General features: G+C 44.8%; 1 protein-coding gene and 1 pseudogene across 1 annotated transcript; both read left to right on the forward strand.

Moving 5' to 3' along the window:
* The first annotated feature begins 30268 nt into the window (after nucleotides 1-30268).
* SLC14A2 (solute carrier family 14 member 2) lies at nucleotides 30269-89046 on the forward strand. The gene is made up of 19 exons (XM_057698927.1): nucleotides 30269-30448; nucleotides 46537-46720; nucleotides 47697-47886; nucleotides 52442-52570; nucleotides 55987-56179; nucleotides 59843-59990; nucleotides 61046-61180; nucleotides 62729-62778; nucleotides 63293-63467; nucleotides 74454-74576; nucleotides 76807-76889; nucleotides 78131-78290; nucleotides 78708-78897; nucleotides 79217-79345; nucleotides 80230-80422; nucleotides 83024-83171; nucleotides 83824-83958; nucleotides 85051-85100; nucleotides 88080-89046. Exons 1-19 carry the CDS (start codon nucleotides 30269-30271, stop codon nucleotides 88278-88280), a joined length of 2796 nt encoding a protein of 931 aa, XP_057554910.1. The 3' UTR covers nucleotides 88281-89046.
* Nucleotides 89047-89442: 396 nt separating this feature from the next.
* Nucleotides 89443-91846, forward strand: LOC130830925 (52 kDa repressor of the inhibitor of the protein kinase-like; annotated as a pseudogene).
* The last annotated feature ends 34607 nt before the right edge of the window (nucleotides 91847-126453 follow it).

Consider the following 126453-nt stretch of genomic DNA (forward strand, 5'->3'; position numbering starts at 1 on the left):
TCCCATGTTATAGGTTTTTTTAAAAAGCGGTGGCATAGAAGGTTCTAGAACATAAGGCAGTCTGACTTCAGACCTCACAGCTTTTCTGCTGTCCTACACTATCTTTCCATCTAACCACTAACTAAACTAAGGGACACAGGCATTAGGTGAATTACCTGAAGTCATGTGGTTGATGCCAGGAACTGAGCTCTCTGCCTTTTTCAAGCTTTGCAATTGGATTCTCCCCTCCATGTGAGAGACATCATGGATACAGAAACAGCAAAGACTTTAAAGTCAGACAGAGCCTGTTTCCCCTTCTGCAAAAAAGAAATTAGTAATAATTACCCAGCAGGGTTGCTGTGAGGATTAGAACCAAGAAGACTTTCAGGCGTTTTCTGGATGGAGCTAGGTACCTGGTCAGTGGCAGCCTCCAGCCTCTCCTCTCCTTCCCAGCCCTCTTCTCTCCCTCCCACACACTTTGTAGCATTGCAGGCAGCATCCTTGTTTGAGTTGCCGGACTCGGTCCTTGGGAGCCAGCATCAGACTGAACTTGCTGGCCCCAGCAGACACCTAAAGGAGGTTTTTGCCCCTCTTCAATCGTGAAGACAGTGCAGAAATGGGGTCACGGTGCCCATGTGGCTCATGCCTCATGGAGAACCTCCCACTGAGCTGTGCAGATTACATCCAAGAAAAAGAAAGCCACCCATCATCATGGACGGGGTTGGGGAGTGGGCAGAGAGACGTGGGGGGAAGGAGGTCTCCTGCAGCTCACAAGGACCCTCTTCCCACCAGCCCTCCTTTAAACTCTACCTATGCACCCAGTTGCCCTCTCCCGTCTCTCCATGGCAGCATGAGGCTAAATTAATTAATGTGGGTAAACCATGTGGAAATGTTTGGCTTGCCAAGTGCTCTCTGTGAGTTTGAAATATGATTGGAAGCAGTGGAAATTGGCACAGCTATCTGGAACAAAATTGATCTCACCCCCAGGACTCCTGAGATTGAGGCATATGCAGAAAGAGCGGGATCGTCGTTAGAAACTTGGTGGATGTCTTTCAAACCTTTATGGGGGAGCAGGGAGATATTAGACTTAAAAGAGATGGAAAATCAGTAAGGATGGGGATTCTCTTGTGATAAACCCACAGGGAATCGCCCAGGAGTTGACAAGAGAAACGGGGTACTTATAAAGTGGGGTGCATTGGGTTAGGTTGATTGGGGTCTCTGAGAGGCAAGAATCAGTCCTACCATTGCAGGGACATAGACTTTGATGCACACACAAGGTGGGTATTTATGTGCTTCCCTTCCCCAGACAGACTCATCTTTGCTACTGGCTCTTCCACAGGCCTTCTGATAAAAGAGGCAGGGGAAGAGGCACCCTGGACAGAGGAATGACATGGCTGCAGGGAACAAAAGGCCTTCCTTAGGTGAGGTGCTCGGTTTGGTCCCCTCATAGTTGTATCAGTCGGGGTCAACCAGAAGAACAGAACCAGTAGGAGGTTAGATAGACAGATGATAGGTAGGTAGATAGATACATAGATAGATAGATACATAGATACATAGATACATGATAGATAGATAGATAGATAGATAGATAGATAGATAGATAGATAGAGAGATAGATAGATAGGTAGATAGATAGATAGACAGATGATAGATAGAGACAGACTTATTGCAAGGATCTGTCTTTTGGCTTATGGGATTTTGGAGCCTGGCTTGGCAAGTCCAAAATCTACAGGGGACTCTCAGGCCTGCCCTGAAGCTGCTATCCACAGGTAAAGTTTCTTTTTTCTCAGGAAAGCTTCAGTTCTGCTTTTAAGTCTTGTTTGAATCAAGCCCACCCAGATCATATGTGCAGTCAATTGATTATGGGCATTAATCACACCTGCAAAGCACCTTCACCCCAACACCTGATGAGTGTTTGAGTAACTGGGGACTGTAGCCCAGCCACGCCGGTGTGCTAAACTGACCATTACAGCTGCCTGCCCTCCTCACCAGTCAGCCCACCTCCTCTCCTGTCAGACCCTCGACCACCTCCTGAAGTCTCCCCTCCTCAAGTGACTCCTAGTGTCCCCATCCCCCAAGAACGGCCTTTGAGCTGTCTACCAACGAAGCCCATCTGACCTTCAAACAGATCTCCAAGGTGGTGGCCTGCACATCTCCTTACTGTACATCGCTTCTCAAGTGAGCTCCTGAACAGCCCCCTGGCTGCACTCCCTGCCTCCAAGTCCACGTTAGTGGGTGTGTGTCTAAGCTATGCACAGGGCCAGCTCACTGTGTGCTAAGTCCCCTCTGCAGCGCCCACAGCTTCCGGGAATCCTGCGTTCCTCCCCTGCCCACCTGACCCTTTGTGCTACAACTGTCCTGCGCTTTCACGGTTTCTGGACGATCACACTCAATCCTCAGCCCCGATGAGGGCTGTGCTCTCCTCTGACCATCACCTGTGTTTTGCCTCATCACCTCATCCTCCCCATTGATGACTAGCTCAGAACACACTGTTCTCGAACGTGGGAGGCCCCTCTTCTGGGCTCCTCGGCACCCCTGCTTCCCTCCACGAGCTCTCATCACTCTGTGGCATGACTACCTGCCTGCCGCCTGCCCCTCCACAAACCAAGGAGCATTGCACCTCTGCCCCCACCCCCAACCCAGCGCCAGTCCCGGCATCCAACTGGCTCCCAATGCATGTTTCATCAATGTTGGCTGAATGAATGAACAAGATGTTTGCCAGTAAAATTACCCCAGTGCCCCTCTGTTCCATTGCCAGCTCTTCCAGCAGTGATTCTCACTTTCTTCCTCTTGCCATAGTTCCACCTGAAATTTATTGGGGTGGGGAAATGATATTTTTCTTCTCTCCCTTCCCTGTCAATTTGAGAACTGTTTCGAGCAATAATAATGTCACCATAATTTATGGCGTAAAAAAGTTATGGCCTGAACCTGCAGGGCCAGTTTCAGGAACTGAAAAAGCACAGGATAGTAGCAGCCAAGAGGGTGAGGCAGGCGGGGTGGGCGGGAAGGCTGGACGCTGGTCTGAGGGGTGTGCCATTCCCTGGAAGGCTGCTGGGAGCCTCGGCAGGGGTTCTCGCAAGGAGGCACAGGCTCTAGTTGTGTTTTAGAAATACGCTCCATTGGCAACATGAGGATGGGGCAGGGAGACCAGCTACCCAACATTTGAGAAGTGTGAGTGATAGAACTAGGCAGGCCCCCAAGAGACAAGGAAGAATCAGCAAGACTTGCAATTCCAAATCTAGGATGAAAATAGAAAACCTGCCCATACAGGCAGATGTTCAGACATTTTCAGAGGGTAAATTACTTTACAGTCCCAATCTTTTCTCCATTCATTCAACAAATATTTGAAATGTGATTTCTTATAAGCCTAGAGATGCAACAATGAGTAAGACGTGGTCCCTCCGGGAGGGGGAGGACCGGTTCTTTATCCCAACAGAAGGGACAAACATCAAACAAATGTGGGTTATTAAGAGCAGCAGGTGACGGTGTGTGAAGTAAAGTCCAGTTGGGGCTGCTATAGTAGAGAGGGGACTGGACGATGCATTTCTGAGGAGCCATGACTAACCAGGGCAGGGTATTCTAAGCAGAGGGAATGGCATGTGCAAAGGTCCTGGAGTAGGAGTGGGTTCGGCATGTTCAAGGCAGGGGAGGAGGCAACAGGAAGGAGATGACATCAGAGAAGTAGCCAGAGTCCATGTCTTGGAGGCCAAGTGGGCAGCAGAAGGACTCTGACTTGTATCTGAGTGAGCTGGGAAGTCACTGTGGGGTCTTGAGCAGGAGCAGGATTCCAGCTATGTATCCAAAGGACCACTCAGACTGTTCAGGCTGGACTGAAGGAGGAAATGGAGAGACTGGTCCTGGTCAGAAGACTGTTCACATAACAGAGGAGAGACATGACGGTGCCTTAGGCTCGGCCACCTAGCAATGAGGTGATGAGAAAAGTTGATTCCACATGTGATTTATAGGAGAAGCTACTAGGAATAGCTGGGAGATCTGGGTGTGGAGTGTAGGAGAAAGAGGGGCCTGGGCCTCTCTGGGCATCTTAGTCTGTTCAGGCCACTATAACAAAATAGCTTAGACTGAGTGGCCTGTAAACATCTATTTCTCACAGTTTGGGGGTTAGAAATCAAAGATGAAGGGGCCAGCAGATTTGGGGTCTGGTGAGAACGAGCTTCCTGGTTCCCAGACAGTCTTTGCACTGTGTCCTGACATGGAGGAAGGGACTAGGGAACTCTCTGGGATGTCTTTTATAAGGGCACTCATCCCATTCATGAGGGCTCCACCCTCACGACCTAATCACTTCCCAAAGCTTCCTCCTCCCAATTCCATCACATTAGGGGTTAGGTTTCAACACATGAATTTGGGAGCAACTCAAAGATTCCGTCTACTGCTGTGAGGGACAGTCTCTCTTACTGACATGGGGGAGCCTTGAAGGCTGATCAGGTTTGAGGAGGTGCAGGCCAATCCATACACACCCAACCAGAGGTATGAAACACATCTTGCATTTTACTATGTGGAACTTTCTATAAATGGGCACCCACACACTCACGTAGCCGCTGTGACTCATACACACATGGAGACCCTCAAGTGCCTTCTGACCAGAAATGAGTCAGCAGGGGTTCGCTGCTCAGTGTGTATTTGCCCAGGTAGCTTATCTCTATCACTCTTCACCCATCATAGCGTGTTACTCAGAGCCCCTCTTCCCTGCTTGAAATGATCTTTCTGCAGAGAGATAAACAAAAAAGACTTTTGAGACAAAAGAGCTTAAAAGGAGTGGGATGGGGAAGGGGCAGACCCTCATCATCATGGAGTGAGGCTGATTCAGGGGACCGGGACCCCCCAATTTCTCCCATGGCTGTCTTGGTGGGTCTGTAACAGCAGGGTCACATTATGACTTGCGGGGGCCCTAGGCACTTGGCTTTCATAGGTCCCTTCTTCCATTAAATAATATTAAAAATTATATTTTATGACTGCACTGGTAATGAGATAAATATAAGGTAGGCTGGATTATATGCTTTCTTTTCTTATAATTTTAAAAGAAATTAAAATACTTTTGTGGGCCCTTAAAGGTACTGTGGGCTGTAGGCACTGTGCCTGATGTGTCCAGCGGGGAAGTCACCCCATGTACAGGAAGGGAAGGAGAATGGGTCTGAGGGAGCACTGGACATCAGGAGAGCCAGGCCCTCATTCCGACAAGCTGTAAGAGCTCTGATCAGTCCTTCCAGCTCTTAAGGCCTCTGCCTCCCCAACTTTCCAAGGAGAGGCGGAACTTGACCATCTTTCAGCTGCCTACTAAGTGGTCACTTTCCAAGATTTTAACTAAAGTATGCAGACCTCGAGCTTCATTTTTAACTTTCTGACCCCAAGGGAAGGCTCTTTCCTCCAACTCCAATATTAAACTTGTTTTCCTTTTCTGGGTCTCCTCTCATCAAATCATGTGCGGGTGTATGCAGCCCCTGATTTCCAAAAAGCAGCCATAAAACCATAATGAGTATGGAGATACCAACGTGAAAATGACAGAGAAAAAGCCATAAACATTCAAATAAATATATAAATATAAACAAGTCTATAAACCAAACCCTGGAGGTATTTTAAACGCATAATGTAGCATTTATATCTCTTACTTTGTGCGGCAGAACTTTCAAAGGAAATGCATTTAATTCCATTGCTCGCACCCCTAACCCCCATCCAGGAGTAATCGCTAATAACCAGTGCAATTACCGCCTCCCTCCTGATCGAGAGTTCATTTCAGAAGCTCGTTCTCGAATTCATTATCGTGCTGGAAATGAGCTGAGTCGCAGTGGATGTGACCACGTGGCAAGCCCCTTGCTCTCCTTCCAGTTGGGTTCGGTGAGATGCCTGCCACAGCCCTGGCCCGGAATTGCCCTGTCTATTGCAAACATAGTTACCAGTCAATACCTGGCCCAATTTAAAGAAGCACGTCTGGAGTTAGGAAGAGAGCAGACAATTCTCTGTTTTGTTGTGAGCTTGATGGATGGAGGGACGCCCCTCCCAGGGAGCATGACTGCAGCCCTGCTGCTCCATGAATGGCTGACATGCACAGAACCTGGCAGCTGGTCAGCACCTCCGGTCGGGAATGGACAAGAGCCTGCTGAGCCGGCCTCTGCTAGGCCCTGTTCCCAGCACTTTCAGGTACTTGCTCATCTAACCTTCACCACAGCCCTAAGGCAGATTCAGGGCCAGATACAGTGCCTGTGGGGCTTCATGCAAAATGAAACTATGGGGTCCTTGATCAAAAGCAGGAGAAATCTACAGTTACATATACTCAAATATAAATTTTTTTTTCATTCTTCCTTGGGTGGTTATCTCGCTCTCTCACTCTCTCGCCACCTCTCGATCTTTCACCTTCTTGGCCTGTCATGATGTTTTCATCTGCTACTTAATGTTGCACTGACCAGGTGAGTGCAGACCCTCCCAGGCACTGGGGTCCCCACCCTGTGGCTCAGTGCACAGACAAAAAGCCCCCGGCTACCAGATTCCTGTCCCCCAGCCCTCAGACAGACACATCTGCCCGGGAATTGGAGGAGCTGAGCCAGGTACCTCCCCCTGTAAGCCCTCCGCCCCAGCCCTTTGTGAACAGTGACCCACCCCCAAGGCATGGCAGCATCTGTGCCAGGATTCACTTGTACCAGGAATGGCCAAGATGCCTCAGGGTGCCGCACCCAGCTCCGACCTCCCCACACCTGTGCGCAGGCACCTGGACGCGCTCGTGCACAGAGGACAGCAGCCATCCCCAGATGCGGAGCAAAGAAGGAGAGGCTGGGCAGGGCCCTGGGCACCTAGACATGGGGGAGCAGGCAGTAGAGAACAGGGGAGGCAGAGGGAGGCAGGACTGAGAGTGGGCCAAGGACCCAAGCCTCTTCGACTCATGACCCACTGTCCTGTCAGACTGCACGCACACAACGCAAATTGAAGATTTTGAATAACTGAAGGTATTTGAATTATGAAGAATTTCAACATGGCAATTGTAGAGCATCAAATCCCAAGCCCAGGCCCTCTTAAACTCAAAACCATATACAGTTGCATTGGTCATGTGCCCGTGAAGCCGACTCTGGGCAGATATTACCACTGTCCTCATTCTGCACATGGGAGAACTCAGGCCCTTTAATGTGTCCGAAGTTATGATGCTAGGAAGTCAGGGTGGGGGGCGGGGCGGGGGGACACTGAGACTCAAACTCAAGTCATCTGGCTGCAGAGCCTCATTACCTCTTCCCTATGCTGTCCCTTATTCTATCAAATCCGGCTGCCCCCACCCAGCACAATGATACGTGATCTTGTGGAACAGGCAGAAAAGAATGCACGCCCCAATCTGCACCATCTTAATGAACCAGCCACCGGCTGGCTGTGTAACAATGGGCAGTCCTTTAGCCTCTATTAGCCCAATCCGCCACATGGGGGTGCTGTGGGAAAAACAAAAAACACGGAGTCATAGAGGTCCATTTATATAGAAGCACCAGTGTCACCTAAAATACAGAAGACAGGTGGGAGAACCTGACCAGAACCATGTCCTCCTTTCCCAGACTTTTCCCCACTCCTCACCAGGCAACTGACTCCAACCTTGAAGTCCAGAGAGGACAATGTACATGCTTTGTAACGTCACTGCTCTGTGGCCACACCGTAAGAAAGGGACAAGATTGTACCAATTCACCACTCAAGCCACTTAGGGCTGTCATATTTTCTGAGTCTGGTTACAAATGCTTTGATTTCATCGTCTAATTCCACTGGGGTCTTTTTCTCTGTCTATTCAGTCCAATGGGCTAGCTCTCTCCGTTTGAGATCCAGAAGGACGCCCCCACCCAGCTGACATCTGTACCACAGAGCAGATGTTTGCTGAATGAATGCCATTGGAGGAAAAGTCTTCAAGATGTTTATCCTCAAATACATTGATCAGACTGACCCATTAGTAAGCACCAAATCTGTAGTATTGATACCGACCAGAGTTCGTAGCCTTCCCCAGGCAATAGAAATTGACTAGAGGCCAGGCAAGAAATTCAGGCAAAGCTTTCCTGGGACCCCTGCTGCAGCAGTGGGGAGCGAGAACAAACCACAGGTTCCCTTCCTTATATGGGGTGAGGGTAGGGGTGTGTCCAGGGGTCAGGCTAGAGGAGTGGCTTAGGTAATGTGCCCACTCACTTGTGGTGTTGAGTGCAGGGGGCATACAGTATGTTGCTTTTGCTCCCGACACCCAGTTTTTGCTCTGGACTCCCAGTTTTTGCTCCTGGATCTTCAGAAGTGGCAGTTGGGTTTTGGGGGTTTGTTTGTTTGTGGGTTTTTTTGGTCTCTTCGTATCTTTTGGTCCAGGATTTGCCCCAGTTGTGCATGCATTCAGTCATTTTAGTTTCTTTGTATTTTGTTGCTCGAGGAGATGTTTGTCCAGGTGCAAGCATTGCAGCACGGTAGCAAAGGGTCCCGGGTCTCAGCCTGTCTCAGTATGAGGGCCTTGGTGATCCCTAACCTCTGAGTCTTTTCTGCTGAACTAGAGTGACGTGCTTTCTCGGACAAGGTCGGGAGCATTTCCTTTGGTCTCGTCAAAGAAGCTGGTGCTTTGGCAGGACTGTCTGAAAGATCTGAAAGGTCAGAGCCTTTGGCATTGGCCACTGCAGTAACTCACTCTAGGTGAGGGTGTGCACAGCCATACATCATGCCCAAGGGTGTCCATCATTCTGGGATTCAGCGCCTTTTCCAGGAGCGCCCATTCACTGCCCAGAGCAAGCCAAACACATCCAGAAGTTTGCCAGAACTTCAGCTCTAAGCTTCAGCCAAGGACATTAATTCATGAACCACTCAAAGGCTGTAGATAAACCACATGACGGTAAGAGGTTGTTGGGAACATGGAATGAGGTGGCACATGTAAAGCGCTCAGCACAGGGAGGGTATACTGTACCCACTGAAATGCCAGTCTCTGTTGGGAATGTAATCTCTCTCGGGGAGCTTTAGTGAGCGGAGTGATTTGCCACTCCTTCCTGGGGGGTGTTAGAGGCTATTTGCTCTAGAGAAGGACAGTATGAGAGCATTAGACACTCTGATGAAGGAAGGAGGAAGGTGGAAAAAGGCGTTTGAGGCAGGCTGAGGAGCATGGATCGAAAAAACTGAAAACTCATTTTACCAATAGGCACGGCTTTTCCATGGTCTGGCTCTGGACACACCAAGGACAGAGTTAGCGTGAGGTCTCTGGTATAACACAGAAAACATCTACCCTCAGATTCACTTCTGCAGCTGCTACCCTTCCCAGAGCCTTAAACCACGTAACTGTAACAGGGCACGTAACATTGGTCTTTCCTGGAGAAACTCAGGTCCTTACAGAGATCAGAAGACACAGAAAAATCACTCAGGGTCTTTGGAAGAGTTCAAAGTACAAACAGCTTGTACTTCCTCCTTGTAAGATGCAGACACTGGAGTGCTTTCTCCAGAGCAAAACTTGGTTGACACTCCCCGCTGATGGATTCAAACATTTTGACTGAACTCATTCAAATTCCCATCAGTTTAGTCAATTGATGTCATATCAAGTATCTGTCAGCACAACCAGCCAAGTCGATCAGACACCTGGTCTTTTTAGTTCGCAAAACTTATGTCTAAAAACAAAAATAAAAAAAATCAAGATAAAAATAACTTACCCATTGAGTTAGCAACTGACTAATAACTTCTATCAAAAAAGTACATTTTTGTCAAACTACTTTGATTTTTTCCTTCACTGGAGCTACTAAATCAATCAGTTGTGTGTGGGGGTGAGTTATTGAACAGATGTGTCAGCTTCCTGAACAAGCAGGAAGGCAAGCATCAGAAAGGAAATCTTTGGAAACATGCCATCAGAATGGCCACGACATCACGCTCAGTCATCAGCAGTAACCGTGAGAAATGGGATCCTGCAAGAGGTTCGACAGGTAACCCCTCATCACAACAATTCTGTGCCTTGAAGAGCATTTTTCTAGTCTTCCTAGAAATTCCCCTTCCTGTCTCTTGTTTGTCCATAATTGATAAGAAAATGGTGTTTTTGCCCAGGGAGGGGTCTGATGATGCCTGGATTTCTTTTCAATGACCAACAAGCCAATGGCAAGTTCACTGAAAACTGGAAGTTGACTGTATTTATTGGGACCCCTTGAAATGCTGTATTATACTGAATTAATTCTGAAAGATGTGATTCCTACCCAAGTCCAGAGGATTATGATAAACTCAGCCTTTGGTACAGTTGACTTTAGACCTGAACTAAAGGATTAAAATCAGGTTCTTTCTTTGTTACAAACAAAACAATTAAAGCTGGCCTTTGGCGCTCTGCTTCTCCGCCTTCACTCTCCTCCCACTCTCCAGCAGCTCCCCACCTCTTCCTACCCCTCCCAGGATGCTCAGAGCCCTAATACTGTCCCAGAGCTCTCCCCGCAGAGGGATGCATTTAATGGACCAAGTCCCAGGGGGAACCATTTAATAGACCAAGTCACACTGAGGGATTTTCACTCACTGTGCTCTTTCCAGGGCTGCCTGTTTTCAACAGATGTACTGTAGAGGTCTGAGTTTAGCTCAAAGGAGTGAATCACTAATGACACACAGTCATCCCTCCGTATTTGCAGCAGATTGATTCTTGGACCCCAGTGGATACCAAAATCTGCAGATGCTCAAGGCTCTTATATAAAATGGCATAGTACGGTCAGCCCTCTGTATCCGTGGGTGAGGATCCCGCAGATGTGGAGAGCCAACTATAATTTCAGATGCCAGGTAACTGGGCAGAGTCCAAGTGTTAGCAGACATGGTTTTAACAGAACCAGGTATTGTGAAGAGCCATCTTGCTTAGAAGATCAGAACATATTCACTCTCAAAAATATTCATACAGAATTAAATGACCCGCTTTTGTCTGATTCAAATTTTCCACTGATCAGATTTTTCTCCTGGTCACAGACATTTCTGCAATGGGAATAAGCTGATTATTTATTGCGAGTCACTCACCACCTACAATTCACATTTCCAATTTTCCTGTGTTGCCTATACAGTGCCACTTTGTCAATCCCTGCAGTTTATTGACTGTGTTCTGATGGCTGGGGTAAACAAATTACTTTAAGCATGGCTGTGGTGCAAAAAGGACATTACTTGCTGAGTTCTAAGTGGTGGACGGGTGTGTGATCCAATTGGCCCTAATGTCAGGAAGCAATTCACCATCACAAGAGTGCAGCTCGCCATAACCCATCCTGTCAGGGACATAATTTTGTATGGTACATAATAGTTATCTTTTTTATTTTGAGTAATTATCAGACAATATCCAGATCAAATGATTTTGCAGATAAAATATTCCAAATTTTCAAGTCTACTCCTTTAAAATACACTGAGAATATATTGCACAGTAACAATTCCACTTTATAAATGCAATAAAAGCATCAATAGCCAAGAAGTTCACATTCTTGCGTTTGGTCAGAGTTCATTTATTGGATCTAGGGCAGGTTCTTACAACGTCTAGACCCAAGTCTATGCACAGCTCAGTGGTCTCCAAATTTCTTTACTGTACAATTCTACCAGAAAAATATTTTTGAGCAGGCACCCCAATATGTTTGTTTAATTATAATTTATGTTCATGTGCTTACAGCAGCCAATATGTCAAGGCACAGTACACACAGGTGAAGGCCATCTCTGATGACAGTGAATGTAAACCCTTTTTAAAGTCAACTTCATAATTTTGACCTTTTCTTTGACCTAATTCTCATCTTGGCTAATTAGGTTGTCATTGTCTTTACTTCCTTATTTTTCTTTTTTTAAGATTTTTTTGATGTGGACCATTTTTAAAGTATTTATTGAATCTGTTACAACATTGCTTCAGTTTTATGTTTTGGCTTTTTTGGCCCTGCTACACGTGAGATCTTAGCTCCCCAACCAGGGATTGAACCCACACCCACTGCATTGGAAGGTGAAATCTTAACCACGAGACTACAAGGGAAGTCCCACCTGTACTTCCTAATGTGGCTGATAATGAGTTTATAATCAGAACTGGGGAAGCAATAGCTGCACCACTTTCTTGATTTATTTGAGCTTAGAGTAGTCAATCTTTCTTTATATTCTGAAGTTTCTTTATAAGAGTCTTATTAGTCGACCGTCCATTTTGTATAAGTCCTTTTGCACCATGGGAGTTCCGCTCTTTACCAGGATGATAATAATAAAATTAATAATAATAACATAATATTAATAACAAGTGAAAAGCACTTATCCAGGAAGTCTGACTCCAGAGCCTGTATAGGTGACCTTGCAGTGCTGACCTTCACGCATGGTACCCAAAGTCCGCATGTGACATGTGATGACTGGAAAAATGATCTGAGCCAAGACTCCTGATCTTAAATTCATTTTAATATTTAGATAAAAATATACACAGAAGTTCTAGTATTTTCTATTCACACCCCAGTGGGCTATCTTATGTACCCCTCAGGATGAATGCCCCACTTTGGGAACCACTGGCTCTAGTTCACCTTAAAGTACAGCCTCTTCTGGAGAGAAGGGTGGAGAGGCCCACTGAGACAAAATCAGATTTAATGTCCTGCCCAAGAAGTTTTGACAGCCTGGGGCAAAGGGAAGCATTAAAGTGTCTTCAAGAAGAGGTGATATGACCTGATTTGCATTCTTACAAGATTATTCTGGATTCACCTAGAAGAATGGATTGGGGAGCATGCTTAGATATCAGGAGTAGTAACAGGAGAAATGATAATGGTCTGAGTTAAGGTTGCAGCCTTTTAAATGGAGCCAAGTGGGCAGATTCACGAGATAGTAAAGATTTGGTTATTAATTAAACCTGCCCACAGTTAAACAGCTGGTAGGCAGCAGAGCTAAATTTAGACCCCAGGTCTCCTCACTCCCAATACAGTGATTTTTCTTCTGATTTGCCATGTCAGAGAACACCTGGTCCCTCCATTTTATCCTTTCCCAGGGAGATAGGTGATCAGGAACTGAGCCCGGACAGCAGCCTGCAGTAGGTTCCAGCGGCGTGATGAAGGAAGGCAACAGGAAAGGAAAAGCACTGCCTTCTCTGCATGTATTTATCTTTGCAGGATCCATGAGGGGCTTCATGAGAGTCTGTTTTCTGGGTATTGAATTCCATATTGAAATAACACACTTCCCAGTGACAACAAACAGAACTCCAAGAAACTGTTCATTCAAGTCTAGGCCTTAATGAAAAGCATAACCCAACCTGCTGAAGGGTGGAAGGTGATAGAGAGGTACCAGCTTGGGAGAAGGAGAAACAGGCTCTTTTACTCACTCCCACCAGGGTGCCCTCATCTCTCCTCTGGGCTGCTTGAAATCCTTATACCTTTATGCTAAAAATTTACCTCTTCTTAAAATTCCTATCTTATTACCCCTTCTCACCTGTCCCCAGCTCTAATCTCTAAACACTGGGTTTTTGCTTATGGTATCTATCAGTCAGGGTTCAGTAGAGGAAACAGAAAACACTGCAGGCATTGTAAGCAGAAAGGTATTTAACACAGGTATTTAGGAGCTTACAAACTTTGGGGCAGAGTTGTAGGAGGGAGCACTCTAGGTTGGACCAGAAATTACTCCTGGACACTACAAAACTGACTTACCATAGGAGCTACCACCTCTGAGGCCACCACTGAAACTTGAGTTCAAGAACCCACCACTATATTCCAGGAATCATGAAGACAGAATCACAAAGTCACTACAGCTACTGCCTCTCAAACCCCACAAAGCTGGTGGCTGAGCACTGAGTGGGAAAAAAAGAATATGTCCATGACCTGACTTTCATCAGAAAAAAACTAAAGTCTTCCACTTCACTTACACCTTCTAAATATTTCCTAAATGCCTCTGATTGACAAAACCTGATTTTCTTCTAAAGCCTAGCTGCAAGGGATGCTGAAAATTTTGACTTTTAACTTTCCAGCCTTTCGGATATGCAAGGTACACTAGAAGGAGGATTAGGCAATTCAACCTACAGGTTCCACCATGGGAATTTTCCAAATAATACATCCTACATCATTTTTACATGTCTAACTATCCTTCAGTTCCCAGAGGACAGAAACCTTGTATTTCACATTCTTCAAGGCTACAACCTTGCAAATGAGAGGTCCTTGCTAAGAATAGCCAAATAAGTAAATGATGGAGTGCTTTAACTGTGTCAGTACTTTCCCAATTTGCTTTCTGATTCTGTTTGTGCATTTAAGTGTTGTCTCTGCCTCCTTGAAGGTAATACTGGTTAGTACTTCTCCGGCACATCCCCACAGAATGAGCCGCAGGGCTGGGTATATACATTCCTCAAAGAGTGCGTCCTTTGCATTTCACAGCTGATCCCCAGTCAATATTTCTTTCCCAAAAGACATCTCTGTCCCATGATAATCAATAGAAGACAAATTTCCTAGGAAACTGTGCAGCAAACAGATCTTCTTTATAGGTCCTGTCATCACATTTTGGCAGAAGACTCCCTCCAAGTTGGTAAGCAAGTGCCCACCACACTATTCTACAGGGTTGCTATAAGCATTAAATAAAATAACATAGGGTAACAATACCTACCGCATTGTAGGTGTTCAATAAATATTGGTTCCTTCCTTCTCCCCAAGAACCTTTCCCTCTACGAAGAAAATGCCTTTCTAGGTTCCTGCTAAGAGATGCTAAAATCAGATCCTTGAAGAGGTATTGATGGATAATGTATTCATTATCTATTTTTTTATTTAATTTAATTAAATTTAATCAATTTATTTATTTGGCTGCATTGGGTCTGTTGCTGAGTGTGGGCTTTCTCTAATTGTAGTGAGCAGGGGCTACTCTTTGTTGTGGTGCATGGGCTTCTCAGTGTGGTGGCTTCTCTTGTGGAGCATGGATTCTAGGCACACAGGCTTCAGTAGTTGCAGCTCACAGGCTCTAGAGTGTAGGCTCAGTAGTTGTGGCATACGGGCTTAGTTGCTCAGCAGCATGTGGGATCTTCCCAGACCAGGGATTGAACCTGTGTCCCCTGCATTGGCACACGGATTCTTAACTGTGCCACCAGAGTAGCCCCTTCATTATCTATTGATGTGTAACAAATTGCCCAAAACTTAGCAGCTTAAAACAGCAATAAATATTTATTATCCTCAGAATGACTTTGGCCAGGAATCCAGGAGCAGCACAGCTGGGTCGTTCTGGGTCTCTAATAAGACAGCAGTTAAGATGGCAGCAGGGCTGCTGTCATCTGAAGGCTTGCCAAGGGCTGGAGGATCCACCGAAGGTGGCTCACTCACACAGCTGGTGGACTGATGCTGGATGTTGGCAAGAGGTCTCAGTTCCTCTCCATGAAGAACTCCTAAGGTTGCTTGAGAGTCATCATGACGTGGCAGCAGTTCCCCCCAGAGCAAGTGCACCAAGAATGCGAGGCCATCTTTTATAACCCAGCCTCAGAAGTCACAGCCCATCATTTCTACAATGTCCCACTGGTTACACAGGTCACCTCTGTGACTACCAAGAGGCAAGGAGCATAGAGGCCCACCTGGAGGCTGGGCTGCCACACCTAATTATAACCTAATATATTAGCTCTTTTTTCTCTGGATAAATAAAGATAGAGATAGATGACAACTATGAATTACAATTAAAGAAAATGAAATAGTATAAACCTTGACAAAGCAAAAATAATAGTAATAAAATTAATAAAAATTGATAAAAGTATAAGAAAACCAATTTCTTCATTTTTCTTAGTGAAGAGGTAATCAATACTACCTAAATATGAAACATGGAATTTTTTTAAAGATCCTGAATTCTTGACTTTTTTCCAAATAGTTTTCTGCTTTCTTAGCCTTAAAGGGTTATAAAAACCAAAAATATTTTCTGTGATAAATAAACAGTTATCTGAAGTTTAGCAGTTTCTTTAGTTTCACTTTAATTTTTCTTTTGTCAAAGTCAAATAAAATTAAATATAATACTTTTAACTTTAAAAAATATCTTATAAGGCATGATCCTATTTCTAGAAAATTATTTTTCTCTGTCAATTTCTCTGGCTGCTTGTGAATATAAGCAGAGAGTTGTTTGGAAGGATAGATCCCCAATGTTTATGATGGTCTTTTCTATGTCTGGACAATGGAATAAGTTTTTGCTCTCTTCCTATACCCTGCAGTAGTTGACATTTTCACAATGAGTATATATGACCTTATGAACATGATTAAGAGAGGTTTATTTTTTTTTGGGGGGGGGGGTACACCAGGTTCAATCAACTGTTTTTATACACATATCCCCATATTCCCTCCCTTCCTTGACGCCCCCCCCTCGAGTCCCCCCCACCCTCCCTGCCCCAGTCCTCTAAGGCATCTTCCATCCTCGAGTTGTACTCCCTTTGTTATACAACAACTTCCCACTGACTATTTTACAGTTGGTAGTATATGTATGTCTGTGCTACTCTCTCGCTTCTTCTCAGTTTCCCCTTCACCCCCCGCCCCCTCCCATACCTCGAGTTCTCCAGTCCATTCTCTGTATCTGCTTCCTTGTTCTTGTCACTGAGTTCATCAGTACCATTTTTAGATTCCGTATATGTGAGTTAGCATACAATATTTGTCCTTCTCTTTCTGACTTACTTCACTATGTATGACAGATTGTAGTTCTATCCACCTCATTACATATAGCTCCATCTCATCCCTTTTTATAGCTGAGTAATATTCCATTGTATATATATGCCACATCTTCTGTATCCATTCATTTGTTGATGGGCATTTAGGTTGCTTCCATGTCCTGGCTATTGTAAAGAGTGCTGCAATAAACATTATGGTACAAGTTTCTTTTGGGATTATGGTTTTCTTTGGGTATATGCCCAGGAGTGGGATGACTGGATCATATGGTAGTTCTATTTGTAGTTTTTTAAGGAACCTCCAAATTGTTTTCCATAGTGGCTGTACCAACTTACAGTCCCACCAACAGTGCAGGAGAGTTCCCTTTTCTCCACACCCTCTCCAACATTTGTTGTTTCCAGACTTTGTGATGATGGCCATTCTGATTGGTGTGAGGTGATACCTCATTGTGGCTTTGACTTGCATTTCTCTGATGATGAGTGATGTGGAGCATCTTTTCATGTGTTTGTTGGCCATCTGTATGTCTTCTTTGGAGAAATGTCTATTTAGGTCTTCTGCCCATTTGTGGATTGGGTTATTTGCTTTTTTGGTATGAAGCTGCATGAGCTGCTTGTATATTTTGGAGGTTAATCCTTTGTCCGTTGTTTCATAGGCAATTATTTTTTCCCACTCTGAGGGTTGCCTTTTAGTCTTGTTTATGGTTTCTTTTGCTGTGCAAAAGCTTTTAAGTTTCATGAGGTCCCATTCGTTTATTCTTGATTTTATTTCCATGATTCTAGGAGGTGGGTCAAAAAGGATGTTGCTTTGATGTATGTCAAAGAGTGTTCTTCCTATGTTTTCCTCTAGGAGTTTTATAGTGTCTGGCCTTACATGTAGGTCTTTAATCCATTTGGAGTTTATTTTTGTGTATGGTGTTAGGAAGTGTTCTAATTTCATTCTTTTACATGTTGCTGTCCAATTTTCCCAGCACCACTTATTGAAGAGGCTGTCTTTTTTCCATTGTATACTCGTGCCTCCTTTGTCAAAGATAAGGTGCCCATATGTGTTTGGGCTTACTTCTGAGTTCTCTATTCTATTCCATTGATCTTCCTTTCTATTTTTGTGCCAGTACCATACTGTCTTGATCACTATGGCCTTGTAGTATAGTTTGAAGTCAGGAAGCCTGATTCCACCAACTCCATTTTTCCTTCTCAAGATTGCTTTGGCTATTCGGGGTCTTTTGCGTTTCCATACAAATCGTAAGATTTCTTGCTCTAGTTCTGTGAAAAATGCCATTGGTAATTTGATCGGGATTGCATTGAATCTGTAAATTGCTTTGGGTAGTACAGTCATTTTCACGATGTTGATTCTTCCAATCCAGGAACATGGTATGTCCCTCCATCTGTTTGTGTCGTCTTTGATTTCTTTCATCAATGTCTTAAAGTTTTCTGCATACAGATCTTTTGCCTCCTTAGGCAGGTTTATTCCTAGGTATTTTATTCTTTTGGTTGCAATGGTGAATGGGAGAGTTTCCTTAATTTCTCTTTCTGCTCTTCCGTTGTTAGTGTATAGGAATGCAAGAGATTTCTGTGCATTAATTTTGTATCCTGCTACTTTACTAAACTCACCAATGAGTGCTAGCAGTTTTCTGGTAGAGTCTTTAGGGTTTTCTATATATAATATCATGTCATCTGCAAAGAGTGACAATTTTACTTCTTCTTTTCCAATTTGGATTCCTTTGATTTCTTTTTCTTCTCTGATTGCTGTGGCTAACACTTCCAAAACTATGTTGAATAACAGTGGTGAGAGTGGACACCCTTGTCTTGTTCCTGTTCTTAGAGGGAATTAAGAGAAGTTTAAATTAGAAGAATATGATTATTTGGTGGGCTACATTGTCACCTCATTTTTAGCAGGTGTTCCAAAAATGTTTATGTCTTAGAACCTCAGAAGTCCTTGAAGATGTTATAGATGGGTCATCAGTTTTTAGAGGTGCTTTCTCTAACTCTTGTCCTAGTGAGTTAGAGTACAGACTTAATGCAGCCAAAGACAGTAGGTTCAGATCCCCTAGTGAGCCATTTCTCTTCTCCCAAATCTGTGATTCCCATCTGCACCCCTATCAAAGCCAGACCCCCGTAGAGGCAAGTCCCCAATCAAAGGGGTCTGTGAATCCTAGAATCCTGATTAAATGCCACTTCTTAGTTCACAGTTGGTTGCATGAGCTTTGTGCATGAAGGAATTAGGAACATTACCAAAAAATGAACACAATCATTATATAAGCAGGTGAGTCAAAAATTATTCGCACTCTGGCTGTAAAATTTATTTTAATTAACTTTTAGAAAAGACAAATACATCATTTTTCAACATAATCTCCTTGCTTTTCAATACACTTTGTCCATCTGTCAACAAGTTTTCGTATTCCCTCATTAAAAAATGTTTTAGGCTGAGCCATGAACCATGAATGCACCACTGTCTTCATTTCTTCATCAGAGGTGAATCTTCATTCTCGTAGGGCTGCTTTCAGGGGACCAAACAGGTGAAAGTCTGAGAGAGCAAGATCAGGACTATAGGGAGGATACTTTAACACCTCAAAATGAAGTTTTTGTAGAGTGTCAACAGAGTGGGCAGGAGTGTACGGACGTGCACACCCTCGGACCACAAAAAATGAATCACTGCACGCTGCTCTTCTTTAGTGCAAATCACAAGTGGGGCATCCATTTTTGCTCACAGTGCAGTTACAAATGAACTGATGTAACACATTCACACCTACATAGCAGTGACTGGAGAGACAGTAGCCTTGAACGGAAAGCACTGATAAGACAGTGTGGCCAACAGAAGTTTTAATATAACTGGATTGCAGATAATTTTTGACTCACTCTTGTAGAAGGAAAGTCCCTAGGAGAAAAGGGGTGTACCTAGAAAACCTGAAAAACAAAAAAACAGGATACAAGATCCCTTAACACCCAATTCAAAGGTCTCTTAAAAGTTGATGTTAGGGAAATGATGATATTAAAAATATTTCTACAAAGAGGCAAGTTTTTGGTTTCCATGACTTTTTTTTAAATTTATTTTATTTTTTATTTATTGGCTGCTTTGGGTCTTTGTTGCTGTGCATGGGCTTTCTGTAGTTGCGGAGAGCGGGGGCTACTCTTCATTGCAGTGCACAGGCTGCTTATTGCAGTGGCTTCTCTTGTTGCAGAGCACGGGCTCTAGGCACACAGGCTTCAGTAGTTGCAGTGCATGGGCTCAATAGTTGTGGTTCTTGGGCTCTAGAGAACAGGCTCAGTAGTTGTGGTGCATGGGCTTAGTTGCTCCTCAGCAGGTGGGATCTTCCTGGACCAGGGCTCGAACCCATGTCCCCTGCACCAATAGGCGGATTCTTAACCACTGCACCACCAAGGCAGCCCTCCGTGACTTTTTTCACACTTGGTCTATGACAGTTTCTCACTGAGCATTTTGAGTGGGACAATCCCTTGTTATATAGGCTTGTCCTAAACATTGCAGGATTTTTAGCCTCCCCAGTCTTCCTCCAAAACATCCTAGTGATGTCTCTCAATCATCGAGATCACCTCCATAGCCTACCCTCACCCCACGGGAGATGGACAATCCCATTCCTGGGCACTTACAGGTTACCTCCCGGTTTCCATTAGGACAAGAGGTGCTCTTTCTTGCTCACTGTTGAATCTCCAGTGACTGGCCCATAGTAAGTACTCAGATACTTTTGAATGAAAGAACAATATCCAATATAAGACTTGCTATGAAGAAATTTTTAGAAGATTAATATTTCTAAATATTTACATCAGCCAATCCACCCTCTTAAAATCCCTGGTAGTTGGCGTCTTCAGAATTTGTGGATAACCCCAGAACACGTGGGTGGATAGAGGTAGAAACTGACACTGGTTGACACCTATCACGTGCCGGGCAGTGAACTAGGCCCTCTGTATGTGGCTTTGCGAGGTAGTTACCACCATCCTGCTTCCCAGTGAGGAGGGATCTGTGTCTGACGTGGCACCACGGTCAGTGGCAGAGCTGGAATTTGGCTGGCCTCCAGAGTCCATGCACTTTTTGTTCCATTCCAGCGGGATCTGCTCATCAACACTCACCCTCCTTTCAGATGCTCAAGAGAAAACACATCTTCAGAGATTTCACCACAAGCTCAATTTACTTTCCAGTGATGTCCAGACAAATTCCATCTCTTCAGATTTTTGGCTATTTAAATACAGCCAACTTAGCTCTCCCATTACCTCAGTCAAGCCTCAGGGGGTCAGAGGACAAGCATCTTGGCAGAAGCCTTCAGCCACTTCCAAATGCACACATTCCTTGACACTGAACTGATGCAACCCCAAGTGGCTTCTTCGTGAAGAAAGCTTTTTCTGTCAATCTGATTCGTCGTGCAGGAGGGGCGAGGGCGGGATGGAGCGGACGTTGTTAGGCCCCGGTTTTCCTTCTTCGTTGGCTGGCCTGGGGGCTATTTCTGAGTCCAGATGATATGCCAGGAGCTGCACACAGGGTGATGAAAATGAAGAGCCCCAGATCCCCTTCTCCATCCTTCACGGGATTCGTGGACGTGGAGGGGGGCGTGGGGGGAAGCCAAGCCAACGGGTGTGGCAGCTTGAGGGCCATTCCCCCTTCAGAGCAGAGACAACTGGCTCAGTGGCGTCTGTCTCCTCCTCAGCCTGGTTTTGCCCCCTTTCCTTCATCACCATCACGTCCGTGTCTACTGCGCCGTGACTTTGCTTTCTCATCTTTCCTCTCCTAGGTTACCTCTTTTCTCTGTCTTCTTCCTCTTACTTGTGTCTAGAATTCTCCAGTCTCTCCACTTTTCCCTTCCTTTCTGCCAGTCCTAACTGTGTTTATCTCCTCACTACCTCCGCAAAATGTCCCTGTCCTCATCAGGTGGGGCTCTCTCCGCCCTCTCCTCTCAGAGCATACACTAATCGCTTGATCACCGAGGGTTTTCACTGGTGCCTTCCTGCTGTGTTCATCTCCATTGATGCTTCTGGCAAGTCTGCATGAGGCCGCCACAACCAAAGCCCCCTAACTTTCACTCACTCCAGTGTAGGTCCACGCTTCTGTCCTCTTCAGAGCTGGGCAAATCAGCAACCCGTCTGTGCCTCTGCTTTACGTTCTTGTATGGGCTTACAAGACAAGGCGAGCATTTGATTTTGATATTCCAAGAACAGAATGAGCCTCCGTTTCCATAGGCAGTGCATGTTTATTTCTGAAACTGTGCAGCCCCTATAACTATCTTCCTCTGGAGCGGGCCATTGCTACAACCCTGAGCAGGTTGCATGGGAAGCAGGGACTTAGCTTCCACAGGCCAAGGCACACATTGAAAGAGACTGGAGTGTTTGCCGCATCCTTTCATCTGGAGATAGAGGACAAAAATGACATTTAACACAGTCATAAATCTAACTTTTGTTTTGATTTGGTTTTGCCGTTCCTAAATTTATCTGGTTTTGCTTGTTTACTGAATGCTCTGACCACAAAGCAAAGGTTCTGAAATGAATGGAGATCTTTTCCAGGCCCTCTTCCACCACACCCAGAGTTCCCCTCTGCCACCAGGTGAGACCCCCGTACCTGTGCCACCCAGACCTGAAGGAGCAGACCTGGGGCTCTTATTCAAATGCAGGTTCTGCTTCTGTGGGTGAGGCTGAGCTCCTGCGTTTAGAATTGGAGCTAATGCTCATCACTCACTTTGAGCAGGAGGGAGCGGACTGTGTGCAGTGAGGACAGATGCAGAGACCTAGGTCTGTGCTTCTGCATCTGTGCTGCACGTCAGCATCCCTGAGGAGCTTTTAACCATCCCAGGCTGCACCCCAGACCACTTATGTCAGAATCTGGAGAAGGAGCCCAGGCAGCAGCATTTTTAAGGCTCCCTAGAGGAAGATGAGGACTGTGTGCTGTCAAGGTTAAGGATCTCTGCTCTCAGGGTTTAAAGGAAGAAGCATTCACATCCGGATGAAGGGAAAGAGGAGGTGCTTTGAAGACAACTTGTACCTACCCAGTTCCCACCAAGCCAGACCAAAAACAGTGGCTTGGGTTCATTGAGTGCAGAAAATGGCTTATGTGAGGCCAGTTTTGAGGACAGAAAGACTGGGGGAAAGCCAACTCCTAAGCATGTTACAGCACGCTGAGAAGCACTGTCTAAAGCCATGGAGGATGGGGCAGGCAGGATGCTATGCTGGGAAAATCCAGCCCAGTCGCCCTTTCAGCTGGTGCTTAAGAATGACCTGGGATTGAACACCAGCCCATTAACTGCCTTCACCCTCCCACCAGCACCCCTCACCCCATACTAAATATCTCCACTGTGTCCACAGAGGCCTTCAATATTCACCTGACTGTTTCACCTGAAAAGAGGCTCCAGGGACAGTGCCTGATGGGATCTGTCCCAGTTTCTGCACCCTCCCAGGGACTCAGTGTGGCTTTCAGAAAACAAACATCTGTGCAGGGAAAAAAATTATCAAGGTTTGGTTGAAAAGAAAGGGGGTCGCTCAAGGGCCTCACGGACATGCCGAACGAAGCCCTTTGGAGAGGTCAAGTACAGAACTCTCTCCCCGCCACAGTGATGGATGGGGCTACCCACCACCCCCATTACAGACTCGAGGTCCCAGCTCACACTGTGGTCCCGCTCCTGAAAGGAGGTGTGTGTTTGTACACACGGCATGCAAAAACCTAAACTATATACAGCCAGGGCCCTGGCCATGGGAGGAGAGACTCATCCTCAGGGAAGCGTCCAGGACCCGTAGCAAGGGTGTCAGGGATGAGGAAAGAGCCCGGGTCCGGGCAGTAGGAGGCAGGGTCAGCCCCAGCTCCTGCATCAACCCCCACGTGACTTCAGGCAGCCACCCTTACTTCCCTGGGCCTGTGAACTGAGATGAATACGCCATCCTACCTCTCTCCCCTCATGGTGTGATTGTTTGAGGAAACAAACGCAGTTATAGTAAGGAACGTGCTTTGTAAATTGTGAAATTCTACACGTGTGAAGGTTTAACGCAAGGCAGCATTTGTAGCATTCATAGTGTGTGGGCATGTAAGTGGGTGTGCAAGATGTGTGTGTGTGAGTGTGTATATGAATGTGTGCGTGTGTGTGGGCATGTACATGAGTGCATGTGTGGATGAGTGTGTGTGTGTGTGACTCTTGCACTGTGAAACAGATCCCAACCACCACACGGGTCAAAGGTGAGGTCAGAGTGCCTCCAGGTGGTCAGGAAGGTGCTGTAGTGAAGGCAGGGCTGGGCTGCGGGCTGGATCAGGGCAGATAATGCAGAACAACACGCATGACGCAGAATCGAGCCTGAGGGGGTCACGGGGCGCAGGCTCAGGCCCGGGAGCCCAGCCCCAAGGCAGAGCCGCAGGGGAGCGAGGACAGTGGTCACCTTCAGTGCTGCTTAACTTTTCCCCCAAGAAGCCCCAGCTGATGGGGGCACGCGACAACATCATCCTCCCAGGTGGTCTGGGGACACGCCTGAAGCAGCCACCTACAGACTCGAAGTGTCTGTCCAGAAATGTTTGCTTTCAAAATTAAAACGTTTGCACTCTACTCTTTTATAAGCCATGTCTGCTTAAATATCCAACACTTGCCCACCAGAAACGGTGAGCATCCGGAGCCGTGTGCTCCTCTGCGCTCCGGGTCCCTGTCACCCCCGTGTCACGTCCACAGGTAACGAGACACTCAGACCTGGAGCACCTCGGAAGCTTTGTGAGCCGTGGAGTGACGAAGCAGTGTTTTAAGATAATTTATCCATCACCAGTGGGGAGGTGGAAGGGGAGGGCCTGGCCCGGAGGGAGCGAGCAGACTGATGCAGACAGAGGCCCTCAAAGGCAACTCTGATGGCCTGTCAATTGCTGCGGTTGGGATAGTGAGGCAGGGTCTCCGTGCACAGCATATGGGAGCGTCATCCCACTTGGAAAGCGTCAGCCGAGAAGGGTATGGTGCGCCCGACTGAATGTGCTTCCAAACACAACCTAGTATCTAAGGAGGCGATCAAAGGGCTGCTCTCTTACCTCTGCCCCACTAGCCTCCTGAGACTTTCAGCTGAGGGCCCTGGTTAAATTCCCAGCTACAGGCCGCAGCCCTGGCCCTGCAGGACAGCCCTGAAAGATAGACACCCCCCACCCCCCGCCCCGCGCTGGCCGCCAGCCATCTAATCCCAGACAGTCTGCTGATGGCCCGGAGAAGCTGTGCTGTCTCCTGACTCCCGTCCCACCCGGCCTGACCTTCGGCCCCAGTGAGTCAGACTCCTCTGGGCCCAAGTCAGACGCGTTGGGCTGGCGCTGCCAAAAATAGCTCTGAGCCACCCCGAGCAAGATGCAGCACTCAGCCAACCTCTTATACAACTGGCCCTGAGAAAGGCCCCTCTCACCTCAGCCCAGCAGCCTGCCAGGCCCCATCCTCTGTTCCCCCACCTATCTGTCTAGTGACCGGGCCTCTCCTGGCCTTATCCCCTCCCTGGTCTTCCTGGGAATGATCCACCAGCCCATGGGCCTCTTCTGTCCCCATGCCAGCGTCCACTGAGCCCTGCACAGCTGATTTCTCCCTTTTGGCAGCTGTCCACCCGGCTCAGGGATCAGCAGAGCCCCTGGCCCATGGACCCAGCCTGACTCAGCAGGGTCCTTGAGAGGGACATCCCTGACTTTGATCCTGCTGTCACTGTGATTGGTAGCAAGACGGCAGAGAGTCTGGGGGCCTTGTCTGCTGAGCCAAATCGAAGGAAGCTCAAGAGTTCTGCCCTAGAGTCAGGAAGGGTTGGCATCAATCTCTGAAGTGCTCTTGTGTGACGGGGAGTGCGAGGGTCCTGTGCCAACATGATGGACAGAACCAGAGCCCGCGATGGGTAAAACCTAGGGGGTTTGGTGTTAGCTCCACGGATCCAAGGGTTTCCAGTAATCAGAGCTATTCACAGTGAGCACAGCCTGTCTCCTGGGCTCATGGGAGCCCAGCCAACAGTCAGAGGCACTGAAAAATGGACTCCTTCAAAGTTTGAGAGTGACAAAGGATATCCTGTTTGGTCTTACGGTTGTGGAACTTTGTGGAAACTCTCCTTTTCCATAATTGTATCAATTGCAACGTCTTGGGCAAAATTAATCAATTCAATACATATTTTGGAAAACCTACTAGTCACTTTTCCTTCTCCAGAACTCTGCAACCTCCGTAAGTCAGGCCATTTTAGATTCACTCCCCATGACAAGGTTACAGGCAGAGTTAAACCCAAGAGGCCACAGGGAGGGGGAGCTTTGGCTTTGCACTGATTCACAGCAAAAACTCAAGAAACCCCTCAATCACAGGCCTTTTCCTCTCATAACTGCAGGAATGTGCCAGGGAAGGGGCAGCCTCTCCCTGCCGGGCAGGGGCATGTTCTTGCATTGCTACCAGAAACAGATAGTCTTTTAGAGAAAGAGCTAGGAGAAGAATTTAAAAATTAGCACCATGGAGTGGGGGCCATGTTTTCTGATGCGGGGAGGTGAACTGCGGTCCAAATCTATGGACCGAGAACTCTCCACAGTCTGGCTTCTCACCCCCAGCTTTGCCTTTTCTGGCCAGATGATCCTTGCTCCAGCAGGGCCCACAACTGGGATTTCCTGGCACAAACCAGGTGTGTATTTTTTTCAGGCATTTCCTTGGCTGGAGTGTTTGCCTCCCTCTCGCCTGCTCTGCCAAGTCCTGACATGAAAGCCTGGGCCCGTCTCCCTGAGGCTGGGAGGCTGAGAAACTGCCCTGCGCTCCAACAGCAGCCCCCACGTCCCCCCCACACCCCACTTTCCCTCCACGCTGACACTCTTCTGCCTCTCTCCCTGCTCTCAAGGGGCAGGTCCGTGCCCCCGGGGTAGATCTCAAGGGGCAGGTCCGTGCCCCCTGGGGTAGTCTGTGTGAATACACACAGTAGGTATTCAACAGGGGGCTTCTTACTCAGAGGAGGGAGGGCCCAGTCTGTGTGGGGAGCCCCCTTTCGAGAACACGAAGGCCTGGCTTTTTGGAGAGATAGGCTGATTCAAACGGCCCCTTCTGTCCACATTTCTGAGGGAGAAGAGGAGGTGCAGGGAGCCAAGGAGAGCGTTCTCATGCCAAGCAGATAATTATGTGTTCTTGGAAGCAGGTTTAATGGACTGGCTCGGAGCTGAGCTGGGAACGGGCTCTGAGGCCTGCCGCCTTCAGACGGGACGTGGCTCGGGCAGCGATTTCACCGTCCAGTTTTAACAAGTGGCCAACGCCTTATGGAAACTTTTGAAAGGCGTTCTGTTTCAGACCAGCCAGCTTGCACTTCATCTGGCTGCTTTAACCATCTTTCCCTTCAATTTAGGAGCACACGAAGAGAGGAAACTAAACATCACCGAGCACCTACTATGTGCCAAGAACCAAGTCAGCAATGTCACTGTTCTAAGAACCCTTTAAAGCAGGAGAAACAGAGGCCCAGGCAGCACCTCGTGGCAGAGAAAAGAGTGAAGTTGGGCATCTCAGCCTGTGCTCTTTCCAAACAGTGACCTTCTCTTTACAAGGCCATTTTTGCTGCACTTCGCACCCCTACCCCAAAGCCAAAATTCCCCCATTTGAACAGGATAAACATTCCCATGGCAAAGGAACGCTGTGTTCCCCAGAGGAGATGCAATCACGTTGTCCCTGTCGAGGTTATGTGGACTTATGAAATAGGGCACTGGGCTGAGGGCCTGGCCCCAGGCTGGAGGGCGGCCCACCTCCCCCGCCTCCCCCAGCTGTGCCCTGCAAGGCAGTGGGAGTAACAGAAGGAGCCCAGGGTGGGAAACTGGGTCTGATCTTGACTCTGCAGCAAGCTGCTGGTTTCCGTGGGTCTCTGCTCCCTGTAACCATCACAAGGCAGCAAGCTTGCTTCAGAAAGTGCAGAGAGTTACATCCATGAGAGAAACAATTCTTGCTTTGCTTTCCTGGGCCTTGACTTCTCCATCTGTAATCGGGAATATTATCTGCACACAGGATGGACTCAGAGGAAGAGAGGATAGAGCCTTTTTGGAGAGACTCTGGAGAATACGTCCATCGTGTAATCAATCATTCATTCTTTCCATAATTATTAAACATATATTGAGGGTTTATTATGTGTCAGGCTTTCTGCTGAGCAATGAACATACAGAAATCAACAAGGTAACAGGCCCTGTTCTTAAAGGGCTCATAACGTGTACACACATTTTTCATCAAAAAAAAATGTAAATGTTTGAAGTCCCATAGTTAGAAAATAATTCCTATTCCTTATACTTGAGCCACACTGCTATGATTTTTAATCACATTTCCTTGATTATATAATATACATCTTTCTCATATTTTAACATTTCTTAAATCGGGATGCATCCTGAAATTTCAGTTGGCAGCATTTTCTTCTTTCTTAGTGATACACAAAGCAATGATAGCAGTTGATAACATCTGACACACATGAAATATGTTTGGGAAAAAAAGTTATTCTTCAACTGGATTTTTGATGTAATTCACAGCCACTGAATTTAACACAAGATCTTTCCAGAACACTTCTAGTTCATTCAGATATATAGTGTCGTGAAGATCGTGTGTCTAGGTATCTCACTGCCGCTCACTTTTCTGGATGACTTGAAAGGAATCATACCAACAGGCCAGGATGCTATAGCACCTCTTGGCCACCAGAGGGAGACAGTGCATTGGGAAGGGACGGATTCTCAGGCTGGCTGGTTTTCGCTCTCCTAAACCTATCCTGGGTGCCCTCTCCAGGACAGTCTGAAATTCACTGAAACTCCATCTGCAAGGTCAGAATAAAGGAAATGGCCTCTTCCAAAGCCATGGCAGCACCAGAGAGAGGAGTTGGTTGGATCTGAATGTTGTTTGCAGACCCATGCTCAAAAATCAGCCATGCTTTAAACAAGCTCTTCCTGGAAATGAGGATAGGTGCTAGACATGGCAGAGTTCTGCCTCCAAGTGCAGAGCTGGTGGGTGGCCCCACATCTTCTTAAACCATACAAGACCTGAGAGCCACGGTGATTTGGGTTCCCCTACTCTAGCAATTACCTGTAGCCTTCCATCCTTCCTTCCTCCTTTTCTTCCTTCCCTCCTTCCCTCTCACTTAACTATTTATGTATTGAACATCTACTATGTGCAAGGCTCTGTGCTAGGAGCTGGGGATACAGCAGTATATGGAATAATACTGGGTCCCATGAGAACATATGACAGGAGACCATCAGGGAAGGCTTCACTGACAGGTGATAATTGACACAAAGCCTGAGGGAAAAGTAGAAGTTACCCAGGTAAAGAGTGAGGGATAAGACTTCCAGGCAGATGGACTAGCATTTGCAGAGACCCTGAGGTAGAAAGTGCTAGAAGGAGGCCAGTGTGGATCCCAGAGATGAGGGGCAGGAGAAGCACAGAGCAGCCTAAAGCATAGAGCAACCTGGTGATGCAGAGCCTTGAGTATCATGTTAAAGATGTAGTTTTCCCTCTGTAGCCTTTGAAGGGATTTAAGTAGGAAACAGACATGAGTAGACTTGAGTGTTAATATGACAACTCTGACTGCCAGTGGAGCACGGCTTGGAGGAGAAATCTGAGAAGAGGTGGAGGTGATCAATTGGGAGTTATTGGAGAAGTGGCAAGACACTAATGACAACTAAGTGGTGATACAGGATATCAAGGTGTATTTTAAAGATAGAATTACTGGGTTTGAGGAGTGGAGGAGAAGGGAGTATGAAGTTTGACTCCTGAGTTGTCTGAAGGAGCAGCTTGGAAGGGGGAGGGGACTTTCCTGGGATAGACTCCTTTGAGGGAGTCTCTTCCCAAGTCCTGGGACATTATGCATTGTCTCAGAGTATTAAGTTTAAGCTGCTTCTGGAACATCCACATGCAAGTATGAGGTAAAGAATTAAATCTGTGAATCCAGTGCTCAAAACTGGGCTGGAAATGTTAGATTTGGGAGACACAGGCCTGTAGGTAGAAGATTAACCCATGGCAGCACGGGTCAGTGAGGAAAACTCTAGATCACACTGAGGCGAGACTGTGTGCAGGTCCAAAACCACCTCCCAAAGAAACAATAAAGTCAAGGAAGGCGTAATTGAGCTGGAGGGGGCTGAAGAAGTATGGCTGAGACAGGAGAGAGACGTAGAGAACTACCAGGGTCAGCCAGACTAAACTGGAAACTGAGGACGTTGGGCAGAGGTTGCTCTAAAACCAAGTCCTGGCATAGCCCTGGCCCAGTGGTGAAAAGAAAAGGAGCCCCACATGGAGGCACCGGTGCACACAGCCCCCAGCTGATCATAGGAGAGCTGCTTCCTGGCTAAGGGAAGGGGGGAGGAGCTGGAAAGGGCACTGAGGGCAGAGGGGAGAGAGGTCACGGCCTGCCAATTGTCAGCAATATAAGCTGCATGGCAACTAAGAAAATACATTTCTCTTAGACCCCCACTCAGTTGGGAGACCCAGATACACATGTATGTATCAAAGGGAAAATATATGTACAACTAATTACCACAGCAAGAGAGTACAATGGACTATATAAGAGGTGGAGAAAAAATGTTTTAGTGATCAGAAAAAAAAGAGACCTCTTCTAACTGGGTGGTCAGGGAAATCTGCAGAGCAGAAATGGACTTTCTTCTGGACTTGGAAGAATGGGGGGATTTTGAAAGGTACAGGTCGTGTGGGTGGAGGAATGGCCCCAGGCCCCGCTGGTGGCACAAGTGACTGAAGCAGTAGGTCCCTTGTGTCAGGACAGAGTTCAGACCTCCTGGGGCCTCCATCCAGCCTTGGTCAAGTCCCTGGGGCCACATCCTGACTCACCTGTTCTTTCCCTTTCCTTTCACCAGTCGCGGGACCAATGAACAGCCACCACATGAAAGAGATGTCTGATGCTCACACCCAGAGCAGCCCTCTCCTGGCAGGGCCTCTTTCCAGTAGATACAAACTCTACGAGTCAGAGTTTACCAGCCCTAGCTGGCCCTCAAGCCCCCAGGACACACACCCGGCCCTGCCCCTCCTGGAAATGCCTAAAGAAAAGGTGAGGAATGTCCCTCCCAGGATGTTTCCCAGTCGGGGGTGGGAAGAAGGGTGTAGAAGGATGCTGCTCTCCAAGCACATGTGACCTAACACCATGGAATTGCCACCACTGGGGAGATTCTGCCCCCCCATGCATACTCACACCCCCAACCAGCCCTACTTGGCCTGAGATGGAAAATGTGGCTCTGCGTGCGACATGATTTTCAGGACAAGTAGAGAAGGCACGCACACATACCAGTCTTCCGACCAGCCCCCCAAATCTTTCTCCTTACACCTGCTCCCTTGAATTACCATAGCATCTCCAGAAGGAAGCCCTCATTCAAACACAGGCCTTTAACACTCCTTGGACCCAGCAGCACAGAGGCAGCCTGGCTAGCTACCAATTCAGTGGAAGAGGACCCAAGGCTGCTAAGGTTTTTTAATGAGACGTAATTCAGGTACCATAAAATTCACACCTTTAAAGTATGCATTACACTGATTTTTAGCGTATTTACAAAGTTGCACAAACATCATCATTATCTGATTCCAGAATATTTTTATCACCTCAAAAAGAAAACCCATAGTCCTTAGCAGTCAGCCCTCATTTCATCCTGCCCCCAGCCCCTGGCAACCACCCATCTGCTTTCTGTCCCTATGGATTTGCCTATTCTGCACATTTCATATAAATGGAACCATATAATACGTGGGCTTTTGTGACTGGTTTCTTTCATTTAGCATAATGTTTTTGGGTTCTTTCAGTAAATCGTTCATTTTTATGGCCAAATAATGTCATTGTATGAATATGCCATATTTTATTTATCCAGGTATCAGTTGATGGACATTCGCGTTGTTTCTGCTTTGGACTGTAAAAGTAGTAATGCTGCTATAAGCATCGGTGTAGAAGGTTTTGTGTGGACACATGTTTTTATTTTTCTGGGGTACATACCTAGAAGTGGTATTTCTGGGTCACATGGTAAATCTCTGTTTAACATCTTAAGGAACTGCCAAACTGTTTTCCAAAGTGGTTGCTTTAGTGTATATTCTCACCGGCAATGTACACACCATGCCACTCCACCTCCTCACCAAAATGTGTTGTTGTCTTTTTTATTACAGCCTAGGTGAGTATGAAGTGGCATCTTGTGATTTTGATGAGCATTTCCCTAAAGGCAAATGATGTTGAACATCTTTTTATGTGCTTAGTGGCCACTTGTGTACCTTCTTTAGAAAATGTCTTTTCAAATCCTTTGCCCATTTTTTAAATTGGGTTATTTCTCTTTTTATTGTGAAGCTATAATCATTCTTTTTATATTCTGAATATTAGATCCTTTCCAGATATATAATTTGCAAATAATTTTTCCCACTCCGTGGGTTGTCTTTTCACTTTCTTAATAGTGTCCTTAGAAGCACAGAGATTTAATTCTAAGTCCAATTTATCTATGTTTTCTTTGATTGCTTATGCTTTTGGTGTCATATCCAAGGAACCATTCTCTTATCCAAGGTCACAAAGATTTCCTCCAATGTTTTAATCTAAGGGTTTTATAGTTTTAGCACTTACATGTAAGTCTTTTTTCCATTCTGAGTTACTTTCTGTATATATTAAGTAGGGGTCCAGTTTCAATATTTTAACAAGAGGATATCCACTTGTCCCAGCACCATTTGTTAAAAAGATTATTCTTCCTGCATTGAATTGTCTTGATATTCCTATCAACAATCAGTTGACCATAAATGTATGAGTTTGTTTCTGGACTCCCATTTCTATTGAACTTATTTGTACATTTATCCTTGTGGCAATACCACACCTCCTTGATCACTGTAGATTTGTAGTAAGTTTTGAAATCAAGAAGTATGCGTTCTCCAACTTTGTTCTTCTTTTTCAAGATTGTTGTATCTATTCTGAGATCCTTGAATTTCCACATGAATTTTAGGACCCAACTTTCAATTTCTGCAAAAAAATAAAATAAAAATAAAAAGGCAACTGGCATTTTCATAGGGATTGCATTAAATCTATAGATCAATTTGGAGAATATTGTCATCTTAACAAGATTAAGTCTTTCGGTCTGTGAACATAGGTTATCTTTCCTTTATTGTATTTAATTTATTTCAATGATGTTTTGTAGTTTTTAGTGTACAGTCTTGCACCTCTTTTGTTAAATTCATTCCAAAATATTTGATTCTTTTTCATGCTACATAAATATAATCATTTTCTTAATCTTATCTTTGGATTGTTCATTGCCAATGTATAGAAATAAAATTTGTTTTTGTATATTGCTCATATATCCTGCAAACTTGCTGAACTCATTCATTATCTCTAATAGTTTTTTTTTGTAGATTCCTTAAGGATTTTCCACATAAAAGGATGTGCTGTCTTCAAATAGAGATACTTCAAATTCTTTCTTTCCAATAAGGGTCCCTTTTGTCTGTTTTTTTCTTACCTAATTCCTCTGGCTAGAACTTCCAGTACAACATTGAATAGTAGTGACAAGAGGACACATCTTTGTCTTGTTGCTGACCTTAGAGGGACAGCATTGGGTCTTTCGCCATTAATTTTGATATTAGCTGTAGGTTTTCACTATTCAGTTGAGGAACTTCCCTTCTATTCCTAGTTTGTTGATTGTTTTTTATCAGGAAAGTGTTGAATTTTTCAAATGGTTTTGCTGTGTCTATTGAGATAATCACGTGAGGTTTTTTCTTTATTCTAGCAGACATTTATTCTATTGATAGTTTTTATAGGTTGAAACAGTCTCAAATTCTTAGAGTTCTCTTTTGATCATAATCTTTTTTATGTCCTGCTGGATTTGTTTTGCTAATATTTTGTTAAGGATTTTTGCATCTATATTCATAAAGCATATTAATCTGTAGTTTTCTTTCTTGTGATGACTTTGTCTGGTTTTGATATCAGGATAATACTAGCCTCATAGAATGTATTAAGAAGTGTTCTCTTCTCTTCTATTCTTTGGAAGATATTGGTATTAACCCTTTATACATTTGGTACAATTCACAAGTGAAGCCATCCAGACTTGGGTTTTTCTTTGTGGGAAATTTTGGTTTGGTTTGGTTTGGTTTGGTTTTTAACTAATTCAGTTGCTTTACTTTCTTATGAATCAATTCAGATTTTCTATTTCACCCTGAGTCAACTTTGGTAAATTGTGTCTTTCTGAGAATTTATACAGCTCATCTAGGTTATCTAATTTGTTAGTGTACAATTATTCATTTCTTTGTAATCCACTTATAATCCTTTTTATTTCTTTAAGGTTGGTAGTAATGTCCCTGATTTCATTTCTGATTCTAGTAATTTCAATCTTCTCTTTTTTTTTCTTTTTCAAACTAGTTTAAAGATTGTCAATTTCAATCTTTTCAAAGAACCAACTTTTAGTTTCATTGATTTTTGTATTGTTTTTCTATTCCCTGTTGCATTTATTTTCACTATAATCTTTATTATTTCCTTCCTTCTACTTGCTTTGGGTTTAATTTGCTGTTATTTTTCTAGTTTCTTAAAATAAAAGGCTAGGTTGTTGAGATATTTCTCCTTTTTTTAATGTAGGTATTTATAACTTTTACTCTATGCACTGATTTAGCTGCATCCCATAAGTTTTGGTATGTTGTGGTTTTGTTTTCATTCATCTCAAAATATTTCCTGGTTTCCTCTTTGATCCATGGATTATTTAGGAGTATGTTGTTTAATTTCCACATATTTTCCAAATATCCTTCTATGTTTGATTTCTAATTTCACTCCATTGTGACCAGAGGACATATTGTGTATGATTTCAGTCCCTTTACTAATATTTTTATCAGCAAAAATGTTTTACGTATTTTATGGCCTAGCATGGTCTGTATTGGAGAAGTTTCTATGTGTGCTAGAAAATATGCATCTGCTATTGTTGGGTGAAGTGTTCTGTGGATGTCTGTTAGGCCTAGTTAGTTTATAGTGTTGTTCAGATCTTCTATTTCCTTGATCTTCTGTCTAGTTACCCTATCCATTTTTTCAAGTGGTGTATGGAACTCTCCAAGTATTATTATTGAATTGACTTTTCCTCCCTTCAATTCTGCCAACTCTTGCTTCGTATATTTGGGGGCTTTGTTGTTAGACATGTAGGTGTTTCTAATTCTTATATCTTCTTGATAGATTGATCCTTTTATCCTTAAAATTGTCTTCCTTACTCTCTAGTAATAATTTTTTGTCTTAGTAAAAGGTCTGTTTTGCCAGTCTTAGTATAGTCACTCCAGCTTTTTTTTTTTTTGATAATGGTTTGCACAATGTATCTTTTTCCATCCTTACAATCTATTTACATATTTGAATATAAAGTGTGTCTCTTGTAGACAAGATATAATTGTATAACTTTTTAAATTCCATTCTGCCAATTTCTGTCTTTTAATTGAAGTGTGTAATCCATTTACATTTAATGTGGTTACTGATAAGGTAGGACTTATGCCTGCCATTTTGCTATTTGTTTTCTATATGTCATATCATCTCTGTTTCTCTATTATTTCACTACTGCCACCTTTGTCTTAAATGGATATTTTCTAGTGTATTTTAATTATTCTGTCATCATTTTCTGTATGTTTTTAGTTATTTTCTGAGTAGTTGCCCTGGATATTAAAGTTAAACATCCTAATTTATAACAATCTGGTTTGGATTAAAACCAACTTAATTACAATATTATCCAAAAGCTGTATTCCTATGTAGCTCTATCCCCATCTCCTTTGTGCTATTATTGTCATACCAATTACATCTTTATACATTGTATGACCCTCAACACAGACTTACAATTGTTTTATGAAGTTGTCTTTTACATCATAAGGGGCAAAAGAGAATTACCAAAATACATTTATATTGTCTATTATATTTACCTGTGTAGTTACGTTTACCAACGCTCTTTATTTCTTCTTGAGATACAAGCATCCTTTCATATCAGCCTGAAGGACTCATTTTAATATTTCTTGTAGGCAGGTCTACTAGCAATAAATTCTCAGTTTTCATTTATCTCAGAATGTCTTAATTTCTCTTTCATTTTTTTTTAATGTCAATTATTTTTTATTTGTTTTTTTTTTTTATTTTTTTGGGGGTACACCAGGTTCAATCATCTGTTTTTATACACATATCCCCGTATTCCCTCCCTTCCTTGACTCCCCCCCCTCAAGTCCCCCCCACCCTCCCTGCCCCAGTCCTCTAACGCATCTTCCATCCTTGAGTTGGACTCCCTTTGTTATACAACAACTTCCCACTGACTATTTTACAGTTGGTAGTATATATATGTCTCTGCTACTCTCTCGCTTCGTCTCAGTTTCCCCTTCACCCCCCGCCCCCTCCCATACCTCGAGTTCTCCAGTCCATTCTCTGTATCTGCATCCTTATTCTTGTCACTGAGTTCATCAGTACCATTTTTAGATTCCGTATATGTGAGTTAGCATACAATATTTGTCTTTCTCTTTCTGACTTACTTCACTATGTATGACAGATTGTAGTTCTATCCACCTCATGACATATAGCTCCATCTAATCCCTTTTTATAGCTGAGTAATATTCCATTGTATATATATGCCACATCTTCTGTATCCATTCATTTGTTGATGGGCATTTAGGTTGCTTCCATGTCCTGGCTATTGTAAAGAGTGCTGCAATAAACATTATGGTACAAGTTTCTTTTGAGATTATGGTTTTCTTTGGGTATATGCCCAGGAGTGGGATTACTGGATCATATGGTAGTTCTATGTGTAGTTTTTGAAGGAACCTCCAAATTGTTTTCCATAGTGGCTGTACCAACTTACAGTCCCACCAACAGTGCAGGAGAGTTCCCTTTTCTCCACACCCTCTCCAACATTTGTGGTTTCCAGACTTTGTGATGATGGCCATTCTGATGGGTGTGAGGTGATACCTCATTGTGGCTTTGACTTGCATTTCTCTGATGATGAGTGATGTTGAGCATCTTTTCATGTGTTTGTTGGCCATCTGTATGTCTTCTTTGGAGAAATGTCTATTTAGGTCTTCTGCCCATTTGTGGATTGGGTTATTTGCTTTTTTGGTATGAAGCTGCATGAGCTGCTTGTATATTTTGGAGGTTAATCCTTTGTCCGTTGTTTCATAGGCAATTATTTTTTCCCATTCTGAGGGTTGCCTTTTAGTCTTGTTTATGGTTTCTTTTGCTGTGCAAAAGCTTTTAAGTTTCATGAGGTCCCATTCGTTTATTCTTGATTTTTATTTCCCTGATTCTAGGAGGTGGGTCAAAAAGGATGTTGCTTTGATGTATGTCATAGAGTGTTCTGCCTATGTTTTCCTCTAGGAGTTTGATAGTGTCTGGCCTTACATGTAGGTCTTTAATCCACTTGGAGTTTATTTTTGTGTATGGTGTTAGGAAGTGTTCTAATTTCATTCTTTGACATGTTGCTGTCCAATTTTCCCAGCACCACTTATTGAAGAGGCTGTCTTTTTTCCATTGTATACTCGTGCCTCCTTTGTCAAAGATAAGGTGCCCATATGTGTTTGGGCTTACTTCTGAGTTCTCTATTCTATTCCATTGATCGTCCTTTCTGTTTTTGTGCCAGTACCATACTGTCTTGATCACTATGGCCTTGTAGTATAGTTTGAAGTCAGGAAGCCTGATTCCACCAACTCCATTTTTCCTTCTCAAGATTGCTTTGGCTATTCGGGGTCTTTTGCGTTTCCATACAAATCATAAGATTTCTTGCTCTAGTTCTGTGAAAAATGCCATTGGTAATTTGATCGGGATTGCATGGAATCTGTAAATTTCTTTGGGTAGTACAGACATTTTCACGATGTTGATTCTTCCAATCCAGGAACATGGTATGTCCCTCCATCTGTTTGTGTCGTCTTTGATTTCTTTCATCAATGTCTTAAAGTTTTCTGCATACAGATCTTTTGCCTCCTTAGGCAGGTTTATTCCTAGGTATTTGATTCTTTTGGTTGCAATGGTGAATGGGAGAGTTTCCTTAATTTCTCTTTCTGCTCTTCCGTTGTTAGTGTATAGGAATGCAAGAGATTTCTGTGCATTAATTTTGTATCCTGCTACTTTACTAAACTCATCAATTAGTGCTAGCAGTTTTCTGGTAGAGTCTTTAGGCTTTTCTATATATAATATCATGTCATCTGCAAAGAGTGGCAATTTTACTTCTTCTTTTCCAATTTGGATTCCTTTTATTTCTTTTTCTTCTCTGATTGCTGTGGCTAAAACTTCCAAAACTATGTTGAATAATAGTGGTGAGAGTGGACACCCTTGTCTTGTTCCTGTTCTTAGAGGGAATTCTTCCAGTTTTTCCCCGTTGAGAACGATGTTGGCTTTTGGTTTTTCATATATGGCTTTTATTATGTTGAAGTAATTTCCTTCTATGCCCATTTTCTGGAGAGCTTTTATCATAAATGGATGTTGAACTCTGTCAAAAGCTTTTTCTGCATCTATTGAAATGATCATATGGTTTTTATCCTTCAATTTGTTGATATGATGTATCACGTTGATTGATTTGTGTATATTGAAGAAACCTTGCATCCCAGGGATAAACCCCACTTGATCATGGTGTATGATTTTTTTAATGTGCTGTTGGAGTCTGTTAGCTAGTATTTTGTTGAGGATTTTTGCATCTATATTCATCAGTGATATTGGTCTGTAGTTTTCTTTTTTTGTGACATCTTTGCCTGGTTTTGGTATCAGGGTGATGGTGGCCTCGTAGAATGAGTTTGGGAGTGTTCCGCCTTCTGCAATATTTTGGAAGAGTTTGAGAAGGATAGGTGTTAACTCTTCTCGAAACGTTTGATAGAATTCGCCTGTGAACCCATCTGGTCCTGGGCTTTTGTGTGTTGGGAGATTTTTAATCACTGCCTCAATTTCTGTACTTGTGATTGGTCTGTTCATGGTTTCTATTTCTGCCTGGTTCAGTCTTGGAAGATTGTATTTTTCTAAGAATGTATCCATTTCTTTCAGGTTATCCAATTGATTGGCATATAGTTGCTTGTAGTAGTCTCTCATGATGTTTTGTATTTCTGAGGTGTCCGTTGTGACTTCTCCTTTTTCATTTCTAATTCTGTTGATTTGCATCTTCTCCCTTTTTTTCTTGATGAGTCTGGCTAATGGTTTATCAATTTTGTTAATCTTCTCAAAGAACCAACTTTTAGTTTTATTTATTTTTCTTATGGTTTCTTTCCTTTCTTTTTCATTTATTTCTGCTCTGATCTTTATGCTTTCTTTCCTTCTGCTCCCTTTGGGGTTTCTTTGTTCTTCTTTCTCTAGTTGTTTTAGGTGTAAGGTTAGGTTGTTTATTCGATAATTTTCTTGTTTCTTAAGGTAGGACTGTATTGCTATAAACTTCCCTCTTAGAACTGCTTTTGCTGCATCCCATAGGTTTTGGGTTGTCGTGTTTTCATTGTCATTTGTTTCTAGATATTTTTTGATTTCCTCTTTGATTTCTGTAGTGATTCCTTGGTTGTTTAAGAGTGAATTGTTTAGCCTCCATGTGTTTGTATTTTTTGCAGTTTTTTTCCTGTAATTGATATCTAGTCTCATGGCATTGTGGTCTGAGAAGATGCTTGATATGATTTCAATTTTCTTGAATTTGCTGAGGTTTGATTTGTGACCCAAGATGTGATCTATCCTGGAAAATGTTCCGTGTGCACTTGAGAAGAAAGTGTAGTCTGTCGTTTTTGGATGGAATGTCCTATAAATATCAGTTAAGTCGAGATGGTCTAATGTGTCATTTAAAGCTTGTGTGTCCTTATTTATTTTCTGTTTGGATGATCTGTCCATTGATGTAAGTGGGGTGTTCAAGTCTCCCACTATTATTGTGTTCCTGTCGATGTCCCCTTTTATAGCTGTTAGCATTTGCCTTATGTATTGAGGTGCTCCTATATTGGGGGCATAGATATTTACCATTGTGATATGTTCTTCTTGAATGGATCCCTTGATCATTATGTAGTGTCCTTCCTTGTCTTTTTTAATAGTCTTTACTTTCAAGTCTAATTTGTCTGATATGAGTATTGCTACTCCAGCTTTCTTTTGACTTCCATTTGCATGGAATATCTTTTTCCATCCCTTCACTTTCAGTCTATATGTATCCCTTGGTCTGAAGTGGGTTTCTTGTAGGCAGCATATAGAAGGGTCTTGTTTTTGTATCCATTCAGCCAGTCTGTGTCTTTTGGTTGGAGCATTTAATCCATTTACATTTAAAGTGATTATTGACATGTGTGTTCCAATTACCAATTTCTGAATTGTTTTGGGTTTGTATTTGTAGGTGTTTTCCTTTTCTTGTATTTCCTACTTAGAGAAGTTCCTTTAGCACTTGTTGTAAGGCTGGTTTGGTGGTGCTGAATTCTCTTAATTTTTGCTTGTCTGGAAAGCTTTTGATTTCTCCCTCAAATCTGAATGAGATTCTTGCTGGGTAGAGTATTCTTGGCTGTAGGTTTCTCTCTTTCAGGACTTTCAGTATATCCTGCCATTCCCTTCTGGCCTGCAGAGTTTCTGTAGAAAGGTCAGCTGTAATCCTTATGGGTTTTCCCTTATATGTTGTTTGTTGCTTTTCTCTTGCTGCTTTTAATATTTTTTCTTTGTGTTTAATTGTCGTTAGTTTGATTAATATGTGTCTTGGTGTATTTCTCCTTGGGTTTATTCTGTATGGGACTCTCTGTGCTTCTTGGACTTGGTTCATTATTTCCTTTCCCATGTTGGGGAAGTTTTCCACTATAACCTCTTCAAATATTTTCTCAGACCCTTTCTTGTTTTCTTCTTCTTCTGGGATGCCTATAATTCGAATGTTGGTACGTTTAAGGTTATCACTGAGGTCTCTGAGACTGTCTTCTAATCTTTTTATTCTTTTTTCTTTTTCCTGCTCTGTGGCAGTTATTTCCCCCATTCTATCTTCCAATTCACTTATTCGTTCTTCTGCCTCAGTCATTCTGCTGGTTATAGCATCTAGAGTATTTTTAATTTCAGTTATTTTGTTATCCATTGCTGTTTGTTTTTCTGAGTTCTTATGAACTGTTTCTTGTACTTTCTCTATTTTGTTATCCAGATTTTGTATCATTTTGACTATCATTACTCTAAATTCTTTTTCAGGCATTTTTCCTATTTCCTCTTCATTTATTTGGTCTTGTGGGTTTTTTTCCTGCTCCTTTGCCTGCATGGTGTTTCTTTGTTTCCTCATGGTTGTCCAAACTTTTGGGGTTGCTTGTCCTGGCGATACAGGTGTTTATAGAAGACTGTCCAAGCCTCAGACTAATGTCCAAGTATTGGATTAAATGAATATTAAGTCTAGGGAACACATACATGTATAAGACACACAGTTACTGAATCCGTTAGGACATAAGGCTCTAGAAAGACCTGACAGAACCCCAGTGTGCTATCAGATATTCAAAGAGAAACCCAACAGAAATTGACAACTGAAACAGAACAAATCAGAGACAAAAGCAAAAGCAAACAAACAACAAATAATACCCTACACATACAAACATCAATCCAGGGAGATTTTGTAAGCTAGGATCAAATATAGAAAAGAACTGGAGTACCACCAGAGAGAATGGAGATTCTCAGAATGTAATTAGATAACTGTACTAAGAACTAAGATAAAGACAAAAGCTTAATATTAAATACCAAGGCAGTGCGTCATCTGGAGAATAAAGCAAGGAGTCTGAGCAGATCGATAGTGTTGCTTATAAGTATGTTAAGATAAAATAAACTTAAAAAGGCTGGAAGAAAGGGGAACAGAAGAGCGTAATGTGGTTGGAAATATGCAAATAAAAAGAAAGGAATAGAAATGTATAAAAGATAGGGACGAAAGGAAAGTATGAGAGATATTTTGTCTGTACTACCAAAAACTTAGCTACATATAGAAGTATATAAAAAGGCAAAAAACAAAAAAAAAAAAAGAATAAAAAATATCATTAAAAAATTATGTTATAAAACTTGCAGATCCCTTAGGGCTAAGAGCGTATTTAATAAATCAAAAAAAAAAAAAAAAAAAAAAGAGAGAGAGAGAAAGAAAAAAAAAAAAATCCAGAACTGATCCCAGAATGGACCAGTTCAATAGGTATTGATACTACTATTTCCGTTTCCTTAGTGTCTCAGCTGTAAGTGTCCTTCTCCTTGCCTTGGGTTTTTTTTTTTTGCGTTATTCTGTGACCAGCAGAGGTTCCTTTATTGTTCGTCTGTAAGCCTCGGTGTGTGGGGAGGGAGAGGGTACAATAGTGGCTCCTTCTCCTGGGAGTGAGTGAGCAGTGGTGCACTGTTGTTTCAGTCAGGCTTGGAGGTGCCTGTTGCAGAGGGCTCTGGTGGCTCAGGCATAAACAGAAAGTCTTAGAGTTGGGCCTCTCTCGGGGTTTTTTTCTTTTTGATGCTGTTTTTTTTTTTTTTTTTTTCTCTCGGCAGCCTCCCTGCTGCTGGCCTTGCAAGGGGTTTTAATCTAGCCCCGCCCGAGCGCCTGAGAGTGCTTGTTATCCCTGAGCGCCTTAGGTGGCCCGCAGGGCGTCTCTCCACTGCCTGTTGCAGAGGCGCCGAAAGACAGAGAGAGGCTACTTGCGCAGCTCCTCCCCACCCCCCACCCCCAGCCCGTGAGCCTGCAGCCTCCAGCCACCATCATGGCCGGGCAGCTCTCAGGGACGGGCACTCCTCTCCGCGGACCTCCTCCCTCCTGTCCTCTCAGTCCGTCACCCTACCGGCAACAATGTTTCTCGCCCTGACCCAGCTCTCTGGTTCCCACGCTCCCGCTCCTGGACCCTCCGTTCAGCCGCGGATGGATGTCTCGGTCCGGGAACGCTGAGCTGCACTGCGGACCCTCCGTATGTTTCTCACTCCCTCCCGTCTGCCACAGCTCCACCGCTTCACCCTCTTTGAGCCCTCGTAGATGCCTCCCTACCGGCTATATCGGGCTCCCCGCAGCCCTTTCTGGTGTCCGAGGCGGTCTGCTGGTGTTCAGCTGGTTCTCTGTGGGAATGACTGCGTCCTTCCGTGCATTCCCAATGCATCTGTGGAGAGGGATTCACTCCACGTCTCTCTACTTCGCCGCCATCTTTTCTCTCCCTCTCTTTCATTTTTAAAAAAGTGTTTAGCTAAATATAGAATTCTTGATTGACAGTCTTTCTTTCAGCACTTTCAATATATCATTTCACTGCCTGCTGGCCTCCATGGTTTCTGAAATCAGGTGTTAATTCTACTGAGGATTTCTTGTATGTAATGACTTGATCCCCTCTTGCTGCTTTCAAGAGTCTATACAAAATTACTCTTGTCTTTGACTTTTAATAGTTTATGATATGTCTAAGTGAAGATCTCTTTGAGTTTATCCTATTGGAAGTTTGTTGAACTTGATGTGTCTATTACTGATTTTCATAAAATTTGGGAGGTTTTCAAATATTCCTGCCCCTCTCTCTTCTCACCTTCTGGAACATCCATTGTGCATATGGTGGTACACTTGGTGGTGTCCCACAGGTCTCTGAGGCTGTGTTCATTTTTCATCTTTCTGTTTTCTTTCTGTTCCTCAGATTGGACAATCTTAATTGACTTGCCTTTAGGCTTTCTGATTCTTTCTTCTGATTGCTCCAAGATGCTGTTGAGCCCCTCTAGCAAACTTTTCCATTTCCATTTTTATGCCTTTCAACTTCGGAATTTCTATTTGTTTCATTTTTATAGTTTCCTCTTTTTTTTAATAGTTTGTACTCTTTTTTAAATTTACTAGTAAGTAAATTTAAAAAATTTAAATATTTATTTATTTATGCATTCATTTATTTATTTATTTATTTTTGGCTGCACCAGGTCTTAGTTGCAGCACTTGGGATCTTTCGTTGCTGCACATGGGCTCTTTGTTGCGGTGTGCGGGCTTCTCTCTAATTGTGGCGCAGGCTCCAGAGCACGCACGCTTAGTTGCCCTGCAGCATGTTGGATCTTAGTTCCCCAGCTAGGGAATGAACCCACATTCCCTGCACTGAAAGGCAGATTCTCTACCACTAGACTACCAGGGAAGTCCCTATAATTTACTCTTTATTGATAGTCTACATTTGGTGAGATTGTTCTCATATTTCTCATACTTTCCTTTAGTTCTTTAAACATGGCTTTCTTTTGTTCCCTAATGATATTTTAAGGTGATTTTAAATCTTTGTCTAAGTCTGGCCTTCCTTAGGGACAGTTCCTATTGATTGCTTTATTTTCCTTGTCTCGTACTTTCTTGTTTCTTTGCATGTCTCATAATTGTTTAAAAAAAAAAACTGGATGTCTTAAATAATGTGGAAACTCTGGAAATCAGATTCTTCCCTCTCCCAGGGTTTGTTGCTGATGGCTTGTTTGTTTAATGGCTTTTCTGGACTAATTCTGGAAAGTCTTTATTCTTTTGTTATTTGTAGCCACTGAAATTTCTGCTCAGCTTAAAGTTTAGCTAAGTTTTGGACAGAAATTTCCTTAAATGCTGGGATCAATAAGCCTCTCAGTCTTTGCCAAGGAGATCTGTGTGTATGTTAGGGCATCTTCAACACTCGCCCAGGCAGTTTTCAACTCCACCTAGCCTTTAATTTCTGCTTGCTTAGAGATTCAAATTCAGCCAGAGGTGAGAGCTTAGGGGATTCTCAGGTCTTTCTTGAGCACACACACTGTCCTGGGCATGTGTAAGCCCTACACATGCATGAGATATTCTAGATTCACAGCAATATGCCCAAGCCTTTTAAAGCCCCCTTTGGACATCTCATTCCCTAGTTTTTCCTTTTAAGTCTTTTGATTAGCTTCTTGTTTTCCTCAACTGTTATCCGTCACCTCAGGAACATTTTTTCCCAGTGTTATCATTGCCTTTATGGCGGAGAGAATTTGAGGAAGTCCTCACTTTACCATCTACTGACATCTTCAAGACATTTGATGCAATGATGAGGTTAGAGAAATCTGTAGACCATCAGTGTACAATAGAAACATAATATGAGCCATACATGTAAATTTAAATTTATGTTAACTACATTTTAAAAAGTAAAAAAGAAAAATAAACAGGTGAAAATATATTTTATTTTTTATTGAGGTATAGTTGATTTACAATGTTTTGTTAGTTTCAGGTTTAGCACAAAGTGATTCTGTTATATATACAACTATACATACTATTATTCAGTTTTATATATATATATATATATATATGTTCACTACATACATATGTTCTTTTTCAGATTTTTTTCCCTTGTAGGTTATTAAAATATGCTGAATATAGTTCACTGTGCTATATAGTAGGTCCCTGTTGGTTGATTATTTTATATACAGTAGTGTATATATGTTAATCCAAACTAATGATCCCTCCCCACCCTTCCCCCTTGGTAACCATAAGTTTGTTTTCTAAGTCTGTGGGTATATTTCTGTTTTGTATGTAAGTTCCTTTGTATCATTTTTTTTAGATTTCACATATAAGTGATATCATATATTTGTCTTTCTCTGACTGACTTACTTCACTTAGAATGATAATCTCTAGGTCCATCCATGTTGCTGCAAATGGCATTATTTCATTCTTTTTTATGACAGGGTAATATTCCATTGTATAAATATACCACATCTTCTTTATCTATTCATCTGTCAGTGAACACTTATGTTGTTTCCATGTCTTGGCTATTGTAAATAGTGCTGCAATGAACATTGGGGTACATGTATCTTTTCAAATTGTGTTTCCCTGTGTATATGCCTAAGAGTGGGTTTGAAGAATCATATGGTAGCTCTATTTTTAGCTTTTTCAGGAACTTCCATACTATTTTCCATAGTGGCTGCACCAATTTACATTCCCACCAACAGTGTAGGAGGGTTCCCTTTTCTCCACACCCTCTCCAGGATTGATTATTTACAGACTTTTTGAAGATGGCCATTCTGACTGGTGTGAGGTGATACCTCATTGTAGTTTTGATTTGCATTTCTCTTATAATTAGCAATGTTGAGCATCTTTTATGTGCCTTTTGGCCATCTGTATGTCTTCCTTGGCAAAATGTCTATTTAGATCTTCTGCCCGTTTTTTGATTGAGTTGTTTGGTTTTCTGATATTGAGCTGTGGCTAATCTGAATTGAGATGTGCTCCAAGTAGGTTTGGAAGACTTAGTACAAAAAAGGAATGTGTAAAAGGTCTCTTAATAATGTATTTTATTTAGCCTAATATATGAATATATGTTATCATTATTTTCATATGTAATCAATATGAAGTATCACTGAGATCTTTTACACAGGCTAAATAAAATATAAGAGATCTTTTACACATTCTTTTTTCATACTAAGCCTTCCAAACCTACTTCAAGCACATCTCAATTAAGACTAGCCACATTTTAAGTGCCAAGAGCCACATGCCTTATTGGCTACTATATTGGAAAGTATAGTTTTAGAGCAAGGAGTCCTGACCCAGGTGTCCATAGACAGAATTGAGGGAGATATGAACTTGGATGGAGAAAATAATTTATGTTTATTTTCACTAATCTCCAATGAACTTTAGCATTTATTTTAATTATAAACATAAGCAATGAACAACAGCCATATTAGTAGTACCTGAGATTTTGTCATTGTCACAGATTGGGTTCCCCCAGAAAGCTGACTCTGAGATGGAGATTTGGATGTAAGAAGTTTACTGGGGTATGTCCTTGGGGTCAATATTTGTAGAGAAGTAAAGGCAGCAGGATTAGGCAGAAGTTGGGCTGTGATGTAGTCACAATAAAGGCCTCGGGTGAGCCTATGGTGAGTTCCGGAGCTAGAGTGACCCTATAGAGGTGTCCTGAATCGGCACTCATCACTACTTTGGACTTATAATTGGTGTTGCCTCTGCTGCCCTTATATGCATAACGGGTTTTTTAAAGTATTGTGATAACTGCATTTCAATATGATTGGCTTTCATTGCAATCTTATTTATTTTATTCACTTACAAACATTCTGGAAGGAAGTCCAGAGGCTTGCCAAACTGCTAAAAGGGATCCACAGCCCAAGAAGTTAAGAACCCTGCTATGAGGAATGCGTAGAAGTCCTGGGAGGAGCAGGCCTGCATGGGGCACTCTAGACAGCATTGCAAACTGGACATTTATGTATCTCATGATCCTCTATCTTTATCAGAAAATCTGACAGTCTTCCCTACCCCAAACGCCCCTGCTCTCAAAAAGCTATATGATTTGATGTTTTGTCATGGCTTCTCCTGAAAGGATCTCCAGTCAGCCAACAAAGAAAGCCACATTGTGAAGATTGAAAAACCCAATGAAGAGGGTAGAAGAAGAGAAAGTGGGCCAGCCCCTTGGGGCTTTGCAGGCCGAGGGGGCATCATCAGCCTCTTTCAAGCTGCGGGCTACCTCACAGGCGAGATGAAGGAATGCCGGAGCTGGCTGAAAGGTAGGCAAGTGCCTAGGGAAGAAGCAGCCAGGCCAGGCCAGGGACCCAGCCCTCCCTCTGGTTTGGACCCAGGAAGCTGTTTCCTCACTCACCCATAGCAGGGCCCCCACATGTGAGGTGCTGCAGCCCTGAGCTGGTTCTGGTTGGGCGTAACGTATCCTACTACATGAATTCCCACAGTTTCAGAATTCAGTGCATTCTACGGATTTTAGTTCTTTGCAAATTCTTCACTCCTACATGGAAGAAATATAGGAAAAACCACATTCGCAACATGTAAGCCATTTTCAAACAAACTGAATGATCATTCCTTCACTTTAGTCCACAGCCATTTTTTATGTGCCAAGAAAATATTGGCCTCACCCTCCCCAATTTCCAGATTCTTTCCTTTTAACATCATTCTTCTCCTAGTTTCCCTAAACTAAATGTTGCAACAAATACCTCTCCCCTCCCCTCCCCCACCTGCCCCCCACTTGTATAGGTTGTCCTGGTAACCAAACCAGAGAAGGAGACAGAATGTGTGTCAATACTCAGTGTCAGTACATAACTCGATGCTGATTTCACAGCTGGGCTAAAATTATTTCTTTCCCAGCTTTTTTTTTCCAGACTACTTTCTTTGCTGTTCAGATACCAGCCCTCAACTGAGTCATACAGCTCTACACAAAAAGAGTTTCCTTCCCTCCCCACATCTTCCTTTGGACCAATAAATTTCCCTTAGAATGTTCGTGGGGCTTCCTTGCCAACCAAGCTGATGACTGGAACAGCGTTAAATTGGTCTCAGCATGGCGTCTCAGTCTGTACAGCAGAACTGACACCCACTGTGGACCGATTGTCAGGCCACTCAGAGACTCGGGCTGGGCACCAGGAGGGAAAATATCCTGGCTAGTGCATCCTTGTCTGCCTTGGTTGCCACACCAACCAGTGGTCCAGCAGGAAAGCACAGGCTGAACCAGCTGATGACTCTGCCTGTCTCTTTCAGATAAGCCCCTGGCCTTCCAGTTCACAGACTGGGTTCTGAGGGGGGCCGCTCAGGTGATGTTTGTCAACAACCCCCTCAGCGGGCTCATCATCTTCATAGGGCTCCTGGTCCAGAATCCCTGGTGGACAATTGCTGGGGGTCTGGGGACAGTGGTGTCAACTTTAACTGCCCTCGTCTTGAACCAGGACAGGTGAGTTCCACCCTCTGGGGGGTCTTGGGTTCTTGGAGTAGACAGGTGGAGACGTGTTTCCTTGAGTGATCAGCCAACCTTATCCTAGTATCAGCCAACCACAGTCTCCTGAGTAGCAACTTTGGACATGTCACTGGAATTCTTTACACAATTAAACTTCTCCTAAGCTCACAGCACGTGACAGCACCAGGCTCCATTTGACTGCAGAGCCTCCTGGAAACACTTCCTCGAAGGTAGGTGCAGAGGAACACTTAAGCGGCTCTTCCTTCCTGGAGCCTACCGTCTAGCTGAGGGAGAAAAGACTAACAGACATGAAGTGTCTCAAAGTAATACAAGGCAGTACATACTGGAGAGCTCAGAGAAGGCAGAGCTCACTAAGCTCTGGAGGTGTTAAGAGGGCAGCCTTGAGCTAGTAACATTGATGTGGGAGAGAGGAAGGTGCGAGGAAGGGAGGGTATTGCATGGGGTGGGGGGTGCGCAGGGGAGGGCATGGAGAATAAGACAAACAGGAGCTGGGAAGGGGGCAGGCTGGGGGGAGGGGCCAGCTCTGCACCAGTGGCCACAAAGCCCAGTAACATCAAGTGCATTTCACAGAACTGGCCCATTTCCTCAGACTTTGCCATATGTTATTCCAGTGGTTCCCAAACTTTCCTGATCCAGAATCACCTGGAGTGATTGTTAAGACATGTAGTTTCTCAGCACCCCCCCCCACTCCCCCTCCCTCCCAGAGACCAACTGGATGATGGGTGATGCCTTAGAAGGCCAGGACAGGGAGAGCAGGAGGGAGTCATGGGAGGGAGGCGATATGGGCATATCTGTATAAATACAGCTGATTGACTTTGGTGTACCTCATAAGCTGGTACAAGAGTGTAAAGCAATTATATTCCAATAAAGAGCTTAAAAAAAAGATAATTAAAAAAAAAGAAAAACCACCTTTTCAAAAATTAAAATAATAGAATAAAATAAAACAGATTAGAGTAATCCATATGCAGTAAAGCTAAATTTTATTTTGCGAAATTTTTGTTTCAATCATGTTGGGTGTGTGTCTACGTGTGTGTGTGAGAGAGAGAGAGAGAAAGAGAGAGAGAAACTGGGTCATACCATAAAATATCAATACATTCCTTCCTTGCCATGGGGTACTGTCAAAAAAATTGAAAAGCACTGTTGTGCTTTGTCACCTGTGATTCTTCCTGCCACTTCACAAGGCAGACCATGCAGGTAAGAGGGTCCACATTTTGCAAGTGAGAGAAAGGAGGTGGGAGGAGTAAGGTGCTCCTGGAAGATGCCACAGCGTGAGTGGCTTGGACACGTGGCCTGCATCTTCTAGGCTGGAGGTCAGTGCTCTCCCTGGCACATGGACAGAGTGGGCAGCAGAGCCAGAGGCCCCTGGTGACCCCAGAGCCTGGGGAGTGATCTGAGCTGCCTGTGTTCTGACCAACACCACACTCCTCCAGCATATCCGTCCCCGCACACAACACCCCAGCTCCACGGAGGCACAGGCGTGGGTCGGCTTGTCTCCCGTGAGAAGCATCTGTACCCCCTCTAAGGTGGCCTTGGGGGACCACGCCAATTCCAGCTGGGAGGCCATGCTTGATTGGATGGATAAGAGGCTGAATTCTTTGGGGTGTAGGTCTGGTGGATGACAGGAGATATGCACTCCAGCCAGGATTTGTGTCTCTGTTTCAAGCAGTGGGCTCCCTATTCCTTGCTGCCACTTACTTATAGCCTCACAGGCAGCTGGCATAGAACTGGCCTCCAACAGGATCAGCTCTTGTCTTACTGCTCCATCACTGTTTGTCAAAACTCCCCTGAGGTGAACTCCGTCCAGCTCACCTACAAGTCACCTTTGAGAAGCCCAGGTCCCTTCCTGCTCTGACAATCTGATTCTCCAACTTCCCTCCTAACTATAATCCACTGGAAAACCTGCCAATCTTTCAAAGAGTTGCTCCACGGACTCTTTTCTCGCTCCCAGTTTTTACGGGAGAAACGCCCACATTCCCTGCCTAATCTTCCCAAATATTCTGCTTAAGAATCTAAGACAAGTGTGCATTAGGTAAAAACCCAATCCATCAGCATGGTTTCCAAAGCCTTCTTTGACGGGCCTCACCCAACCTACCACACAGCATCACACTCTTCCCAGTTGAGCACTTTTGTTTCTGCCTATGTAATCCTACCCTTCCTGCAAATCCCTCCTCCTCCAGGGAGCCACCCCGACTACCCCCGTGCTCTCCGAACCCTCCTTTCTCTCCGAACAATCACAGGACATACCCCTGTACTATCTTGGACTGTTCTCTGCTTTCTGAGTCTTCTCTCCTTGGCTGTATTCAGAACAAGAAGTCTATCTCAGATGTTCCATATTCTACCACAGTGCCTAGAAAAGATTCCAGCCTCATGGCAGGCAGGTCAGTGCCATGTTCTACATCACAGGCTCAAAGCTCTAGGCACCCTATATGACATCCATACATGCACATTCTTCCGAGGAGCCCTGACTTCACTAGTGTCCCCAGAGAACCACTGATGTAGCTGCATATCGTAGGCATAACTTCCTCCACCAGCCCTACTTGCCTACCCCCACAGCGCCTGTCCTTTCTCCCTGTCCACTCCTGCTTCCCCCCACCCCCACTCCCCAACTCTTACTTCTACTATCCCACCCCCATAGCCCAGGACGGCACTTTAGCACTGTGGCCCCAAGCTCAGCAACACTGACGCTGCAGTGTCCTGGTGGAACATGGTCCTAAGGAAAGTCTTTCGGGCATCGAGGTTGAACTTAATTTTATATTTTTGATGATCAGGACAGGGATGTGAGGCAAGGGTTTCCTTTTGACAATCAAACCAGAAGCCACCAATGTTTTGGTAGAGACGTGTTCCAGGAGAGGACTCTCCACAGGGAGGGGCAGCCGTGGAGGCAGCCCTTAGATGTCTCCCTAATTTTATCTCCCCTGGGTTCCCTCATTTGATTCCTGCTCTTGCTGTACACCCAGCCACTGGGGCTGAGGTCCTCCCCCAGGATGGGTCATCACTCTCTGCTCAGTTTACTGAAGCAGCTGGTATGAAAACTAAAAAAGTACTAAATTCTAACATGGAACAGAAATGAGAAAATATAGAGAAAATGCAAACACACTCAAAAATAATGATTTTTCCCCAAACACAGGTTTCTCAGGTAGTTACTCTAGTCCCGAGGAGATTCTGAATTCCAAAGGTCTTCCCTGTCGCCCCTAAATTCTAACACGGAACAGAAATAAGAAAATATAGAGAAAATGCAAACACACTTAAAAATAATGTTTTTTCCCCAAACACATGTTTCTCATGTAGTTACTCTAGTCCCGAGGAGATTCTGAACTCCAAAGTTCTTCCCTGTCGCCCCCGTTCTTTCTCAGCCCCCTACCTACCCCCAGCTGCCCCATATCTTCCTGGCCTTAGGGCAGCTAAAGACCCAGCTGTCCCATGTCTCATACAAGTGTCCCCACACAAGTGTCCCATGTTCAGCTTTTCTTGTTGGAAACTGTCTAGAGACGCTCTCCAACCCTCTCCGCTGCTCCCACTCCCCTAACCTCTCTGGTCACTCCCCCTGTTCCAGACTTGAGCTGTGGCCTCTGCCAGGCAGGAGCATCCTCTGGCCAGAGCTCCCTTCCCCCATCACAGTCACCACGCTTCCAGATGCCTCCATCTACAAGGCAGTCGGTACCTGATAGGATTTAACACGCACTCACATCCGTTCCACACCGGCTTGCTCCGTGCACTAGACACTGCTGGCTCTTGTCAACACTGACATCAGAGAAGCTTTGACTTCACGCAACTTTCAGCGGCGGGCAGGGAGGGCAGACCACCGCACACAAAGCTCATTCTCTGCAGGGGCCTCGCAATGTGACTTGTCCAGTCCTGTCCCTCACCCGGTTCCCCTCTCCCCTCACCCAGCAGAGCAATGGGAACGGTCAAGGGCAGTGTTTATTTGGATCAGGAAGAGACGTTTAGATGCACACAGGCATCTCTGATGAAGCAGGAGACTCAAGCGTGAATTCTATGGCGCCTCTGGGCCCTCCTGCTATGCTGCAGGGCGGAGAGGGACGTAAGCATCACAGCAGGCTTGGCCTGTCCACTCTGGGGCCCACCTCCGGGAGCGGGGAAATGGCCAAACTCAGACAATCACAGAGTCACACAGTGCCATCAAAACACACCTTCTCCTCCTCCCTGCCTTCCTGCCGCCTCCTCCCGCCCTGTCTGTTTCACACACACATTCCTGGTGTCACACCTCGGGTTTCTCTTAGATTTCCCTCTGTATCAAGCAGGCTAGACACCCCTGAGAAGCAAAAGGGAGCTTAGACACAAACAAGGTGCATCATTTAATTCTAGTTTAGCAAGGGTAATCAAGGTATGTGTGTGTGTATACGTCTGTATGTGTATGTGTGTGTGTGTGTGTGTGTAATCTAGAAAGGTGCTGACAGCTGTGTGACTACCCAATATTCATTGAGTAAGCTGACTTTTTCCTTGAGCCTCAGGAGAAACAGGCCCAGTAAGTGCCACCAAACTCACACAGTATCTCTGTTTTCACCCCCAGGGCCGCCATCGCCTCAGGTCTCCATGGGTACAACGGGATGCTGGTGGGGATGCTGATCGCTGTGTTCTCCGAGAAGTTAGACTATTACTGGTGGCTTCTGCTTCCTGTGACCTTCACAGCCATGTCCTGGTGAGGCACCTCCTTCTTTCTGCGCACAGACCTACAAGGCCCCAAGGTGCTATGTCTGACACTGTTTGGGGGTCCAGGGTCTTTACAGTCAGACTGGTTTTTCTCGCAAGAGTCCATGAGTTCAGTTGCAACACAAAGAGATCATTTTGAGTTTGGAATAATAGGGATCTTTCAAAGAGCAAACACTACATTTTTTTTTTTTTTTACTATGCTGATAATCTCCTTTGAATGATAGGCTGAATAATAAAGGCTAACATTTATCGAGTATTTTCTACATGCCAGGCACGGTGCTAGGCAAGCGAGGACTATTATTGTCCCCAATTTACAGAAGGGAAGGCTAAGGCATGCAGAGGCTTCATAGCCTGCCCCACATGATGAACCCAGAGTCTGCACTATTCAACTCCAGCCTACATGGGAATCATCTATCCTGTGGCCTAACCAAGACCCAAAAGCTGAAACTCACTTGTGATAGAATCAGAGCGCTTTCTTGGAACAAAATGTCTACAATTTAAAGCATAGCATCTTTGAACAAGAAGCATCAGCTGAAGTCTTGCTGTGCAATTGCCTAATTTTTCAAAGGGAATAAAGAAGCAAGATGAAGGGTGTCAGGAACAAATAGGCCTTTTACACACAGGATGCTCAATTCACTAGAACCTACAGCAGGTCTGCAGTGTCCAAGATTCCAGTTGCACCTACTGCCATGCAGTAGTAGGAAGCCTGAGGGGAGCCCGTGTTCCCCAGCCCTGAGCTCTATAACTCTCCAACATGCCAATAGACTTTTAACATCTTTCTTTGGTTTCAAAGTCTGGAGTTCGTTTCGTTAAACTAAAACCCGTTAGTTCAATTTAAGTGCTGTTCCATTACTTTTTAGAAGTGTTTGCAAATAAATGACTACATTAAGGATTCTAGGCAATTTATGTTCCTTCTTAGATTTCTCCCTTAATCTATCAGGACGAAATGCTAACACAGTCATTTCTGTGGAGATTTCCTTAATGCCCCCCACGTGCCACGCCTGAGGAGGAGGAGAACTTGTCTTCATTGGCATACATTTGATTTATAACTACATAGATTAAGCCCCTCAGACACAGTGCCCTGGGTGGCAGTGTGTCTACCATGCCCCCACCCCCACCTTCACTTTGCAATTTAAAATGAAAGAGAAAAAAATAAAAAACCATTGAGCACTAATGCTGGCCGAACTCTGTGCTACTACCCGGGCACTTCACTAATCCATCCATGCAGTCCTGGAAAACCAATCCACAGGGGAGGTACTAGTGGTGCCAGAGTTATCCAACAAACAAAAATTAGCTGAGGGCCTGCTATGTGCAGAGACTATTCTAGATGTCGGGGAGAGTGGTGAGCAAGAGAAAGTCTCTATCCTCTGGGAGTTGACATTCTTCTTTGTGAAGATAGAAATAAACATAAATTGTTCATTAAAATGTCATTTTAAGATGTGATAAATGCTTTGAGGAAAGAAAAACATGGCAAAGGAGACAAAGAGTAATTCCAGACTTGGGTGATCAGGGAAGGCCACTTTGAAGAGGGGACATTTCAACTGCCACCTAATAAGGAGGTACCTGCCATCTGTAGATCTGGGTGAAGTACACTGCAGGCAGAACCAGTGGCATGTGCAAAGACCCCAACTGGAGAAGTATGATGTGTTCAAGAAATAAGACCAGTGGGACTGAAGCCCAGTGAATGAAGGAGGGGTAGCTGGAGAAGAGAGCAGAAGCAGATGATGGCCAAGCCCTGTACACCTTGTGGATCCAGTAAGGCTTTCTTTTAAATGAAGTATAGTTGCTGTACAATGTTGTATACATTACAGGTGTACAATGTTATATGTCACAGGTGTACAACACAGCAATTCACAATTTTTAAAGGTTATACTCCACTTATAGTTATTATAAGATTGGTTATATTCCCAGTGTTGCACAACATATGCTTGTAGCTTATTTTGTCCCTAATAGTTTGTACCTCTCCAGTAAGCCTTTTGACTTTTACTACAACTGTGATGAGAAGCAGTTAAAGGGTTTTAAGCAGAGGAGCGATAGGATGTGGTTCAAATTTTTAAAAATCATTCTGCTGGCAGTGTGGAGAATGGATTTTAGCTGGAGTGGGAGTGGATGCTAGAAGTGTGGTTTGGAGTCTGCTGCAATGACCCACAGAGGATGGGAATGCTTTGACCAGGGTGATGTCCATGAAGGTGATGAGAAGTGGTTGGGCTCGGGGTCTATTTTAAGGAAGGTAGAGACAACAGGACTTTCTGGGAGGCTGTGGGGTATGGGGTTGGGGAGGGAGGAAGACTCAGTGCACTCCTATAATTTGCCTGAGCACCTGGGTTGGTGGAGAAGATGGAAAGAAAAACTGGTTGGTGGAGGGAGACAGGACGCAAATCAAGAGTTTTGTCCTGCAGCTCACTGCCTGTGGGAGGTGTTGGGTGCCATGTGAATGGGCCTTTGAGAAGAAACTGAGACTAAGGAAGGTTAATTTCCTAACGCTGCTCACTCAGCCTGTAAGTGTACGAGTTAGGATTTGTGCCTCACTCCATCTTTCTCCAAAATCCATGCTCTCTCCAAGGAAGACACCAAGAAGACAGAGGACACAATCAACTGAAGATTTAATTTTCACACAGTGGTTCCCAGAGTAGCTCCAAGTACTTCAGCTGAATTCCTATGTTCATAGCAGCTCCTCATAGAAGGTTATTTAAAGCATATATTCTCCGCCTGCCAATGCAGGGGACACAGGTTCGATCCCTGGTCCTCAAGGATCCCACATGCCAAGGAGCAACTAAGCCTGTGTGCCACAACGACGGAGCCCACGTGCTGCAACTACTGAAGCCCTCATGCCTAGTGTGCTCCGCCACAAGAGAAACCACTGCAATGAGAAGCCTGCGCACAGCAATGAAAAAAACAAACAAACAAACAAAGCACAACAAACAAAAAAAGAGTAGCCCCAGCTCAACGCAACTAGAGAAAGCCCACGGACAGGAATGAAGAGCCAATGCAGCCAATAAATAAATTAATTAATTTTAAAAACAAGCGTATTCTAAATGTTACCACAGCCCAGGACACATCGTGATGTACGTTGTAATGATCCGAAGACAATACGTGACATTTTGTAAGGATTAGATTTTGTTTAGTTTTCTTGGTTTAAGAAACAAGGAAATGTGTAAATTATTTTATACAATTTTCTATTGAAAACAAGTTATAAGGCTTACTTTTTTTTCCCCAAAGATGTAGATTTATATTGAACACCTTATTTGCAGTCCCAGGTTAATGGACCACTAGAGTCTCAAGGTAGCCAGGAATGGCTGTGCCAAGGAGAGGGGGACAGTGAGTGGTCCAGTGACCAGAGCTGACTAGACGATGTAGATAGAAGGATGATCACAGCGATTAATCTTTAGTCTCTTCCGTCTCCAGCCCTGTCTTTTCTAGTGCCCTGAGTTCCATCTTCAGCAAGTGGGACCTCCCAGTCTTCACGCTGCCCTTCAACATTGCGCTGACCCTGTACCTGGCAGCCACGGGCCACTACAACCTCTTTTTCCCCACAACGCTGGTGGAGCCTGTGTCTTCAGTGCCAAACATCACCTGGTCAGAGATTGAGATGCCCTTGGTAAGTCTCCAGTGGCAGGTGTGGGGGGCCCTGTTTCCACTGCAGACCATCTGCTCTCCACTTTGTGGTTTACAAAGAATCTCATCTTCCCTAGATGCACCTCCAGCAGATGAGTGTCTTAGCAGAGAGGAGGACAGGAAAGGGTCACTGCCACCTCCATATGTTCTTTCAATAAATCCCTGCTGGAGACCTTACACATATCAGGCACTTTATCGACACTGGGAATACACAGAGAATAAAACAACACCCCTGCCTACGTGACCCCTACACTCTGCACAGGGAAACAGATAATAAACAAGTGTACAGATAAGCATAAAGTTGACAATACAGAATAGTAGGATTAAGGGGAAAATATTAAATAAGATGGGTAGTTGGGTGAAGGGTCAAGATACTAAAATAATGTTTAAAATTAGGGTTTTAAAGATATTATCAGTAGAAGATGGGGGTAAATTTTTGTGTATTTTCCATGTCACTGGTTTTAAAGCAGGAATGATTTTTACCCTCTTGGGGAGGGCAAATGTCTGCAGAAATGTTATAATTATCAAGCCTGGGGGGAAAGGATGCCACTGGCATCTAGTGGGTAGAGGCAAGTGATGCTGCTAGACATCTTACAATGCACAGGTCAGCCCCCTCCCCACAGCAAAGAATTAACCAGCCCAAAATGTCAATAATTCCAAAGTTGAGAAACCCTGCTCTGTATTCTATCACACATGTACGTATTCATTTATTCCACTGATCGCTAGACATCAGAGATAAAGGGATATAATAAAAACCTAAGATTAGATATATAGAATTGTAAGGTTTTGACCTTGCTGATGAATATAGAGATAGCTAACAGCTCACACTAAAGCAAGTTTAGTACGTATCAGACACTGTCCCAAGCCCTTAGCTTACTCACTCATTTAACCCTCGTCATAACCCAATACTGTAAGTACTATCATCATCCCCTTTTACAGATGGGAAAACCAAGGCACAGAGAGGGTTGATTGCCCAAGGTCAAACTGTAGCCAGTACCTCAAATATTTTTCATAAAATCTAATTTCTGAGCCCTTCCCTCTCAGCCATGTCCTTCGTCTAAATGTGCTTCTGTGTGGCCCTGGTGCCAGGCACGCAGCAGCTGGGGTGGACAGCATAGGTCCTGCAGGGTCAGCCACACTCTGAGCCTGAACCTATCAGAAAAGTAAAGGTTCCCCTGCCCCTCACGCCAAACCTTTTTCAAGCTTTTGTCTTTTTAAAAAGTTTTATCTGGGCCTGGGGCTAGAATGGGATCAGAGGCAGGGCTAGGACCTAAATTCAAGACAAGGGAAAAGACAGAGCCCTGCATTTAAGCAAAAGCCCACCTTCTCAAAAGGAAAACTGCTGGGGTCAGATCAGGGATGAAACTAACTTTGAATCGTCAATGATCAGCTTTCTGATGACTGGACACACTGCCTCAGGGGCACAACCCGCTGCCCCTGAGCCCTACGGGTAGGCTGGTCTGAGTGACAGCCACAAGGGCATGTGGCACTACCAGAGAGAAAGTCCCACCGAGCCAGTGAGGCTGTACCATTCTGTGCTGAGGGGACCAGAGTGGAGACAGCCACACAGGAGAGTTGTCTCTTGTTCATCTTCAAAATAAACAGTTAAAAAGTGGTAGGAGCCAAATCTAGGTACCTTGAGGCCCAAGCTCACTCTCAGAACTCCCCCCACCACCACCACTCTGACCACTGGCTCCTTTTCTTCTGCACCAGCCAGGTCTGAGTTTTGCAGAATCAATGCCATTTCTCTTTCCCTTCAAAACAATGAAGGGAGTGACTTCTGTTTTGTTTAACCACCTTGTGTAATAACCCTTGTTGCTACACAAGGATTACCTGGAGTACATAGGAGGCTAGTCCTTAGTAAATTTCCACCACACACCTGACTGCACTTGCACCAGTGTACTGGCTGTGGCCCAGGGGACAGCGCGGAGGGGCCGGGGCCACAGTTCACCAGACTGAAATTTGGAACCTGGCAGAGCTTCATTCTAAACCCAGGCATCACTCCAAGGCAGCTTGTCCCCTCATTCTTCTCATTCTTGCCTGCTTGCGCTTTAAACCAGGGTTCCCAGACGGGAAGGTGGCAGTTGGATTCCCCACAGCACCCTGCATTCATCAGACGTAGGGAAGTCGTAGAATGTTTACTGAGTAGATTTCCAGCCTGTTCCCACACTGAAGCTGAGCTCCCTGGACTGGTACCAAAGGTTTTCAGGGTTCCTTTAAATAAGACAGGGCCCCCACCCCGTGACTCCTTGCACAAGTCTATAGGTTCCGGCCTAAACTGTGCTTGGTGATTAAAAGGCCACCCATTCAGAGACAAGAGTGGACATAGTTGAAAAGCTCTCTGGAAGAAAAATAAAATTTTATCAAAGGGAGAAATGCAATGAACTCCCAACATCTACAGTAGATTGTCTGTAACTAATCCATTGATCCTCAAGGTCTGTTATACATTAGAATCACCTGAGGCCCTAGCCCTGCCCGCCCCCCCCCAACCCCCCACATCAGTTAGAATGTCTGGGGAGCGGCCGGGCATCAACATTTGTTTAAAAAGATCTTTAGGTGATTCCAATGAACACGATGTTTGGAAACCAGTGAGCTAATCAACACGTATTTATTAAACACCTATTATGGGCCCAGGTAAAGCAACCCTGTCCTCAAGAGGTCATGTGAGCTGGTAATGGAGAAAGGAGTTAGCAGAATTTTAACGCTGGAAGGTCGTCTGCTAGGGCAGCCTCCTCATCTTATGGAGGAGGCCACCAGAGTCTACAATGAGGAGGTGACATGCCTGCGGTCACACAATGGACTCCTGCAGAGCCCCCAAAAACCAGAGCTCTCAACTTCCAGATCAGTACTCTCCCCACCCTGTCAAACTCCCTCCTCTCCTTTTTGCCCTCAAAGAACTTTGTGCCAAAGTGTGGGTGATTCAGCTAAGGCAAAAAAAGGTCATCTGACATCACTGCCAAATCAATCATCTCTAGTTGCAGCACCACCCAATGACTCTCAGGCCCAGAGATTTGGGGCTTTATGCTATTCTCCTAAGGTTCCTCATGCTACCTTGCTGTAATGCTAAGTGCTCCTCAAGAGCAGGGGAAGTGGCTCCTCCTCCTTCCCGGGGTCCCACCATCCCCAGGGTAGCACTGAATGTGAGGCAACCTCCAACAGTTTAGGGGTCCAAGCTCAGAGGCTCTAGCCTGGACTTGGCCACCATGAGCTGGGTGACCTTTGATCAAATCATTCATCGAAATGGCCTAGAATATTTGCAAAATTCCTGGAATATTTCTAGGATTTCAGAAGGTCTAGAGGAAATCCCCTAGTGCCCTGAAACCCCCAATGGCAGTCCAGGGAGGTATCCTCAGGTAGCCTCAAAGCAAAAGCCATGTGTCCCTCAGAAGCACCTATGTCCCACCTCTGTGTTGGGGGACCTGCCCAGCCTTGCATGAAGGATGCTCAGATGCCTGCCGGGTGTTAGAGTGAGGAGCTATTTGTTCCAGCTTGTGCCCTCTCACGATCTCCCACACACTGGAGGGCACAGCCATCCTCCCGTTTCACCCCATTACCCCCCCCAGGAATGGCTCAATCCTGGCCTCAAGGCCTGGTCCTTGCATTATCAGCCCACACTCCAGTGACCTGGATTCTGTTGACTTCGCAGCTGCTACAAGCCATCCCCATCGGGGTCGGGCAGGTCTACGGCTGCGACAATCCCTGGACAGGAGGTGTGCTCCTGGTGGCCCTGTTCATCTGCTCGCCACTCATCTGCTTGCATGCAGCCATTGGCTCCATCGTGGGGATGCTAGCAGGTAGGACAGGGCCCCCGTCTCTGCAGGGATCAGTGTCCTGGGGTCATTTCTCCCCAGCACACAGCAAACAGTCTAGACATATCTTCACTGGAGTTTTTAAACACTGTCAGGACTTGAGACTTATTTTTCCCTTTCTCAAGTCGCCAAAGGGAGCAGATGGCAGTAGCAGGACACGTGGAGAGATGCGAAGGGTCTGAGATGTGTTGGCCTGTAAACTGAGCCCCTGGGAGCTGAGGGGTGGGAGGAGGAGGGTAACCTGGTGAGGGTGGGGAGGCAGCAGCAGACCAAGCAGAGGGTATAAATGACCCAGCACTTTGAAATGTTGACTGAGCCAAAAGGAAAAAGTTTTCTCAAAACTTGGATTGCCATTTGACAAATGTGATTTAATTTCTACATGTGTGTATATATACACATTTATATATGTAAATGCAGACGGTAGAGTCAGAAATAAACGTTGGGCGCTTTGCGAATAGGAGCCTGTTGACTTATGGCAATATTTTTCCAAAACTGGAAGTTGGAAGCACAACTTTTTAAACAATTTTTTATTGGGAAATAATTTCAAATATCAAAAATGATGAAAATAACAATAGCCCAAGAGGCACCCACAAGTTCTTTACCTAGATCACCTGCTGTTCACATCCCACCCCTTTTGCTCTCGCTTCTCTATCTGCATATATCTATATGTATATATACATAATTTTTCTCAACCAATTGAAGCAGAATTTTTTCAATTGAAATCTGTCTTACTAAAAATGCAGCTGCTCTGGCCAAAGGAGTGGGGAGGGCCTGGAGTCTCACCTCCTCAGCCTACCTTCACCCTAGAAGTAGTCATATCTCTGAGTGAAATCTTTGAAAACTAGAGGAAACCACTGCTCTCCTTCCATTGTTGGTTTCCTAAGACCGGACACCATCTGTAGAGGCTCCTCCGATGCGCAGGGGTAGCAGGTGTCGGAGGGACGATGGAAGTGAGGCCTCCTGAGACCTGGCACCAGCCATGCGGTGGCCTTTGTGCTGTGACCCCGAATCAGCCAGAAATGTGACACCTTATCCCACAGCCCTGACGGTGGCCATGCCCTTCAAGACAATCTACCTGGGCCTCTGGAGCTACAACTGCGTCCTCTCCTGCATTGCCATCGGTGGCATGTTCTACGCCCTCACCTGGCAGACCCACCTGCTGGCCCTCGTCTGCGGTAGGTATCTGGGAAAGCTGGCAACCAAGTCACTCTGCTGTTCCTTGCCCTCCCTGCTCCCCTGGTTATGTGACATCCATGGTGGCCACTAATCAGTACTGAGCAGTAGTGATGGGAGGACTGTGGCTGGGGTCCTATCACTGGAGGATTTAATGGTGGGGTCCCTAACAACTGGGAGATTTGAGGTTCCTCCTCTGTCAGAGGGCGTCACCACCACTGTTACTGCTACTATATGTACACAGTGTTATAAAGTTCATGAGGAAAACACACATGCATTTCCCCCTGTGCTAGTGGCAGCATTCCTGCCCTCAATAACTCTGCATTCAGCCACTATTTGTAGGGCATCACTAAGCACTAGGCCCTCAGCTAGGCATGGAAGATACAGAGGTGACCACATCCTCATGAAGCCATGGTCTAGCAGAGGAGAAGTAACTGCACGATTATTCAGGCTAAGATATTTAAAAAGACTGTTGGAAAGATTCACTGAGATGATGTACCCGAGAGCACTGAGGTCCCAGAAAATGATGACATAGCACAAAGGGAGCTTGATTTCCATAGAGTAAACAGAGAACACACTGTGTGAAGAGAAATGGGCCACTGTCATTACATCTTCACCCCAGCACCATACTCTGTAAAGGGCAGAATATCATCTTGAAGAGCTTTTCTTGTTTCCCACACACACACACACACAAAGACTGGAAATGACTTCCATGTCTCTTGTATCCTCCTTAGCATCCAGCACGAGGCTGGGCTTGGAGACAGTAGGCTTGGTAAATATTCACCAAGTCAAAAGTGCCAGATATTTTGAGGTCTAGACTGTAACTGTCTTTGACCTTCAGAAGACTGGCAGGTTCCTGTGGCTGGAACTGTCTCGGAAGGCTTCAGGCGGAGGCTAGTGTTTATCTCAGCACTTTCAGCATGGGATTTGGATAGGCAGAGACGGGGGGAAAGGTGTTCTGGGTGGAGAAACAGAGCAAAGGTACAGGGAGCTTGTCCAGAAGCATCCAGGTTGTGGATGAGTGCCCCTAACTGTCCAACTACTCTCATCCTATGGGTGAACCCAGATGCCTGACTCAGGGACCCAATAACGTCCAGCCACGGTGGGACTCGATTAAGGTCCAATAGCATCACAGCAGCTCAGAATCTTGGACAGGAGGGACTTTAACCAGAGCTCACATAGTCTGACCACTCACCCCCCAGACAGATAATTATCCAGGCATCCAGCCTGCGCTAGACCATCACCAAGGTCAGTGTGGAATAGTGAAAGATGCTTGTTGACCACTGACTCTATGCAAGGCCACCATGGAAGTGGGGAGGGGATAAAGGGGTAAGTAAGCTTTAATCTCTCCCCTCAGAGAACACACAGCCTGGTGGGAGATGGAGCACATCTACCTGCAAAGATAACTAATAACGTCAGGCAAACATGCCAGATGTCAGGGTGTGGTGCAAACACTGAGCCTGCTGGAGCCAGAGTGGAGCCCTGCCCTTGGGGAGGGCTGGGGGCGGGCTCTGGGACGCTGACTCCCGATGGTCCTTGTTTTTCCACAGCCCTGTTCTGTGCATACATGGGAGCAGCCCTCTCCAACATAATGTCAGTGGTAAGTTGGGTTCTCCTGACACTGCCCTAAAGTGCTCCTCCCACCAGGTCTTCAGGATATCTGCAGTCTTGTATGTTCTGGTAGCTAGCACTCCACACAACACCCTCGGCAAGGTTTATCCAGGGTTTGTCCAGAGGACTGGCAATTGCATACAATGTGCCTCTGAGGGAGTGTGTGTGTGTGTGTGTGTGTGTGTGTGTGTGTGTGAGAAAGAGAGAGTATTGTAAACAGCAGTGGAGAACATAGACCATGGATAGACAGACAAAGGTACACATGTTTGGCTGGATATGGGAGATCATCCCTGGGGGATTTTCAGCTCCATCATTAAAAGATTCTGATTGTGCCCAAAGGTACCACCACCTCAAATTCAAACCAACTACCCTGATGTGATTATTCCAGAAACCAATGCCTTCACTAGGGGAGGGTCCCCATCCTCAACCCCTACCGCATCCTTCTCCCCACAGGGTCCCTGGAACCTAGGAACATTTTCAGATCCCAGTGTTTTTGTTTTCAGGTCGGTGTGCCACCAGGCACCTGGGCCTTCTGCCTCTCGTCACTCACCTTCCTGCTCCTGACAACCAACAACCCGGCCATCTACAAGCTCCCACTCAGCAAAGTCACCTACCCAGAGGCCAACCGCATCTACTACCTGACAGTGAAAAACAGTGAAGAAGACAAGTCCCCCAGTGGTGATTAGCCAAGTTACAGGCAGAAACACTCTTTGCCTGGACCTGGGTCTGCTCCCTGTAATCTCAACCCCGGGGCAATCAGCTGCAGCACTCACTTTCTTTGCTTCTCTTTGTACCTGTGTGGAACCAAACACACCTGTAACTTTCTTCCCCTGGTGCTGATTTTCTCTTTCTGCCCAAATCGCCTTACCTATCTATTGTGCATTGTTAGAGGAGGTTGGAGATGAGCTTGCTGGCATTAATAGTAAGGCATGTGTTTTCCATGTCCTTGGCTTAAAACAAAACCACTCTTTGTATTTAGTCTTTTGGAAAGGTGATTAAGAGAGGAGGCATGTTTAACTAAGTAATAGATGCTGTGAAATTGAACTTGATGAGTGGTTCCTGAATAGGTGAAAATTTGGGGGTGCAGGCACCACAGTGCACAGAGATAATGGCTGATGGTCACATACGCTTTGCATAAAAGAGAGGAATTTCACACAAATAGTTTTAAAGTCAAAACAGGGACAGCTAGGGCACTGAAAGTGTCTAAATAGGAAGTCTTGAACATTCAGGGGTCAGAGTAAAGGGCAAGAAGGTGTTCCATAGCAGGAAGGAATCAGTAAGACAGAATCCTATATCACACATGAGGAAGAGTAAGCATTTCAAAGCAACTTCGAGCAGGGAATTCAGTTGAGGGAAGCACCTGAGCGCAGTATGAGGCTGGGGAAATTTATTTTATTTTCCCGTTTGCTTGTGGGTGTTGGAAGCTTTATGAGATTTACAGTACTTAAAACAAATGGTTAGCCTTGAGTAGAAGAACAAACAATTAACCACGAATTTCATAATTTGGCTTCCCAATTATAGGCATTAGCTTACACTCAACCTTTATTTATATATAGATCGGAGTCATCAACTTTTTCCTGGAACGTGTCAAATAGTAAATATTTTTGGCTCTGGAGGCTATACAGTCTCTTACAAATACTCAAATCTCTCATCGTAGACAAAGCAGCCTTAGACAACATGTAAATGAATGAGGGTGGCTGTGTTCCAACAAGACTTTATTAACCAAGCAGCTAGCTTTGGTCTACAAGCCGTAGCTGGCCAGTCCCTGATATAGATGATGATATAATAAAGGAGCTAGAGATCCACACATAACAGGTAGGAGCTGGTGGGAAGTGGGCAGATCCAAAGGATACCACCAGGTTCTTTACACCAGATAGAGCCACAAGGCATTGACACGCTGGGCGATAGTGTGAGGATTCTTAGGAAATGGAAGTCACTCAAGAAGGAGAGATTAGTGTGACCGGAAGCAGGAAGATCTGCCTGAGGCTCTTTCAGAGACTGACAGACCCAGTGATGAGCACTAGGAGGCGCAGTTTTACACCAGGCCCTCCTTCCCCACACAAGTCTAGGAACCACCCCTCAGGCTCACCCTCTCCGGCCCCTTACTCTTCTTGCCCTCTGCCAGCAGGTGCACCACCACCACGTGAGGAAGAAGAAAACTCGGGCCCTTCAGTGCAGGGGTTTCTAGGCTGGAAGAGCAGGGAGGCTCTGGAATCTCAAGGTTGGAAGGGAGCGTGCAGGCCAAATTGTGCCACCATCCTGTGATGCGTGAACCCCTCTGTGTGGAGGATGAGGGCTTCTGTTCCCTGCCAGGTTTCCAAAGGGGCTCAATCACCCAAAACAGAGGAGACACACTCCCATCCGCCCCACCCAGGTATTCTAACAAGAGATAGAACCAGAAACCTTATTCGTTTATTATGGGCAAATTGGTTGTAGGAAATCCCCTCTTCTCTCCGTTAAGCCCTTGAGAATCTCCACCCAAAGCATTTGATCTGATGGTAACAGTCCTTCTAGCCATGCTTTTTATTGGATTTCCAGAAGAGGAAAACTATTTGGATATGAAAAGTGCTTTTGGCTTAATTGGATGAGATTATCTCTCCCTTTCCTTTCTCTCCCCACATCACTTCATAGTGTGTCATTTACAGGTTACCACTTTGGTCACAGGTATCTGGGTTGTTTTGCCCTCCCAAGTTCCTGCCTTAACCCTCACAGGAATTAAAAGTTAACTGTATTACCAGGGACTTCCCTGGAGACACAGTGGTTAAGAATCCGCCTGCCAATGCAGGGGACGTGGGTTTGATCCCTGGTCCAAGAAGATCCCACATCCCACATGCCACAGAGCAACTAAGCCCATGAGCCACAACTACTGAGCCTGCACCCTAGAGCCCGAAAGCTGCAACTACTGAGCCCATGTTCCGCAACTACTGAAGCCTGCGTGCCTAGAGCTCATGCTCCACAACAAGAGAAGCCACCACAAGCAGTCAATGAAGACCCAACACAGCCAATAAATAAAGAAAGAAATTTTTTTTAAAAGTTAACTGTATCACAAGCTGCCAAACTCATTTGGAGGAAAATGGATAAAAGCTAAGTTATTCAGAGAAAGGAAAAATTATGTTCAGCAAGTCTGGGAAAGCCACAGGACCCCAGAAACTCTATAGTGCACTGTGATCAAGATGGCCAGGTATTTATGTACAAATAGAAAAACACATTATCTGCTAGTGTGATGTAAGAAAGAACCACCAGGACCAAGTATTATTAATCACTGAATTAGCTTGCCAAAAGAAGTTGTACAGGAGTGATAAAAAAAAATTTTTTAATGTTTTGGGGCTAAAAGGCTGAAAATTGATGGTACTTTCCAAATGTGGTCAATCTCCTCCCAGAGGCAAAACAAACCTCATTAAGCCAAGCTGGTGGGCAGAAGCAGCACCTCTCTCTCTCAGGCATGGATGAGGGTGGGGCAGAAGTGAAAATCCCACCCCTCTAAGAAAACTCTGCCCAGTGCAGGGCACTCTACCTACAAGCCATGGGCAGATGCCCAGATGTCCTCTGAAATAGCCCAAATAGACTTTCAGGACCTAAGAGCTAGCTCCCTGGAGTGATCTTGCCCCACCTTCACCAGAGCTTCACCATCTCCTGCCCCCTTGAATGAGTATGGCAGGATCCCTAACCTTACAGATTCTTACCACCAACATGGGGTTGCTTGGGAGCAGGCCCCCAGGAGGAAAACAGAAGGGATTTGGAGAGCGCATCATAGCTGTTTTCCTACTATCTCCCCAAACTACCAGCATCAGCTCTTGGGTGTACAAATAATAGTTGAATATAAATATTTGTGGCTTAACAGAAATAAGCATTCATTGAAGGGAGTAGGAATGCATGTGTGGGGTTGGGGAGGAGGGGGCTTTAGAGGAGGCACTGTCTTAAACTCTCTTTCCCTAACATACCCCTTTCTCCCTCTCTCCACTGTCTTCTCCCTCTGACCTGGCCATCTCCCCCTTCCATTTTGATCTTCTCTCCTGCAACACTGATAAGTTCTACTATCATTGTGAAATAGTTTCGTTCTGCTGCATTTTTAAATAGTCAGTCTTAAATCATCTCTCCTGTCTCTTCTATGATAATTGACATAATAAAATTTATTACTTCTTCTTGGTCAAACTTGGGAGTTTGCTAGGAAATAATCCATTTTCTTTAGTTGTAAAATTTTGTTGCCATACTATTACTCACAATTGTTTCATGGTAACTTCTCTCTCTCTCCTGTTATCTGTTGCTTTGTCTCCTTTCCACTTCTAATCTTATGTAATTTTGCTCTTTTGCTTAATCAGGCTTGTGGGGGTTCATCCATTTTATTGGTTTTTTTCAAAGAAGCATTTTAGAATTTATTTGTCCTTTTCTACTCATTTTGACTTTTTTACTTATTTATTTTTCCTGTTTTCTTGTGGTTTATTTAATTTTTTTCTTAATATTTTAAAATTTATATACAGTTCCTTTATTTTAGAGCTTCCTCCTTTGACAACAAAGGCATTTAAGGCTATTAATTTCCTTCTGAGTACATCTTTAGCTATATGCTGTAGGTTTTGGAATAAAGTATTCTACTTTCACCAGTTTTAAAACAGTTTGTAATTTTACTTCTTATTTCTCTTTGATGCAGGATTACTTAAGAATTTGTTTCTTAAATTCCAGCACTTTCAATTTTTTGATACTTTTCAACTTCTTATATCTAATTTTATAAGATTATAAGCAAAGAATATGGTTTGTTCGATCTCTATTTTAAAATGTTATCCATTTTTCTGTGTAGCCAAGTATTTGATTGATTTTGGACATACAAAATGCAGATTTTTGATTTGAAGGAAATACATATTAAATTGATTTATTAATTGCATCATTCAACTCTTCTATGCACTTATTTATCTTTTGTCTATGCATCTTAATTCTTAAAAGCATTTATTAAAATTCAACTATAATTGTGTAGTTTTATTAAACTGTCTTTGTATTTCTGAAATATTTGTCTCATATATTTAGCAACTAACATTGTTTGGTGCCTATGGACTATGATTTTCATTGATTCTTCTTAAACTTTCTTTTACTATTGCAAACTAACCATTTTTGTACTCATTAGTGCCTCTAACCAAATTCCAACTCAACTGACATTTATGTTGCCATAGCTAGTTTCTTTCTGTTATTTTTTTATCCCTTTATTTTAACCCTTATCGTTTCCTTTTAACTTTATCATTTTCTTTTAACTGTATTTCTGACCTCATTCACTCATTCATTCAGAAGACATTGTATGAGGAACTATTAATATGTTACTCAGGCCCCCTTGATATCAAACCAGGAAAGAATCAGACCAGTTTCTGCCTTCAAGGAATTCACTTTATGGGCATTTTCCTGGCCAGGTGAGTAGTCTCACCTGAGATAAAGATGAGGATGTCACCACATAAGGATGCCATGTAGGGTCACAGCACCAGTTTCCTGATTTTGAATGAATTACCTTGTTGGGTTAGTCTTCTGTTCAGGAAAAGTATCAAGCATAATGTTAAGGGTTTCAGAGAAATTTCTATGCCTCTTCTCCTCTTGTCCTCTATCTTGCCATTACCTGCTGCCCAAACATTCCCAACTATTCCTTCAGTTCAAGTCTTTGAACCTGTTAAACTGCAAACAGTCCTGGGAAGGTAAAACAGTAAGCATGATCAATCACTTGCATCTTAGTTTGAAGCAGTCATTTCTGAGAATAGACTGGATGAAAAAAGGAGGGGAGAGTACAAGGGAAAAAAAATAGGTAGCAAATTTTGAAAGTGTCTTTGGCAAAGGAGGGCATTATGAGATAGGGCCAGGCTGGGTAAATGAGGTCTGGAGGCCCCTTGTTTCATCAGGAATGATGATGAAGCTATCGTATTTGGCTTGGAGAAGAAAAGAAATGCCTGGGGCCGTGACCGTCTGCAATATAAGGTAGCACATTTGGAAGAAGAAGTCAATTTACTCAACAATACTTCAGAGCATGGAATAAGGACCAGTAGGTGGGAGTGATAAGCAAGCAGACATTGAATCAGTAGAGGGGGTGCTTTTTCACAATGCAAGTTGCCTGAGAAATGGTTGTCCTATGAGACCCAGAGTTCAGGAGCAGGGCTGGAGGCCTGCTGGAGATGCTTGCTTTGGGTGGGGGTAGACCAGATGACCATGCAGCCTCTCTTCCAACTCCAAGTTTTGGCAATTCTATAGCCCTGAGTGCCTACAAAGGACTAGAAAATCAAAAAGGTAAGAACGTGGAGATAAATAAGCCAAAAATATACCATTGCTGCCTTTAGAGCTTTTCCTAGAGCTTGACTTGTTAGCCATTTGGTCCGTCTACCAAAACGCTCAACATGGCTGCTTGTATGGGTGCAAACTGAGGGGCCAGCATCACTCAACTGTGCCTTGTCCTTGACCTTCTCCTCTTCATCACTCTTCCCTCTACAGGGATTCTTCTTCTGGTCAACCCTCTAAGATCTGTCCATCAAAAAACAATCTTCCTGGCCTGCATCTGTGCCTACAGTAAATCTGTGTGCCCCCGCTGGTTTGTGCTTCCTGTATGAGTGTGAGCTTTGTCTCCTTGGGTCATAAAGGCTGTGAGGGCCTGGGGACAACATAACCTAAAACCAGCTAGGAGCTGGCAGTTTCAGTGTGGTTATGAGTTCCACTCAATAAACCACAGTCTTATCTGGCAACTTTCAAAGGCGTTCACATTTTAATGTGAGATTTTTCAAGTTGCCTGGCTTTTCCTGCCTCTTGCCATTCAGAGAAGATAGAAGAATCCATAGGGAACACTTCTGTCCTTAGTGGAACTAGAATTCCAAGGCCCCAAGAAGGGAGGCAGGGGGCATTGCTGGAAAAGTCCTTATTCTCTGTGAACTGATAATTAGGAGCTGCCAACCCCTCCTACAGCTGCACAGGCTGCTGGAACAGAATGAAGTACAGGAATTAACTCTCCAGGGAACTTCTAGCTGGGCTTTCATTTATGCCACAGGAACTCTAGCCTTTTTCCCTGGAGGAATCTGAGCTCCCCAAGTTTGGCTCCTGAGGGTCAATGCAGTCTCCTCCCCCTATGAAGATGGAAAGGCAGAGTTGAAGCCGTGAGCATTATAAAGACTTAGTTCTGAAGTGAATTCTGATTGACCAAGCCCTTCAGGAGATAATCTGTATGCATAGGTTACCTTGGGGATCCCCCAGAGTCTGAGCCGCGGCCTTTCGTAAGACCGTTTGGGGACAAGGGTCCACCTCGGTCTTCTGCTTTCTAGGAACACTCCACTGCCCCTCTCTCATCTAGCGTGCGTGACAGATACGCACCACACTTCCGAGGACATGGTTCCATTTGGCTCATGGAACGTGTGTGAATTTCCTGGAAGGCTCCTCCCTCCTGGGTAATCATTTCTTGTCTTTTCAAATTGGTTACGTGTTGTACGTGGGTAGCATCTCCCTGTCACTTTCAGATGCTTAGTGGCTGGAGTGAACATGCCACAGGAAGTTCAGGAGACGTCAGGAGAGGCCGGAGCCAGAGGGCAAGAGATGGGCCTCCAGAGCTGAGCCAGGAGACCAGCCAGCTGGGGGCAAAGACTGTCTGGTCAGCAGACAGCCGTAGGCCCTGAACTTGAAACACCAAGGGAAGGCCCTTGTGCAGGGAGCTGACCTATAGTCAGTTCCCACCCCTCCTCGGAATGTGGAGCCTGACGGGGTTCCTCCCCACCTCTTGTTTGCTTTCCTTCTTCAGAAGGCCCTCCGTGATCAGGACCCCTCTTCGGCAGTTCCAAAACACCTGGCCTGGAGAGAAGGGGGCCTTTGACGTCAGTGGGGAGTCTGTCTACTCAGGTGTAGCTAATATCCTCAGTGTGAGGTTCTGTTTCTGAATTTGGGTAGCTACCTCACACCCTGTCACTGAGGGGGATGGGGGTACACACGTGCAGGGATTGGGGTGCACATACGGTGGGTGATGGACCCATCCTACTCACAAAGCCAAACAAAACACGTTTGGATTGGGCCTCCTCCCCAGATTCCAGCCCATGAGGCTCCGCCTCCCCCAATGGCCTCATGGGACTTGGGAGGGCAGCTTCCTTAATATAGGGAGCTCAGAGTCCTTTCTGGAGGCAGGAGTTAGGTCTTGCCCTTCCTGCTCCAAGAGGGCCCCCAGGACCCGGTCAGCAGAAGTCAGGAGGAGGAAAGGTCTAAAAATTTCCGCAAAACCAGAAGGATAGCGTCTAGTATTATTAGGCTGTGCAGAAATAGGCATCAAGACACTGATGGCAGTACTGTCCCCCAGCCTGTGCCCTGCCTGTGGGGGGAGTTAAGGGAGTTCATTGAGGTGGGAAGGCCAATTGCCCGCCCCCCTCCCCCCCCCCAGGAGACAACACTTAGGTAATTGCTGTAAAGGCAAATACTGGAGCAAGAATTCTAAGGAGAGGAGCAACCAGAGGCGACGCCTGAGGGAGGGCAGGGAGTCCAGGCTCTGCTCTTTTAAAGGAAAACTGCCTGCACAAACCGGGTTGGGGGAACCATGGTAGCTGAAGCCTCCCCCTGGGGAGTTTAGGAAGGTCGGAGGATAAGCAAGCTGCAGGAAGGGCGCTGGTCTTTCCTCTCCCTCTTCCTCCATGGTACCCTTCCTCAAGGGGAAGACATGCACCAGACAAAGGGTCAGGAAACGCAAAGAGAATTTACAGAAATCCAGCAAGAGGACGAGCTGGCCGGCTCTGGGAACAGAAGGAGTTCGGGTTTGGGGAGAAGCCCAGCACCTGAGTTGAGGACCAGAGACACCGCCCAATTGGAAAGAAGCTTCTTCCCAAATCCTGGTGGCCTAGATTACTGCAGCCCTGTGCAGGAAATCAAAAGGAGCTCAGGTAAGAGGTCCTGGGGGAGAGAAATGAATCAGGTAGAGCTCTAGCCAAGAAGACCATCTATCTGACTTTTCAAAGGAACAGAAAAAAGATAGGCTAGTCTTTTTCTGTTCCTTTCTTCTGCTGAGCTGCAGAAAGGCAGTCCTGGGGTGGGAGACCTTATTAAGAACTCCTGAGAGAGTTCAGATCCTGGAAACTTCAAGCTGGAAGAGCTGTTAAATAGTTACAGTTCAAATCCCTTATTTTTAGATGAGGAAACCATGGCTCACTTGTGATAAGTGAGCTTGGACAAATGCCCAGGTGTTCTGACTCACAACCCTGAGCTCCTCTTGCTCATCTGGTGATGGTTCCAGGTTAACCCATCAACCCTCGAATCCCCTTACCACCTACCTCCCCACTGGATGGGCCATCATATTACTTATCAGTAACCCACAGCTCTGACATCAGTCTGGTTCCCAGGGCAGCCCCATGTTGAGCCGTCTGGAGGGGCCGTCGCCCTCCCTGGGTGGTCGGTCTGCAGCCCAGCACTCCTGTCCTGCCCACAGGAGATCCAGAAGCAACACTATGTCAGACCACATTTGGGGCCACCTCCCCAGCCACCCCAAATAAGGACAATGTGTTCAACGAAAAGAAAGTACTCTTCATTTTTGTTTTTGTAGCGGACATCAGTTCTAGGAACACAGAGTGATATGGACCCTGCCCCACTTTCCTGGGCTCTGAGCAGGCAGCACAATCTGAGTGCTGAAAGTGAAGGGCCAGGGCGGGAAAGGGGAGCCAGGTCTTCTGCAACCATCTGTAAGAGCAGCAAATTGGGAGTCTGCAGACATGGGTGCAAATCCTGGCTGTGCTATTATTAAGAAACTATGTGACTTGGGCGGGGAGGTGATTTCTCTGGACATGGGAGGTAGACTGTGATCTTGAAGAGCCATGCAATTCTGAGCCTATGATGCTAAGGTCAAAATATTGCTCTGCGCAGGGTGTGGCTGGGGTGGATGAAACTTGGAACATGAGAAATGAGAAGCATTGGGCTGGCAGAGGTGCCCTTCCAGCCTGGCAGGTGTGCACTGCAGACTGGCTACAGGAGAAAGCCCTGCTTTGCCAGATGATGGAATGATACCCCCTCAGTTCTCACTCCCCTGCCCAGAACCTATCTGCAGAGGTGCCCTTGGCTGACATTCCATGTGTGTCTTAAGCACAGGGTCAAGGGGGCTTCTCCAGCCTCTGGAGTTATGGCTCCATGGTGACCCATGGGCAGGATGCTGAGTGAAACAGGAGCTTTCTCCCCATCCCAAGCCTAGAGGGAAGGGACGTGGTCACATGTTCGACCTTTCAATCTGAGAGTATAGACAAAACCCGTTCCATGTTCACACATGTCCCATACACTCTGGTTTTTGGTCCTGTTATACTCTCAGCTTTGCGAAAGTCATTTCTACATGAGCAGTGTGAACAAGACCAGTTTTTTCAAACTTTAATGTGAACAAGACCAGCTGGGGATCTTGATTAAAAAGAAAAAACATTGCAATTCGATGGGTCTGAGAGGGTACCTGAGGGTCTGCATTTCTAACAAGCTCCCTTGACTGTCCATGAAGCTGGTCCACAAATCAGACTCTGAGCAACAAAGATGCAGAGAAAGGGACTGAGGGCAGAGAGCCGCACGGCTCCCAGTTTGCAGGATGCTTCAGAAATCATCTGAGCCTCAACTTTTCATCTTTTGGAGATAACAATGCCCAAGTGAGGTAACTCACAAAAGTGTGCAAATGTAATAACTGTGTGAAAGTTCTCCACTATTCCAGGTACCCACTTGACGGTCTAACCCTAGAGCTCACAGCAACCGAAAGCAAAAAGTGTCGAAACTGCATACCTCGGCAACCACCACGTACACCAATTAGTCAGCGTGGGGCGGGCGTAGGGCTTGGGGTGCACGTCATGACAAGCCGTAAGGTGATCTGACACCGTCGGTTCTCAGACCCCACTTTGAGAAACCCCGTCCCAAGTGATAAGCTGCTCTGTTCTCCCCAAGGGTAGAAATCTAAGGTGATAAGATACAGCAGAGGGTTTCTCGTAGCGGATCCCTGCTTCTCAGCTCCCCACAGAGCAAACCAATGTGCACAGAATTCATCTGGGGAATCTTGAAGAACTGTTGGTTCTGATCCCATCAGTCTGGGTGGAAGCTGAGATTCTGCATTTCTAACAAGCTTCCAGAGAAGGCTGATGCTGCTGGTCTGGGGACCATGCTTTGAGTAGCAAGATCCTAGATGAGAGAGAGGTTCTCAGCCCAAACTGCACACTAGGGCCATCTTTTAAACCCCATGGGCATTAAAAACTCTGATTTTTAAAATTGGACCTGGGCAGGGATCAGGGATTTTTCTGAGCACCGAGGTGATTCTGATGTGCAGCGAGCACTGAGGACCCCCCCACACACACACTCTCTCTGCTGCAGACAGACGCCAGGGCACTGGCTGAAGGACAGGAATGGGCAGTCAGCTCGGGTGCACCATTCACGCCAGTCCAAGGCCAAGGAAAGGCAATCTTAGAGCAGGGCCTTGCTGGGGAAACAAGGCAGGCTGGCCCATCCGTATCTTGACACTGATAGGTGTCTGTGACGGGGTTTCTGTGAGGAAAGGAAGAGGAAATTTTATCAGGAGGAATGGAAAAGAGGGATTTTTCTGCAGACACTGATGCAATCACTACTGCAGCTTTGGCCGCACTGCTCCTCTGGCTCTGCACGTGATTTCCCCATGCTCTCTGCTTGCCTCTGGGGGGTGGACCAGGGAGGAACACTGACCTGTCTCATTTTGCCCCTGGCCAGGCGGCGCTGGGGGGCAGCCACCCACGACGAGCCCAAAGGCGGATGAGGGCTCGGAGGCCGTGCGCCCCAAGCCCAGGGACGTGTTCCACATCGAGTGGTCTTCCATTCACAGGAGGAGCAAAGGTGTGCGCTTCCCCCGCCTCGCTCCCAGGTCCCCGATCTACTCACCTCTAAAACGGGGACCGTGGCAGCACCTCCATCACAGGGCGGTGGGGAGAGCCACAAGGGTGAGGTTTACTCTTGTCACCCCGTGACCTCTGACCGCAGCCACAGGTCCCGAGGTCTAGACGCCCCAGGTTGGGGAGACTGGAGCCACGACAAGCAGCGGGCTCTGTCGGTCTAGGCCAGGGGGCAAACTTGACTGTACATTGGAACTACCTGCATCTCTTTCCTGGCGCCGCTAATCTAATTCATCAGGGAAGCAGCCTGGGTGGCAGAAGGAGCTTTAAAGGCTCTCCAAGAGGAGTTCCCTGGCAAAGTAAAATAAAAATAAATAAAACATCACACTTTTAAAATGACCAAAGAAAAAAAAGAAAAGCTCCCCATGAGATTCTAATGTGCTACCAAGTCACAGCCACTGGTCCTGATGCTGGTCAGAGAGTGGTGACCTCTTGATGAGGGAACAGGTGGAGAGCCCTGGAGGGGGAGGGGTTCCCGAAGGCCAAGAGGAGGGTCCAGAGGGCAGCTAAAGAGGGGAAGCCAGAAACTTGAATTTTGGATGCTGAGAACATGTTGTGGCAAACAGGGAGGAGTTGGCAGTAGGGGAAGAATGGGGGTTCAGGTGGGGGTCTCCTCAGTCAGACGCAAGGTGGGAGCAGCCTCATGAAGACCGAGGGCAGAGGCGTAATCTAATTGTGCCCCCCAGAGAAGGGAGGCGACTTGCCCAGAGTCACACAGCTGGTGAGGACATGGCAGGGATAAAACTGATTCCTGGGTTACTGTCCTTTTACAGCATCACATGCTTCCCAGAAGCACGTACCTTTCTTGCCCCAGTTTGTCTGAGCCTCATTGTTTCACACCCAAAGTAGCCAAGTCAGAGAAATGGCCTGGGGTGGTCTGAGCAAACCTCATACACGGGGGGTGGGGGGGTGGAAAGGGCACTGAGATAATCAGGGGCCAGGGCCCCTTTAGCCCAGGAGATTGTGTTTGACAGAGGCCCCGGAGCATCCCCAGGGAGAAAGCATAATTTGCCTCAAAAAGTTAACAATCTCCCTGCAAACATCTTCTTAGGATAGTGGTTGGGGGCTGGGGTGAAAGAGGGCCTAGCAGGAAGGAGCCTGGGAGGCGGGTTAGTGGAAGCCGCTGAAGGGCTGGCGCTTCAGACCGAAACAGAGAACCCAACAGGATATCACACAGTCTGGCCTCAGAGTCTACAGGCATCCTCTTTGCTTCCTTCTCTTCCTTTCAAAGCTTCCTTAATTTGTTTCTCCTACATAGTGTAACTTCCCAACCACACTGATACCTGCAGGCCCAGCGCCGCTGACACATCTCTTCTAGTGTTTAGGTGCCCTGAAATCTCAGGAATGCAGACAGGATGGCCAATTGTCTGAAGACACAGGACCTTCTGAGCCTAGACAGCCATTCTCACACTTGACCACAAGAGAGCACCAGAGCACAAAGAGCGAAGCTTGCAAGGGCCTTCTTTCATCGTACATAAAACCCTTCTAAATCACTCATCTTTACAAATAAATTATCTCGTAATAATGAAAAATACGTTCAGAGCCACTTAACTAGGGTTTTCTAGAATTCCAGGGACATGCCAAAATCTGTTTAAGTAACAACGTTGGTATCACTTGTCTTAATCCAACCAGAAGCTGCTGCTAAAATACCCAAAATTCCAGGACGTACATCCTAAAAATACCAAAAACAGGTGAGGTCATCCAATTGGGAAGAGTTGTAGTTGAATCTGAACACAGACCTCATATGGTTCAGGCAGCTTGATGCTTTATGAGCAATAATGTCTCGTAAATAACCAATCATCATGTCATGTGGGGAAAGAACCCTGGGTTCAGGGCTCACGGACAGTTCTGTTTCCTCATCTAAAAAATATAGGAGTTGAACAAAATCAGAGCTTCTTTAACTAAAAGCCAGTCGAGTCTCTGAATTCCCTAAATTCCTGTAAAATGTCCTATTTATACTAAGACGTACATTATTCTTTTCCCCCAAAGACCTTGCCCAGCTGGGTGTGTGCAGTAGCAGAGGAGGTGGCCCTCCTGCACCAGGCGCAGAGGCTGGGGTGTCCTCAGTGGTGTAGAAAGTGCTGACTATCCCAACTTGAGCGTTGCAGGAAATCTGCTGCTAAGGTGCCAGGGTAGAGGTCCTAACTAAGGATATTCTCTCCTTCCGACTCCAGTGTTTGGAAAAGCTGAACACCAGGACAGGCACACCAACGACACTTCTCCCCACCAATCCTGGAAGCCCACGGTTGAGTTGCTGGTGAGTAAAGAGTGGCCCGAATCAGAGGCAGCGCCCACATCACAGAGTCCGCAGCAGAGCAGAGAGCTGAGGTCTGGAAAAGACGTCCTCTGATTTATGCAAACTTTCCTCGAGTTCATATTTCCAAAAACGTAATTATGTGGAATAAAGATGTCTGTTTTTCAGTTTACTTTATAAAGCTTCATGTTTCTCTTATTTTAATTATTTCTTATCCATCTTCCTCTGAATCTAGCATTCAAACATTTAGGAAATAAGCTGGTCCAATTTTCAAAACAAAATCTTTACTCATTTAATTTTATGGACAGTTAAATTTTAAAGACTAGATATGTTGAGGTGGGGGGACGATACTTCTGGAAAGAGTATGGTACAGTAGAAGTAATATTTGTTTTAAAAAAGAATCTAAACATCTATGGGTAAATCTAAATTCTATCATTTGACCTTGACCTTTACAAGTGAGAACCTCTCCATCCATACCTGAGACCTCATCCACAGAATGAGGATAAAGATATTGTCTTGTTATACGACAGTCATGGGGAATTGGTTCCAGGACCCCCGACAGGTACCAAAATCTGTGGATGCTCAAATCCTTTACATAAAATGGTGGAGTATTTGCATATAACCTACACACACACGCTCTGGTATACTTTAAATCATCTCTAGATTACTTACAATAACTAATACAATGTAAACGCTATGTAAATAGTTGTAAGTACAATGTAAATGCTATGTTAAAAGTTGCCAGGGACTTCCCTGGTGGCCCAGTGGTTAAGACCCCATGCTCCCAATGCAGGGGGCCTGGGTTCAATCCCTGGTCAGGAAACTAGATCCCACACACATGTTGCAGCTAAGGAGCATGTGAACCGGTACAACCAAATAAAATACTTTAAAAATTACATGAACAAACATTTTAAAAAAATTTTTTAAGTTGCCTGTGTGAAGCAAATTCAAGTTTTGCTTCATGGAACTTTCTGGAAATTTTTGTTTCAATATTTTTAACCTGAATTAGTTGAATCCACAGATGATACAGATAGCTGTCTGTACAAGGCCGTTGCCCATATTAAATGAGGTAAAGATCAAACAAAACAAAAGATATTCTGGTCTACAGAAACAAAGATGATTACATAGCAATTTCACTAAATACCAAGTGGAAACCTTAGCTTTTCCCCAAGCCAGCACATCACTCCTCAGTGTGAGAAGCTCAGAATGTGGGAGCTTCCTGCCCGTCTCTTGTCCTTGGACAGGATCTGGACACCATGGAGGAGAGCTCCGAGATAAAGCTGGAAATGGGCATCTCCAATCCATCCTGGATTCAGCGTTTCCTGACTGCCAGCGACAAGAGGGTCCGCAAAGCCCTCGGGTACATCACGGGAGAGATGAAGGAGTGTGGAGAGGGACTTAAAGGTAAAGGTTCTGTGAGAGCAGTTTCTGCTCCTACCCCTAAAAAGTTCGGCTCTGGTCGTCCCCCAGGAAACACGCTGCACATATCTCTGTAAACAAGACTGGTTCCCATTTCCATGGATAGTATAGAATAGGAGTTTCGCTCTTACAACAGACATACAGTCTCTCAGGAGATAAATGCCAATACACGTGGGTGTGCAAGCTCTCAGTCCTGGACATAACAGTCATGTGCTTTCAAATATCCCCTCAGCATGTCACATTTTAAGACTGGGATTCTAGAGCCAGCATTCTAGAAAAATGCCCGCCCTAGAGATGACTCACGGAAGATACCCAGCTTCCCTCGCCGCCTGGCCTGCTGGGGCCTCGCCTGGAGCCGTCACGCCTGAGCCTTGACTGACCCCCCAAGTGGTTCCATTTCAGACAAATCCCCAGTGTTGCAGTTCCTCGACTGGGTCCTCCGGGGCACGTCCCAGGTGATGTTTGTGAACAACCCCCTCAGCGGCATCTTCATCATCCTCGGCCTCTTCATCCAGAACCCCTGGTGGGCCATCTCGGGCTGCCTGGGCACCGTGGTGTCCACCCTGACAGCCCTCATCCTGAGTCAGGACAAGTAAGTCCCGGGAAACCCAGGGTCCAGGCCTGAGGCCAGAGGTAGCTCCCTGAGAGGACCATTCGCCAGCCTCCCATCCTCACTGTTTGGCTCCGGGCTCAGAAACCCCTCCAAATAAGGTCACTAAGAACTCAAAACAACAATTCCCTGGTTACTTTTAACAACTACACATTGTCCAGGGGACTGTGAAGGGCTGATGGTTTGAAGGTGTGTGTGGTCAGGCCCCAGCGGAGAAAAGCCTGACTCAGAAGGCAAACCGGGAAGATGGTGCCCGCGTTAGGCCTCGGGGAGTGTCCCCTTCACCATCCCTCCCCCGCAGGTCAGCCATCGCAGCCGGACTTCACGGCTACAACGGGGTGCTGGTGGGGCTGCTGATGGCCGTGTTCTCGGACAAAGGCGACTATTGCTGGTGGCTTCTACTCCCCGTCATCGCGATGTCCGTGTCTTGGTGAGTTTGCTTCTGAGGCTGTGGTTGCAAATCAAGGGCTGCCAACCTTTCCACCCCAACTCTGCAGCTGGCTGTCTACACTGGAATTTAAAGCAGCGTTTCCTTAGCTGGCACGTCAGAAACAGCCGCTAGAAACAATGATACAGTGACAGCACCACTGCGCTAGGTGACCTGTACACAGCATCTCATTATACACTCTCCTTTACTCTTCATTTTTTCTTTTTTTAAGATCTAAAAGAGCCCCTGGGGCTACCCGCCAGAGCACAGGGAAGGGAACGGTGGCCCACAGAGGTTAAGAGCCACCCACGGGATCCTGTCAGTGTCTAGAAGTCTTCTTGTCCCTCCGGCTCCCCCAGCACTGCCCTGCTTAGGGCCCCCGGGCCAGATGGGGACAACCTTCCAGTGTGGGCTGCAGGCCCAGCCCCTGCCCAGACCCCTCAGAGGGCCAGGTCCCGGCTCCTCCCTCATCTGCAGAAACCATAGGGCACCCCGGCCAGGAGTGCTCTCAGCTCCTCAGCTGACGTTTGTCGAGTGAATGGACGTGATTCCCCTCACCGGCAGCCCCTTCCCCAGCCGGTGCTCTCTCCTCACGCCTGCACAGGGAGCCAAACGGCTCTTCCAGGAAGCTCTGTGACTCCCTGCCTTACAACTTCCCCCGAAAGCCCTCCTTCTGAAGTTGAGTCTGGGCATCCACCCTGTTGCTTTGCAGAGGGGCAGAGGGAGGAAGCCCAGGGCAGGAGCTGCCCAGGGGTGGTCGGGCTGGGAGAGGGAGGCAGCTGCTGCTTTCCGTCCCCTGGAAGGCACGTGGAGCCCCTAGTCCTGCTCAGCTTAGTGTCAGGGCTGGGAGGTGTCTTGAACAGCATCTCCTGTGCTTCTGCCCTCAGCCCTATCCTCTCCAGTGCCCTGGGAACCATCTTCAGAAAGTGGGACCTCCCGGTCTTCACGCTGCCCTTCAACATCGCTGTAACCCTGTACCTGGCAGCCACGGGCCACTACAACCTCTTCTTCCCCACGACGCTGGTGCAGCCTGTCTCCTCTGTACCCAACATGACCTGGTCAGAGGTCCAAGTGCCCTTGGTACGTATCGTGGAAGGTGGAAGGACAGCGTGTGTCCAAACTCGGTGTTAAAGTGACATTAACTTATTTTGCTCGTCAGAAATACCCATGAGTAACAACTGTTACCGGTTATACAGTGCAAGGCACTCTACCTACAATATCTCGTTAGCCATCAGCTTTTTCTTTTCTCTAAGAGCTAAAAGGGCCCTTTCTGGCCCCACTCTGTCCTGTCATAGCACAGACGGAGAGACAAAGGCCAGGTTAAGAGACAGCCTGAGGTCACGCAGTTAATTAGTGTGGAAGAAAGTCAAGACTTCAACTCCCACCTCCTGACTCCTAGACTTGGGTTCTTTTATCTTTTTTTTTTTTAAGCCTTTTTGATGCATTGTTCCAGTCTCAATCCTCGCTGCGCTGTGTATTTTTCTTCATTCAATGTCGTTGAATCGTTGAATCATTGAAGACGTGCACGTCATACGGCATCTGTTGGCTCGGCACGTCTCTACTCCAGCCTGGGGAGCTGGTTTCCCTCCCTCTCTGGGGCAACCACTCACTTTAAAGCACAGGTGTTCCTCCACTAAGAAATATCTATATAACCGATGTTTTTAAGCTTTTTGTAAGTATTCTGTATATAATGCTGGACTCTGGAAGTCTGCCAAGATAAGAAGCTATACCAAAAGAGTTAAGTCAGCCTGGAGAGCTGTGCCCATCAGCCCTCTTTTCTAACTGGGCACGTTTTCTCTGAGGTCCCCTACTCTGTTACACTAAATGACTCCACGGACTAGAGCTCACTCCAAGCTTTGTTATTGGCAATTCATCGTCTAACCACAAAGCCACCTGGGCTTGTTGAAGGGAATTTGTATCAGAAAAAATGATGCCTAGTTTCTCGGAGCTTTTCAGGGAGACAGCAGTGTGGCGGGGCAAAAAGAGCCCTGTATCTGCCCGAGATGCATGACTGGAAGAGACGTAGTCACTTTAGCCCCATCCTTGGGGGGGGTGTGTGTGTGTGTGTGTGTGTACCTTCATGAGTCAAAGGTGAGAAAAGGTGCTATGTTAGCAGTTCAGCCCCTCAGGCTTCCCTTTCATGACGTTCATCCAATCAGTATCTTTTGAAGTCAAAATTGCTCTAATTGGCTATGCAGAGATGATGGTAGAAAAAGCAAGTTGATATTTTGTATTCTCCAAACCACATTTTCAATTGAAAAGATAATTAGGAATTTTGTAAAAATGAAAAAAGGAAAAAAAAAGGAAAATACTGTACAAATGCTTTAGAACCTCCAAATTTCCAGAAAAGACACATTCGTTTGGTGGTTATTCTTTAAGAAATACTTTTCCGACCAATTTTGAATGGATTGTGGTAATGGTATGTTTTGTTATCTTGACAGTATAATTAGAGCCTTGAATTTGGGGGAAACAAGCAGCAGATGTCAGAGAGAGGGGCTAAACCTCCCCACAATGTTAAGGCCCCACCAGCTCCTCTGCTCTTTGGTGATAGGAGAGTCCACTGGAGGGTGCGACTGGCTGGGGGCCAGATGGTCCAGCACTACTGCCTCTGTACAAAACTCTCTGCCTGTCCCACCATCCCCCACATGGTGATGCCAGAGCCCAGTCCTGTTCTCCGTCCTGGGATAACGGGGGGCGGAGCCCAGAGGGTTGCCCACTAGACCACCCTGCAGTCCTGTCCCTGCACACTCTTGTGTGGGGCTAGGGCCCTGGAGCTACAGGACCTCCCTCCCCTGCATCCCGGGAGGAGTCCTCAAAGGACGTGGGCCGAGGAAAGAACTGCCTCATCATGAAATATACGCAAGGGGAGGGATGAACCCCAGTGCATACCAGCAAGGCCCAGAGCCCCTCCCATAAGCGTTTTCCTTGCCCAAGGGCCTTTGGCCAACCTTCCAAAGTACAGGACCCAATCTCAGTCAGTGGGGAAGCCCATGTGCCCAGAATCCTTTTCCCAAACTCCAGAGCATGTGTGCCAGCGCCCACACAGCATCGGACCCTGGCCTTCCTTTCTCATTCACACACATGCCCACTACCTGAGACACATGAAGGCCTAACGCATCAGGGCATTCCTTCGTCAGCCACGTGACAGGTTTATCACTAACCCGCAGATGCCGGGGTACCACCTGCCCAGGGTCTCCTCTGTGGATACGAGTCCAACTGCTCACCTGACAACTGCACCAATGTGACCACAGCCCAGACACGCTGTTCTTGGAAACACAAAGGGCCATTTTTCCATCTAATATTTAGCCTTCTAGTCATGTTTTTAGCTTAAAAAAAAAGATGTTACAAGAGTTTTTCAACCCCAACTTTGATCAGACATCTGTTACTTTTCTAATGAATAACACCCTCATTGGAAGTATTCAGCTTCTCTTCACTGGGAGTTTAGTGTCTTACATTCATGTTTCTAAATAAAGGAAATGACATTTTAACCCCTTACTTTTCTAAGAACTTAAGATTAAAACAATAAATCTTGTGTTCCTTTTGGAGTGAACCTATTTGAAAATATCTTGGAAAACTGTTGCAAAATGTTAGTGTGGAGGGCTTGGCACCAAATCTTTTCCAGCCAAGATTCAAGTTGTCTCTTTTGCCTCATAATTGCACGTGATCTTGTTGGACCTGCAGCTTTTGAGAGCCATCCCTGTCGGCATCGGCCAAGTGTATGGCTGCGATAACCCCTGGACTGGAGGCATTTTCCTCATAGCTTTGTTCATATCGTCACCTCTTATTTGCTTGCACGCTGCAATCGGATCCACCATAGGAATGTTAGCAGGTCAGTGTTGTTATTAATTATCTGGCCTTATTAATGGGTCCCTTATTAATGGACCGTAAGAATGTTGTGTCTGGGGCCGGCTCCAAAGAAAATGATGACCTGTGTCTTCAGTGCTCCACCTGTTTATTCCTGTAAACTCCTCCTCCTTGTGTTACACCTTGTCTTTCCGTTCTGGGTACCAGTGCCCTCCTGCTCCCCTGAGCCAAAGCTGTCCTCAGGAAAGGCTCTGGGGTTAGTCATTTACACCTCAGTATAAATAAAAAGCTTCGGAGGAGATTCTTTCAGGCATGTTTATATTTTAAGTCTTATCTCTAATCAGGATAAGAAGTTTTTGTTCTCCATTAGAGAACATTAAGGTTCTGTTAACCCTCCCTTTTCTGACAAGGAAAGGACCTTCTCTGGAATGCTCAATCAGACTTCAGATCATTACTCAAAAAGGTCTCTGTACCCATACCAGCGTAACCACTGATATCTACATATGACTCTAAGGCCATTTGTCTCCTTTAGATGTTTTCTCACTGAATATTCAGAAGTCCTTTTTATAAATACTTCAGTGTCCATGACTGGTCTGGGCTGAGGACTGTGGAGGATTTCAGGCCCGGCTGGCGGGCCCCCACGACCCACCCAGAACTCAGCCTTTCTTCTGCCCCAGCTCTCACTCTCGCGACGCCCTTCGACTCCATCTACTTTGGCCTGTGTGGCTTCAACAGCACGCTGGCCTGCATTGCCATAGGAGGCATGTTCTACGTCATCACCTGGCAGACGCACCTTCTCGCCGTCGCCTGCGGTGGGTACCGCCATCAGGACTCCCTTTCCACATCAGATGATGCCGGGGTCTATGCCCATAGGGAAACGGCCCTACGAAAATTCTGCTGATCCTCCAAAGATAAATGGGAGGATTTGCTTGTTTTATAAGAGGATTTTTATTTTAAACTGTTTCGAATGGTCCTTTAGTGATTAGTACATTAAAGCTATTTAAAAACTTTTCACTGAACACAAAGTGTTTAGCCACATGGAGACAGGGTTTTTAGATGGGGGTTGTTGGGTTGTTGTCCCTGGGCTGTCTCCTGTGATTACTGCTTTCGGGGCTGGTGATTGGAGCTTACCAACCGAGCAACTCTTATGCAAATTAATCTTTATAAGTGTAATTGGGTGATTTACATCAGATACAGCAGTTAACCTTAAGCACCCAAATATTGAAGGTTCTATCTTCAAATAATGCTTGTAAGAATGCTGAAGGATGTGGTCAAGGCACTCAGTAACTCTAATAAAAGTTTGCTGTTGTTAATATCCTAGGGGCCATTGGGATGCTTTTAGTGGAGAAATTGAGGGTTCACAAGCAAAGCCCAATTACTGTGGCCCGTTTTCACGGAACCTCATTTCTCACCAGCACTTGGGTCCCCCCAGTGGCCAGCCTGGTGGTACCCTTCACGCACAAAGCCCAGAAGACGAGGCAGTAGGTATATTTTGTCATCCTCAAGCTTGCAGAATACTGTTCCTCCCTGGAAACCCATATTATGTTAATAATTTGTGATGAAATATCCCAGCAGGGAGTTCTGAGACTCACATGCCTTGGCTGTATAATAAAATATTCATTTATGGTTTACATTCCTAAATGTTCCTTTGCTAGAATGCCAGGTGATAGGACCCCGGAGAACTGTAACAGCTAAATTCTGGTCCTTTTTAACAAAGTTCATCTGCTGTCTTAGCTGTGTCGGCATTTGCGTAGAATTTAACACTTTTCAAAGCTGGCGAGCAATGGAAACGTAACAATTTTTTTAACCTGAGAGATAGCATTTGTGGCATAAAATGTGTGAGGAGAGAATATGTAAACTTGAGGCACTGAGAGTCACCTGACTGTTTTTTGGTTCCTTTGCAGCACTGTTTGCAGCCTACCTGGGCGCTGCCCTGGCTAATGTATTATCTGTGGTGAGTCACACGGGCTAAGAACGTGCCTTACACCCTCTCCTGTGTTCTCTCGGCTCCCCAAACCCCTCCTCCAGGAACCCCTCCCTGATCCATCTCTCGTCTCAAATCACACTTCCCTCCTCTGCAGCCATAGACAGAAGGAGCTGGGCCTCAAAAGTGTAAATGTCAACACGGGTCAATCAGATCTTATGGTCAGTAGTGGACCGGTGGGGCTCCTTATAGAAGGATAGTTTGAAGAGCATTATCTTGTAAATCAGACTCCCTGCTTGTAAATTTCTTGTAAATCAAACTCCTCTACAACCAGTTTTAAATCTTCATTATGTAATTTTTTCCCTGTGTTTCTAGATCACCTGCCCAACTAGCTTGTGGGCCCGTGTACATCTTTGTTCGCCCCACAGCAACTAGCAGGGAGTTGGGGGTCATGAGTCTAGGCTTCCGGGAGGACAAGGAGCTAAGCCCAAGAGAAGTCACAGCTGGTGGCTGAAGCCATGGCAGCAGTCTGAGAACCCTTCTTTGTCAAGCCCCAATGTAGGTGGTGTGTAAGGTTGGGAGGGCTGCATGGTCAGCCCCAGGCCCCACATACACAGGAGGGGCCCAGGCCCCATCGCAGAGCACACAGGGCTCAGCCTACAGTCCATGCCTCCCCCTCCATAAGGCTTCAAGGCACAGCTCACAAAGGCAACCGGGAAAAGTCCTGGTGGTCCTGCAGGTGAAGGTGGAGATGGGCATTCCACTAACACCTGTTTAAGTCCCTCCTCCAACCCTCAGTGAAGTTGGGTGGTTTGGACATAGCATAGGAAGGAATTTTTTAAGCAATAGAATTGGCCTCCCCTGATACCATCCTGTGTCCTCCAATGGACTAAGTCCCTCCTCTGGGCCCCATCACATTTTGTGTGTCTATCTGCTATGACACTTGACAAACAGCATTGTGACAAGTCTAGTACACACCAGTCCTCTTCCACCTTCCATCCTTGTGCTCCTTCAGAACAGGGGCCTGGTTGTATTCTTATCTTTATCTCTAGTACCTATTACAGCATCCAGCCCACAGTAGGTGCTCAAGAAATGTGGAATGAATGAAACTAAGGTAGTGAGCCCCCACCATGGCGTACATTAGAGCTGAGTCTGGATAGCTGACCGTCAGAAACAGCATAGAGCCTGGCCTCTGAGACTCCTGTCTGCCCCAGGCTTTCCCATCTCTTCTTGCCCCCATCTTTTCACCCAATCGTCCATGCAATAAATACGTGCCATGTGCCTTCCTCAGACAAGGTACTGGAAGGGATGCAAAAGGGACACTTTGGTTCCTGATCATAGGAATTTACAGGGTAACTGGCCCCTTCCTCTACGTGCAGAGACGTTACAGGTTATTCCACTCAATCTAGACATTTTTCAAAACAAAATCGTGTTTACTTTCTGCGTGCCTACTATGTTGAAGACACTGTGCTGCTCACTCCCAGGGATACAAAAAAGTGCAGGCTATTAATTCACTCTGAAGGAATTTCCAGTCTCCTTGAGGAACAGGATATAAAAACGTTGAATGGCATTTATGAGACCGTTCAAGCCTCCACAGAAGAGGGCACTTAAGGAGACGCACAATCTTGCTTTCTAAATAGTTCCTGCGTGTGCAGCCCCGTATCTTCAGTGATGCTGCCCTCTGCTTTACGACAATGACCAGTCACCAAGGCCCATTTATTGAGCGTTTAGTATGCACTAGGCGCCAACTCTCTGAGTAGATATCTTTATCCCTATTTTACTATTGAGGAAGTAGTTTTCATAAAGAGGAAATGACTCCAACAAGGTGACCAGAGCTGAGATTTGGATCTGGGTCTGTGGAACTCCCAGCCCACATGCTTCCCCTGTAGGATTTGAAGGGGATGCTTTACAAAACACCCTACGCGGTCTTAGCAGGGCTTTGGTAAGACTCATGGAGTAGAATTCGTCAGTCATGGGTGTTCCTTAAGGCTACAGTTCTCGTACCAGGCTGTCATTGCTTCTCTGTAAGTCCCACCCAACAGGGCCATCTTTGAACACACATACAACTGGCGTCACTCCTCCAATGGTATTCCCTGAGGTTTTCTCTGTTTATGATAAAAGGATGTTTGGGGGAGAAGGGGCATTGATTTGATCTGCTTCATTGTTGAGTTTGCAGGCTCTTTGCTAACAAACTATCCAGGTCATCTCAAAGGAAGAGTGGGGAAGGGTATTTAAAACCCTCCTGGCATCTTAAGAAATAAAAAATAGGGGACCATCATGAGAAAGGCTGTTGGGGATGAGAGAGCCCTTGGGGAGAGAGGTAGCTACTCCTGACCTCCAGCTCCCTGGGACCAGGAGGTGACATCTCTGCCTCTCTCCATATGTTTTCTCTGTTTCTGTGTCTCTCTAGAATGTGTTTTTTCTACTGCACACAGGTCCCCAAATATCCATCCAACACTGCTGGCTCTCTAGTTTTTTCAGATCAAGAGCCTTTGGACACAGTCTCCATGCCTCTTAGTTCAGATTCTCAAAAGAGAGATTCTATTCCCAGGCTGCCTGCCCATGGGAAGCTGCATTGGGGTCAGGTGCCTATCTGTAGTCCAAGCAGGTATGACCAAAGACAAAAAGGTTTGGAACAAAAAATGTCTGCCAACGCTGTTCCTTCAACAGGGGCTTTGGGAGAAGGTGGGGAATGGCCACAAGTCCTAGAGTGGGAAGTAGAGCCTGACCAGACACCCAAGACAAAATATGTCTTCCATATAAAGGCATATTATTATAAGAGGGTTCCCGTGGTTGCATTTTGAAGAGTACGTGTTTGCTGTTACAATGCAGACTGATCCCACTGGCACAATTTGATTTACATTGGTCATGAATTAAGTATTATTCCAATCAGTGCTCACAAAGCCTCCCCTCCTTCCCCCAGGGCCCTAGGTGGTTGTGAAGGGCTAAAGAGAGGAGCGCAGGCAGCTGATGTAACCAAGGCTTCTTTTGTGATCCCCTCCCCCCCAGTTTGGATTACCGCCCTGCACCTGGCCCTTCTGCCTCTCAGCACTCACCTTCCTGCTCCTGACAACCAACAACCCAGCCATCTACAAGCTCCCACTCAGCAAAGTCACCTACCCAGAGGCCAACCGCATCTACTACCTGTCCCAGGAGAAAAACAGAAAATCATCACCCATTACAAAGTACCAGGCCTACGACGTCTCCTAAGTTGCCCTTTCCAAAACATGTCCCTGTAAATTCAGCCTTCGGCAGGCTGTCCAGGTCCCCGGGCTGAAGGCCACTTAAACTCTCCTTCTGTCTGTTCTGTGATTCTGCCTCCAAGCAAGCCTACACCCCAGTTATTCCCAAGAACAGGGAAATACACTTGCAGTCACTATTCAGGAAGTTCTGTGTTCTAAGATGCACAGTACTTGTCAAAAATATGGTTGATTTAGACTTCATACCTATAGCTCACTCTATAAGAGCTCCCTTTAAGGGGAATTTTCCCTCTTTTGCAAAATAAGCCACACCCCTAAAGAGAATTCACCAAGAAAGGGACAGAAATGGGTGACATTGTTAGCCAACTCAGTCATTTAATGCAGCGACATAGTGTCAGGAAATTAGTCTACAAGGTAAAAGGGCAGGTCTGCCCCAGCTCTGCCACGAGTGAACTCCAACCACTTGAGGGTCCATCCCCCCTCTCAGCCTCAGTTTCTTATTGGTTTCATAATGGGGAGGGACCCTATGGTCCCTTCCACCTCGGAAGTATTGATTCTTCTCTTTCCTATAAACTGACAAAATCAACATGACCAATACATAATGACTCTGAGTTAAGTAAAAGATGAAAGGGCTACCTGGAGAAGAGGTAGAATGATTTTAATGTTGTATGCAGATTTATTCTTGAGTCATGTGATATTCTCCAGACTTGGGGTTAGGAACCTCAGTTCACTGGAAATGCCAACATGCCTTCCTTTACGTAACAAATATTACTAGAAATGCCATCAGGTGAAAATTGATCTTTTTCAACATTTAAATCATACTTTAAACAAATGTGTTCCTTTTTGTAATATTCATAAGCATACTCTCATTAAATGGTTAAGGTTGCAACTTGGTGTCAAGGTTTTCTTAAAATGGGGCTCACCGGGGCAGGCGGGAGGTGCACCGGCGGCGGCGGCGGCGGTAAATGCTCCCGGCCGCTCACAGCACTGCGGAGCTGCGTCCCCAGCCCGGCCTCGGACCGCCGCGCCCCTCCTGCCCCTCGCGGCTTCTCGCCCGCCCGCCGCTCCCCCCGGCGCGCCAGCCTGGCTCCCCTCCCCCGCCCCGACGGGCGGGCGGGCTGCCCTGAGGAGGCGGGGAGGGGAGGTCTGGGCCGGCCGGCGGGCAGACGACGATGCCGAACTTCTGCGCGGCCCCCAATTGCACGCGGAAGAGCACGCAGTGGGACCTGGCCTTCTTCAGGTTCCCGCGGGACCCGGCCAGCCTCGCCATGCGGCATGCGGGATCTAGTTCCCTGACTAGAGATGGAACCCATGCCCCCTACAGTGGAAGTGTGGAATCTTAACCACTGGACCCCCAGGGAAGTCCCTTGTGCCCTTTTTTCTATGGCAGAAGTGGGTGGAGAATTGTAGGAGAGCAGACCTAGAAGATAAAACACCTGATCAACTAAATAAACATTATCGATTATGTGCCAAATACTTTGAGACTTCTATGATCTGTAGAACTAGCCCTTATAGGACAGTTCTTTGAGATAATGCAATATCAACAATATTTGATCTTACCAGCCATTTGAATAATCCGCATAGTAGACACAGAAAACGAATAAAAGAATTGAGTGAAGATGAAATCAGGACACTGAAACAGAAAAAAATTGATGAAACTTCTGAACAGGAACCAAAACATAAGGAAATAAACAACAGCAATCCTCAGAACCCCAGTGCAGAAGAAGGGGGTGAAGAGCAGGATGAAGACATTTTACCTTTAACCCTTGAAGAGAAGGAAAACAAAGAATACTTAAAATCTTTATTTGAAATTTTGATTCTTATGGAAAAACAGAACATATCTCTGGATGGACATGAAGCTGATGAAATCCCAGAAGGTCTCTTTACTCCTGATAACTTTCAAGCTCTGCTGGAGTGCCTGATCAATTCTGGTGAAGAGGTTCTGAGAAGGCGTTTTGAGACAACAGCAGTTAACACATTGTTCTGTTCAAAAACACAGCAGAAACAGATGCTAGAGATCTGTGAGAGCTGCATTCGGGAAGAAACCCTCAGGGAAGTGAGAGACTCTCACTTCTTTTCCATCATCACTAACGATGTGGTGGACATAGCAGGGGAAGAGCACCTGCCTGTGCTGGTGAGGTTTGTGGATGAAGCTCATAACCTAAGAGAGGAATTTGTGGGCTTCCTGCCTTATGAAGCGGATACAGAAATTTTGGCTGTGAAATTTCACACTACGATAACTGAGAAGTGGGGATTAAACATGGAGTACTGTCGTGGCCAGGCTTACATTGTGTCCAGTGGATTTTCTTCCAAAATGAAAGTTGTTGCTTCTAGACTTTTAGAGAAATATCCCCAAGCTATCTACACACTCTGTTCTTCCTGTGCCTTAAATATGTGACTGGCAAAATCAGTGCCTGTTATGGGAGTATCTGTTGCATTAGGAACAATTGAGGAAGTTTGTTCTTTTTTCCATCGATCACCGCAACTGCTTTTAGAGCTTGACAATGTCATTTCTGCTCTCTTTCAGAACAATGAAGAAAGGGGCAAAGAACTGAAGGAAATTTGCCATTCTCAGTGGACAGGCAGGCATGATGCTTTTAAAATCTTAGTGGACCTCCTACAAGCACTTGTTTTATGTTTAGATGGTATAAATAGTGATACAAATGTTAGATGGAATAATTGTATAGCTGGCCAAGCATTTGTACTCTGTAGTGCGGTAACAGATTTTGATTTCATCGTTACCATTGTTGTTCTTAAAAATGTTCTGTCTTTTACAAGAGCCTTTGGGAAAAATCTTCAGGGGCAAACCTTTGATGTATTCTTTGCAGCAAGTAGCTTGACTGCAGTGCCGCATTCACTAAATGAAGTGATGGAAAATATCGAAGTTTATCATGAATTTTGGTTTGAGGAAGCCACAAATTTGGCAACCAAACTTGATATTCAGATGAAACTCCCAGGGAAATTTCGCAGAGCTCAACACAGTAACCTGGAATCTCAGCTAACCTCTGAGAGTTACTATAAAGAAACTCTAAGTGTTCCAACAGTGGAACACATTATTCAGGAACTGAAAGATATAGTCTCAGAACAGCACCTCAGAGCTCTTAAGTGCTTATCTCTGGTACCCTCCGTCATGGGACAGCTCAGATTTAACCCATCAGAGGAGCACCATGCTGACATGTACAGAAGTGACTTACCTAATCCTGACACGCTCTCTGCTGAGTTACATTGTTGGAGAATCAAGTGGAAACACGGAGGGAAAGATATCCCATCCACTATTTATGAAGCCCTTCATCTGCCAGACATCAAGTTTTTTCCTAACGTTTATGCATTACTGAAGGTCCTGTGTATTCTTCTGCGATGAAGGTTGAGAATGAACGCTATGAAAATGGGTGAAAGCATCTCAAAGCATACCTGAGGAACACTTTGAAAGACCAAATGTCAAGTAACTTGGCTTTGCTTAACATAAATTTTGATATAAAACATGATTTGGATTTAATGGTGGATACATATATCAAACTCTATACAAGTAAATCAGAGCTTGCTACAGATAATTCAGAAACCATTGAAAATATCTAAGAGACTTTTAAAATCTTATATTTGATATTTGAAAAAACTCTATAAGAAATTTGAAAATATCTTACAGAAAAGTTATAAGGTGTATGTAGGCCACTTAATCACTGAGTATCTTGACCTGTAGGCCTCTCATTGAGTACCTTAGTCATTGATAATCTGCCTGTTTAAATGGCCCATTTGAACTCCCATGCTTTGGAGACCTTACTGTTCTTCCAGAAGATAGCATTAAAAGTACCATGTTACACTTCTGTGTGATCTCTGCTAATGGCACTTTGGAACTGTTTTAGTTAAGTCATTTTAGACATAACACTTATTACTGTGGATCCAATTATCGGGTATTGAGTTATCAGTTCTTTGAAGAAATACTTTTAAGGAGGTATGGGAGGGAGGAATACATTTTATAAAATGTTACAGTGAAGCTCATGACTGACCTTTGAATAGCAGGAGTTTTAAGTATGCTGTTAAAAATCTGTAAGGGACAGTTAAGAAAATTAAAGAGAAACGTGTGAGCTCGCCAAACAAGGGTTTCAGTGTAGATTTTGTCTTTATCAAATGAAGTTAAAGGAACAAGTTAAAATTTGAATGGAAAAGCCTGCCATTGTTGTTCCACATCTGGTTGTTACTGTTTACATTCCTTTATTGAGCCTATACCTTCATAAGCTTTTTGGCAGGTATCAATATATGTTGAACACATCTGTTTCATGGTCAAGACAGAATCAGAGGCCATGGATACTGATAACTGATCTGTCTGTTTTCTTCTGTCTTCTTCCATGACTGTATCTACTGCCTCATCTTGATTTACAAGCAAAACCTAGAAAACCTACAAAAATCAGTGTTTTGTGGTTTATCTAGGGATAATACAGAAAATATTGCTGTTATTTTTGGTGAAGAAAATCAATTTTGTATAGTTTATTTCAACCTAAACAAAATGTGAATTTTGTTTAAAAAAAAAATGGGGCTCACCTATATTGTCCACACAGTGCTCTTTTGAGGGGTTTTTTCACAGTCAAGCATGTATTTGAAAAAGGATGAGGATGAGTAGATAAAATACATCCTTACCTCTTTCCACAAAATCACTTGCCATGAATTCTGTCTTAACACTGAAAAAGAAACAGCTATGTATTCATTGTAATGACTGTATTACGTAAAGTCCAAAACAACAAAAGGTACATCCCCCCCCAAAAAAAAGGGAGAGAGAGAGAGAGAGAGAGAGAGAGAGATGAGGATGGGTTGCAAGTTAACAGAAGAAAGTTTGATTTGCTTACAAAGGCAATTATACAGAAATGACTGTGGTCATTGTTTTCTGTTTGAGTTGAAGTACAAGTTGTTACAACCCATCTCATTTTTTAGAGAATTGTCTTGCACCATAAAATTATTAATCCAGCCCCTCTTGAATGGCCAGTAACTCTTGTTATGTAGTTGCTCTGGTTATAGCATTGAGCTCCTAAAACACAGGACCCCTTTGTGGAAAGACATGTGGCTCAGCCTTCTCATCCCTCCCCCAAAGGACAGTGATGAACCACTTCTAATGTCTCAGTGCCACCCCCACACCCTTCTAGCTCAGCATAATGCGGTGAGGACATGAGACGGGAAACGAGGGAAGGAAACAAGGGGGAGGGGGCAAACTCTCTATAAATCTATCATTTAGTAAAAGCTCGTGTCTACATTAATCTTTTCTTTCCTCTGTCAGCCCAGAGATCCCAGCCCTCTTCCATCAACCTAAGAATACTGGGCTGCCTATTTCTCTTGCATATTATATCTAGCCAATTATGGCTTCCCCAGGAAAACGGAACACTTCTCACTGGAAACAAATGCCCCACATAGGAAATGGGAACAAGTCACACTCCAGAGGCTACCTCTGAGTTTGCGATCACACCTTCAGGCCAAGAAGGTCTCAGGCTCTATTTTCATGACCAGGGAGTTACGGCTCTCTGAGGATCAAGCATCCGGGAATTTCACCAGAAGGCTGTTTATGCTCACAGCTCACTCAGCTGCCCCAGAACCTCTAAGTGATGACATAGAACTATTAAAATACCACTTTTCATGCATTTTCCACCGAAGTGTTATAATCTGGTTTTATTAAGAGCAGGAAACCCTCCACATGCGTGCCATTCTGATTACTGACCACTAACAAATCCATTCAGCTGTTCTAAGTATTTCAATATCCTCACCTATAAAGCAAGTTGAGTCGGCCCAGGATTCCAAGCAAGGTGGAAATAGATGGGGTAAAAGAATTTGATTTATAAAATGTAGGACATCTAGAGGCTACCAAAGTAGTTCTTCTCCTTCAGCCCTTCAATTCCATGTCAGCAGTAGAGAAGGGAGCCAGCTCCAACCAGCTCCTGAGAACTGGTTATTCAAAGGAGTACATCCTTTCGGTGCCACACTTAGTGACATCACTTTGATAGCTGGAAATGGGCCAGGGTGGGAGTATTTACACCTTAGAAATCAGCAAATTACAAATCTGAGCTTTGTTTTCCCAAAGAGCCAGCTCACCGGCACACTACTGACAAGTCAGTTTGGTGGAAAGGAGAACTAATGTAGGCTTCCTAACCAGAGACTCCAAGACTAGGGCCAAAAGAGTCAATCCAGCAATGCTACAGGGATGCCACTCTATGTACAGGAGGCATTTGAGAAAACAAGTGTTCTCGGGCATAAGATTTCCCCACAGAACCCTGCACTGAAAACACTCTGAGTGAAAGCATCCAAATAAGGAGAAAAATGAAACCAGGAAAGGCTGCAAAAGGAGAAGAGAAGTGTAGGGTGATCAAATATGTTTATTGTTTACTAGGACCGAAGGGGAAAAATAGAAGAAATAGACCTAGAACTGGACTCTCAAATGATGGCAGGGGGTGGAGTGGGGGAAGAGGCAGAAGAGCCTATTAGAGTACTCAGCTTGTACAAAAATTGGTAAGTTTACAACATCCACAGGGATGCATGAACGTGGGTGGTAAGGGCAACTACCATGAGAACAAAATGAGAATTATAAATTTTGAACCAGAAGAAAATTCTCTCTCCAATGGAAAGCAAAAAAGGAGGAAAATATTATAGAAAGTCTCCCCTTCCAAAAAAAAAAAGTAGTAAGCACAAAAAAATAAACAGAAGGTAGAAATTCATCATAATATGACAGTAACTGACCAAAAAAAAAAAAGTTAACTATTAAATTCACTGTGGGAAGACAGATACTCTCAGGTTGCATTTATTTAAAGATTTAACAATTTGTTATTTACAATAAACACATTTAAAACAGAAAGACATAAATGTTTGAATACAAGAGGATGAAATAAGATATACTGAATAAACCCAGACCTAAAGAAAGCTAGGGTATCAACCATAATACCTTGAAAAGTGAAATTTAAGGCAAAAAATAAAGGACAAAGAATGATGTAAAAGGAAAAATAGGCCAAGAGCACACAATCATCATCAATACTTGTGTACTGAACAATCAGCCTCAAAACACATCAAGCAACAAATGACTGAACTGCATGGGGAAACAAACAAATTGATAATGTAGCTAAGATTTTACCAAGACCTCAGAAACAGATATATCAAGAGAACAAAAAATGAGCAAAGATATCAGGGCTATGAACAATAGAATCAACGTGTGAGCTCTTATGTACAGGTAGGATTCCAAACACTCCCACTCAACACCCCCCTAAAAATGTGTTCTCAGATAGAGAACACACTTTCTTTTTATGCACTTATAGAGCAAGCTAGGGGCCTCATGCGATGCTGGTGGGAAATTGACCACTATTGCCATTTGGAGAGCAGGTCCTCAGAATTCAGTCATGTTGAGGATTTACACCCCTTGTGACCCAGAAATTCCCCTCCAGAGTATAAGCAATTCCCAGTGAGGCTGTTCAGCATGGTCTTGGTTATGTTGCAGAGAGTTGGAGAGAGGGCAGAGGCCAAGTGGGGTGGTGTGCGCAAGGAGCCAACTCAGCAGGTAGAAGGCCAGGACCGCATGTATAGCCGTGTGGATAATCTTAAAAACCTAAGATTTTCCTAGTGCTGGCATAAATAGGAAAATAACATTTATAATCAATACCCACTTCATAAATTAAAAATGCAGGTACACAAAACAGCAGCACATATTTTGCAAGCAGGCAAACAAACAAACAAAAAAGGTACATGGGAAGTGAGAGGGAAAAGAGAGTAGAGTATAAAAATGAAAAGACGTACAGACCTTCATACATTCAAAAGAGGGGCCCTGCGCAGACCAAAAAGATAATATGCAGAAAGTAAGCCAAGCAATTAATTCAATTCTTGGTCAGAAGAAATTATAAAATGAGCAGGGCATAGCATGTGCTCTACTCATCCCAGTCAGAGCCTCGGAGTGACCCCAGAGTTGGGGCGGGGTCAACCTACAAAGCCTGAGAGCATTCCACCTGCCTCCACCAGCATTTAGAAGCATTCTGGCCAATGCTTCTAAAACCTATCTCTACAGAGTGAGATAGGTAGGTAGATAGGTAGGTAGATAAGTAGATAGATAGATGATAGATGGTAGATGGATAGATGATAGATAGGTAGATAGATCATAGATAGATAGATGATAGATAGATATAGATGATAGATATAGATACATAGATATGAAGATTTTTCACTTTGCCTGCAAATTAGTTGAACATATTTTAACCCCTAGAAGAGCAATAGTAATGAACATATGTTTTATTTCTGCTTTTAGAATAATTTAGAATCTCTGATGAAACATATAAATAAGAGGAAATTTTTGTTGTTGTTGAGATTGCAGAAAGGTGGGGAAGAACCTTTCTGAAAATGAAAGATGTAGGAATTGAGGATATAAACTGAGTTCAGAAAAAGCATGAACCTATGAGAAAGAAAATAAATTCACATAGCCTCCTACAGTCATCAAACCTAGTTGGTGAGTCAGGAGGTAGGTGTGCACCAGAGAGCCAGCTTTGAATTCAGATAAGCCTGGTTTTGAATCCAGCCCTCCTCTGTTACTTACTGGCTGGGAGGGTTACCTCAGAGCCTGCAGCTCATTTTCTACAAAATAAGGACCGTACCCACCTAAGAGCAGTGTTCATATAAGGGCTGCTTAAGAACCCCTGGAGCTCACCCAGTCCACTCAGGGCCCAAGGGCACTGGAGGGATGCAGGAACCACAATTCCAGGCAGAGTCACAGTGGCCAGAAATGTCCAGCAGAGCCTGGGCATCATCTTAGGGGTTTTCTTTACAATGTGGTGTCTGGGGCCAGCAGAGCTAGCTTAGAACACTTTCATAGCTTTATGAGTCTAAGGAAAGGACTGGCTAGGTACCCAGTGGGGTGCACTAAGGCCACTCCCTCATTTCACCGTTTGAACTACCCCCCTCCTTCCTCTTCCTGCCTCACCAGAGAAGAGCACCACCTGTTTTAGGAAAATCTCTTTAAAAGTTAAATGATGACTTCTTTAAAGTCAATGCCATGGAGCTCATTGCACAACTGTGCTCTGTTTCAATTACGCGTATTTTTCCTCTCCAATCAGAGCGTAAGTCTTGTGAGGATAGTGGTTGTAATATACACACCCACACATACACACAACACACACACACTCATACGCATGCACACATACATACACACATAGATGCATACACACATGCTAACACAGAAGTAGGTACACATATGTGTGTACAAACACAGATATACACATATATGCACATGCATGTACTTATGCCTTCATACATACCCACACACACACACGTATACACCCACATGTAGGAGCACATCTACAAATACACACACACAGTTGTTATTGTTTTTCTCTTTCCTTCATAGAACTACCCCACTGATGGGCACACAGTAGCCCTGGGAAATAATTGATCGAGTCATTGAAATACTCCTTTGTCCCCACTCTCTCTCCCTCTGCAGAGCCCATTCGCTCGTCCTGTGGGATTTTGAGACCTGTTTCACATCCACAGCTATGTGCACATAATACACAAAAAGAAGCTCAGGGAGGCCAGCTGATGGAATCTTGCCTCCAAATCTTCCTGCCTATAGCCTCCTCCCAACATATATTCCCTGAATAGTGATTAGGGAAGGAACTCTTTAGAACAGACACACTATTTCACCATTTTATGGATAATAACTTCAAGCCTCTACAAATGTCCTTGGCTGCCATCCTTTCCCTACAGAGCCTCCACAGTTTGGACACAAATCATGTAATGGTCTCAGGCGAGGCAGGTCGAACAGAGACCAGTGGCTCTCAAACTCAAGCACACATCAGAATCACCAAGAAAGCTTGTCAAACAGGTCACTGGGTCTCTGGGGAGAGCTTCTGATTCAGTAGGTCTGGGGAAGGGCCTGAGAATTTGTGTATCTAACAAATTCCCAGGTGATGTTGATGTTGTTGGTCCAGGGACCACGCTTTGAGAACCACTGGTGTAGATGTAGAAACAGGATGCTATCATCCCTTCCCCCTTGTTTGCATGTCGTAATACACCAGTTTACAAACTCTTTTGCATATAAGAATCATCTGTAGTGCTTTTTAAAACCCAGATGAACGCCAAAGATTTTGATTTAGTAGATCAGAGTGGAGCCAAGAATCTGAGCTTCTAACAAACTCTTGGATTATACAGATGCTGTTGGATCAAGATCCAGACTTTGAGATCATTGCACAGTAGTGCCTAATCCTGGCTACGTTAGAATCACCTGATTCTGATGCCCAGGCCCTCTCCCAGACCAATTAAGTCAGCTATGGCCTGGGGACGGGTATTTCTTAAAGCTCCTGGTGCAGTTCCAGTGGGCAGCCCGGGCTGAAAACAACTATGGTGTCTGTTTCCTGGGCCCTGTTTTCTTGTATCCCACCAGAGTCACTCCAACACACTGTTAGGTCCCTGCCACCCTCAGTCCCCAGGTGGATTTTGATAAGGGGCTGTGGGCCTGACAAGGGTGCAATGAAAAGCCCTGGGGGCCTGGAGGCAGGAGGGGCATGTACAGAAGGCACAGAATCCTTGAAAATGAGGTATGCCTCTTTCTCAGTGTTGTTGGGTCCCAGCCCTGTGCCCCAAAGGAGACTAATAAAGAAAAATGAAACCACTAACAAGAAATATCCAGCCCAGTAGGCTGCACAGACAAGCAAGGTTTTACGCTGGCCCCGGAAGCTTGCTGAGTGGGCAGCTTGGCCCTGAGAAGGAGGAGTGAGGCACTGGGATGGTCAGAAGCACATCCGCCCCCGCTGCTCTTGGTCCAGAGCCCTTAGAGCCCATCTTCCCTGTTCTGCAGGCACAGGCAGCACTGGTCCGGCTGAGAGATGTGGCGAGAGGTGAGAAGCTGCAGGTATGCTGTGTGAACAGGCACGGGATGGAGTCGAAGGCTGCGCGGGGGTGGGGTCCGGGCATGGAGGGTTAGGGAGGCAGGGACAGCAGCAGCTGCTGCTGCAGGTGGACAGGCAGGAGGGCAGGAAGGGACCCTCCATCAAGGGCCGCGTGCAGGAAGCCCTGACCAGGTAGACATCTGAGATAAGAGGTAAAGAAGATGGAGAAAAGCCCAACACAGAGACACTCTGAGAACAAGTGCTGGTGGGCTAGGTGGTCCGATAACTGGACCAACAGCAGGTGGGTGTTGCTGCTGAGACAAGGCTCCACCTTTCATGGCAGGGCCAGGAATGGGACGGGGACAGCGGGTGGTTCTCACTCCTGTCCCCACATCTTGCTTCTTGAGAAGTCATCCTCAACCAGGGTCCCACCAGCATGCTGGAGAGAGGCTGTCATCTATAGTGGGGCCTAAGCAGACGTAACGAGGAGAGTCATGGGAGCAGGAGGGCAGCACGTCAGGCAGCAGAGCATTTTTCTTCTTCCACTTTAATGAGATACAACTGACAAAGAGCCCTGTGTCAGTGTAAGGGCTGCAGCATAATGATTTGACTTGCATACCTCGTGAAATGAAGATCACAATAAGGTTAGTGAACATCCCTCAACTCATATAGATACAACACTAAACAAACAGAACAATGTAATTTTTTCCTTGTGATGTAGAGCAGTGTTATATTTATCATGTTGTACATTACATCCTTAGTGCTTATTTATCTTATAACTGGGATTTTGTACATTTTGATTGCCTTCATCCACCCAACCCACCCCCTCCCCACCTCTGGTAACCACAAATCTGATGAGTGAGTGTTTTGTTTGTTTGTTGTCTGTTTGTATCTGAAGTATAGTTGACCCACTACACTGTTAGTTCCTGATACACAACATAGTGATTTGGTGTTTCCATTCATCTCAAAATGATCACCGTAAGTCTAGTTACCATGTCAGTGAAGCATTTAAAAACGCCGGTGGCCAGGCCACAGCCCAGACCAGCTCCATCAGAACCTCTAGGGTGGGCCCTGGCAGGAGCAGTTTTCAAAGCTTTCAGGGGAAGCTGACATCTGCCCTGCGGTAGAAGGTGTGGAGGGCGCTCAGTGCTGTCCGTGCTGGGCTATGGGCTGGTGCCCTTGAAGATAGGTGTGAGGGAGCTGCAGGGAGAAGATTCTCTAAACAGTTATCAGGTGGGAGGAACCAAGGCAGCATTATTTTGTCAAGGGATAGTTGTCCTGGCTCTGGGATTTAATTCTTAACCTCTGGACCTGGACACATTTTAGCTGCGCTCCTGGTCCCACAAAAGACCTATTCTGATCATCTGATGGTTGTTTCTGTTTTTAAACTTCCCGAGAGATATTGGGGCTTAGCTAGTTTGTGGCTGCCCTGGCACAGAGCAGACAGAGAGCAGTGGGCAAGACTAAGGTGAGGATCAGGAGGGCAAGACAGGGAGCCTGGGGCTGGGGCCAGAGTGCCCACTACCATTCCTGAGCCTCAAGCATCCTATTCTCCTGGGACCCCAGCTTGGCTCCTTGCCCTTGGTCCCAGGCTCTCAAAAGGAACAGGGTGTGAGCCCCTTGTGGACAGGGATGGGGATTCATACATCCCAGAGCCCCCCACTCTCTTCCCCAAGTGCAGTGAGAGAATGACAGACACAGTTATACTCGAGTAAATCCTCTAAGCTATGTCCAGAAAAATATGGCATTGCTTCCTCTATTTTCTTCTTCCCTCCAGTTCTACCTCCTTTCCACTTCTCCACTGACCATGCTATCCTCTGACAGGCAAGCTATTTGCAAGTTAAAATGATGTACAGTCTGTCCTGTTTCCTGGGCCAAGCTGGCCTCCTGGGCACAGGACCTATGCAGTCACATGGGCTTCTAACTTGATTTAATGCTATTCTATCACAATCTCAAAATTCTTCATAATGTTTGACTAAGTGGAGCCACGTTTACATTTTGCCTTGGACCCTGTCAATTATGTAGCTGGTTCTGCACTGGGCTCTTGCTGGAGACTGAGCTCTCTGCCACAGCAACAGCTTCAAATTCCCCCTTTGCTTCCCAAATTCTTTCTTCATCTGACACTCCAACATCCACAAAGGGACCTCACGGAGAGAAGGGAGAGTACCCAGGGAAGAGGGACACTCAGAGAGAGGTGGCACCTGCCACTCTGAAGGTCTGGGATACCCAGGCTCCAGGGCACAGGGACTGGAACAAGTCAGGGAAATTCCTAGTGACCAAAATGTCCATGGATCTCCCAGCTAGAGCCAAGGCAAGACCCAGGAAATCCTACCCATGGTCAACAAGTGAAACACTCCACAGTAGAAAGAGAAAAAGAGTAACCAATCTTCCCCCACCAGTCACACCCCCCCCCCCCCGGCATATAGACATTTAGCAGGAGTTCACCCAAACATGAGCACATATGGGTGGGGAGCGCCTCCATGACTTGGCTTCCTGTGCATCACACCACAACGTGTGCAGGAAGCCACCTTGCCCACACAACACAAAGCTCTCTGGGAACCAGATCATGCGTCTCTAAGGCCCCCCATCTCCAGGTCCTGGCAATAGCACGTGTTTGATAAATATTTACCAACAAACCAACCCCTGTTTCAGCAATTAATTCCAAAAGGTGTGTGTTTAAGCAAGGCAGTGTTGGTTCAAAGTGCAGATCCTGGGGCCCGCCCTTCAGAGACTGGGATTCAATAGGTGAATCTGCATCTTTACAAGCATCCCAAGTGACTTGAGTGGTCTGATCCTCCAGAGCATCTGAAGGACTGAGAGAGGGGCATAGGGAGAGGAGGCTGAGGGTGGGGTGAGATAGGGGTTCACATAGAGGCCCAGGACGAAGCTACACCAGAGGGCACGCATGGTGGCAGTACACTAGTCATTGGGTGACTCTGCAAATCCTGGGCTTGTGAGGTCTGACCTGGGGCTGAACAACGGGCACAACCTGCTGGGAACAGCAGCAGGCCTGCAGGGCCCCCTGCCCTCTGTCACAGCAACTGCCCTGATGGGTCAGTGAGGCTCTGCAGGGGCCACAGCTGCAGCTGACCCTGGGAGGAAAAGGTCAAAATGTATTTTGATATAATTTAAGGAAAATATAAATCATGTGTGCATTTCTCCCCTAAAAAAAAAAAAAGCTTCAATTTACTTTAGGCATCAATTTCTTAGTAGCTTCTATATTCTTTAAGAAAATTTATTTTAACATAAAATGTGATATTGAGCATATTGATACTGAACACAATTTTATATTGTCTGACATCATTTATTCCATCTGGGTGGGTCTTACTTCCCCAAAGAGATGGCAAATTCTAAGGCCAGGGACCTCACCTTATAATTACAAAGACACAACATACCCTTGGGCCCAACCAAGCACATCGCTAGTACAGGGTGTCCTGGCTGCGTGATTCAGTTAATGATCGGACCCCCTAGGACGGCTGTCTGAGGAAGAAACTTGGTGCCCAGGGGGTTTCCATGGAGAGAAGGCAACAGTGCTGAGCGTTAAGGGCGAGGGCTGGGGTGTCCCCAGAGCCAGTTCTAGCCCAGCCTGCTGCAGTCTGTGTCCACCCAGTGACTTCGTGTTATGCCATCTCCGTCAGCCACCCTCTCTTTCCTCTTCTGTGAAATGGGAGTTCCAATGGCAACTATGTCATAGGTCTGCTGGGAGGATCAAACGAACTGAGCTGAGGTGCTTCCCACCCTTTAATGTGCACACAGATCTCCCGAGAATCTTGTTTACATGCCCCTTCTGCGTCAGCAGGTCCCAGGGGGTCCTGAGCCCCTGCAATTTACCGGTTCCTGTGTGATGCTGATGCGGCTGGTCTTCAGGCCAAACTTTTATGGAGACAGTGTGTGGTCCCCAGACCAGCAACATCAGCGTCACCAGGGAACTCGTTAGAAATACAAATTCCAGGCCCCGCCCCAGAGACTTTGAGGTCTCCACCCTCGGAGTCTCTGGTGATTCTGGTGCAGGTGGAGTTTGACAACTAGTCAGCTCAGCATGGGATTTCTCTTTAATCACACCAGTACTGACGTAAGTACCTTTCAGGTGCCTAAAGCTGTGCTAAATAATGTGGTAAGAGCGAAGACCCTATAACCTGTCCTAACTTCAAGAAGCTTAGAATGTATAGCTACTGTGTCCTGGGGCAGCGGGAGGGGGTGTAGTAAGGCGCAGTGCTTATGAAAAATGTAGTTTTATGGTTTTCTAACAGTACCACCCAAGGGACTTGATTCAGGAGATCTGGATTACTAAGACAGAGCTCCAGCTTTTTCTGACCCTTACTCTGTGATCCAGGACCACACTCTGACAGTGATCTAGAAGGTGAGAGATGACTGAGACCAGAAGACTCATTGGAAAATAACCCGGCACCAAGTTGTGTGATGTTGGCCCTTGTGTGCTCTAAACAGCTTTTGGATGGGGAAGAGATTTCCAAAGGCCTGGCAAGCTAAGTAAAATGCCTCAGAATTGATGTAATTTCAGGGTGTGGGATCAGGTGAGATAGACATGACCATAAGCATGTTATGTAAAAATCTCAGTTAAATCTCATGATTCTTACAGCATTGATCATCTTATTCCTATTTTATGGATCAAAAATCCAAGAGTCTAATAATTAAGGGTTATATTCACAAATACCCAGCTCTTAAATCTCATAGCCAGAATTCACACCCAAACTTGCATGGTTGCCCTTGGAGGCTCTAGCACAAGGATAGAACTTGAGGACAATGATAATTTGAGAACGTTCATTAAGTCAGGCAAGATAGACTGGGGACCGATAAAAGTAACCAGCCTACACTAGGGACTCTGGCCAAGGAAGTTAAACCAAGGAGCCTCAGAGCTATTGGACACCAGTAAGCAACACATGGATCCACGGGGAGACAGTCATGACAACTGAAGGAAACAGCAGTGGTGTAAACAAAGCATTGGACGTGAAGTCCACAGACCTCAGTCCGTGTCCTGTTTCTTTCCAACTGTGACCCCGAACAAGATATTTCCTGTCCTCGAGGCCATTTTCTTACCAATAAAATGGAGATGATAATCCCTGCCCTGCCTTCCTTGGAGGATCACACATATTGAAAAGTTCTGGAAACAATAAAGTAAGAGACTGCTAATACGCTCAGCTGAGCAGCCTTAAATGTTATTGGGCATGTTAGTAGATTTAGTCCAAGCAGAATGTTTTCCCAATCTTTTCTCCAGGAAAATAATTTTTTAATTTTATTTTTTATTTTTAAAAATTTTTATTTTATATTGGAGTATAGTTGATTTACAGTGTTGGGTTAATTTCAGGTGTACAGCAAAGTGATTCAGTTATACATATACATATATCTATTCTTTTTCAAATTCTTTCCCCATTTAGGTTATACAGAATATTGAGTAGAGTTCCCTGTGCTATACAGTAGGTCCTAGTTGGTTATCTATTTTATAAATAGTAGTGTGTATATTTCAATCCAAAACTCCCAATTTATCCATCTCCCCCACCTTTCTCTTTTGGTAACCAGAAGTTTGTTTTCTAAGTCTGTGAGTCTATTTATGTTTTGTAAATAAGTTCATTTGCACCTTTTATTTTCAGATTCTGCATATAAGTGATTAATATTATATTTGTCTTTCTCTTTCTGAATTACTTCACTTAATATGATAATCTCCAAGTCCATCCATGTAACTGCAAATGGCATTATTTTGTTCTTTTTTATGACTAATATCCTATTGTGTGTATGTACCACATCTTCTTTATCCATTCATCTGTTGATGGACATTTAGGTTGATTCCATGTCTTGGCTATTGTAAACAGCACTGCAGTAACATTGGGGTGCATGTATCTTTTCGAACCATGGTTTCCTCTGGATATATGCCCAATAGTGGGATTTCTGGGTCATATGGTAGTTCTATTTTTAGTTTTTTAAGGAACCTCCATACTGTTCTCCATAGTGGCTGTACAAATTTACATTCCCAACAACAGTGTAAGAGGGTTCCTTTTTCTCCACATTCTCTCCAGCATTTATTGTTTGTAGATTTTTTGATGATGCCACTCTGACCAATGTGAAGTGGTATCTCAATGTAATTTTGACTTGCATTTCTCTAATAATTAGTGATGTTGAGTATCTTTTCATGTGCCTCTTGGCCATCTATATGTCTTCTTTGGAGAAATGTCTATTGAGGTCTTCCACCCATTTTTGGATTCGGTTATTTGTTTTTTTGATATTGAGCTGCATGAGCTGCTTGTATATTCTGGAGATTAATCCTTTGTCAGTTGCATCACTTGCAAATATTTTCTCCCATTCTGAGGGTTGTCTTTTTATCTTGTTTATGGTTTCCTTTGCTATGCAAAAGATTTTGGGTTTAATTAGATCCCATTTGTTTATTTTTGTTTTTATTTCCATTACTCTAGGAGACAGATTGAAAAAGATATTGCTGTGATTTATATCAAAGGGTGTTCTGCCTATGTTTTCTTTAAGAGTTTTATAGTATCTGGTCTTACATTTAGGTCTTTAATCCATTTTGAGTTTATGTTTGTGTATGGTGTTAAAGAATGTTTTAACTTCATTCTTTTACATGTAGCTGTCCAGTTTTCCCAGCACCATTTATTGAAGAGATTGTCTTTTCTCCATTGTATGTTCTTGCCTCCTTTGTTGTAGATTAATTGATCATAGGTGTGTGGGTTTATTTCTGGGCTTTCTACCCTGTTCCATTGATCTATATTTCTCTTTTTGTGCCAGTATCATACTGTTTTGATGATTGTAGCTTTGTAGTATAGTCTGAAGTCAGGGAGCCTGATTCCTCCAGCATCATTGTTCTTTCTTAAGATTGCTTTGGCTATTCAGGGTCTTTTGTGTTTCCATACAAATTATAATTTTTTTTGTTCTAATTCTGTGAAAAATGCCATTGGTGATTTGATAGGGATTACGTTGAATCTGTAGATTGCCTTGGGTAGTATAATCATGTTAACAATATTGATTCTTCCAATCCAAGAACATGGTATATCTTTCCATCTGTTTGTGTCCTCTTCAGTTTTTTTCATCAGTGTCTTACAGTTTTCAGAGTACAGGTCTTTTGCCTCCTTAGGTAGGTTTATCCCTAGCTATTTTATTCTTTTTGATGTGCTAGGAAGTGGGATTGTTTCTTTAATTTCTCTTTCTGATATCTCATCATTAGTATATAGAAATGCAACAGATTTCTGTGTACTGATTCTGTATCCTGCAACTTTACCAAATTCATTGATGAGCTCTAGGAGTTTTCTGAAAGCATCTTTAGGACTTTCTGTGTATAGTATCATGTCATCTGCAAAGAGTTTAACTTATTTTCCAATTTGTATTCCTTTTATTTCTTTTCCTTCTCTGATTTCCATGGTTAAGGCTTCCAAAACAATGTTGAATAAAAGTGGTGAGAGTGGACATCCTTGTCTTGTTCTTGATCTTAAAGGAAATGCTTTCAGCTTTTTATAGTTGAGTATGATGTCCACTGTGGGTTTGTCATATATGCCATTTATTATATTGAGGTATGTTCCCTCTATCCCCACTTTCTGGAAAGTTTGTATCATAATTGGGTGTTGAATTTTGTCAAAAGTTTTTCCTCTGTCTATTGAGATCATCATATGATTTTTATTCTTCAGTTGTTAACATGGTATATCATATTGACAGATTTGCGTATATTGAAGAATCCTTGCATCCCTGGGATAAATCCCACTTAATCATGGTATACAATCCTTCCAATGTGATGTTGGATTCAGTTTGCTAGTATTTTGTTGAGGACTTTAATGAATCTATGTTCATTAGTGATATTTACCTGTAATTTTCCCTTTTCTGTGGTATCTTTGTCTGGTTTTGGTATCAGGGTGGTGGTGGCCTCATAGAATGAGTTTGGGAGTGTTACTTCCTCTGCAAATTTTTGGAAGTGTTTTAGAAGGATAGGTGTTAACTCTTCTCTAAATGTTTGATAGAATTTGCCTGTGAAGCCATCTGGTCCTGGATTTTTGTTTGTTGGAAGTGTCTTAATCACCATTTCAATTTCAGTATTTGTGATTTGTCTGTTCATATTTTCTGTTTTTTCCTGGTTCAGTCTTGGAAGGTTGTACCTTCCTAAGAATTTGTCCATTTATTCTATGTTGTCCATTTTATTGTCATAGTGTTGCTTGCAGTAGTCTCTTGTGATCCTTTGTATTTCTGTAGTGCCAGTTGTAACTTCTCCTTTTTCATTTTTCATTTTAGTCCTCTCCCTTTTTTTCTTGATGAGTCCAGCTAAAGGTATATCAATTTTGTTTATCTTTTCGAAGAACCAGCTTTTAGTTTCTTTGATTTTTGCTATTATTTTCTTCAATTTTATTTCCTTTATTTCTGCTCTGATTTTTATGACTTTTATCCTTCCACTGACTTTGGATTTTGTTTGTGCTTCTTTCCTTCATTTCTTTAGCTGTAAGGTTAGATTGTTTATTTGAGATTTTTCTTGTGTCTGAGGTAAGAGTGTATTGCTATAAATTTCCCCCTTAGAACTGCTTTTGCTGTGTCTCATAGGTTTTGGATCATTGTGCTTTTGTTTTCCTTTGTCTCCAGTTATTTTTTGATTTCCTCTTTGATTTCTTCAATGACCCATTGGTTGTTTAGTAGCATACTGTTTAGCCTCCACATGTTTGTGTTTTTTACACTTTTTTTTTCCTAGTAGTTGATTTCTAATCTCATAGCATTGTGGTTGGAAAAGATGCTTGATATGATTTCCGTTTCCTTAAATTTGCTGAAGCTCACTTTGTGGCACAGTATGTGATCAGTCCTGGAGAATGTATTCTGCTGCTTTAAGAATGCTCTATAAAAAGCAATTAAGTCCATTTGGTCTAATGTGTCATTTAAGGCCTGTGTTTCCTTATTGATTTTCTGTCTGGATAATCTGTCCATTGATGAAAGCAGGGTGTTACAGTCCCCCAACTATTATTGTGTTATTGTCAATTTCCCCTTTTACATTTGTTAGTATTTGCCTTGTATATCAAGGTACTCCTATGTTGGGTGCATATATATTTATAATTGTTATATATTCTTGGATTGATCCCTTGATCATTATGTAGTGCCCTTCTTTGTCCCTTGTGACAGTCTTTATTTTAAAGTTTATTTTGTCTTATATGAGTATTGCTACCCCTGCCTTCTTTTGATTTCCATTTTCATGGAATAGCTTTTTCTAACCCCTCACTTTCAGTCTGTATGTGTCACTAGCTCTGAAGCAGGTCTCTTGTAGACAGCATATATATGGGTCTTGTTCTTATATCCAATCAGTCAGTCTAGGTCTTTTGGTTGAAGCATTTAATCCGCTTACATTCAAGGTAATTATCAATATGTATGTTATTATTGCCAGTTTGTTGTTTTGGATTTGTTTTTGTGGGTCTTTTTTCTCCCCTTTCTCATTTCTTCTCTCCTCTTGTGATTTAATGACTAACTTTGGTGTTGTCTTTGGATTCCTTTTCCTTTTTTGTGTGTGTATCTATTATAGATTTTTGGTTTGTGGTTACCATAAGGTTTTGATATAGCAGTCTGTATAAACAAGATTGCTGGTTTCAAGTTGCTGGTCTTTTAATCTCAGATGCATTTCCAATATCCTGCATTTGTACTCTCATATTCTTGCAATTGCTGATTTTGATGTCATATTTGTGTGTGGATAATTCCCAACCTTTACTATATGTTTGCCTTTACTCATGAGCTTTTCCATTCATAATTTTCTTGTTTCCAATTGTGGCCTTTTCTTTTTCACCTAGAGAAGTTCCTTTAGCATTTGTTGCAAAGCTGGGCTGGTGGTGCTGAATTCTCTTAGCTTTTGCTTGTCTGTAAAGCTTTTGATTTCTCCATCAAGTCTGAATGAGAGCCTTGCTGGGTAGAGTATTCTCAGTTGTGGGGTCTTCCCTTTCATCATTTTAAATATATCCTGCCACTCTGTTCTGGCCTGCAGAGTTTCTGCTGAAAAAAATCAGCTGATAACCTTATGGGAATTCCTTTGTATGTTATTTGTTGCTTTTAATATTTTCTCCTTGTCTTTAATTGTTGTCAATTTGATTACTATGTGTCTTGGTGTGTTCCTCCTTGGGTTTATCCTGCCTGGGATTCTCTGTGCTACCTGGACTTGGGGAACTGTTTTGTTTCCCATGTTAGCAAAGTTTTCAGCTATTATCTCTTCAAATATTTTCTGAGGCCCTTTCTCTCTCTCTTCTCCTTCTGGGATCCCTGTAATGCAAATATTAGTGCATTTAATGTTGTCCCAGATGTCTCTTATACTATTCTCATTTCTTTTCATTCTTTTTTCTTTATTCTGTTCCATGGCAATGATTTCCACCATTCTGTCTTTCAGCTCACTTGTCCATTCTTATGCCTCATTTATTCTGCTATTGATTCCTTCTAGTGTATTTTTCATTTCAGTTATTTTATTGTTCATAGCTGTTTATTTGTTATTTAGATCTTCTAGCTCTTTGTTAAAACTTTCTGTTATCTTCTCAGTCTGTGCCTCCATTCTTTTTCTGAGATCTTGGATCATCTTTACTATCATTACTCTGAATTCTTTTTCAGATAGATTGCCGATCTCCACTTCACTTAGTTGTCCTTCTGGAGTTTCACCTTGTTCCTTTGTCTGGGACATATTCCTTTGCCATCTCACTCTGTCTAACTTTCTGTGACTGTGGTTTCCATTCCATGGGCTGCAAAGTTATAGATCTTCTTGCTTCTGCTGTCTGCCTTCTGGTAGTTGAGGCTGGACTAAGAGGCTTCTGTAGGCTTCCTGGTGAGAGGGACTGGTCCTTCACACTGGTGGGTGGAGCTGGGTCCTGTCCCTCTGGTGGACAGGGCCGTGTCAAGGGCTGTGTTTAGTGGGCAGCTGTGGGGTCAGGAAGACTTTAGGCAGCCTGTCTGATGATTGGTGGGGCTGTGTTCCTGCCCTATTGGTTGTTTGCCCTAAGACATCCCAGCACTGGAGCCTACTGGCTGTTGGGTGGGGCCAGGTCTTGGGAGAAAATGGCAGCCTGCAGGAGGGCTCATGCCAATGAATACTACCCAGAACTACCACCACCAGTGTCTTTGTCCCCAAAGTGAGCCATAGCTGCCCCCCACCTGTACAGAAGGCCCTCAAATACTAGCAGGTAGGTCTGGCCCAGGCTTCTATGAGGTCACAGCTTTTTACCCTGGTTCCTAATGTGCATGAGACCTTGTGTGTACCCTCCAAGAGCGGAATTTCTGTTTCTCCCAGTCCTGTGGAATTCCTACAATCAAACCTCACTGGCCTTCAAAGCCAGATGCCCTGGGGGCACTTCCTCCCAATACCAGACCCCCAGGCTGAGGAGCCTTACGTGGGCTCAGAACTTTCATTTCTGTGGGAGAACCTCTGTGATATAATTATTTTCCAGTTTGTGGGTCGCCCACCCAGGATTTGATTTTATTGTGAATGCATCCCTCCTACCATCTCACTGTGGCTTCTTCTTTATCTTTGGATGTAGGATATGTTTTTTGGTAGGTTCCAGTGTTTGTTGTTGTGGTGGTGGTGGTTGTTTTGATAATGGTTTTTCATCAGTTAGTTGTGATTCTGGTGTTTTCAGGAGAGGAGGTGAACTCACGTCCTTCTGCTCTGCTCTCTTTCTTCACCACTCTTAGAAACATATTTTTTAAACTTTATGTCCTTATTATCATTTCAGTTCAGGCAGGCAGCAGCTCTTGTTAAATTAGGTGGGCAAGATAGACTAGAAACTAAATTTTAAAATAAATATTCTTTTTCATACATAATTCTTGAGAACGTTCCACTGCACCTATGGAAGAAGAAACTTATAGGATTTATTATAACATCTTAATTGATATATAATTCACATATCCTCCAATTCACCCACTAAAAGCATATAATATCCTCAGAATTGTGCAAGCATCACCACTATCGATTTTAGAACATTTTCATCACCCCAAAAAGAAACTCTGTGCTCATTGGCAGTCACTCCCCATTTCCCCCCAGCCTCTCTAACCCTAGGTCAACACTAATCTGTCCTCTGTCTCTATAGATTTGCCTATTCTGAACATTTCACATACCTGGAACCATAGAATATATGATCTTTTGTGACTGGTTTCTTTTACTTAGCATTAGTAAGGTTTTCAAGGTCAACACACTGTAGCAGGGATCAGTACTTCCTTCCTTTTATGGCTGAACAGATTCCATTTTGTTGTTATACCACTTTTTGTTTATTCATTCATCAGTTAATGAATATTTGGGTTGTTTCCACTTTGGGCTGTTATGAATTATGCTGCTATGAACGTTCATGTACAAATTTTTGTGTGATTTAATTTCATTTCAGTACATACATAGGAGAGGAATTACTCAGGTATATGGTAACGATTTGTTTAACCTTTTGAGGGGCTGTCAAACTGTTTTCCAAAATGGCTGCACCATTTTACATTTTCACGAGCAAGAATGTATTAGAGTTCCAGTTTCCTCCACTTGCTCCACAGTTATGTTATCTGTCTTTAATTGTAGCTATCCTAGTTGGTGTGAAGTGGTGTCCCATTGTGGTTTTGATTTGCATTTTCTTGATGACTAATGATGTTGAGCATCTTTTCATGTCCTTAATGGCCATTCATTTTATCTTCTTTGGAGATATATCTGTTCATATCTGTTGCTTATTTTTAAAATTAGGCCTTTTTTTTTTTTTTTTACTATTGAGTTGTAAGAGTTCTTTATATATTCTGAATACAAGTCTCTTATGAGATATATGATTTGCAAATATTTTCTACCACTCTGTGAGTTAGTTTTCTTTTCACTTTCTTGGTGGTGTCCTTTGAAATCCAAAAACTTAATTTTGATGAAGTCCAATTTATTTTTTCTTTTGTTGCTTGTGATTTTGGTGTCATATCTAAGAAAGCATTGCCTAATCCAAACTCATGAAAACCCTTCTTCTAAAAGTTTTAACAGTTTTACCTCTTATATTTAGGTCTCTGATCCATTTTGAGTTAATTTTGGTATGCAGTGGGAGGTAGGATCCTCAGTCTTTTATATGTGAATATCTAGTTGTCTCAGCACAATTTATTAAAGACTACTCATTGCTGCATCACACAGGGAGATGAACGCAATGATGGGTGATGACTTGGCGGGCTGAGATAGGGAAGGTGGGAGGGAGTCTCAGAAGGAAGGGGATATGGGGATATATGTGTAGATGCAGCTGATTCACTTTGTTGTACAGAAAAAACTGGCACAACAGTGTAAAGCAATTATATTACAATAAAGGGCTTAAAAAAAAGACTACTCTTTCCCACTTATTGGAGTTTTGTTTTTTTTTTTCAGAACCCAGAAAAATCTTTAATTTACATTCTTATTATTCTAGGCTGGTATTTCCCAAGCTGGTCTATTGAGAACTTTAATAAACATGTTAGTAGAAAAAAGAAAAAAAAAAAAAGTCACATGATCCAAGAAGTTCCAGGTACATTAAGCTAAATAAAATTAAACATCTTTCTTTACTGTAGATGTTTAGTGCCTGCATGCTTTGATGGATTTCTCACCCTTACTTTATTAGTGAAGGCTTTTTATGTGGCAGCATACTAACATATCTAGAAGCACACTTTCAAGAAACTCAAGTTTGGGATCCGCTCTTTTAATAAATTTATCATTTAAATGCTCTTGAAATGCTTTAACTTTTCTCTTTGAGAATTAAGCCACGAGCATGGTTGGGGGTTGTTTGTTTTATAGACTTATATGTTTTATCTTTAATCAGGTGAGAGCAGACATAAAACTGTAACCTGTGAATTCCTCTGGATCTTTTCGGTAAGCTGGTTTAGGATACACATTTTTGGTTTACCAGTTAAGTATCATTTTTTTAAAGCTAAATATTAGTGTGTTTTTTTAATTTTTTAAGCTCTTTATTGGACTATAATTGCTTTACACTTTTGTACCAGTTTTTGAGGTACACCAAAGTGAATCAGCTGTATTTATACATATATCCCCATATCCCCTCCCTCCTGCGACTCCCTCCCATCCTCCCTCTCCTGGCCCTCTAAGGCATCACCCATTATTGAGTTGATCTCCCTTTGTTATACAGCAACTACAAACAAGACAGGAACACAAAAGCACCCATCAGCATGCAGACTACCTAAAGCCATGTTAACCTCACAGATACCCTAAAACGCACCACCTGACACGGCCCTGTTCATCAGAGACACACACTGGAAAGCAGGCACCAGACTCCCCCACCAGGAAGCCTACTCAAGCCACTGGACAAACCCCACCACAGGAGGCAGAGAGCAGAAACAAGAGGAATTATTACTAGGCAGCACAGGGAAAGGAGACAGCAAATCCTATAACTGAGACAAAACAAGAAAACAAAGAAACACCATGCAGGCAAAGGAGCAGGAAAAAAACCCACAAGGCCAAATAAATGAAGAGGAAATAGGAAAATTGCCAGAAAAAGCATTCAGAGTAATGATAGTAAAGATGATCCAAAATCTCGATAACAAAATAGAGAAAATACAAGAAATAGCTAATAAGGGCTTAGAAGAACTAAAGAGCAAACAAACATTAATGGACAACAAAATAACTGAAATTAAAAATAGTCTAGATGGTATAAACAGCAGAATAACTGAGGCAGAAGAACGAGTAAGTGAGTTGGAAGATAGAATGGGGGAAATAACTGCCAGAGAGCAGGAAAAAGAAAAAAGAATAAAAAGAATGGAAGACAGTCTCAGAGACCCTGGTGACAACAGTAAGCGCACCAACATTCGAATCATAGGCAGAAGAAGAAGAAAAAAAGAAAGGGTCTGAGAAAATATTTGAAGAGGTTATAGTGGAAAACTTCCCCAACATGGAAAAGGAAATAATTAATCAAGTCCAAGAAGCGCGGAGAATCCCATGCAGAATTAATTTACTTTTTAAAGATTAATTTTATTATTTATTTATCATTTGTTTATTTTTGGCCACATTGGGTCTTCATTGCTGCGCATGGGCTTTCTCTAGTTGTGGTGAGCGGGGGGCAAATCTTCATTGCGGTGTGCAGGTTTCTCAGTGCTGTGGCTTCTCTTGTTGTGGAACATGGGCTAGAGGTGTGCAAGCTTCAGTGGTTGTGGCTCGCGGGCTCTAGAGCACAGGCTCAGTAGTTGTGGTGCATGACCTCAATTGCTCCCAGGCATATGGGATCTTCCCAGAGCAGGGATCAAACCCATGTCCCCTACTTTGGCAAGTGGATTCTTAACCACTACACCACCAGGGAAGCCCAAACAGTGTGCTTTTTTTTTAAAAAGTGTGGTTCATGAACCATCTGCATCAGAATCACCTGGATGTGGTTGTAAAATGCAGCTTGCTGGCGCCCTTTCAGACCTAATAATCAGACACTCTCAAGAGGAACCCAGATGCTGTGCCCTCAGGCTCTAGGTTGATTTCTGTGCACACCAAAGCTTGAGAACTACTACTCAACCTTGGATTAAGGGAGAGAGCCAAGTAGTCTGTAGCAAGGTTGGAGAAGGGGGCGCAGGCAGAGGCTGACAGGTAAGTAGGACCAGCGTGGCTCTTCCTGTACTTCTTTCTTTCCCTTCCCCATCTCCACTGACCACTTTGTGCTCTTTTGTATATATATATGTGCATGTATATCCTGTGTATATGTATGATCACTGAACTCAGGCACACTAAGCGCTCCTTGGTTTGTGATACCTTCGTGTTGTCACCAGAGGGCGCCAGAGCATCTCCTAAAGCCATAGGAGTTTTCCCTTCCTCCTCGCTCTGTTTTTCCACTGCAGGCTCTCCACCCAAGGTCCAATCTTCCAAACTGAGGACTGTCCCCCACCTCACTGATTCCCAAAAGGACATCAGATCACAGGATAGTGCACAGCTACTTTTTAAAAACCACTTATTAGTTGTGAGGCCCTGGGGAATTTGTCTAATGCCTCTGAGCCCAATTTCTCATCTTAACGAGGAAAAATAGGACCCTGTTATTGTAGTTCTTTTAACAGTTAAATGAGATAATAAAGGTAATGCTCCTTGATCAGCTCCTGGCTATTATTATTCTGCCATAAGCAGTGATTTGCCTTGCTAGAAAACCAGAAACCTTGAATTGCAAACACATTTTTAAAAATTGTATTATCAACAAATGATAAACAAGTCTAAGTTCCGCCTCGACGGTCTTTCATCCCTATATTCAGAAGCCTTTCTGTCTCCTTGATCATTTTTGGTCTGGACCTTATCGTTTTGCATGCAGCACAGCTCATGACACCAATGGTGAGCAGAAGAGAGCAGGTGAGCAAAGCGGAGCCTCCATTCCCACCAAGGGGCGCAGCTCCAGGCTCCACACTCACGGTCTTCCCCAGGCCATGTGAGGTAGTAAAAAATAGTGTCATCTAAATGTTGTTCCCTAATTAATTGTGCTACAATTAGCATTATGATAACTCATTCCGTGGAGGCAGTGACTGCAATACGTGCTCTAATGATGGAGGTGGTGGTGGTGGTAGAGATGGTGGTGAAGGGAGCAGTGGAGGTGGAGGTTATGATCAAGGCAGTGGTGGTGGTGGTGATGGAGGTGGTAGAGGAGGTAGAGGGGATGGTGAAGTTGGCAGTTGTGGAGCTGCTGAAGTTGGTGATGGAGAGGGAGGGGAGGCAGTTGAAGTGGTGGTGAGCCCTCCTACTTAGCATCCTTCAGAGACTCCACCTTCCTGAAGGATAAATCCCAGACTCCTGAGCTTGACAGAAAAATGCTTCATGATGGAGCTGCTGCTTCCTTCTTCAGCCTCACTCCCACCCACCACACACACATACACACAGACACACTCACACTCACTAAGCTCTTCCACATTAGAATACTTCATAAGCCTCAGACTCAATGCACCTTAATTTTATTCTGTCTTTGTTCGCACTGTTCTTGTCATCCCTTTCTCCCTACCAGAAACACTCCTGTTCAGTCTTAAGTACCCAGTTCAAATGTCACTGGCATCTTTTATGACGAGTTCCCTGACTCTCAAGGCAAAGTTAAGTTTCCTTCCTCGACACTCTTATGGTATTTTGTGCATACCTCAGCTCTAACGTTTTTTATCTGGCTTGTAACAGGATGATGGAGTCTCCTTGCCCACCAGAGGTAGCCTTAAAATGACCTCTCCAAGGACCCCTTTAGACTGATCCAAGACCTCTGACCCATTGCCCTCAGGCTGAGCCAGCATTTCACTCCATTACAGTCTTGAATGCCTACTATGAAGTCACATGGCAGAGCTCAGAAAACCTGTTACAAATCAATTTTTAACATATATCCAGAAGAGTGAAAAAGTCATAAGTGAACACTTCATAAATAAATTCCCAATAAATGAACATACTCATGTAACCAGGTCAAGAAACAGTATCACCAGCATCCAGAAACCCTTCAACAATTATATTTTAAAATGCAATTAACTACTGAAGCATATTTTTTTAAAATGAGCTAACAAATTCAAATATGCAAGTGGTTAATAGATTTTCAAAGATATTTTAGAAGTTACAGAAAACAAATGTCCCTGAAGAAGTCACTCAGAGGATCTGAAGACACTGTGTTCCTTTCCAGAGCAACACCCAAGCCCTCAGCTCACCTGGGCTGCACACTGGACGTTCCCGAGCCTGGGTGCTGAGCCAGAATCGGGGGAGGCAAGTACACTATCTAACTAGAGAAACCACTTGAAAAACAAGGTCATGTTGACTATCAGGACATTCCAGGTAAAGGTTAATGGAACTGAGAGGGAGAGCAACTGCTATGTGTTGTCTCTCTGTCGGGGGCGTCCCGAATGCTACCCCAGCAATACCATTGGAGGGGGGAGTGGGGGCGTCCCCATCTTAAAGATGAGGAGACTGAGGAGAGCACACAGGACTTGCCCCACATCTTCATATTATCATGCTCAGAAGCTCCAGAACCGGATTTCCATCCTCTGACTCTCAAGAACATCCTTCTAGGAGGAATAGAACAGCAAAAGTACTGGGGTGGAAATGAGGACCTTTAGTCCTGGGGCACTTCTACCCTGGGGAACTGACACACCCTTCTGACATCCCATTGAGGATCAATGAGAGTTAGTGATGGAGGAGGGTAGCACCCCACAACAGAGGGAGGGTCCTGAAAACAGGTAGAGGGACTTTGATGAAGGGCTTCTCCCTCTCACCCCAACCAGTTATTTTGCCACTCCTGCCATTCCATGTGTAACGGTTGAGTTCGTAGTGGGGAATTTGGGGCATGTGTGTGTGTGTGTGTGTGTGTGTGTGTGTGTGTGTGTGTGTGTGTGCGCGCGCGCGCACACGCGACAGAGAGAGAAAAAGGGATATCTTGATATGTATTTTTCTTCTGCATTTCTGCAGATGCCTTGATGTTTTATGTGCGTGTGCTTGGTAGTCCCTACTGTCCTGGTATTTTCCATTAGAGGAAATGTACTGGCTCTGTTATGGACATATCACCTTGGCCCCCAGCAACACACAGGTGTTTGCAATGGCACCCCGACCTTCTGACCTTCCGTGCTTAGAGGGAAAGCACCAGCCTAGTAGCCCACATGAGGTGGTGGGACAACAAGCCTGTGTCACTGCTCTGTGTGTGCACGGATTCCAGCACGTTCCTCCTGTATATCAAGAGGCCCCTGTATCCCAAGAAGAACCAGGCAGCACATTGCCTACTCCCCCTCAGGCTGACCTTCAAGGCCCTTCCATGGGGCCTGCCCACCTGCCCAGGTGACTTGGTGCCCTCTGCTGTTGGCAGCCACAGGGTCAAAGACGTCATATGCCTTGGAGGTGAATAGCTGGGCTGGCGCCTCACTCCACCCTCACCAGCCTGGACTGTTCACTTCACCAGCCCTCTGTTTCTTCAGCTTTTAGGGGAAGATGATGCCATGTGAAGGGATAAAGGAACATCTTTCCTCCACCCCATCAATATATAAGTCCCCAAGGACAGAAATCAGGGTTCACAGAGTAAAGCAGAGGGTCCTAGTGGAGGGAAGTGCTGAATAGGCTTCTGATAAATGGCTCTGCTCACTCCTCACCCTCCTTTCGCCTTCTAACAGGACCTACTGCTGTTCTAACTGCTCCCCTACTGTCCCAAAGATATGCCTACACTTCCTGTCTCTTCTGAGTAAACAGCCCCCAAATTAATTGTCTCCAGGCCTGGATTCTTGCCCAGACCAGAGTCCCCATCTCCAACTGCATGAGGGCATTTCCACCTGCCTGTCCGGACATCTCAAACTCAGTGTCACAAAATGGGCTTTCAATGGCCTTTACTTTATACTGTCATTTAAAAAAACTTTATTAAAGTATAATAATAGACATTAAAGGGCACATATGGTAAGTATACAGCTTGATGACTTTTCACAAACGGACACACCCTGGTAGCCAGCAGCAGGTCAAGACACAGGACGTTGTCAGCACCCCCCTTGTGCCCCCTTCCAAAGGTGATTGACCCTAGCTTCTCTCAGTTCAGCCTGGTTTTGAACTGTGTATAAATGCAGTCACGCAGTCTGCACTGTTTTGTGCCTGGCTTCTTTTCCTCAGCATTGTGAGATGCATTCATAGCGTTGCCTGGAGTTGTAGTTCATTCATTCTCTTTCTGTGCAAATAAGTCATTATCCACTCTACTGCTGATGGACGATTGACTTGTTTCCCATTTTTGGCTGTTGGGAGTAGTGCCGTGTTGAACTCTGTGGTGCTTGTCTTTCGGTGTGATCATGTATACACATTTCTTTCGTGCATGTTCCTAGGAAGGAATTTTTGGGCTGTGGGCGCACAGCTCTCTGCTCCCGTAGATGCTGCCCGGTAATTTTCTCAGGTGGTTGTGTCCACGTGCGTCTTCCCCGGAACCGTGTGTGAGTTCTGGTTCCCCCACTGCCTAACAGCGCCATTTTTGATTCCTCCATCCTTCACCCCAAGCCTATCTCTTTTTCTTCCCAAGTTAGTTCACATTTGCAGCCTTTCTCCCTTGGCACGGCCCTGCTGCAGGCACTGTGAACTCATGTTGAGCTTTCATGGGTTCCACACCTGTGTACTCTCCCCACACGCTGCTCTCATCATCGCACTGTTCTATCCACAGAGCTTCAGCTGCTCCTGATCTCCAATTACTCTAGAGCTGTATCTGTTTATTTGCCTGCTTGTTGACACTCTGCAAACCTCGCCAATGACCAAGCAGACCCCACCTCTCTTTCAGGCCTCAGTTCTGCCTTCCTCACGGCCTTCTCCGATGCCTCATCACTCTCTGACATCAGCTTGTTTGGCAGGAAAACTGTCTTAATTGTTAGCGGTTCTACAACACACCTCCAAGCTGGAGAGTTACTACTGGCAGAGGCTTGGAGAGACTGTTCCAACACCCTTGTTTCCAGAGACTCCCCAAGAAACTTAAGAAAAAGAACTTAAAAAAAAAAAATCCTAGTGACATGGCATGACTTTCTTAAAGTGTCAACTATCAAATTCCTATTTGCTGGTAACGTTTATTTGATCTGCAAGCAGGCAGAGCTTTGGATATTAACTGGATGGGGGGGTGTAACATAGAAATTGCAAGTTGGCTCTGCTTTTAAAACTGCTTCTTAGTGAGAGAAATGTCCTCATCAGCTACTGTTCTCAAGCATCTGCCACATTTAAGGAAACTTTCATTACAGAGAAGCATAGAAATACATGCATGGGAAATAGAAAACAGAGAAATTTTGCTTACTCCTCCCAAATTTTAAGAAGGCGAATAAAACTGAGTGTTTAATGTTTGCTTACAGTTTGTTATAGTCAGTACTTGAATGTATAGTTTACACAAGGGACCCCAATACACTCTAATTAATATTGCTCATATTTAAAGCTTTGAGCATGATTTTGCTACTTTGAAATGGTCATAGAGGTTCATAATTCCATCTTTTCTTTCATAATGTAGTATTTTTGTTACCCATACTTTCTCTGATGCTGAGTCCTTCAGTAGGGATCCAATGCCTGGTTACTGTACTATATCACAAGGAAGCAAACGTCAGAGGGCCCGTCAATTCAGATGCCTTATGCAAATACGAAGGAGCATTGCTTTCCTTGTGGACCTCAGTGGGGTGGATTCATGGCCTATGACTCACAGCACATACCCTCCAGTGCAATCACAGGGCTGTTCGCAGCCCATAAGCATGCCATACTTCTCTCAGCTGACACTCAAGTTTCTTCCTGAAAGGCTGTTCCCTCTTTTCCTGCCTTCATTAAGTGCTACTCAAATGTTAAGGGCCTTCAGAGGCCCTTCAGTAAAACTCCCTCTGCCTACTCCAGATACCACTGAAATTACCCAAACTCTTTTAGCCCTAAATTGTGTCTGCTCAAGTTTAGCACCTAATTGCACATCATCTCATATCATTTCAGAGAGCCTTAAAATCTGCCAGTTCTCGATTAAATTTACAGGCATTCTGTCCCTCCCTAGAAGACTGAATGATGGGCACCCTGGTAGACCAATATTACACTTCCCTTCTGTGCTAAGGAAAAGGTACTATTCTGCCCATAGCATGACCAGTGATCAGACACAGCCTTGACCCTGACACTAATGTTCCCTTGTGTCTTGCTGCCACACCAAGATGCGAGAACTACCCTTCACACCATGCCCTAGAGTCCTGAGGAGTTACCCTGATCCACAGTAGGATGGGAAATTGGGGATGAACAAATGATGGTTAAATGAAGGGGGCATACCGTAGAGCATGGCCTATAGCTTGAGAGAAGATGCTGAGTCCCAGGACAGCTGGAAGGAAGTGACCTGGCCAAGGCACCGTGAATTTAGAGCCTATGACCTGGGCTGTAAAGGGAGGAGAAGTCAGCCATACCCCACAACCAATCTTTGGAGAGCCCGGGCTTCCTGGGTTTGGACTGAGCCAGTTTTGGGCAGCTGGGGTTGGGACTGTCCTGTACCATCCACACTGATCTCCATGAAGGAGGCCCTGAAGATGCAGCTTCCTGTCTGCTAACCTACCTTTAGGATGACTCGGGTGCTCCAAGAACTGGGCAGCCTACACAACCTGAAGCTGGAGCTTGGTCCTCCTCAGTTTTAGGAAAGTCTTAGAGGAAAACCAAAGGCTCGAATCACAAAGGTTGACTTGCAAACTGGAGTGCTGGGTGCTTGGTGCCTTAGGTTGGTTGGCTTGTGGCAGGAGCACGTGAGCAAGGGCCACCGTGTGTGTCCAGATGGCAGGGGCTCTACCCCATGAGCGGCGTGTCCCGGTCATAATGCTATACCCTGCTCTGAGGACTGTATTTGGGGCAGATCTACCCCGACCCCCTTGCCACACTCAAGACACGCACACACGCACTCAGTATAGTACTGTACAAGAACCTGCCTTAGCCCTTCAAGGTCCCAGAGTCACAGATCATTTACCCATTCATTCACCCAGATGCTCAGCAAATAGCTCATGAGGATTTCTGTGACCCAGACACTGAGCCCAGAACTGGAGCCACAGCAAGAACAAGACCAGCCTGACTCTGCCCAGGAAGCTTGCAGTCCAGTGGGCGAACTCGATGAAGCCAGTACTCACAAATCTATGTCAACATGAACAGCAGTCAACACTGTGCGAGAAAAGAGAGACACTCTGAGAGATACATGCCAATGGTTCCAGCCTTGGCCTGAAGTGTCACCTTCCCTCAGACAGCGAGTCTCCACAGGAGTAGAAGGGGTGACAGGTGTAATATGAAAGGTGTATTTAACATGCCTACTGTTGTAATGCAGGCTGTAAAAAATACAATTCCATGCAGGATTTTTTGCCTTTTGGTCAAAGGAGTTGTATACCAGAGTGGGATGGGCGGAAATCACTGCAGGGCCCTGGTGTAAAAAGGCCAAGGAATCCAAGATAGAGGATCAAGGGATGGGGGCCACCAAGGAAAATGCTAGGGAAGATTCACGTGACCCTGGGGGTGGGGGCTGCCCCTGCAGTGCAAGAGGGTATCAAGTCTGTGAGTGGGTAGGATGCAGAGGCCTCTGGCTCAACACAGGAGCAGGCAGAGGCTGGCCCCTATGCACGCAAGCATCACCCTCCAGTGACCTGTGATAATCTGTCATGGTGACTGGGCCATAAGGCACTCACTGAGCCCATGTGAAGCAATTAGCACCAGAGGGTGGGACCTGACAGAGTGGCTTGATGGAGGCTAATGGGATGAAGAGGCTTCGCCTAGCGCTCTGCCTTCTACCGGTATGGCCCAGCGTGTGCCAGCGTGCTCCCCATCACCAGCTAGAATGCATCCATGACTCACTTGGCTTCACCATGACATCTCCAACCAAGACCTTGGACTCTGTAAACTGTCACCACTCAAGGAGCTTGAGTACATCCCTTTTCACTTAGTCCCAAGGACAGGGAGGTTTGAGAGTGGTGCTTCCCAAACTTTAGAGTGCTTGTAAATCCTCTGGGGATCTGATACAGATTCTGATTCTGAAGTTCTGAGCAAGGCTGAGATTCCTTGATTCTAAACAAGTTCCCAAGGAATCACACTTCGAAGACTTGAGAACTTTAACAACAGTGAATGAAAGTGAACCTTCCCCTCTCCTTCATGAGTGAGGATTGTCATATCTACCATCTATTACTCATTCAGCACGTATTTGTTGAGCTTGAAAACTGGGATAACAATGGCACCATTGGCAGAAATAAGGAAGGCAGAGGTAGGAACTATTTTAGGGGGAAATAATAATAAATGTTACCTTTGCTTGAATGCCTATCTTGTGCCATGATCGTGTTTAATCTGTATGTTTGGCAAGGTAGGTATTAGTAATCTCTATTAATCTCATAATGGAATTAAGGCTTGGAAAGGTGATGTAATTTTCCCCAGGGTGTTATAGCTGGCTGGAATTTAAACCTAGTCTGTCAAACTCCAAAACCCATCTGATCCCATAATGATACGCTTCCTTGTTTTGGAGGGTAAGGAATTAGGATTAGATTCAGTCTAGTGATTCCCAACCTTACCTTCATGTTAGAATCATCAAGAGGACTTTTAAAACCGCCCCACCCCAAACCAATGACATCAGACTCTCTAGGAGAAGGAGTCACTGTCAGCATTTTTTAAAGCCCCTCCGTAATTCCAATGTGCAAATAAGACTGAGAATCACTGAGTTAGTCCAACTCCTCTTCTAATAAGTGAGGCAGTAGAGAAGCTGATGGATGAAGTGCCAATCTTGTCAGAAGCAGCACCTCTCAATTCCTACTCCAGGACTCTTTCCAATAAACCAGCTAAACAAAAATTATGTAGTTGGATGAAGTAGGGCAGGAGAGGAACTAGGATGGAGGTGCTTACCAAAGGAAAATACATAGAGAAGAGCAGAGACTTTCAGTGAACAAGAGGCATTTCACATTTAAGAGCTGAGGGGAAGATTCAGAAAGATAGAAAATCTCACCAAATGGAGATCCTTGAAATTAGAACAACATCTAATTCATCTATAAGTCCTCCTGTACTTTGCATACATTAGACAATGGATGGATGAGTGAATGGATGGAACAAGGACAGAATGGGTCCAATGGACAAGAAAGTCTAGAAGACAAGTTGAGTAGAGAAATGGGAGCCACACTGGAATTGAGAAAAGGGATAATGATGGGAGAAGGTACTTTACCTGGGATGAAGCTACCAACATGAGGGTGAATGGTCACCATAAAGAAACCATGTTTGGGGATTTTATTTTTAGGACTGGGATTATTTTTTATGATAGGATGAGATGCACTAATGGAAAAATAAGTGGAGCAATATGTTTGAAGCAGCAGAGGCTTGAGGCTCTCCTAGGGCTTTCAGTGCTTCATCTCTTGCCATAATCAAGACAAAAGGCTGAGGCTGCCCACCAGCTCTACAAATAGGAATCTCAGATTCTACACTGAGCAGAGCTCTGGGTCCTCCCCCTGCCCCCAAGGCTGCCTTTGAGTAACATTTTTCTCCCTTCAAGTCTGTAATGGATATTAATTTAAAGCTAGTTTGTCCTTGTAAGTTGTGGGGCATGAGAAGCTATTGAGAAATTGGTTGTCAGATTTACAAGGCAGTTGACTCTTTCTAAGGTTCTGTAAACCCCAGATCGTGCAAAAAACATGAACAAGAAGGAGCCAAAATCTGAACAATGTTGCGTATTAAGAGTCCACATGCAGATACTGTTTGGTTCATCAGTTATCAGTATGTTTGTTTAAATTTCTTACCAGATTTCCCCCCTCACTCAACAGTGTCATATGTGGGTTCAATCATGAGCCCACAGCCCCTTGTCTACAAAGATGGCAGCCTTTGAGCTCTGTCCTCAGCATTCTTCTGTAAGAAAGAAGGACTTTTCCTAACCATTCATTCTCCCCTGGCCCACTCTGTGACCTCAGCTGGGTATAGCTGTCCTGCGCATTTGGTGGCCAGAGAGCTTAATCAACCTACTCAGGCCTCTCATAGCCTTACTCATAAATTCTGTGACTTCACTCACATCAGTACATCCCAACCACCAAGGCCACATGACATAATTAAATATCAGCTCTCTATTCAAGTATGTCCCCTGATCCAGGTGTTGGGAGAAAATAAACAACAACCTGGACTGAGAGGGAAAAAGACTGTAGGCAGGGGAAGTGAATGAAGCAGGGGAAAATCTGTCCTTCCCTTTCTGCACCCTACTTCTTCCCACATTAATATTTTTCCCAGACCCAGAGTTGCCCCGTAATTGGGAGAAGGTACCATTAGCTCCTAGAAGCTGAGTTCTAACCTGGTTTCTTTCATTGAGAAATAAAATCAAACAAAGTCATTTCTCCAACTAAGGATAACAACAGGGGCTTCCCTGGCAGTCCAATGTTTAGGACTCCACGCTTTTGCTCCCAAGGGTCCAGGTTCAGTCCCTGGTCAGGGAACTAAGATCCCACAAGCTGTGAGGCTCAGCCAAAAAAAACAAAAAACAAAAAAACACCAAGGGTTTGTGATTAATTATGAGCCCTTCTATTTCTATCACTATCTTTACATCTTAATATTAAATAATAAATTAATTTTCTATTTCAAATAGCTTTCTGCAGAGGATAATGGTGCTATAATGCTTAGTTGATTTTTTTTTTTAAGTTCTAATAAGAGATGTTGCATCAAAAAATATATGTCCTTCTCCACTGGGTTTAATTTTGGTTTTGAATAAAACATGGAATCAAGTTTCTTCTTTAACAACAGGATGCAATACCAGACTTGCATGGTACTCCACGTCTGTCGTAATATCCCTATACAACTGCATGCCCTATGCCAAAGCTTTTATAGGATTACTAAGGCTCTGATATAAATCTATGGCCAGTTGAATCATAATAGCTCAATTTACCAACTCGAGAGCTTGAGAGTGCAATGTAGTCCAGCTTTAAGCTGACTGATCAGACAGGTAGTTGAATAGTGTGCTCTCAAGGTCCCTCTGTCCTTGGCCACCACCCCAGCCTTGGCACGCACCAACAGTAGGGGAAGAAGGGGCAAGAGGAATGGGAGGAGGGGTGAGGGCTAAGAACTCTGAATCCCTCCCCAAATCTTGGCTGCCAGTTGCTGTGAGGCAGGGGATGACGACAGGGAGCATTTCTGATCTTTAAATCAGGCTGAGCTGGCAACACTGTGCAGCCGACAGACATTAAGCCTCCAGTTAGGGCAATTGAGAGGTGCCTGAGCCAGCTGTCACCTCCTCAGCTCCAGAGAGCAGCCATACTTTAACATATCTACCCCGGCCCTTGCAGCTTCTTGGCTACATTAATGCCAGCTCTCTCCACAAGGCTCCCGGTGCCTGGCTGGGAGTGGGCCTCAGCCCATCCTACTCAACCTCTAGTGGCTGATGGATTTGCCAAGAGCCTGTAACCCTTGGCCAGCCCACTGGCTCAGAGAGCCTCACGTGCAATGCTGGTGCCAGGCCATCCCCCTGCTCTTCCTGGCCCAATAATATAAGAAAGCTCAACTTCCTAAGCTTAGGAAAATTCCAATATCTTTAAGAGTGAGAAGACAATATAATGTCATAAATGACTCTCAAGAGAGGGTCAGGCAGAGTAGCATAGACATAGATGTATTACCAAATGTAAAATAGATAGCTCGTGGGAAGTTGCTGTATAACAAAGGGAGATCAGCTCGATGATGGGTGATGCCTTAGAGGGCCAGGACAGGGAGGGTGGGAGGGAGTCGCGGGAGGGAGGGGATATGGGGATATATGTATAAATACAGCTGATTCACTTCGGTGTACCTCAAAAACTGGTACAAGAGTGTAAAGCAATTATATTCCAATAAAGAGCTTTAAAAAAATAAGAGAGAGAGAGGGTCAGGGAAACAGGGCCATGCCAGTCCCCAGCCCTCATCTTCTTCAACACTCCATCCCCTTCTTTCAACCTGGTCTAAAGAGATTGAAAAGACTGTCCTCCTACCCTTTTCCCTATTGTCCCTTATTGGGAATTATTATTTTTTCATCCTGAAAAAACAAAAGCACCAGCAAGGCCATT

The sequence above is a fragment of the Hippopotamus amphibius genome, chromosome 11 (assembly GCF_030028045.1).
Source record: "Hippopotamus amphibius kiboko isolate mHipAmp2 chromosome 11, mHipAmp2.hap2, whole genome shotgun sequence".
NCBI classification, from domain to species: domain Eukaryota; kingdom Metazoa; phylum Chordata; class Mammalia; order Artiodactyla; family Hippopotamidae; genus Hippopotamus; species Hippopotamus amphibius.

Coding starts and splice junctions, on each gene's coding strand:
- SLC14A2 (XM_057698927.1), top strand. CDS start 30,269: ATGAACAGCCACCACATGAAAGAGATGTCTGATGCTCACACCCAGAGC. Junction 76,890..78,130: donor AGCCCACGGTTGAGTTGCTG/GTGAGTAAAGAG, acceptor GTCCTTGGACAG/GATCTGGACACCATGGAGGA. Junction 79,346..80,229: donor ATCGCGATGTCCGTGTCTTG/GTGAGTTTGCTT, acceptor TTCTGCCCTCAG/CCCTATCCTCTCCAGTGCCC.